The sequence below is a fragment of the Cricetulus griseus genome, chromosome 5 (genome assembly GCF_003668045.3).
Source record: "Cricetulus griseus strain 17A/GY chromosome 5, alternate assembly CriGri-PICRH-1.0, whole genome shotgun sequence".
Lineage (NCBI taxonomy): Eukaryota > Metazoa > Chordata > Mammalia > Rodentia > Cricetidae > Cricetulus > Cricetulus griseus.
In genome coordinates this window covers 21015574-21159752 of record NC_048598.1, presented here as the reverse complement: position 1 = coordinate 21159752, position 144179 = coordinate 21015574, and the positions used below count along the sequence as shown (strand labels likewise).

Here is a 144179-nt window from a genome sequence, read left to right as displayed (position 1 = left end):
TGAGGCCCTACCCATTATACTGCCCTCTCCCTGACACCTGTCTCACACACATCATTAGTGTTTAAGAATTCTAGAGTACACCCTCACCTCCATCTTCTGCATTACAAGAAAGGGGTCCCCTCCCCTCCTCAGATACCCATGTGGCTATCTCTTTTTCAAGATCTACTAGGCCTTCCTTTTATCCCTCTAGAGAGCACCATTCCCTAATTTCTAAGAAGTCTTTATCCCCTGCCCCTTGCCTGATTGTTTTCACCACAGGATCCACCTACTAAAACATAAAAACATCAAAGGACAGACATTGCTTGCTTTGCCTGCTTCCACATTCCTACAGCTGCTGGTACAGGTGGACATATGCTGGTTGGTTGAATTCCGAACGATGAAAGCTGGGAAGGCATGAACGTTCCAGCACTGCCTTTTGCTTGTAGAAGGCATTTAGAAGCATGGGAGGGCAGGCTTTCCAGGTCTCCTGGAGTCCGTCTTTTGTGAGACTGGAAAGGAGAGAATGTGTGGGGAAATTCAGAAATTTCAAGATTCTGGAAAAAATGATTTGAAGAAAGGAGAGAATGCTTGTATGCTTGGGGGGGGCTTACAACACTTCATAACAAGGAACCATGTTGCTTGTTTGAAACCATGGCAGTAACCAGGTTTGTAAAAGAGCCTTTTAGCATCACTTGGTTATCAGAACACATATAGGGTACCGGAGAAGGTGTAATTTATAAAGAATTAAGACTTATTTACTACTATTCTGAAAGCTGGAGAGTCCTAAGTTGAAGTGCCTGCATCTGGGGGAGCGAACAGCTTACTGTTTTGTCCTGTGTTGACAAGTGAAAAAGAGGAGGCAGGGAAAGAGAGAGAGAGAGAGAGAGAGAGAGAGAGAGAGAGAGAGAGAGAGAGAGAGAGAGAGAGAGAAATGTGCCACATAATTATGAAGCAAAAAGCAAACGCATCCTGGACACAGAAAAGTTATAAAGTATATAAATATGTAAGTGCTGTGCTGTATGTATGTATATAAGGTTGCCTGCCGCCTTGCTTCTCTGATTCCTTGTCTCTACATCTGCAGAGTTACAATACAACTGCCTTCTCTCACCTCCACCAAGCGTGTAGGATGGGAGTGGTAACAGGGCAGCTCTGAAGAGCAGTACTGCAGTGACTAGAAAGTAAATACGCAAGGGTCCAGGGTCCCAATCCAGGAAATGTCCTGACCCCAGGTAAGATGGGCTTTCTTATGTCAGTTAATGTAACCTAGATATTTCTTTATAGGTGTGCACGTAGTCTAAGTGATTATAGATCCCATCAGGGTAAAGTATTAACCTTCACAGTCTCTTATTTTTTATTTGGCATTGGGTAAGTTGATTTTAATCTTCCATGCCTCAGTTTCTCATCTTAGAAATAAGTATGGCTGTAGTTCCTATTAAGGTTGGAAATAATAAATGAAATTATGCATATTAAAATCAGCAAAACGGACTACCTCCTGGTAAAGTTTCAGTAACATTAACTATTACTTAAATAGTTTTAGATTTATTTTATATTATGTGTAGGAGTGTTTTGTTTGCATTGATGTATGTACGCACATGCATGCAGTACCCACAGTGGTCAAGAAAGCGTTGGAGCCTGAAACCAGGATTGTGGATGGTTGTGAGCTACCATGTGGATGCTTGGAATTAAACTCAGGCCCTCTTCACACATAGAAGGTTCTCTTAACAGCTGGACTGTTCATATAGTAACGAAATTAGCTGTTGTTTCATTCGTTTTTAACAGATTTGGCTAACTTCAGATCAGATCTCAGTTTAGGTGCCGTGTATCAAATGGATCAAGCAAAGCTAAATCATCAATAAAGAATGCTTGTGAACCACATGCCCGAGTCATTTCTCCACTTATCCTGTTGTCCTCAATGCTGTTCTAAATTCTTCCCATGGAAAAAAAAATCACCTGACCCTCTAATGCCAGCCCCATTAACTTGTGCAGTCTCTCTCTCTCTTCTCTCTCTCTCTCTCTCTCTTTCTCTCCCCTCTCCACCCTCTTCCTCCCTCCCTCTCTCTCCCCCTCCTCTCTCTGTCTCTCTTTCTATGGTGTGTGTGTGTGTGTGTGTGTGTGTGTGTGTGTGTGTGTGTGTGTGTGTGAATCCCATGTACACACCCAGGCCAGGTTAGGATGGGGTGGTTCAAGGGAAACTTGCAGGTAGTGTAGACAGAGGCAGAGATCTCTGTCATAGTTACTCCTGTTCTCACAAGTTTATGTGAGAGAGACCGGGGGAGTGTGAAGCTTAGCTTAGAATCTTAACAGTGTTTTCCCATTGTCTAGTAGCTGTGCAAGCTGATACAAACAGATTTATAGAGCATTTGGGGCAATGTGCTGTGGAAACTTAGGGTGGTATTGCTACAAAAGGCATGTTATCACATCAAACTGGGGATAACATCAAATTGATGCTGAGAATGCCAGGCGTATTAGAAACCCTCCCCTCCCCCCGCCACCTTCCACACATACAGGATTCTGATAGGACACAAAGAGCTCTGGTCTCACGTCAATAGAAAGTCACTTTATGGCTAATGTAGACAAAGATATGCAGAGTTACAGTTAGAGGGAAGTCTCAGGGTGTGAAATCAACAGTTATAGAACACACATATAAATCCTGTCCTACAACACATGCAAATCTAATCAACGGCATCCCCTCTGAGTCATCGCTTTGCCCTACAGGGATTCCTCCACAGATTCGGGGACCGTATGGCTGCTTGCACATTGCTAGGTGTAAGTGGCTCTTAGGAAAGGGCATACCACGTGTAGCAGTTAACCTGATTTTAGACTAGTCCACCACTCCAATTCATCATGTATTTGGACGTTTTCTTCTTTCTTTTCTTTTGCAAGCTTTCGGATGCAACTCCCCATTTTTCCTTTTTCCAAGCATGTTCTCTCACCAGACACACCCAGAACCTCAGTCTTTCTAACCATCTGTAAAGTGCTGGGTTTGCCCTACAACCTTCATCCCCAAACTTGCCATTGCAGACTGGAGGTGAAGCAGGCACGGTGCCTCCAACCCAGGCTCTGTGCCTCCCATGCAGGAAATGTTCTCAATCGGTGTTCTATGTCCCTAGGGTGCCACATACTCCTTAGAGCTGTGCCATCTAACTCCATACACACATTTTTATTTTGTTTGTTTGTGAACTGATATGCTAATGTCTGTGATATGCCAGCTTGTGTTTAGAAAGTCATATAAAGTAGCTTGAGGTTGCTGCTAAGACATAAGGCATTGTGTTAAGGCTAGCACCATATACATACATGTTTACCTCTGAAGAATACAGCAGAACAATCTAACTTGTAAGCTAGACTATTCATACAATGGTAGCGGTGGAGAATGACCGAGGGAATAGTGTAGTAACTGAATGGTAACAATGTGTAGCAATAAGCAGGCTGGAGTTCCTTTGCTCTTCCTGGATGGGATCATGGATTCACAGGAAGAAGATGTGTGAAGACTTGGTCTTCAGCTTTTGCTTCCCGGTGTTTGACAGCAGCTGCCCGTTTCTGCCTGTCTCAGCAGAAACAACATCAAGCAGCGCCCTCTAGTGTTCCAGTTCAGGGCAGTCAGTCCTCTGGTATCAAATCTTTGTCTCTTGACAGCAGCCAGTGTTGAGAGTTCTCAATCTGGAGTCCAGGACCGTTGGCACTGAAGACTGACAGCTTTCGCTGTGCTTCTGGTAAGGAAGGTCTGCAGGACCTAACAGCCTTTAGGAGTGTTTTGCCTTCTCCTCTTGGGTCTCTACTTCTGTCTTGTTTCCTACACCGGCAGCTTTGAAGTGTTCAGCCGTTCACCCCTCCACCCGCATTAAAAATAAATTCTTGCCAGGCAGTGGTGGTGCACGCCTCTAACCCCAGCACTCAGGAGGCAGAGGCAGGTGGATCTCAGTGAGTTCGAGGTCAGTGTGTTCTACAAAGTGAGTTCCAGGACAGCCAGGACTGTTACACAGAGAAACCCTGTCTCGAAAAGCCAAAATAAATAAATAAATAAATAAATAAATAAATAAATAAGTGAATGAATAAATTATTTTCTCAAATAAAATATTATGATTACAGTTTCCCTTCCCTCTACTCCTCCCAATTCCCCATCTCCTCTTCCATCTATATCCACTCCTTTTTCTGTCTCTCTTTAGAAAACAACAAACTCCTAAGAGATTCCAATAAAACATAACAAAATAAAATATAAGACAAAGCAAAACCCACTAACTACATCGAAGTTGCACAAGGCAAACCAACAGAAGGAAGAGAACCACAAAACAAGGCACACAAATCAGAGACCCATTTGTTCATACGCTCAGGAGTCCGATAGAAATAGTAAACTTAATGCTAGAATATACGCGCAGAGGACCTAGTGCAGACCTGTGGAGGCCTTGTGCTTGCTGCTTCAGTCTCTGTGACTTCACATGAGCTTTGCTTCGTTCATTTAGAGAGACTTATTTTCCTGGTGTCCACCAGCCCTTCTGGCTCCCACACTCCTGCCTTCTCTTCTGTGGGTTCCCCGAGCTCTGAGGAGAGGAATTTGATGGAGACATCCCAATTAGAGCTGTGTATTCCAAGGTCTCTCTCTTGGCATAATATATGATTGTGGGTCTCTGTGTTTGTTCTCATCTGCTGCAGGTGGAAGCCTCCCTAATGGTGGCTGAATAAGGCATTATGCTGACCCCGCCCCCTGACAATGGGTGGGGCACGAGTATTGGCATTAGGCTGCCCAAAGAGCCCTGTGTTGTGTGGCCACAGCTAGGGCACGTGTTATGTGGCTGTGTGAGGACTCGGTAAGCATGTGCAGGCTTCCCCTTTTAAGCGTGCACCTCCACATGTTTTCTCTCTCTCTCTCTCTCTCTCTCTCTCTCTCTCTCTCTCTCTCTCTTCTAGCTCTCTCTCCTTTTGCCACCTTCTTTCTCGCCGGCATCTCCCTTGTTCTCTTTTCTCCTCTCTCCCCTCTCTTGAGCCTGGATTCCTCCTCCTATTTATTCGCTCTGCCTGCCATCTCTGCCTATTCCTCTACTGCCTAGCTATTGGCCATTCATTTTTTATTAGACCAATCAGGTATTTTAGGCAAGCAAATTAACACATCTTTACATCTTTAAGCAAATGCTGCATAAAGAAAGGTAGCAATCTTTGTATCATTAAACAAATGCAGCATAAACAAATGTGACACATCTTTGCCTAGTTAGAGTAATATCCCGCCACATAAACAATTGGAGCGCATCTTCACATAGTTAAAGTAATATTTCACAACAATGAATGAGTCTTCCTCTTATTCCACATCGTCCCCAGCAAGAAATCTCAAAGTAGATTGCATTTGATTTGCATTTCCCTGATGGCAAAGGATGTTGAACATTGCTTTTCAGCCATTTGAATTTCCTCTATGGAGAAATCTCTATTTAGATCTGACCTCATTTTAAAATTGGATTATTTAGGGTATTAGTTCTCTACCAGATGTGGAGTCGGTAAAAATCTTTTCCTATTCTATAGTCTGCTGGGTCTTCAGTTTGATTTGGTTGCTCAACATGTCTTTTTATATCATCACCATGCTACTGTCTAAGCGACAAAAAAAAAGGAAAGGGTAAAACTCTGGCCAAGTTCTGGTGACCTTGAAGGAAGCCAATCTTGGGTCATATTGCTTATGTTTTAGTTGTTAGGGTTTCTATTGCTATGATGAAAAACCATGACCAAAGCAACCTGGGGAGGAAAGGGTTTATTTGTCTTATATTTCTGCATCATTAGTCTATTAGTGAAGCAAGTTAGGACAGGATCTCAAACAGGGTAGCAATCTGGAGACAGGAGCTGAAGCAGAGGCCATAGATGAGTGCTGCTTACTGGCTTGCTCTTCATATCTTACTCAGGACCAGCAGGCCTGGCATGGTCCACACCCAGTGAGCTGGCCCTTGCCCATCAATCACCAATTTATAAAATGCCCCACAGCCCAATCTTATGGAGATATTCTCTCAGTTGAGGTTTCCGCCTTTCAGATGACTCTAGTTTGTGTCAAGTAGACATAAATCCAACCAGCACAGCTTGTTAGACACACAGCAGTACAGATCAGGTGAAGTGAAGAGAATGTAAAGGTAGCCTCCAGACTCATCCAGAGAACCAGGGGAATACCATCAGTAAGGGATTACCTTGGACTTTTATTTGTTGCCATCAAAAAGTCAGAATAGGGCTGAGGAGATGACTCAGCCGGTACAATGTCAGCCTCGAAAATGAGAAGACTGAGTTTAGAAATGCACTCTACCAACTATCCCCACCCTTACCCTTATTTCAGTGCTATGCTCTCAACTCTGCTGTCGCTGGCAGCTTTCACCAGTATTTAAAAAGATATCCAATTTTATTAAGTACACATTGTTTAAACAGTCATGGTGTCTTAGACAAGATAGGAGCAGATCATTGATAGATAGACTGAACGACAGAAAAACATTTTTCTCTATGGGACAGCAAAAATAGTTCTCAAAAAAAACCCCACAACAACAGCAAAAAAGCCCCACAAAACCCCCCAGTGATTAAAAAAGTGGTTTCAAGGCCAGGCTGGCCTTGAACTTCTTATCCTCAGCCTCACCATTTCCAACACTAAGGCCTCAGCCGTCACACCTGAAATTCCAGCAATTTCTTTGTTCTAATGAGGAAGTTTATGCAGTGGTTCTCTACTGCATAATCACTGAGAGTGATTTTGCCTCACAAGAGGCTGATGGTTTCTGGAGAGAGTTTGGGTTACTACAACTGGGGCCCAGGGTGTGTTAGTGGCATGTAAGAGGTAGTAGAAGCAAGGGATGACTAACATGTTGGTGAAAAGCCAAAATTCCATCTAGTGCAATTATAGAAGTAGCCAGGAACCCAAAGAGCACACATGTCATGTGACATCTCTAGTTCCTTCAGTCTTCTGTTTCTAGTCACTCTGTTTGGCATCTCTTTTAAAATATTTTTTTTCTTGTCATTTTCCCCTTTCTTCTCTTTTTGTTGGGGAAATATTTTCTCTCTTTTCTTCATAGACGCTCTTGAGACTTGGTTTCTGGCATTGTAGGAGGGAAGCTTTAGCAGATAAACTATGATATATCTTGAGTTTACACCCTTGGGTTGTCCATGAACCTTACATGGAGGCCAGGGGCATGGCGAGATAGAAATGCAGAATGAGGGAATGAGTCCAAAAGTTGTTCTTTCTCTTCTTCATACTGTGGACTATCAAAGCAAACAGACAAGCAAGCAAGTAAACAAAAAACAGACACAAATTCAGACTTATACTCTACCTATTTATTCCTTAATTTAGTGCATAATAATGTTTCCTCTCTTGATTTATTTGAAATTGATGATTTATCAAATCCAATGGACACTTAATTCCCTTTGAACGTGTAGTAACAGATGAGATTAAGAACACATACTTAGGTGCTGGAGAGATGACTCAGTGGTTAAGAGCATTTGCTATTCTTGCAGAGGACCAGGGTTCAGTTCCCAGCACCCACACAGTGGCTCAGAATCATCTGTAACACCAGTTACAGGGGATAGTGTGCCCTTTTCTGACTTCCATTGGCACCAGGTGTACATATTGTATGCATGCATACATATATACATGGAAAATGCCCACATACATAAAATAAATCCTTTGGTTTTTTGTTTGTTTGTTTTAAACATGCTTATTGTGAATAAAATCAAGTAGAAATAAAGGCCAAAAACTTGATTCAGGCTTTATAACACAACATGGAGCTAGGAACTAGTGCCTAGTTTTATGCAAATCCATTACTGCTGTTTCAATGCATATATAACCACATTAAATATAACCTTCCCTACACACATGGATTTTAGTGAGAATAGGTTACCATGGATTTGTCTATAAACATTCCCCCAATAATCTATTGGACATATTCCCCTGGAAGGACTCTGAAAGTCCTTCTTTATGCAATAATTTATCCAACCTCTTTTTGATTAGTATGTGTAGGCCATTTTCAACTTTCTTATACACTATACCAAATGAGGCAGGTGGATCTCTGTGAGTTCAAGGCCAGCCTAGTCAACATAATGAGTTCCTGGATTGCCAGACATACCCTGTCTCAGCACACACACACACACACACACACACACACACACACACACACACTATATGTGAGATTGTACTTGTGCAATTGTGCATATTTTTCTGTGTGTATACGTATATGTGTTGTATGTATTATTACAGACTGTGTAATAATACAGTTTGTATTTGGGGCTGTGATCGGAACCAGCCCAACAACCCTGGGTCTGACCCTGATTGAGGGTGTGTGAATGCAGGAAAGGTAACTATCCAACGTTGTTAAAGATGAGACAGAGACACCTGGTCATATCAGGAGGTCTGTCAGATAATACTGAAGGCCACAGTTTATTGAAGCATCATCTTAAGTAACCATCCAAAGGTGGGGACAATGGCAGAAGACATCTATTATCACATATAAAGGGCTGATAGCAAATATTTCCCTTAATCCTAGAGACATCCCTTTGAAGCACATACTCAAGCCCTCAGGCATTCCACACCAGCATGGCTCACTAGCCTTCAGGGTGGGTGTAGATTGGCTCTGGCCCAAAGCTATGGTTACTTAGAATAGGAGCCATTCCCCTACTGAGGCTAGGCCATTCAACAGCTATCAGCCGACATCTAAAAGACAATAGAAATTCTGAGCTCTCAGAACTCATGGGGGAGTGGAATATATTTCCAAAATATTATCCAGGCCCTGACAATGTATGTACAGTATTGTGCTGTACACATATGCATCTGCATGTGGAGGTTAGATGTTGATGTTGGGTGTCTTCTTTGGTCACTGTCCTTTTAGTTCTTGAGATTGGGGCCTCCCACTGAGCCTTGTAGTTTACCAATTCAGTCAGGCTAGTGGACTAGCTGGCTAGCTCATCCCAATGAGCTCCAGGGACTCACCTGTCTTGTCTGTTCTCAAGAAGACTGGGGTTTTATACCTGCATTGCCATTCCAGCACTTATGTGAGCTCTGAGAGCCCAAACTCAGGTCTTCGTGGTTGCATGGCAGGCACATTACCATCTGAATTATGTCTCCATGTCTATTATTGTATTTTTTCTGTGGCATATTGCAAGTAGAATGCATTACTAAAGGCAATGTATAGTTGAAAATTCAGATAACATGAAATTTCCCCCCAAAATGTCAGCATCATCTTGTAATTCTACCAGTTATGTGTATGGGCATCCTACTACTTTCACCATCACTGAAATCTATCAATTCAATTATTTATTCCAGCTTGAAGAGAACAATATTATTATTTAATTCACATTTCTCGAATTTTCAGTATAGTGCTTTTTCTTTGTTTCCTGGTTATTTTCTTATTCTGACTTGTGTGAATTTCCCTGGGGCACGTGAAATTCACATCTGCTTCTAAAGGGACAGCACCAGTAGCCCAAAGAATGACTCATACAAGCTATCAACCAGTGGAAGGAGTTAACAGGGTGAGTTAGAGGAGGACAGTGGACAACTTGACAGCTGCATTTTCCTTAAGTTACTAACTCCTCTAGCTGCCAGACTCTCATTTTATATGATACTAAGTTGAGGCAGAACTGATGCAAACCTCTGCTCACAGTGATACCAAGTTTTAAAGCAGCAGAGGTGACTCCAAGATCAGATAACATATTGTACAGATGAAACCAGGCTCTGGGTAAGCTGTACATATAGGTGTCCTCCACCATTTTCTTGTCAGGGATCTTGTTGGTTTCAGAAAACATTGTCCAACTCCAAGAAGGATGACTTATTGGTTGAAGTCTGGCCCATAGAGAGTCTAAATGGTGCCTTGCTGCAAAGTGGAGTTACTCTAGCTTGGATGAGGGTCACTAGTGTCACTACACGACTCTATAAGTTGACCATTTAAATATGTTTCAATGCACACAGCTCCCTAATCTAATCACATATAATCCATCTATGTTGAATTTGGCAACACCAACATCTCAGCTCTTCATGTACTATTGGTTTCATCTATCTATCTATCTATCAATCTATCTATCTATCTATCTATCTATCTATCTATCTATCTATTTCCTATTTCTCTATCATCTGTCCATCTATCTATCCAGGATCATAGACAGGGTGGAACTTTCTGTGTAGACCAGGCTGGCCTCCAAATGCTAGGGTCAAAGCCTCACTCGCCTGCTCTCTCTCTTCTCACCAGAGTTTGGGCTTCAGATCCCATTGTGTCTTTGTCCTTGGTTTCCTCAACACAGCACAACTAGTATTTGGTGTCATTGGATCTGAGTCCCAATCACAACAATTTTCCTAGGTCCATACTGATCCTTGAGGTAGTCACTCAATCAGTTCAGAAGGGGAAGTCTTGGGATTTAGAGATTTAAAATGCATGTCCTTCTCTTTTCCCTGGGCAAAGGTTCAACTATAAACCCTTTCCCGTGAGAATGTCCCTCAGGGCACCAGTTATCAAGTTAGAATGTGGGAGGGGGCTTTCTTTAGTGTCTGCTTGCTGTGTGGGCCACAGATCTTCCATCTTAAGTTTTATTTTTGCACAGTGACACATTGTGTGTCCATGGTGGCACCCAAAGGCACTGTTTGTAGTCGCATTTTGAAGGACTCTCTCCCTTCCCTACTGTTTTCACTGGTGCGCTATGATAGGGCCTGCTGTTCCTTTTGTAACTAAAGTTTAGTATGTTTGAATTTCTCTTGGTCTTTGTTTACTATTTACTGTTGTCCTTCCTTGCCACCTGCCTGATGAACATCTCAGTCTTCAAATCCTCTGATTTTCTACCAATTTCCTTTAAAATGCTCTAACTTTCTTCCTACTTTCAAATCGGTCTCTCCCAACTTCATTTGCATGTTTTTTCCATTGCTATCCCTTCAACGTTGGTATTTCTGGGGGATTTCTTCCTTAACCACCCTCAATTCATATATCCTTTCTTAGTGAAATCCTTAATGTACATACATATGACATGGCTTGACCATAATTTGTCCATATACCTGATATGTAATTCAGATCTCTCTCTCTTTTGAGTCCCATATATACATATCTGTTAAACTACTTAATATTAACATATTCAAGAACCATACTTATCATTTTTCAGGTCCCAATTTATCCCTTATGCTGCCTACAGATTTGATCACTCAAGCCAGAAACTGGAATTTTTCCCCCTTCTTTTTTAAATTAATTTATTTTTTACATTCCAATCCCAGTTCCCCCTCCCTCCTCTCCTCCCGCTTCCCCACTCCCCCCTCCTCCCATTTGCTCCTCAGAGAGGGTAAGGCCTCCCCTAAGAAGTCTACTAAGTCTGTCCCATCATCTAGTTGAGGTAGGACCAAGGCACCTTTCCATTCCCCACACCCTTGTGTCTAGGCTGACCAAGGTATCTCTCCATACAGAATGGGCTCCACTAAGTCAGTTTGTACATTAGTGTTAGATCTTAGATCCACTGCCAATGGCCTCATATATTGTCCAAAACACACCACTGTAATCTATATTAAGGGACTAGTTTGGTCTTATGCAGGTTCCCCATTTGTCAGACCTGAGTCAGTGATCTCTCACTAGCTCAGGTCAGCTGATTCTGCGGGTTTCCCCACCATGGTCTTGACTCCTTTGTTCATATTATTGTTCCTCCCTCACTTTGATTGTATTCCAGGAGCTTGGCCCATTGGTTAGGTGTGGATTTCTGCATCTGCTTCCATCTGTTTCTTGAAGAGGGTTCTAGCTTCTCTGGGATTGTGAATTATAGGCTGCATATCTTTTGCTTTATGTCTGGTATCCACTGATGAGTGAGTACATACTATATTTGTCTTTCTGGTTTTGGGTTACCTCTCTCAGAATGGGTTTTTCTAGTTCTGCCCATTTGCCTGTGAATTTTTTTTATTAATTATAAACTGTTTGGCTGATGGCTTAGGCTTCTTACTTGTTAACTCTCTCTTAATTATTAACCCATTTATATTAATCTAAGTATTTCCATGTAGTCTTATCATACCAAAGACTTGCCTGTGAATTTTAGATGTCATTGTTTCTTACCACTGAGTAGTACTCCATTGCATAAATATACCACATTTTCTTTTTCCATTCTTCAGTTGAGGGGCATCTAGGTTGTTTCCAGGTTCTGGCTATTACAAACATGTTGCTATGAACATAGTTGAGCAAATTTCCTTGTGGTGTGAATGTGCCTCCTTTGAGTATATGCCCAACAGTGGTTGCAGGGTCTTGAGGTAGGTTGATCCCTAATTTTCTGAGAAATCACCATATTGATTTCCACAGTGGCTGAACAAGTTTGCACTCCCACCAGCAATGGAGGAGTGTTCCCCTTTCTCCAATCCTCTCCAGCATAAGCTGTCATTGGTATTTTTGATCTCAGCCATTCTGATAGGTGTAAGATGGAATCTCAGAGTGGTTTTTATTTGTATTTCCCTCATGACTAAAGGTGTTGAACATTTCCTTAAGTGTCTTTCTGGTATTTGAGATTGTTCTGTTGAGAATTCTCTGTTTAGATCTGTACCCCATTTTTAATTGGATTATTTGGTAGTTCCAAACTGGCCTAGAACTCTCTATGTATGTAAGGATGACCTTGAACTTCTTATTCTCCTGCCATTACCTCCTTAGTGTAGGGATTCATGGTTTTTTGCTTGTTTGTTTTTGTTTTTGAGATGTGACTTTCTCTAGCATCCTTTATGTCTATCTAATCAATTCTCAATTTTCTATTCTGATATCTAGTTAAAAATTAGACTTAACCCAAAATACTGTTCCTGGCCCCTGTGTTTTTTTTTCTCTCTTTCAATGGGAATGCCCTCTATGCTTGTGCCTCAGAAAATGTTGTGTTATACTGCCCTCTACTGAAGCAGTGAGAGGCCAGCAGAGCTCCTGTCTCAGAGGAGCTGAAAATAATGCTTAGTGAAGCCTCTAATATTTCAACCAGACACTGGGCGTCAGTCTTTTTGAAAAATTCAGAAAGCAATATTGCTTTTTTCCTTTTTGACTGTCTTCAACTTCTGCTTTATTACTCTTATTCTTCTGCAACCTTACTAACTTGTTCTCCTTATCTATTTGCAGGGAGGGAGATAGATTCAATTCCTTTATTTGCTTCCATCACTCTGGGGAGATTTCATTGGAGTGAGTCGGCTTTCTCTCACCCACCATGTTGTGTCAGTCATGGCCTTCATAGCTCTTCTCCAAGTATTATGGCACTTGTCTTCTTGTGTCTTTAAGTCAACACCAAACACTTAGTGATGTAAATGTCCCTTAGCTGAACCTTAGAGGATTTTACATTTATTTATTTTATTTGTGTGTGTGTGTGTGTGTGTGTGTGTGTGTGTGTGTGTGTGTGTGTGTAGGTCAGAGGAGGGTGTCAGATGTCCTTCTATATTAGTCTATGCCTTATTTCTTTGAGGCTGGGTCTCTCCCTGAACCTGGAGCTTGTGTTTGTTTTGTTTTGTTAGACTGGGCTGGAAACCAAGCTATAAAGATCCTCCTCCTGAAAAAGCCAGGTGGTGGTGGCGCACACCTTTAATCCCAGAACTTGGAAGACAGAGGCAGTGGGATCTGTGTGAGTTCGAGGCCAACCTGGTCTACAGAGCGAGTTCCAGGACAGCCTCCAAAAGTCACAGAGAAACCCTGTCTCAAAAGAAAAATTCTCCTGTCTTCCTTCCTCAGTGCTGGGTTAAATACATATGCATGGAACATACTTAGCTTATTATATGAGTCTCAGACCTGAACTCAATAGGCGTGGAACCATGTATGGTACTGGAACCTGAGCTTTCCAGGGCTAATGAGGTCACATACCTTAGAAGAGAATCTACCACCACCACTTTGCTAGAGCAGTATAATTCCCAACTCCATTATAAATCTTTTCCTTATACCCACAGATAAGTGCAGTCGTCATCTCTCATCAAAGGAACTTCCGTTTACAGCAAATGGAGACCAACACAGAAAAAAAAATGTAAGTATATACAATGCAGAGATCAATGGATTGTAGGGAGCCCAGCCCTAGTAGATGCATCCACACCACAGCTCCTGCATTTACAGCTTAGGGAACAACCTAGGACAGGGGCTGGAAATCTTGTAAGACTCAGAGACAACAGTCTTTCCTAGAAATGGTTACATAAACAAGGTTTTAACTGTGGAAATATCAATAGACATGCTAATGCTTAAGTGGGCGAGTCTCATGAGATCGTGTACTTGGAAAATGATCTACAAGTAACTGGTGAGAGAGGGCAAGTTAGTCTCTCCCAGGAATGAGCTCCAAATGATTGCTCAATACTAAATGATCAGTCCTAAAATCACATACACAAGCAACAAAAAACGGGCTTAGCACTTTATATGTCTATATCTGTGCATACATATATACACATATACATACATATATAAGAATAGTAATCAAGGAAGAATATGTGGGAGACTAGGAAGGAAATGGAGGGGACTTAGAAGGGGATAGAGGGAAATGATGTATTTACATTTTAATTAAAAGATATGAAGTTAAACTTAAAAATGAGCTGAATTTATAATGAAAAGCAAAATTGTTTTTTTTAATTAAAGGTTTATTCAATGTGGCAACCTTGAGAACAGAGACAGAGATTTGGTGACACACTCTCCTCTCATTACCTCCCCAGTCCATCTCTGAGACTCTGAGGAGAGGTTTATGTTTAGGCAGAATGCCATATTTAATGCACAGCTAAGCAGCCCCAGTCAAGAGGTTGGTTGTGGTCCCATTATTATCTCATCTCCAATCTCTCCTGCAAGGTGACAATCCCTCAGCTTTCTGGGAGACAACACTCCCCTTCTGGCTGGCACCAGACTTCAGCCTTTCCCTTCTACCAGCATGTGAATCCTGGGATGAAAATCCATTTCATTGGCTTACCTTCTGTCAACAGTATGATCACCAAAGTGAGGGACACAGTATCTCTTTAGAACATTTTCATTCTTCCAGTTACCTGCTTTTACACATGACTTGGTATTTGTTTCTTGTGGCTTTCAAACAATATGTTCTAGTCCTGTATATTTAGTTTTTAACTGTAATATGATGTGGGGAATTTCTTTTTTATCTTACCTATTTGGTCTTCTAAATGTCTCTTTTATGTAGACAGGTATCTTCCCCCTAGATCTGGGACAATTTCTGTAACTATTATATTGAAAATCTTTTCTATGCCTTTGGCATGAAATTCTTCTTTCTTCTAGGCTCAGATCTTGTCTTTTCATAGTGTCCCATGGATATCACATTTTTATTGGTTGATCTTTGTCAGGAGCTAATCTTCAAATTTATCTACTTGACACAAGCTATGACATTGTGTCCTTCTCGTTATTAGTTCTATTAGAGAGGCTTTCCCTGGCATCTTTTTATTTGACTTATTGAAATTTTCATTTCCAGTGTTTTGATATGTGCTGCTGGGAGGACCAGCCTTCAGCAGCTCAGGGAGTCACAGAGTTGGCAAACTAATCACTCAATTTGACTTTTCTGTCTGAGGAAGTAAAACTTAATTCTCTGTGGCCAGTGAGTGGGACAAAATTTAACTCTATGGCAAGCAGAAAAGGAATACACACACACACACACACACACACACACACACACACACACACACACACACACACTTTACAATAAATCTTTCCGCCAAGCCGCTGAGCCCCACCACCACATGTGCACTTTACGACGGCCACCTGCCCGAGTTAGGGCCCAAATTAATACACAGAAACTTGTATTAGGTTCAAATGCTGCTTGGCCAATGACTAGGGTTCTCATCTGTTAGCTCAATCTTAATTATCATAAATCTATATATTTTATAAGACTTATCTTATAGAGGATGCCTTTTGTTGGCGCCCTCTCTTGCTGGTGGCTCACATCCTGCCACTGGAGGAGACGAAGGGGAAAAGGGGGACACTTCCTGTTTCTCCTTGCTTAAATATGAGTCTCCTTGCTATGTCACTTCCTGCCTGGATCACCACTTCTCTACTACATTTCCCAGAATCCCCTTTGACTCCTAGCCCCTTCTAACTTGCTGTCTCATTGGTCAAACAAGTACTTTATTCAAAAATCAATAAGATGAACATACACAGTACATTCCCCATCACACACACACACACACACACACACACACACACACACACACACACCTTTAGGGTCTTTCTATCCTCTCTCTCTCTTTCTCTCTCTCTCTCTCTCTCTCTCTCTCTCTCTCTCTCTCTCTTCTCTCTCTCTCTCTCTCTCTCTCTCTCTCATCTCTTTATTTCTTTTCTTACTTCTATCCACATGTATACTTCTGCACATTCTTAATTTTTCCCCTACAGCTTATATGCCCCAGCAAAAACTTTCAGGCAATATATAAATTCCAATATGGTTACATTCTATTTTTCAAGTGAATGATTGTAATGAACACAGGTAAAAAAACAACATGGCTCTCATTTCCCTTGCATGATAAAACCTTTTACATATTGAATGTGAAAAACAAATTATTTCCAAGAACCCACATACATTCATATACAAGCAACTTGTTATAGATTAACAGGGTCTAAGAAAGCAAGGTTGTTTTTCTCAGCCAGTTCTTTTACTGGTAGCCTACATTTTGCAGTTACAAAGAAAGTATCAATCACTATTATTTATCTCAAAAGGTAGCCTATAAAATCTTAAAAGAATCACAAATCTGAACTTTTATATGTGAAAAACAGTCAGTTCTACTTTAAATTCTCAGGGTGCATTCCCATTCTTCAACAGTTTTTTTTTTTTTTTTTTTAATACCAGGAAGAGGGCAGAAATGGGTACAAAGGAATTAATCATTACCTTTGATCACCAGCCCATCCTAGCATAAAGGTACATCAGCCAGCAATAGTCAAGCTGCCATTGTTCCTGTTCCCTCACCTCAGTGTGTCCCTTGTTCAACTACTAAAAGTATGTCTTTCTAAGCTTTAAATTGTTTCCCAAGATTTTCTACCTCAAAGTCATTAACAAAAACCCTTAACCTAACCTTACTAACAATTCTTTCTAGGGGTGGTGGTTGAATTATTAATTTGCTCCAGCATCAATGCTTGGAAAAGGTCAATCACTATTATTGTAAGTACCAGTAACACTGTCCAATGAGGGGCTAGAAAGCCCTAAAAGTTTTCATACAGCCCATAGATCTAGTGGGTTATAGTGGAATGTAATGACCGAAAAGGCAACCATCAGAGCTATGCTCAATAAAGCATGATGTCCTCAGGACGCATAGTCCTTGGGGATTTGCCCTTCCAAGGCTCACTTAGAGGTGGCTTTGCCGACTGCCCAGCCATGTTGCATGAGTTTCAAAGCTGCCTGTTGGTCCCCTCAAATGGCCCTCAACAAATATGGTTTTTCTTTAGCCTTTCCTTTTACTGAATTTTATTTTTTAAAAAAATTCTTTAATTACTGCTCATATTTACATATCCATCCCCCCCATTCCCTCACCCTCCCATCCTCCCATGTTCCCCACCAACCCCCAACCCATCCCCCAACTCCTCCCCAGGGATACTGAGGCCCTCCACCAGGGACCTTCAAAGTCTGTCATATCGTTTGAGGGAGGGCGTAGGCCCTCCTTGCTGCATCTGGGCTCCAATAGTATCCCTCCAAAGGGAGTGGGCTCTCAAAGTCCATTGTTCTCTAGGGATAAAGAAGGCTCCACTGTTAGAGGCCCCATAAACTGCCTTAGCCTCCTAGCTGGCATCCACATTCAGAGGGCTTGGTTTGATCCAATGCTGTTTCCCCAGCTTCATGACTAGGGTCTCCATGCTCTCACTAGTCAGGTCAACTGTTTCTGCAGCACCGTCTTGGCTTCTTTGCTCATCCCTCCTCCCTCTCCACAACTGGATTCCAGTAGTATGGTTCAGTGCTTAGCTGTGGGTGCCTGTTTCTGCTTCCAACAGCTACTGGATGAAGGCTCTAGGAATGGTAACCAAGGTAGACACCAATCTCTTTATAGGGGAAGGGCATCAATGGCATCCTCTCCACCACTGCTTGGATTCTTAGTTGGGGTCATCCCTGTAGATCCCCTAACATTTCCCCTGTGCCAGACCTCTCTCTATACCTGTACTGTCTCCCTCTATCAAGGCATCTCCTTTCTTGCCCTCCTCTATTCCTCCCTTGTCTCAGTCCTCTTGTTCTCCTCCTCCCTCCTCTTCTTCCCCTCCCACCTCCTTCCTCTCAAACCCCTCCCCATGCTCTCACTTTGTTCAGGGGTTCTTGTCCCTCTTCCCTTCTTTGAGGGACTATGCAATCTTCTCTTGGGGTTTTCTAGCTCCTCTGACAGTGTGGATTGTAGACTGATAATCCTTAGCTTTATGTCTAAAAATCAAAAATGAGTCAGTACATACCATGTTTATCTTTTTGTGATTGGGTTACCTCACTCAGCATGGTTTCTTCTAGTTTCATCCATTTGCCTGTGAATTTCAAGATTCCATTGTTTTTTTTGTTTTTTTTTTTTCTCACTGAGTAGTGCTCCATTGTGTAAATGCACCACATTTTCTCTATTCATTCTTCAGTTGAGGGGCATCTAGGTTGCTTCCAGGTTCTGGTTATTATAAATAATGCCACTATAAACATTGTTGAACATATATCCTTATTGTATGAATGTGCATTCTTTGGATATATGCCCAAGAGAGGAATTGCTGGATCTTGAGGTAGACTGATTTCCATTTTCCTGAGAAACCGCCATGCTGATTTCCAAAGTGGTTGTACAAGTTTGCACTCCCACCAGCAATAGAGGAGTCTTCCTCTTTCTCCATATCCTCTCCAGCATAGAATGCCATTGGTATTATTGACTTTAGCCATTCTGACAGGAGTAAGATGGTATCTCAGAGTGGTTTTGAGCTGCATTTCCCTGATGGCTAAGGATGTTGAACACTTTCTCAAGTGTCTTTCAGCCATTTTAGATTCCTCTGTTGAGAATTCTCTATTTAGTTCTGCATTCCACTTTTTAATTGCATTGTTTGTGTTTTGGTGGCTAGCTTCTTGAGTTCATTGTATATTTTGGAGATCAGCCCTCTGTCAAATGTGGGGTTGGTGAAGATCTTTTCCCATTCTGTGGGCTGGCATTTTGTCTTGCTGACTGTGTCCTTTGCCTTACAGAAGCTTCTCAGTTTCAGGAGGTGCCATTTATTAATTGTCGATCTCAATGTTTGTGCTACTGGTGTTATGTTCAGAAAGCAGTCTCCTGTACCAATTTGTTCGAGGATACTACCTACCTTCTCTTCTCTGAGGTTCAGTGTGGTTGAATTTATGTTGAGGTCTTTGATCCATTTGGACTTGAGTTTTGTGCATGGCAATAAATGTGGATCTATCTGCAATCTTCTACATGTCCGAATCCAGTTATGCCAACACCATTTGTTGAAGATGCTATTTTTTTCATTGTATAAGTTTATCTCCGTTGTCAAAAATAAGTTGTTCATTGGTGTGTATGTTAATGTCAGGGTTTTCAATTCTATTCCATTGGTCAACCTGTCTATTTTTGTGCCAATACCAAGCTGTTTTCAGGACTATGGCTCTATAATAGAGCTTGAAGTCAGGGATGGTGATCCCTCCAGATGTTCCTTTATTGTAAAAGGTTGTTTTGGCAATCCTGGGTTTTTTATTTTTCCATATGAAGTTGAGTACTGTTCTTTCAAGGTCTGCGAAGAATTGTGTTGGCATTTTGATGGGAGTTGCATTGAATCTGTAGATTGCTTTTGGCAAGATTGCCATTTTTACTATGTTAATCCTACCTATCCAAGAGCATGGGAGATCTTTCCATTTTCTGGTATATTCTTTAATTTCTTTCTTTAAAGACTCAAAGTTCTTACTATACAGGTTTTTCTCATTTTTGGTTAGTGTTACCCCAAGGGATTTTATGTTGTTTGTGGTAATTGTAAAGAGTGATGTTTCTCTGATTTCTTTCTCAGCACATTTATCTTCTGTATATAGTAAGGCTACTGATTTTTTTGAGTTAATCTTGTATCCTGCCACTTTGCTGAAAGTGTTTATCAGCTGTAGTAGTTCCTTGGTAGAGTTTTACGGGTCACTTATGTAAACTATCATATCATCTGCAAATAGTGAAAGTTTGACTTCTTCCTTTCCAATTTGTATCCCCTTGATCTCCTTTTGTTGTCTTATTGCTCTAGCTAGAACTTCAAGTACAATATTGAAGAGAGATGGAGAGAGTGGACAGCCTTGTCTTGTTCCTGATTTTAGAGAAATCACTTTGAGTTTCTCTCCATTTAGTTTGATGTTGGCTGTTGGTTTGCTGTATATTGCTTTTATCATGTTTAGGTATGTTCCTGTTATCCCTGATCTCTCCAAGACCTTTATCATGAAGGGATGTTGGATTTTGTCACAGGCTTTTTTAGCATCTAGCGAGATGATCATGTGGTTTTTCTTTTTCAGTTTGTTTATATGTTGGATTACATTGATGGATTTTTGTATGTTGAACCATCCTGCATTCCTGGGATAAAGCCAACTTGACATGGAGGATGATTTCTCTGATGTGTTTTTGGATTCGATTTGCCAGTATTTTGTTGAATATTTTTGTGTTGATGTTCATGAGGGATACTGGTCTGTAATTCTCTTTTTTCGTTTTGTCTTTGTGTGGCTTTGGTACCAAGGTAATTGTAGCCTCATAGAAAGAGCTTGGCGATGTCCCTTCTGCTGCTATTGTGTGGAACAATTTGAGTAGTACTGGTATTAGCTCTCCTTTGAATTTCTGGTAGAATTTGGCACTGAAACCATCTGGCCCTCGGCTTTTTTGGTTGGTAGACTTTTGATGACTGCTTCTATTCCATTATGGGTTATAGGTCTGTTTAAATTGCTTATCTGTTCTTGATTTAATTTTGGTAAGTGATATCTATCCAGAAAATTGTCCATTTCCTTTAGATTTTCAAATTTTGTGGAGTACAGGTTTTCAAAGTGTGACCTAATGATTCTCTGGATTTCCTCAGTGTCTTTTGTTATGCCCCCCCTTTCATTTCTGATTTTGTTAATTAGCATGCTCTCTCTCTCTCTGCCTTTTGGTTAGTTTGGATAAAGGTTTGTCTAGCTTGTTGACTTTCTCAAAGAACCAACTCTTTGTTTCATTGAGTCTTTGTAGTGTTTTCCTAGTTTCTACTTTATTGATTTCAGCCCTCAGTTTGATTATTTCCTGGTGTCTACTCCTCCAGGGAGAGTTTGCTTTCTTTTGTTCTAGAGCTTTCAGGTGTGCTGTCAATTCTCTAGTGTGACTATTGTCCAGTTTCTCCATGTGGGCACTCAGTGCTATGAACTTTCCTCTTAGCACTGCTTTCAAAGTGTCCCATAAGTTGGGTATGTTGTGTCTTCATTCTCATTAAATTCTAGGAAGTCTTTAATTTCTTTTTTTTATTTCTTCCTTAATCCAGGAATGGTGCAATTGCTCGTTATTTAATTTCCATGGGTTTGTAGGGTTTCTGCAATTTGTGTTGTTATTGAATTCTAACTTTAAAGCATGGTGGTCTGATAAGATACAGGAGATTATTCCAATTTTTTTTTTTTTGTATCTGTGTAGGTTTTCTACGTTGCTGAGTATGTGGTCAATTTTAGAGAAGGTTCCATGTGGTGCTGAGAAGGTATATCCTTTTGTGTTTGGATGGAATGTTCTATAGGTATCTGTTAAACCCTATTGGGTCATAACTTCTGTTAGTTCTTTTGTTTCTTTGTTAAGTTTCTGTCTGGTGGTCCTGTCTAGTGGTGAGAGTGGGGTGTTGAAGTCTCCTACTATAAGTGTGTGAGGTTTTATGTGTGGTTTGAGCTTTAGTAATGTTTCTTTTACACATGTAGGTGCCTTTGTATTTGGAGCATAGAAGTTAAGGATTGAGACTTCATCTTGATGGACTTTTCCTGTGATAAGGATGAAATGCCCTTCTTCATCTCTTTTGATTGACTTTAGTTTGAAGTTTAATTTGTTAGATATTAGGATTGCTACACCATCTTACTTTTTATTATTATTAATTCAAGTTAGGGAACAAGCTTGTTTCACATGTAAGTCCCTTCTCCCTCTCCCTCCCCCACTCCCAACCTACCCCCTACCCCATCCACCCACCACTCCCCAGGCAGGGTAAGGCCCTCAACAGGGGCTCTGCAAAGTCCACCAAATCTTCCTGTGCTGGGCCTCCTTATTGGCATCCATGTTCAGGGGGCTGGATCAGTCTTGTACTGGCCTCCCAGATAGCATCTGGGGTCAATGTGCTCTCCCTTGTTCAGGCCAACTGTTTCTGTGGGTTTCTCCAACCTAGTACAGACCCCTTCGATCTTCATTCCTCCCTCTCTTGAACTAAATTCCAGATTTCAGCACAGTGTATATCTGTGGATGTCTGTCTCTGCTTCCATCAGTCACTGGATGAGGGCTCTAGGATGGCATAAAGAGTAGTCATCAATCTCATTTTTGGTTATCCTCTCCTCCATTGCCTGGATTGTCAGATCGTGTCATCCTTGTAGGTCTCTGGAGATCTCCCTAGTCCAGATCTCTTCTTGGACCGATAGTGGCTCCCTCTAATATGGTGTCTCTCATCCTGCTCTCTCTCCTCTATTCTTCCCCATACTCAATATCTTAACACCATTTTGTTTCTTGGGTCTATTTGATTGGAAAGTCTTTTCCCAACCCTTTACTCTGAGGTAACACCTGTCTTTGACATTGAGATGTGTTTCTTGTATACAGCAGAAGGATGGATTCTGTCTTCATATCCATTCTGTTAACTTGTATCTTTTTATAGGCAAGTTAAGACCATTGGCATTGAGGGATATTAATGACCATTGATTGTTCATTCTTGTTTGTTTTTGATTTGTTGTTGTTGGTATTATTATGTGTGGATTTCCCCACTTTTTGTTTTTTGGTGTTTGGTAAAGTGGGATTATCTATTGCCTATGGTTTTTTGAGTGTAGTTATCTTCGTTGCATTGGAATTTTCCTCCCAGTAATTTTTGTAGGGCTGGATTTGTGGTTATGTATTGTGTAAATCTGGTTTTGTCATGGAATATCTTGTTTTCTCCATCTATAGTGATTGAAAGTTTTGCTGGATACAGTTGTCTGGGCTGGCATCCAAGTTTCCTTAGCGTTTGTAGAACATGTATCCAGGATCTTCTGGCTTTCAAAGTTTCCATTGAGAAGTCGGGTGTAATTCGGATAGGTCTGCCTTTATATGTTACTTGGCCTTTTTCTTTTGCTGCTCTTAATATTTTTCTTTATTTTGTAAGTTTGGTGTTTTCATTATTATGTGGTGAGGGGACTTCTTTTTGCGGTCCAATTTATTTGGTGTTCTGTAAGCTTCTTGTACTTCCTTTTTTTTTTTTTTTTTTTTTTTTTGGTTTTTTGAGGCAGGGTTTCTCTGTGGCTTTGGAGACTGTCCTGAAACTAGCTCTTGTAGACCAGGCTGGTCTCGAACTCACAGAGATCCACCTGCCTCTGCCTCCCGAGTACTGGGATTAAAGGTGTGCGCCACCAATGCCCAGCACTTCTTGTACTTTCATAGGCATATCCTTCCTTAGGTTGGGGAAGTTTTCTTCTATGATTTTGTTGAATATGTTTTCTGTATTTTTGAGCTAAATGTCTTCACCTTCTTCTATACCTATTATTCTTAGGTTTGGTCTTTTCACCGTGTCCCATATTTCCTGGATATTTTGTGTTAGGGATTTGTTGGACTTGAGATTTTCTTTGGTCGATGACTGTATATCCTCTAACGAGTCTTCAACACCTGAGATTCTCTCTTCCATCTCTTGTATTCTATTGGTTATGCTTACATCAGAGGTTCCTGATCGTTTACCCAGCTTTTCTATTTCCAGCATTTCCTTGTCCTATGTTTTCCTTATTGTTTCTAATTCTGCTTTCAAACCGTAAACTGTTTGAATTGTTTCCTTCATTTGTTTGGTTGTTTTTTCTTGGCTTTCTTTAGATTCTTTAAGAGATTTCTTGTGGGGCGTTGGTGGCATGCCTTTAATCCCAGCATTTGGAAGGCAGAAGCAGGCGGATCTCTGTGAGTTCGAGACCACCCTGGTCTACAAGAGCTAGTTCCAGGACAGCCTTCAAAGCCACAGAGAAACCCTGTCTGGAGGAACCGAGAGAGAGAGAGAGAGAGAGAGAGAGAGAGAGAGAGAGAGAGAGAGAGAGAGAGAGAGAGAGATTTCTTTATTTCTTGAACTTTTTGGTTTTTCTTTTCCTCCATTTCTTGTAATTTTTTGCTTGTTTCTTTTTCTTCTATTTCTTTAAGGGATTTTCTTGTTTTATCTTTAATGGTCTCTATCATCTTCCTAAGATAATTTTTAAGGTCCATCTCTTCTTCATCCTCTGCATTGGGCTTTTCAGTTCTTGCTGGTGTGGAGTCCTTAGATTCTGGTGGTGTCATATTGGTCTTTCTGTTGTTGAGTGTGTTCTTACTCTGTCTTCTTCCCATCCCTCAGGCAGCAGTCGGAGGGCAGAGGGTGGTGGGGGGACAAGGGTGAGGTGTGTCTGGACTCAGGGTGGGCCTTCCCGTCTGGGCAGGTCCACTCTTTTCCTGAGGGAGACTCAGGTAGAAGCGAGCAGTGAGTGATGGGGGAAGTTGGGGGCAGAGCAGTGCCCAGATTCACCTCAGGCCTGAATTTCAATTTTTTATCATGTATCAATTCCCCCTTTTCATTTAGCTGTTTGTTATATTTTCTTGACATTTATTCAGGAGTTTGTGTCCTTTTGATATTTTAAATTTATTTATGATCATTATTTTTAATGTTTCATCTGGAATTTCATCTAACTCATTCTCATTGCAGGTGTTGCTGTGAGGCTGGTGAAGAAAACTTGCTACCTTCTTTTATGTTTATTGTATTTTTGCACTGGGATTTGTATATTTACGGTTAGTTATTGATTGAATTTTTTTACACTTTTTTATTAATTTATTTTTTACCTTCCAATTCCAGTTCCCCCTCCCTCCTCTCCTCCTACTCTCCCTACACCCCCCCTACTCCCATCTGCTCCACAGAAAGCATATAGCCTTCCCTAGGAAGTCTAAGTCTATGCCAATTTTTAGTCATCTTTCTTCTTTTGGTGGATGTGATTGTAATGTTCTGGAGAGCCTGGGTTATAACAGGGCTGATGTGTCATTTTCCTCTGCTAGACCAGTATTCATGACACCAGGCTCAATCCCCATTGCTATCCTGATGGTAGATTACTATCTACAACAACAATCACTATCAATACAGTAATAGTAGACAAAAAATAAATCACTCCCTTAAACATCAATAACTTTAGGGAATAAAGGCAGGTATCTGACAGTACTATGTGCACAAATACATTTATTAGTCATTGTGGATGTGAATGAAAAGGAAAAATGCAGAGTAAGACTAGTGATTAGATTGGGTGGATAGAGAAAATACAGAGAAGAAAGCAAACAGAATGTAAACTCATGCACAATACACTGTGGCCAGATGAGTCAGATTGGCCAAAGGTAGACGTGAAAGAGAGAGGGAAATGAAAACGAGCAGATCATCTAGAATAGTTCTAACCCCCAAGAGATGAGTCACAGAGAAGCCACAAATCAGACACAGCATGTACTTTGTGAGAGGAAAATGAAAGAGGAAGAAGTAGAAGCAGAAGGAGAAGGAGAGGAGAAGGAAGAGGAAGAAGGAGGAAGATGGGAACAAGAACAGAGTTGGCCTGTTTGCTCGATTCAGTTTTTGAGCCTCTGTATCCCTTCCTAGCCTCTCAGAAGCCCAACTCATCCTTGGGAATTCTTTGTAAACTCAGGTTTCAGGTTTTGACATACTCATGGATGGTGCTTTTTCTTGTCTTTGGGTCTATCTTTGGGAAACTGCATTGCAGATCCTGATTGGGTCTTGTGGTAGTTTGAATGCAACTGGCCCCCATAATCTCATAGGGAATAGAATTATTAGGAGGTGTGACTTTGTTGGAGTAGGCATGGCTTTGTTGGAGGAAGGGTGTACTGTGGAGGTGGGTTTTGGGGTTTTCTATGCTCAGGATACCACCCAGTGTCTCAGTTGACTTCCTGTTGCCTACAAGATGTGGGATTCTCAGCTACTACCCCAGCCCCACATCTACCTGCAACCACCATGCTCTATGCCATGATGATAATGGACTGAACCTCTGAAACTGTAAATAATCCACCCCAATTAACTGTTTTCTTTATAAGAGTTGCCTTGGAGGTGGGCAGTGGTGGCACATGCCTTTAATCCCAGCATTCGGGAGGCAGAGGCAGGCAGATCTCTGAAAGTTCAAGACCAGCTTGGTCTACAAAGTTACACAGAAAACCCCTGTCTTGAAACACACACACACACACACACACACACACACACACACACACACACACACACACACACACACACGAGTTGCCTTGGTCATGGTGTCTCTTCACAGCAATAGAAACATAAACTAAGACAAATCTCTGTGTGTTATTTACAGGTAGAGTCTAAGATACTATACCTCTGAACAGTTCTGCAAGAGTCTATTTGTGAATGCTGCCCCTTCCCTGATGTTTAGGGTACTGTTTGGAGCCTGTATGAAGGTTCCTTATAGCCTCTGGCTCCCCAGATTTCAGCTTGCTGAATGCTGCATTGTAGGGAGCCGTTCCTGCATTCTCCATTACAATGATGGTGCCTGCAGGCACCGAATGTAAATTATTTCGCAGGCGCTGGGTAATTTCCATTCCTTTGATCTCTGCCTATCCCGTGGCTCATTTGGCCTGAGGAGCTGAAGCCATTCATAGGGTAACACGTCCCAGGCGACTGCTGCCAGCCTTTATTAAGGAACGGGATTCTTGGCTCAGGGTCTCCGCTCTGGTAAGCTTATGCTCTCCCACTCTCAAGATGCATTAAAGCTTTCCTGCAGAAGGATCCGAGTGTCCTGTGTGATTCTTGCCGGCGAGAACATAGCGCGCGGGACACTGCATGGTTCTGAGTCAAAGTTTTATTCCCACAGCCTAGCTGTATTATGCAAATCGTCCCTTAAAACTTGCCCTGAGTTTCCCAAGAGTGTGGTCTACAGAGCATCCTGGGTTGTTAAGTCACCAATACATTAGGGACCTTTCTAACCTGGCGTCTGCTCCATTAAGTGCCAAGTGCTGAATGCTGAGTACTCCACACCAAGTAGTAGAAAGGGAGGGGGTTTTCAGTATCTTCTGTAGGTACCATGGCTGCACCAGTCCAGCCCCCTCTTCTTATCTTTAAAATGTTTGCTACTGAGAGCCCTGTGCAGATCTTCTGGGCCTCCCTGACTCCAGCGGTCTGCTCTCACTGTAGGTGTGAAGATTCCTAAACACATCCCATCCCACCGAGATAGGATCTGAGCCTCTCTAATAGGTGTCTTTTTGCTTTCTATGAACTTTGGAGGTTTCTTGTTTGTTTGCAAGGCATGGTCTCATGTAGCCCAGCCTGGCTTTAAACTCACTGTGTAGCAGGTGGTCAGGGATGACCTTGAACTTCTGAATCCTCCCCTTTCCACCACATAATCATCTACCACTACCCTCTATTTACGCAGTTCTGGAGACCACACTCACAGCTTTGCGTGCCATGCCAGTGCCCTGCCATTTGAGTTACATCTACAACCCTGGACCTAACTTTTCTCTTCCATAAAATGGAAGCAGGGTTTATGGGTGTCCTCATTGGGATCACCCAGTTTGAACAAGATCATATACGTGAAAGTTCTGGCAAAGTATCTGCTTTAGTAGGAACTTGCTATGGCTATTCTTGATTGTCACTTCTGCAATTAAAATCCAAAAGTAGGGAGATTTTGCTTAACTTGAAGAAGGAAGATCGACTTCTAATCTGGTTCTTTGATGTGTGAAGACACTGCCTTCGCTCTGGATCTTCAGGCAGGAAGACACACTATTAATATGGGTTAAACCTTCTGCTGTAAGCCTGTATAAAGACATGGAAGAAGAAATCTGTCACAGCTAGGGATTCTATTACTGTGGAGAGACCACATGACAGTGGCAACTCTTATAAAGGAAAGTATTTAATTGGGGTGTCTTGCTTACAGTTTCAGAGGTTCAGTACATTATCATCACAGGGGCATGGCAGCATGCAGGCGGAAGTGGTGCTGGAGCTGAGAGTCCTGTGTCTTGCAGGCAACAGGAAATGGTCTGACTGTCACACTGAGTGAAGCTTGAGCATATATGAGACCTCAAAGCCTAGCCCCACAGTGACACACTTCCTCCAACATAGTCACACCTACTTCAACAAAGCCACACCTCCTAACAGTGCCAGCCCTTTGGGGGCCCTTTTCTCTCAAACCACCACAGAAGCTTTTGCTTTTTGCCTGGTTGCTATCACCCTCACTAGAAAATCCATTCCTTCAATGACATTAGAACCTACTTCTTCAGGATTCTAGCATCTACTGGAGACCAGCTGAGACATCCACCCTTGTGGACTGAGCAACTTCTGGAATCTTGGATTTTCTGTGAACAGCCAGCCATTGTGGGAGATTAGCTTGACCACATGGCCTGTAAATAATTCTCTCTCTCTCTCTCTCTCTCTCTCTCTCTCTCTCTCTCTCTCTCTCTCTCTCTCTGTGTGTGTGTGTGTGTGTGTGTGTGTGTGTGTGTGTATGTGTGTGTGTATGAGAGAGTATTAATTCTATAAGTTGTTACTCTGTAGAACCCTGAATAATATAAATATTCAAAAACACTATCATTGTAATTACCTTGTTGAAGGCAGGCAGTAATTGAGAGGGTCTGCCAAGAGCAAACACTCCAGTTTCTCTTTAAATTCACATGATTAGATCAATCTGCTTGCACATTACACACCAAGTGTCTACAGCCCTCCCTGTAGGCATATCTTGACCCCAGGGAGTTTGACAGCTGCAGTTCTAAGGCACAGTTAGCTGATTCATCCCTGGGCAGGCTGCTGATCCTTTTTGTGTAGTTTCTCCTAGCCTTGGTTTTATAGTTTTTAGATTTGAAGAAGCACATCCCTCCTCAGAATAGACACTCCAAATGTATGTGTGCCCAGGGACGCCTTGTGGAAGGAGGAAGGTGTAAAGACCATTACCTAAATTCTTTGGTCAAATTATCCAGGCTTCATTTTCTGTCAGACATGGCTATCTCCTCAAAGCATGGTTTGAGAAAATAGCATCAAACATCTCAGAATGTGGGGTTTATATAGTCCTTAAAACTGCTAGGCTAGAATGACTGAACATTTCAAAATTATTTGGCAGAAACCCTTATCTTATAAGGGTACTTCAAGGTGTGAGTCAAACTCCATGGGGTGGGAACCTTGTCAAATTACAGAAACAGGTTAAAGCACAGTCAACTTGAAATTTTCAGTGAACAGAAATGAACTTATTCTGATCCTTTAACAAAATGACTTCCATCTTTAAGATGGAGTCAAGCTGGTCCATCAAAGATTTCTTGGGCTAAGACTGTTTTCTGTTCCTTTGTTTTCATACCAAGCCCTATCAACCAAAAGTCAGTTCTGGGTGAATCTCTGTGAGTTTGAGGCCTACAGAGAGAATTCCAGAATAGCCAGGGCTACACAGAAACTCTTTCTCAAACAAACAAACAAACATCCCCCAAAACAAAAGTCAACAACCCCAAAACAAAAGTCAGATTACCACCCCTGAATAGTGTGGTGATATTTTGTTTTGTGCTTTAACAATTAAAGCTTGTCTGGAGATCAGAGGGCAGAGCTAGGTACTAGTTAACCATAGAGGTCTGGAGGTCTGTACAGGCAGACAGGAAGTGATAAAGCAGAGCAGAGACAGGAGGTTGGCCCTTTTGGGCTGAGAAGTTGTGGGGTGTTAAGGGCCATGGGCCCTACACTATGGGTTTTAAAGCCCATCTCTGTAAACCCTTTTATGAGCCTCCTGTAACCTGTAATTAGATGGTTTGGCCACATGGAACTGGTAATTGCTTCTGTTCCGAGAAAGGGCCTGGGGCTTTCCTGTTTGCTGTTCTGGGGAAGATCACAAGATATTCCGGCTGATAAGAATAATGCTCCGGCTCCTTCCTGTTATCCCCCGCCTGCCTAATTTCCTTGTTGCAGGGCTATATAAGCCCAGTCTGAACTCCAATAAATGGAGGCCTTGACAATGCACAGATGGACTCTAGTCCCCTCTTTTGCGCTGCTTGGCTTCCTTCCTTCTCCCACCCATGACTTTTTTTCAGGCAGCCCCCCTCCGGAACCCTGAATGACTGACCCGAGGGACGGGACAGTGGGGTAAGAGGTGGCTGTGCCTTGCTCCTTTGTCTCTCTGATCTTTCAGCATTTACCCTGTATCTGACTCTGAGTTTGTATTATTAATACCTATTAGAAGTTTGCTCTAAGTAGACAGACCTTTGGCAGCTATACAGGATTATGTACTCAAGGAGGCCTGATCTCCCCCACCTCCCTATTGGGTAAAGGCAGACTCAGAGAGTAACCACCGGACAGAACAAGGATTTTGTAGTAAGAAACATTTGCACCCTTTACTTTTTGCTATCAGACTATTGAAACAATGGTCCTCTCTCAATCAAATTTCTTCAGGAATCCTATGAGTAGGAAGCTAAAAACTTGGTGTCAGCCAGAGGAGGACCCTCCCTCACAGGAAGAGGTTTTATAACCTACTAACAACTAACTGCTCTGTAAGATGGTGAAGCTAATACAATGATTGGTCAGTGATGGGCAGGAACACACTTTGTCCTGGACTGTGTAGTGGTGCATATCTCTTTCCATTTATTTAAACCTAAAATTCATTTCATTGTTCATAAAGACAGGCTTTGGGGAATTAGACACCTTTAATTCTTATTTTCATTGTGGCCACTGTGGTGGTTTGAGAGTTCTACATCTTTAGCTGTAGGCGGCTGAAGGAGACTGTGTACCCCACTGGAGGTAGCTTGAGCATATGAGACTGCAAAGCCTGCCCCCACATTGACACACTTCCTTTAACCAAGCCACACTTCCTAATAATGCCACTGCCTATGGACCAAGAACTCACATACGTGTTTCTATAGGGACCATTCCTATTCAAACCACCACATTCATATATCTATTTTAATTAGAAACCTTTTCACAATGCCTTCAGTCTATCCTGAACCTTGCACTGTTCTCCTGAGAGTTGAAATTTTTCTTTTTGTAATTTATTTTTTATTTAAATTAGTAACTAGCTTGCTCCCTCTCCCTCCCCTCCTCCCCCATCCTCCACCTGTCCCCCCAAACCTCCACCCCATCCCCCTCTGCTCCCCAGGGAGGGCCTCACCCTCCCTGGGGGATCTCCAAAGTCTGTTATATCATCCCAGGCAGGGCCTAGGCCCTCCCTATATGTCCAGATTGAGAGAGCATCCCTCCATGTGGAATGGGCTCCCAAAGTCCATTTGTGTGCCAGGTATGAATATTGATATATTACCCAAGGCCCCATAGATTGCCCAGGCCTCCTCACTGACACCCACATTCAGGGGGTCTGGATCAGTCCCATGCTGGCCTCTCAGCCATCAGTCTGGGGTCCCTGAGCTCCCCCTGGTTCAGGTCAGCTGTTTCTGCGGGTTTCACCAGACCAATCTTGACCTCTTTGCTTATCACTCCTCCCTCTCTGCAATGGAGTTCCAGGAGTTTAGTTCAGTGTTTAGCTGTGGGTGTCTGCCTCTGCTTCCATCAGCCACTGGATGAAGGCTCTAGGATGGCATATAAGGTAGTCATCAATCTCGTTATTGAAGAAGGGCATTTAAGGTAGCCTCTCCACTGTTGCTTAAATTGCCAGTTGGTGTCATTCTTATAGATTTCTGGAAATCTCTCTAGTGCCAGATTTCTCTTTAAACCTATAATGGCTCCCTCTATTATATCTCTTATTTTGCCCTCCTCTATTCTTGCCCCAACTCAACCTTCCTACTCTCCCCATCCTCCTCTCCCCTCTTCTTCTCCCCCTCTCTTTATCCCAGCCCCTTCTCCCCTCCCCCCATGCTCCCAATTTGGTCAGGAGATCCTGTTCCCTTTCCCTTCTCCAGGGTACCATGCATGTCTCTCTTAGGGTCCTCCCGGTTTCCCAGACTCTCTGGCTGTGGGATTGTAGGCTGGTAATCCACTGCTCCATGTCTAAAATCCATATATGAGTGAGTACATACCATTTTTGTCTTTATGTAATTCCTCACTCAGAATGGTTTCTTCTAGTGCCATCCATTTACTTGCAAATTTCAAGATTCCATTATTTTTTTTTCCGCCGAGTAGTACTGTTAGACCCCCGAAAACTCAAGTATCCGGGGGTCCCAGGCCACGTTCGCAGTACACCCCAATCACCAGGCAGATTCGAGAGCTTGCTGCAAACTGCACGAGGCTTTATTGTAATTTAACGAGCTAACCCCATGTTAGCTCGGGTCTTTCACCCACCCGCCATGGCGGATGGCCAGAAAAGACGGCTCCTAGGGGCTCCCGAAAGATCTTATAGGGCAGCGTAAGGGGAGTGTCTAGGGGTACGCACAGGCTCACGATTGGTGTGACTCCAGGCTTGGAGGGCTTGCCCTGTGTTGATTGATCAACTGGTTGTTATGGCCCACAGGCCCTCCCAGGGTGGTTGCTATGCTCTCTATGTCATTGCTGTGCGCTTGTCCGTAAAGCACACCCAGGGTCATAAAGCATAGCACTACCAGCTAACTTCTGATTGGTTCCTTGTCACAAGTCAGGCATCTGACTTTCTAGTGTCTCGGACAAGGTCATAGAAGCACATGTTCGACCGTTATGGCTTCCGAAAGGGAAGCTGGTTCCTTCAGTACTCCATTGTGTAAATGTACTACATTTTCTCTATCCACTCTTCAGTTGAAGGGGATCTAGGTTGTTTCGAGGTTCTGGCTATTACAAATAATGCTGCTATGAACATAGATGAACATATGTCCTTGTTGTGGGAATATGCATCTTTTGGGAATATGCCTAGGAGTGGAAATGCTGGATCTAAACCTATCATCCTTAGGTTTGGTCTTTTCACGGTGTCCCATATTTCCTGGATATTTTGTGTTAAGGATTTGTTGGACTTAAGATTTTCTTTGATGAATCTATTCCCTCTAGTTTATCTTCAGCATCTGAGATTCTGTCTTCCATCTCTTGTATTCTGTTGGTTATGCTTGCATCTGTGGTTCCTGATTGTTTGCTCAGCTTTTCTATTTCCAGCAGTCCCTCAGTTTATGTTTTCTTTATTGTCTCTATTTCAGTTTTGACATCTTGAACTGTCTGAATTGTTTCCTTCAGCTATTTGATTGCTTTTTTTTTTTTTTTTGGCTTTCCTTAAGAGATTTGTTGATTTCTTGCATTTTTTGGTTTGTTTTTTCTTCCATTTCTTTAAGGTATTTTCTCATATCCTCTTTGAGGGCCTCTATCATTTTCATGAGGTTGTTTTTAAGGTCATTCTCTTCTGCTTCATCTGTGTTGGGATGTTCAGGTCTTGCTGTGTAGAGTCCCTAGACTATGGTGGTGTTATATAAGTCTTTCTGTTGCTGGATGTGTTCTTATGCTGTTGTCTTCCCATCTCTTCTTCCAGTGAGTATAGGTGGGGTCTCTCCTTAACCTCTCAGCTGGAGGGTGGAGGGGCAAGACCAGAATAGCTGCCCATGAAACTGGCTGCTTTGGTCTGCCTTCAGGTCCCTCTGCGGGGTCCGGTGGTGGGAAGGGTCCACGGTTGAAATTTCTATTAAGTGATAAAAACGAGAGTTCAGAAAGCCAGAGGAAGGAGGATAACAGGGATGTTATTCTGAATTTCTAGAGGGCACAAAGCTCAAGGATATCTGTTTAGTTGAAGCTTGCCCCAGCATGGTCTAAAAGGTCCTCTCTCTCTCTCTCTCTCTCTCTCTCTCTCTCTCTCTCTCTCTCTTTCCAAACCCCACCTGCTCAGACAATCTCTGAACAAAGGAAAGGTGCCAGAAGAGACCAGTTCTGCATTTTTGGAGGCTACTCCATCTTCCGCTCCTGAAGTTGCCAACCGCTCAAGTCCTAGCCCAAGCTTTTGCCCATATCTGGGCACAAACCCAGCTTGTGGCAGGCACCTTCACCTATAACCTATAGAATCTCCCTGTTTTAGTTTGCAGGTGTGGCTTGTGGCCTCAATTTCTCGGGCCAGAGAACCTGCCCAGGAGTTTGTGGGGGACCGGATATCCCTGATATGGAATATTCTGGGTTCCAGGCTCTGGCTGACATAAACAGCAGTGGTGCCAGGGAGCTCCGAGTTGCCATTGTATTGTTAATTTACACCAGGCTGTAACTGTTTACCGTGGCCGAAGGTAAATATGCCTCCTAATTTGCATCTCTGTAGCTTAAGCCTTGGGTAGGCCCATACCTGGGCTCAAGACTCTGCCTGCTTGACCAAGAGTTGTTTAGGCAACAGAATCACTTGATGTTAGCAATATGCATTGTGATAAATGCTTCCTGATGTTGTCCCTGCCCTTAGAGGACTATTTAAATGGATCTCTCAATAAACTGTTGTTAGACCCCCGAAAACTCAAGTATCCGGGGTCTCAGGCCAGGTTCGCGGTCACCCCAATCACCAGGCGGATTCGAGAGCTTGCTGCAAACTGCACGAGGCTTTATTGTAATTTAACGAGCTAACCCCATGTTAGCTCAGGGCTTTCACCCACCCGCCATGGCGGACGGCTAGAAAAGACGGCTCCTTGGGTCTCCCAAAAGATCTTATAGGGCAGCGTAGGGGAGTGTCTAGGGGTACGCACAGGCTTATGCACAGGCTCACGATTGGTGTGCTTCCAGGCTTGGAGGGCTTGTCCTGTGTTGATTGGTCAACTGGTTGTTATGGCCCATAGGCCCTCCCAGGGTGGTTGCTATGCTCTTACGTCATTGTCGTGCGCTTGTCCGTAAAGCACACCCAGGGTCGTAAAGCATAGCACCACCAGCTAACTTCTGATTGGTTCCTTGTCACAAGACAGGCATCTGACCTCTAAGTGACTAAGGTTCCTTGTCACGAGACAGGCATCTGACCTCTAAGTGACCAAGGCAGGATTATGGCAAGCACGTGTTCGGCTGTTATGGCTGCCAAAAGGGAAGCCGGTTCCTTTATGACAAAAGTGGGTAAATATACAAAAATGCATTGATTTATTCTGCTGTATTATGTGTAAACAAGATTTAGCAAATTTGCTAAAATCTGGGAGCCCATCCCACATGGAGGGATACTCCCTGAGCCTAGACACAAGGGGGTTGGCCTAGGCCCTATCTCAAAGGATATGACAGACTTTGAAGACCCCCTACGAAAGGCCTTACCCTCCCTGGGGAGCAGATAGGATATGGGATAGGTAGGGCATTAGTTGGGGAGGGCAGGGGAGAAGGGGATGGAGAGGGACCTGGAATTAACATGTAAAATAATCTTCTTTCTAATTAAAATTAAAAAAGAAAAGAAAAGAAAAAAGTATTAAAATGCTATTTTTAGCAAATCCCAAATTAGTTCCAAAAATGCATATTATAATCCAGAACATAAATATCATAAATATAATAGTAAAACCAAAGCATGAGTAATACATTGTGTTCTAAAGTATGATAGGTAAAAGAAGATGACACAACATGAAGAATACAAAAGTTATTTTATGAGTATGCTTTTAATGTAGAGACGTACTAAAACTACGTGTGTGTGTGTGTGTGTGTGTGTGTGTGTGTGTGTGTGTGTGTGTGTGTTTTGTGTGAGGAGAAAGTTCATAGCTTTAGGACAGATTAAAGGTACCTTTGAAGAGATCCGGATCCAAACTCAGCAGCGGGATCCAACACACCTGGACACTGCTGAAGCCCCGGTAACAGTGCCACTGAAGGGACCAGCTTCCCTTTTGGCAGCCATAATGGCCGAACACATGCTTCTATGACCTTGTCCTAGACACTAGAAAGTCAGATGCCTGACTTGTGACAAGGAACCAATCAGAAGTTAGCTGGTGGCGCTATGCTTTATGACTCTGGGTGTGCTTTACGGACAAGCGCACAGCAATGACACACAAAGCATAACAACCACCCTGGGAGGGCCTATGGACCATAACAACCAGTTGACCAATCAACACAGGGCAAGCCCTCCAAGCCTGGAGACACACCAATAGTGAACCTGTGCGTACCGCTAGACACTCCCCATACGCTGTCCTATAAGATCTCTTGGGAGGCCCTAGGAGCCGTCTTTTCTGGCCATCCGCCATGGCGGGTGGGTGAAAGACCCAAGCTAACATGGGGTTAGCTCGTTAAATTACAATAAAGCCTCGTGCAGTTTGCAGCAAGCTCTCGAATCTGCCTGGTGATTGGGGTGGGCCTGGGACCTCGGATACCTGAGTTTTCCGGGGGTCTAACACCACCTCCATCCACCAGAAGAGGAAAGGCATCAGAGTATTTGTTCTGTTTGCATCTACCAGAAGGGAACCTTGGTCCCATGCCCACCAGGAGAGGAAGAGACTCCTGCTACACCCATCAGAAGAAAGGATGAGAAGAAGACAATGTAAAAGCACATTCAACAACAGAAAACCCAATATGACACAACCGGAGACTAGGAACCATACACCAGCAAGACCTGAACATCACAATGCAGATGAACCAGAAGAGAATGACCTTAAAAACATCTTCATGAAAATGATAGAGGACCTCAAAGAGGACTTGAGAAAATCCCTTAAAGAAAAGGAAAAAACAAACAAACCAAAAAAATAAGATATCAACAAATCTCTCTCAAGAAAACAGTTCAAGACCTAAAAACTGAAATAGAGACAATAAAGAAAGCACAATCTGAGGGAATGCTGGAAATAGAAAAGCTTGGTAAATGATCAGGAACTACAGACGCAAGCATAACCAACAGAATACAAGAGATGGAAGAGACAATCTCAGGAGTTGAAGACACACTAGTGGAAATAGAATCATCAACCAAAGAAAATCTTAAGTCCAACAAATCCCTAACACAAAATATCCAGGAAATATAGGATACCGTGAAAAGACCAAACCTAAGAATAATAGGTATAGAAGAAGGTGAAGAAATCCAACTCAACAGCGCAGAAAACATATTCAACAAAATCATAGAAGAAAACTTTCCCAACCTAAAGAAAGACATGCCAATGAAAATACAGAACACCAAATAGACTGAACAAAAAAGAAGGGCTCCTTGCCACATAATAATCAAAACACCAAACATACAAAATAAAGAGAAAATACTAAGAGCAGCAAAGGAAAAAGGTCAAGTAAACCTATCAGAATTACACCTGACTTTTCCATTGAGACTCTGAAAGCCGGAAGGCCGGAAGAATGGATAGAGAAAATGTGGTACATTTATACAATGGATTAATACTCATCGGGGAAAAGAAAATGGAATCTTGAAATGTGCAGGAAAATGGATGGAACTAGAAGAAACCAATCTGAGCGAGGTAACTTGCCCCAGCCCGCGGGGCTCCGGTAATTCGTGGGTCCGAGGTGGATCATGCCTGCAAATAATGGGCGAGAAAGAAGGAGCAGGACCAAGCAGGTTCCATTGTCAAGGCCAACTTTATTGAAACCAAGGAGCTTTTTAAAGAGAAGGGAGGAGCAGAGAAAAAGGAGGTGGGGGAGGGATGAGTTAATTGTTCTCAGGCAGGTATTCTGAATCTCCTGTGTTTATCTCAGGCACTAACTAAGGAAATGGGGGAGGGGATAGGTGTTAGTTGCTTCTCAGGCAGATATCCGGAATCTCCTGTGATATGCCAGACTTTCTGGCGTCTAACTAGGTATGGGGTCGCCAAGGCTGGCTTCTGACATCTCCCCCTATTAAGTATAATAAAATGGAGCATCTGGCTTGGGCTACGTGATGGGCACCCGCATCCAGGACCCTATGTTTTATGATATTGTCATTTATATGACAGTGAGGGGTAGTGCCTCTGTCTTAGGATACATGAGATGCACCTGTCCCCAGCATTCCGATGACCCTTCATAAGGCTAGCAGCTCGGGAGTGCTTTGGAGTGGGCATCTGGGGGTCAGTCTCACGCTAAACCCGTCATGGAGGACTCTACAGCCGTTGGGAAGGGTCGGCATCTGGCTTGCGGCACCATGATATTTCCCGTCATGGACGGCTCCAAGGCCAAGGAAATCAGGAGGTTCAATGTTCAAGGCCTGAAAAATCCAGTCCTTTAGGACTGGGGGGGGGGGGTTATTGTAGTCAGGCAGCTCAGAATCTAATGCCTCCAGGCAATGGTAGTGGACCTGAGACTTAATGAATCTGCTTAGTTTTTGAAAAGGTAGAGGTGACAGTTTAAGTAGTCAATCCAGTAGAACAGGCAAGGTAGAAATTAAATGCCTGCAATTCCCTCAGAAAAGGGAGGGGTGGAAGAATAGCAGACCAAGAGTCCTCTATAAGGGAGTGGCTGGCTTGATGAAGGGCCTGAACAGTAGGGTTAATTAAGAAGAGAATAAGGTCAGTGGAAGAGGGAGCTCCTGGGGGGAAAAATGGTCAGGGGTTCCCTAGTCTGGAGAGGCCCCTAAGGCTAAAGCACATAAGTCAACTCTCAGGGGGGAATAGGAGGGGGTGGTCGCAATAGTTGTGAAGCATTGGCAGCATCACTGGCTCGGTTGAGGATTGACCCGTCCAGCAGGCCAGGTTATTCGCGGGTCTCGAGGGGGTTGTCACCTAAAAGGGGTCATGAGGGCGAGAGAGGAGGGAGACCTTGCGGCGCAAGAAAGGACAAGAGTCCGTCTGTGCAATGTCAAGGTCTCGTTTATTGAAAGGTAAAGCCTGCTTATATGCAGGGGATTTTTACTCAGGGCGGGGTAAGGGAGCAGGAGGAATGGAAAATTTTCAAGAGGAAATAGAGGCAAGGTAAATCTTAGCCCATGGTCCCATTGTTAGCGAACCGCAGCTATTTCTGAGAAAAGGGAGAACATTTTGCAACATGTATAGTGCAGCTTATCCGGAAAAAACATCTTGTAGTCGCAGCGATTCTGGTCATCTAACAATGATTAACTCTTGACTCAGTATGAGGCCCCTTTTGGCCCTCGACAATTCCCCCTTCTGTATACAAAAAGGGATGATGAATCTTATTATCAAGAGAGCCCCTGTCTTAGGCCACATAGGCTGCGCCCCTGGACAGGCAACGTGCCTTGTTGAGCCGGTCTTGACGACCTCTGTACGTTGTTGACCCCTGTTCCAGGACCTATGCATACTCCCGTCATTGAGTGCTCCCTTGCTGCATCAATCTTAGCATGTTGAGTTATTAAACCTGAGTCCTTGATTACTGAACCTGAGCTCTTGCTGCGACCCTCGCTCCTCCCCCGGGTCAGCTGCTACTAATTTGTGGTAATGGACCGAAATACTTTTAGGTAAGGCCGAATCAATTTGTCTTTTAATAAGCTGGGTTAGCCGTTGAAGGGCCCATGGGCCAAAAGAAAGAAGCAATAGGAAAACAATTAAGGGGGCTATAATAGTTGGGAGTAAAGTAGACAACCAGGGGGATCCCTGTAGCAAATTTGAGAACCATCCTTTTTGGTTCTCAAACTCTCTCTTTCTTTTAGCCAACCGTTCTCTCAGGATTTCCATAGACTCTTTGACAATGCCAGTATGGTCAGCATAGAAACAACATTCTTCCCTTAAAGCAGCGCAAAGGCCACCTTCCTTAAGGAACAGGAGATCCAGCCCTCTTCTATTTTGCAAAACCACCTCGGATAGAGAGGTCAGTGATTTTTCCAGAGCACTGATGGATCTTTCTATGGCCTCAAGATCCGTGTTCATAGCTATTTGTAATTGCAACAGTTGATTGTTTTGTACAAGGGCAGCTGTTCCGGTTCCTATACCGGCAACAAGGCCACCAATCCCAAGCATAAGGGCAATGGTCATAGAGACAGGCTCTCTCATCACTCTGCGCTGTGCCTGTGAGACCAGTATCTCCCCTGAATAGTATTTGATTTGAGGCCAAAGCTGTACCAAAATGCAATATTCATGTGAAACATCAAGGCTTAAAGCAAATATATAGGGTGTTAATCCTGTGTTGCAAGCCCAATAGGTACCATTGGGTGCCTCAAGATAGTAGCTTCCTATATAGGGAATTATAGTTTTATTGCAAAACTGGGTGTAACTGGAGGGCACCTTTCCTAAACAAAGCCCTTGTCCTGAAACTCCGGGCAGGGTAAGTTGGTGAGGGACAGCCCTGCACCTTGCTGATGGGGAGGTGATATTGGATGTACTGGCCATAAAGGCAATCCCTTCATAATAGGGGGGCTCAGCAGACAAGCAGAGCCAGCAATCTCGAGTAGAATTAGGACTGGATGCATTGAGTGCTAGATAGGCTCCCTGTACCAAATAGAATAATCTATCTACAGTGCCTGGATCCGGGCTAATAGAAGGGGTAATTGGGGTAAGCTTAGGGGTAGATGACTGGGCAGGAGTTTGAGCGGGCTTAGGCAGAGTCTTTATCCCTCGATCGGGGAGGACCGGATTTGGGCCTACAGGTTTTGAAGGGGGGTCAGTCTCACGCTAAACCCGTCATGGAGGACGCTACAGCTGTTGGGAAGGGTCGGCATCTGGCTTGCGGCACCACGATATTTCCCGTCATGGACGGCTCCAAGGCCAAGGAAATCGGGAGGTTCGATGTTCAAGGCCTGAAAAATCCAGTCCTTTAGGACTGGGGGGAGGGTTATTATCGTCAGGCAGCTCAGAATCTAATGCCGCTAGGCGATGGTAGTGAACCAAAACCGTTTTTTCGAGGATGGCGTCAATCTGGTACTTAATGAATCTGGTTAGTTTCTGAAAAGGTAAGGGTGACAGTTTAAGTAGTCAATCTAGTAGAACTGGCAAGGTAGAAATTAAATGCCTGCAATTCCCTCAGAAAAGGGAGGGGTGGAAGAATAGCAGACCCAAGAGTCCTCTATAAGGGAGTGGCTGGCTTGATGGAGGGCCTGAACAGTAGGGTTAATTAAGGATAGAATAAGGTCAGCGGAAAAGGGAGCTCCTGGGGGGAAAAATGGTCAGGGGTTCCCTAGTCTGGAGAGGCCCCTAAGGCTAAAGTATATAAGTCAACTATGGGGGGGGAAGGAGGGGGTGGTCGCAATAGTTCTGAAGGCGTTGACAGCATCAGTTGGCAGCATCATTGGCAGGGTTGATGATCATCCAGGTGTAGTTGTAGATCTGATAAGGGCTTCCAGTGGCAATGGCAATCGAAGGTGGGAACATATAAGTAGCCAAAAAGACAGCATCTTTTATCTAGAATTAAGCAGAATTAGAAGGCTCCTCAGGGGCTTTCCCTGGGTGGATTAAGAAGGCATTTAGGCAACCATCTAGCATATTTGGCCTGAGTATCAAAAATATATGTATGTCCTTTTCCCCAGATGAGGACAGGATCTGGTCCGTACCATTTGTAAGTTAGGGGGTCTTTCCATAAGGCTTAAGCATAATTTTGAGCCGTTCATGGATGCCAGAAGCTATCCAAGGCTTATTTTTCTGTAGCATCATACATGAGGAAATTTAGCATAGACAATGTATGGTATAGAATTCCTCCTCCTTAGGCAACCTGGTGGCCGCCCATTCTCTGGAGGTCATCATATTGATGCGGAATTTAGTGCAGACATAGCACATTACAGCCTAGAACTCCTGTCTCAGCCTCCCGAGTGCTGGGATTAAAGGCGTGCCATCGGGCCCGGCCCCTGCGTCCCTGCCAGCTCAGGAGCCATCGCTGCCTGGGCTGTGGGCTCGTCTCATGTCTACAGAAGTGTGGATCTACAGAAGCGCAGAGGCAGGCGCTTCATTCCCCCGAGTCAGCGGCATGCCATGTCCCAAGGGCCCAGCTGTCCGCCATTGCTAGCCCGGGCTCGGCAGGCAGGTCCACGTGCATTGGGCGGGACTAGGCCATATGGGCTGTTCTGGTAGCACCAGTCTCGGGAATTAAGCACAAAATTGCTGGAAAGCTTTGCTAGTATATCCAGACCCATTATCTGTTTTAATAACTTTTGGCATTCCCATGCAGCCAAAACATCTTAAACAGTGACTTATAACATGCCTGGTGGCTTCTCCTGTTTGTGGAATGGCACATTTTTAACTTGCCAAACTCTGTAATGTGAGTCACATCCATTCGCCATAAATGGTTGGGGAGCAGGCCTTGAGGATTCATCCTTAAATTAGCCATAGCCATATTATGGACATTTTTTATATTGTTTGATGATTTGACCAGCAGTCTCTCTGGTTAAGCCAAATTTCTTACTTAGACTTTTGTTATTATGATGAAGAAAGTTAGAAGCCTGTCGAGCTTTTTCTATTTAAGGCAAATTAACCAATTTTGTTAATTAGATAATTCATTCTATTTGGCTAGTAATCAGGGAAAGGCCTATTTAATAGGTTCCCATTGTGACCCATAAACATGATTCTTAGGTGAATATCATTTTGAATTTGTTTAAATAATATTTTGACTTGACTATTACTAGACCCTGTGTATGGGACTGTTTTTGTTACCTTATAAGCCTTAAATATATAGTGACTGTCAGTATACAAAGTAAATGAATTATCTACCAGGATTTAAAAGACCATTGTAACAGCTTGCAGTTTGATTAATTGAGCTGAAGCCAGAGCTGTCAGTTTTATCTATTTCTTTCTATTAAAAACCTATGTAAGTAACTCTCCCAATAATCTATTGGTAAAAATTAACATATTTTTATAGGACTGCTTTTTACAATTTTGGAAATACAAAAGGATGTATAGTGCAAATTGTAACAGTCCATGAGCTAGAAACTGATTATCAATTCTTCCTGAAAATTGAGCAAAGGCAATCGCCTATGACTCATTGTTCTGAAACCACCAATTAAACTGTTGCTTAGAGTAGGAGACAGGTATCATACATGGTTTTTTTTCTAAAATACTTTTTAAAATCTATATGGCATTTTTGTACCATGTAGGCTAATGCTTTAAAATAAGGGTTTAAAATATTTAGGCTGGTGAACCATAGTAATGGTTTTGTATAGTCAATATTGATGCTGAATCGCCTCCTCCAATAATAGAACTTGTCTACCTTTCTAGTTAGCTGTCTGGGTATATCTGGATCATTATCTCCTTATAGAATTTTACTTAAAGGATTTAAATCATCATTAGATGTCCCCAAAAAGGCATTTAACCAATGAATATTTTATAACAATTTTTAAAAAATTTATTTAAAGATTTTTAAACTATCTTTTCTAATTGTTATCTATTAAGCCTTAATTTTTTTTTTTGAATATAACATATCTTTAACAATTTTCTAGATTTATTTAGAGTTTTTGAGTAGCCTTTTCTAATCTAACCTTTGAGGCTGACAAGCTGATAAAATCTCATTTGCATCTTGGCTGACCTGGCTTAAATTTGCATATGAAAAAACATTTAAGCTGTGAATCTAACAGGTTGGCTCTTTTTTGAGGCTTTTTATAAAGCTTTTTTAAAATCATGTTTTAACTTTAATTTTCTAGATTTCCTTTTTTAACCATAAAAATTTAGTAAGACCTGTATCCTCTCATCTGCCAAATTTTATAGAATCATCCATAGAATCCTCATGCCTCTAAGCTAACGCTATAGGCTTTTGTTAACTTTTTAATTGACTGTTACCTAGGGCTAAAATCAAAAATTTTTTTTTTTGCTAAGACATTGACTGACTGACTGGATGCTCCTTTTGGCAATGTCAAAGTGATTTTGATATTATTTAAACAATATCTGAGGCAATGTAAATACCTCTAATCATATCCAAGGCAATTTAGGCATTTTTATTCATCCGCATTCATAAATTCACAATCACATCACACATCCAGGTGTGGCCACACCGTTCATTCATAACTTGCATACGTCTCACATTTCTCCTTTTGCCTAGGTTATGATCAATTTGTTGAAAAGAAAAATCCCTAATTGAAATTTCTAATATAGTAGCTATAGCCAATTATTGAAATATGAGCATCCAAAATTTGAACAATTCTAAGCTTAAATATGTTGTCCTTTTTTCTCTATAAGTCTCAAAAAGTTTCTGTCTGGCTGTATCAATAGTATTTATATATGTATTTGTTAGACCCCCGAAAACTCAAGTATCCGGGGTCTCAGGCCAGGTTCGCGGTCACCCCAATCACCAGGCGGATTCGAGAGCTTGCTGCAAACTGCACGAGGCTTTATTGTAATTTAACGAACTAACCCCATGTTAGCTCGGGTCTTTCACCCACCCGCCATGGCAGACGGCTAGAAAAAGACGGCTCCTAAGGTCTCCCCAAAGATCTTATAGGGCAGCGTAAGGGGAGTGTCTAGGGGTACGCACAGGCTTACGCACAGGCTCATGATTGGTGTGCCTCCAGGCTTGGAGGGCTTGCCCTGTGTTGATTGGTCAACTGGTTGTTATGGCTCATAGGCCCTCCCAGGGTGGTTGCTATGCTCTCTACGTCATTGCTGTGCGCTTGTCCGTAAAGCACACCCAGAGCCATAAAGCATAGCGCCACCAGCTAACTTCTGATTGGTTCCTTGTCACGAGACAGGCATCTGACTTTCTGGTTTTTAGGACAAGGTCATAAAGGCACATGTTTAACCATTATGGCTGCCAAAAGGGAAGCCGGTTCCTTCAGTATTAATTAGCCATCAACTATGGCGGCATCTCCCAAGGCTGGAAGTTACCATGTGGAGGCAGGCTGTCCGCCAGCCCGGCAGCCATTTTGTCTAGCCTGCTGCAGATGCCAGCATGAGGTGGTACCAAGCTGCTGGCTGAGGGCCGGCAGACCCTGGCCGCTGCCATGGCTGGCTGACCTTGGCCTTAGCTCGACCATGCCCTCTGGGCCGCTGAAAAATCTGTGGCTGTATTTTGGACATAAGCATGATCCCTTATTCTTTCTTTTGTTGGGACTCTGTCTGACCTGGAGCTCTTTCTGAAAATGCCCAAAGCAACCTCTCGAAGGCTCTCTGCATTTTTTCCTCCCTGTGCCTTGCTTTCTGTGTAGGAATAACTTATTTTTAACTGAATTTCCTGTAAGGCAGCCATCATCAATAATCCCTGAGTGTAAGCTAGGTCCATATCTGAAAAATTCTTAATGAATTCACCATATCAGTCCTCCTCCTGTGAGGCCTTAGTGTGGTCTGGCATGCATTACCAACATTATCATAGGCTAGCTATTTTATAATCAAAGTTCCCAACATCTGTGTCTCTAACATTTTTGTAAAATTCCATATAGGCCTAGAAATCAATTCTTAATCAACTCCCTAGGTCCCTGCCTGGTCTCTATAACAAATATCCTCCTCTTGACCGGCAGGCCTTGGTTATCTGCTTTTAATTTCCTAGGGGTGAGGCTTCTATAGTAATATTCCCTATCAGCCTCTGTTGGTCTATACTGGACACAACCATTAATAGTTCCTAGAGCTGTTTGAATGGTATTGGCACATGTATCCTGCTATGTTCCCCTGAGCCATTTTCTCTGACCCAAGAAACCTGTAAATTTCTTATCTCATGTAAGCAATTTTGTTAAAATTTTTAAGTCTCTTAGCTCTTGCTGAATTTTACCATTGAGTATTTGCCTTTCTGAATTTCCAGCTTAAAACGAAAGAAGGAGGTGAAGGCTCTCCAATTTGGTACTTATTAACTCTCTCTCCCTGCTCATCCCAATTATTTGTCCTGTATATTCTTTACTATCTAGCCATCTCTAAGTAGGCGCGGATTTTTTTTGTTCTCCATTACATTCCTAGATATCTCCTGAGGGCCTGCGTGTATGCGAGGCCGCACCTAGTCTTCCTAAGCCCCTGCACAACTCAAAATGCTGCATCATGGCAGTGGCTTTTGTAAGCGGGAAGGATCCTTTTAAAACGTTTAAACTCTGAAATCTCCTGTACTTGAGCAGTCTAAGCTTCTACTATCTGTTTTTAGTTTGGGGTTTGGACTAAAGACAGGGTAATTTTTAAGGTTTTTAGGAGAATGAGGCTCAAGGCCCGTAACTAAAAGTCTGTGAGGGAACTGCCTCAGCTCCCTTTTCTATGAGCAATCTGTTAAGGTCCTTCTCTGACCTTTTTCCAAGTTAGGGATGAATGTCTGGGCTTTTTAAAATGACCCATGGACATTTTTTTTTTTTTTTTGACAAAAGGCAAAAAACTGAATCAAGTCCTTACATTTTACTCAAACTCCTCTTTCCCGAAAGGAAGTGTTTGACTTCCTTAGACAATTTGGCCCATATTATCAAACGGAATGAGGGGGGACTTACCAGGGAATCAGTCACTCATGAGCGGTGAGAACTTTTCCCTCTGTCTCAGATTCCTTAAGAATATCTCTGATAACTCCATAAAAACTAAAGAAGGAATCTGGGATCTCCTCTCCCTTTTTGAGGAGACCATTAATATCCTTTCCCACTTTATTCCAACTTAGTGGATGAATGCCAGGCCCATGAATCACCAGCCAAGGACATTTCTCCTCCACAAAACAACAACAACAACAACAAAAAAAAATTAAAGAGATCCTTTTTCTTAACTCTACTTCCTCTCTCCCTAAGACTACTCTTTATTTCTCTGATAAAGAGGGCCTCCTTAGAGGCTGAATTGCCCATGACGATAATGGGACAGCAGTACTTACCTCGAGACAGACCGGTGCACGAGCGATGCAGGGCGTCTCCATTTTGGGTCGGCTAGCCTCTTCTTCTCTTGGCGCTGTCCGGAGACCACCGTACCTCGAGCCTCACGTTTGGGCGCCACTTGACCCGTCCAGCAGGCCAGGTTATTCGCAGGTCTCGAGGGGGTTGTCACCTAAAGGGGTCATGAGGGCGAGAGAGGAGGGAGACCTTGACATTGCACAGACGGACTCTTGTCCTTTCTTGCGCCGCAAGGTCTCCCTCCTCTCTCGCCCTCATGACCCCTTTAGGTGACAACCCCCTCGAGACCCGCGAATAACCTGGCCTGCTGGACGGGTCAGAGGATCATCCAGGTGTATTTGTAGATCTGATAAGGGCTTCCAGCAGCAACGGCAATCGAAGGTGGGAACACCTAAGTAGCCAAAAAAACAGCATCTTTTATCTAGAATTAAGCAGAATTAGAAGGCTCCTCAGGGACTTCCCCTGGGTGGATTAAAAAAGGCATTTAGGCAACCATCTAGCATATTTGGCCTGAGTATCAAAAATATATGCATGTCCTTTTCCCAAAATGAGGACCGGATCTGGCCCGTGCCATTTGTAAGTTAGGGAATCTTTCCATAAGGCTTGAGCATAATTTTGAGCCGTTCATGGATGCCAGAAGCAATCCAAGGCTGATTTTTCTGTAGCATCATACATGAGGAAATTTAGCACAGACAATGCATGGTATAGAACTCCTCCTCCTTAGGCAACCTGGTGGTCGCCCCATCTCTGGAGGTCACCATATTGATGCTGAACTTAGTGCGGACATAGCGCATTACAGCCTAGAACTCCTGTCTCAGCCTCCCGAATGCTGGGATTAAAGGCATGTGCCACCATTGCCTGGCCTGTGCGTCCGGCCAGCTCAGGAGCCGCCGCTGCCTGAGCTGCGGGCTCGCCTCAAGTCTCACCGCCGCTATAAAAACGCGAAGGCAGGGGTTCATTCCCAAGTCAGCGGCATGCTGCGTCCCCAAGGGCCCAAAGGCCCCGCCGTCCCTGCCGCTATGGGCTTGGGCTCGGGCTCGGCAGGCAGGTCCACGGCGCTGGGCGGAACTAGGCCATAAGGGCTGTTCCGGTAGCACCGATCTGGGCAATTAAGCACAAAATTGTTGGAAATCTTTGCTGGTATATCTAGACCCATTGTCTGTTTTTATAACTTTTGGCACTCCCATGTAAGCAAAACATCTTAAACAGTGACTTATAACATGCCTGGTGGCTTCTCCTGTTTGTGGAGTGGCACATTTTTAACTTGCCAAACTCTGTAATGTGAGTCACATCCATTCGCCATAAATGGTTGGGGATCAGGCCTTGAGGATTTATCCTTAAATTAACTATAGCCATATTGTGGACATTTTCTATATTGTTTGATGATTTGACCAGCAGTCTCTCTGGTTAAGCCAAATTTCTTACTTAGACTTGCTATTATGATGAAGAAAGTTAGAAGCCTGTTGAGCTTTTTCTACTTAAGGCAAATCAACCAATTTTGTTAATCAGATAATTTATTCTATTTGGCTAGTAATCAGGGAAAGGCCTATTTAGTAAGTTCCCATTGTGACCCATAAACATGATAATTCTTAGGTGAATAACATTTTGAATTTGTTTAAATAATATTTTGACGTGACTATTACTAGACTCTGTGTATGGGACTGCTTTTCATAATTTTGGAAATGCAAAAGGATTTATAGTGTAAATTGTAACAGTCCATGAGCTAGAAATTATCAATTCTTCCTGAAAATTGAGCAAAGGCAATCGCCTATGATTTATTGTTCTGAAACCATCAATTAAACTGTTGCTTAGAGTAGGAGACATGTATCATACTTGGTTTTCTCCTAAATTACTTTTTAAAATCTATATGGCATTTCTGTATCATATAGGCTAATGTTTTAAAATAAGGGTTTAAAATATTTAGGCTGGTGAACCATAGTAATGGTTTTGTATAGTCAATATATCTGTTGATGTTGAATTGCCTCCTCCAATAATAGAACTTGTCTACCTTCTTAGTTAGCTGTTTGGGTATATCTGGATCATTATCTCCTTATAGAATCTTACTTAAAGGATTTAAATCATCATTAGACGTCCCAAAAAAGGTACTTAACCAATGAATATTTTATAACAATTTCTAAAAAATTTATTTAAAGATTTTAAACTATCTTTTCCAATTGCTATCTATTAAGCCTTAATTTTTTAAGAATATAACATATGTTTTTAACAATTCTCTAGATTTATTTAGAGTTTTTGAGTAGCATTTTGCAATCTAACCTTCAAGGCTGACAAGCTGATAAGATCTCATTTGCATCTTGGTTGACCTGGCTTAAATTTGCATATGAAAAGACACATTCAAGCTGTGAATCTAACAGGTTGGCTCTTTCCTGAGGCTTTTTATAAACCCCTTTTTTAAAATCATGTATCAACTTTAATTTTCTAGATTTCTTTTTTTAACCATAAAAATTTAGTAAGACCTGTATCCTCTCATCTGCCAAATTTTACAGAATCATCCGTAGAATCCTCATGCCTCTAAGCTAATGTTATAGGCTTTTGCTAACTTTTTAATTGACTGTCACCTAGGGCTAAAATCAAAAAAATTTTTCTGCTAAGACATTGACTGACTGGATGATCCTTTTGGCAATGTTAAAGTGATTTTGATATTATTTAAAAAATATCTGAGGCAATGTAAATATCTCTCTAATCATATCCAAGGCAATTTAGGCATTTTCATTTATCCACATTCATAAATTCACAATCACATCACACATCCAGGTGTGGCCACACCGTTCATTCATAACTTGCATACGTCTCACAGTCTCACATTTCTCCTTTTGCCTAGGTTATGATCAATTTGTTGAAAAGAAAAATCTTTAATTGAAATTTCTAACACAGTAGCTTATAGTCAATCATTGAAATATGAGCATCCAAAATTTGAACAATTCTAAGCTTAAATATGTTGTCCTTTTTTCTCTATAAGTCTCAAAAATAGTTTTTGTCTGACTGTATCAATAGTATTTATATATATTAATTAGCTGTCAGAAGCCAGCCTTGGCGACCCCATACCTAGTTAGACGCCAGAAAGTCTAGCTTATCACAGGAGATTCCAGATATCTGCCTGAGAAGCAACTAACACCTATCCCCTCTCCCATTTCCTTAGTTAGTGCCTGAGATAAACACAGGAGATTCAGAATACCTGCCTGAGAACAATTAACTCATCCCTCCCCCCACTTCCTTTTTCTCTGCTTCCTCCTTTCTCTATAAAAACCCCTTGGATAAATCAATAAACGGGCCTTGACAATGGAATCTGCTTGGTCTGGCTCTTTCTTTCTCGCCCATTATTTGCAGGCATGATCCACCTCGGACCCACGAATTACCGGAGCCCCGCGGGCCGGGTCAAGTAGCCATCAACCATGGCGGCACCTCCCAAGATTGTAAGTTATCCCGAGGAGGCAGACTGTCCACCGCCCCAGCAGCCATTTTGTCTAGCCTGCCGCAGACGCCAGCATAAGGTGGTACCAAGCCGCTGGCTGAGGGCCGGCAGACCGCGGCTGCTGCCATGGCTGACCTTGGCCTTAGCTATCTGCTGAAAAATCTGTAGCTGTATTTTGGGCATAAGCCTGATCCCTAATTCTTTCTTTTGTTGGGACTCTGTCTGACCTGGAGCTCTTTTTGAAAATGCCCAAAGCAACCTCTAGAAGGCTCTGTGCATTTCTTCCTCCCTGTGCCTTGCTTTCTGTGTAGGAATAACTTATTTTTAACTGAATTTTCTGTAAGGCAGCCATCATCAATAATCCCTGAGTGTCAGCTAGGTCCATATCTGAACAATTCTTAACGAACTCACTATATCAATCCTCCTCCTGTGAGGCCTTAGTGTGGTCTGGCATGCATTACTAACATTATCATAGGCTAGCTATTTTATAATCAAAGTTTCCAACATCTGTGTGTCTAACATTTTTGTAAAATTCCATATAGGCCTAGAAATCAATTTTTAATTAACTCCCTAGGTCCCTGCCTGGTCTCTATAACAAATATCCTCCTGCTGACCGGCAGGCCTTGGTTATCTGCTTTTAATTTCCTAGGGGTGAGGCTTCTATAGTAATATTCCCTATCAGCCTCTATTGGTCCATACTGGACATAAGCCATTAATAGTTCCTAGAGCTGTTCCAATGGTATTGGCACACGTATCCTGCTATGTTCCCCTGAGCCATTCTCTCTGATCCAGGAAACCCGTAAATTTCTTATCTCCTGTAAGCGATTTTGTTAAAATTTTTAATTCTCTTAGCTCTTGTTGAATTTTACCATTGAGTATTTGCCTTTCTGTATTTCCAGCTTAAAATGAAGGAAGGAGATGAAGGCTCCCTTCATCTAGGTACTTATTAATTGTCTCTCCCTGTTGATCCCAATCATTTGTCCTGTATATTCTTTGCTATCCAGCCACCTCTAAGTAGGCGAGGATTTTTCTGTTCTCCATTACATTCCTAGATATCTCCTGAGGGCCTGCGTGTGTGCAAGGCCGCACCTAGTCTTCCTAAGCCCCTGCACAACTCAAAATGCTGCATCATGGCAGTGGCTTTTGTAATCGGGAAGGATCCTTTTAAAACGTTTAAACTCTGAAATCTCTTGTACTTAAGTAGTCTAAGCTTCAACTATCTGTTTTTGGTTTGGGGTTTGAACTAAAGACAGGGTAATTTTTAAAGTTTTTGGGAGAATGAGGCTCAAGGCCTGTAACTAAAAGTCTGTGAGGGAACTGCCTCAGGTCCCTTTTCTATGAGCAATCTGTTAAGGTCCTTCTCCGACCTTTTTCCAAGTTAGGGATGAATGTCTGGGCTTTCTAAAATGACCCATGGACATTTTTTTTTTTTTTGACAAAAGGCAAAAAACTGAATCAAGTCCTTACATTTTACTCAAACTCCTCTTTCCCGAAAGGAAGTGTTTGACTTCCTTAGACAATTTGGCCCATATTATCGAACGGAATGAGGGGCGACTTACCAGGGAATCAGTCACTCATGAGCGGTGAGAACTTTTCCCAGACCAGCGTCCGTCGCAATCCGGCGAGCAGAACTTCCTTGTCGGTGTGCACTACCGAGGTTTCCTTGGGGGGGGGGGTCTCCGTTCGGCGAAGAATCCGTACCTCGAGCCGCACGTTTGGGCGCCACCTGCCCCGGCCCTCGAGGCTCCGGTAATTCGTGGGTCCGAGGTGGATCATGCCTGCAAATAATGGGCGAGAAAGAAGGAGTGGGACCAAGCAGGTTCCATTGTCAAGGCCAACTTTATTGAAACCAAGGAGCTTTTTAAAGAGAAGGGAGGAGCAGAGAAAAAGGAGGTGGGGGGAGGGATGAGTTCATTGTTCTCAGGCAGGTATCCTGAATCTCCTGTGTTTATCTCAGGCACCAACTAAGGAAATGGGGGAGGGGATAGGTGTTAGTTGCTTCTCAGGCAGATATCCGGAATCTCCTGTGATATGCCAGACTTTCTGGCGTCTAACTAGGTATGGGGTCGCCAAGGCTGGTTTCTGACAGTAACCCAATCACAAATAGACAAACATGGTATGTACTCACTCATGTGTGGATTTTAGACCTAGAGCAAAGGATTACCAGCCTACAATCCACACTGCCAAAGAAGCTAGGAAACAAGGAGGACCCTGGAGTAGGGGAAAGGGTCAAGATCCCCTGAGAAAATTGAGAGCACGGGAAGAAGGGGGAGGGAGCTATGAGAATGAGAAGCAAAGAAGAGGAGGGGTGCAGAGGACATGAGGGAGCAGAAAGGTTGAGTCAGGGGAAGAATAGAAGATAACAAGAATGGAGATACCATAATAGAGGGAAACATTTTAGGTTTACAGAGAAATCAGGCACTAGGGAAATGTCTGGAGATCTACAAGGATGACACCAGCTAACAATCTAAGCAACAGAAGAGAGGCTACCTTAAATGCCCTCCCCTGATAATGAGATTGATGACTGACTTATATGCCATTCTATAGCCCTCATCCAGCAGCTGGTGGAAGTAGAAGCAGACACCCACAACTAATCACTGAACTGAACTGGAATCCAGATGCAGAGAAGGATGAGTGAAGAGCAAAGGGGTCCAGACCAGGCTGGTGAAATCCACAGAAACAGCTGACCTGAACATCAGGGAGCTCTTGCTCCCCAGACTGATAGCTGGGATACCAGCATGGGTCTGATCCAAACTCCAAGAACATGGGTTTCAGCGAGGAAACCTCAGAAATCTACAGGACCTCTTGTAGTAGTTCAGTACTTATCCCTAGCATAGGTGTGGATTTTGGGAGCCCATTCCAGATAGAGGAATACTCCCTGAGCCAAGGCACACGGGGGTGGGCCTAGGCCTCATCCCAAAGGTAATGATAGATTTTGATGATCCCCCCCATGGAAGGCCTCACCATCCAGGGGGAGCAGAAAGGATATGTGATAGGGAGGGTTTTAGTTGGGGCGGGGGAATGGTAGGGGGGCAGGAGGGAGAAGGGAACTGGGGTTGTCATGTAAAACAATCTTGTTTCTAATTCAAATAAAAACATCTGAAAAAAAAAAGGCCAAATATTAAAAAAAGGGGAGGGTACCTTTGATTCTCCATCAGGGTGTAGTGGCACACACCTTTAATCCCAGCACTCAGGAGGCAGAGGCAAGTGGTCTTTGTGAATTCTAGACCACCTAGGTTTACAGACAAAAACCATCTGCCCACCCCCACATATTATTTATTACCCGCCTCAAAGAAGAAGAAGAAAAAAAACAACTTCCTGTTTCTGGTTTTCGACCCTAAGGTCCCCTGCCTTCTCTCACAGTTGTCGCCAGTGTTCCTAGCAAGCTTTGCAAAGTAGCATGTGCCACTTCAGAAGACAAGAATGGTGTCGGGTCTTGGAAATGCTACTTCTCCTGCCTCTGATATCGGGATTTTCAGGTAGTTTCCACCCAGTGTCTGATTGTGGTTGTGCACTGGCGGCATGGCTCGCCGGGAAAGGGGAGAAGTAGTTCCACCCTAGAAATGGGTGAGCTCTTGGGCAGGGTTCTTCGCTGCTAGTAGTGGGGCTGTGGGAAGGCTGGGGGGCATTCTTTAACTCTGGAAAGCCAGGCCCCGTTTCTTTTCACGAGGGGACATGAGAAACAGGACCCGGGGGGATGTGGAAGTAGGTCCCCGGTACTGCAACTCATGGCTGTTGGTCTGTGAAATTACAGGAACATACTTTTAGGTAAGAGAAGCTCTCTGCTGAGGGGTGCCCCATTGTTTGGTTGCCATGTTTTCTGATCAGAAGCAATGTGTCTCAGGAACTTTATTTATGTAAGGGGTCCGTCCTGCCCTGAGCTAAAAAAAAAAAAAAAGTAAATTACTTAAAAAAAAAAGAAAGAAAGAAAAGGGAAATTACTGTGTGTCAGAGACAGACACAAATGTCAGCCCTGTGGGTGAAAAGGAGTAAAGTGAACAAGAAGTTATGGAGGGAGCGTAGTCAGCCGGAGAAGAGCCAGCCCTGTGTGGAGGAGAGTTGACCGATATTCACACCATGCTTCTCTGCCTGGCGTTCTTACACAGACTGGCTTCAAGTCTATGGATGCATTGTCTGCAGGGCCCTTTGTAACTATACTCACCACCTTGGGTTGCTTTAGCTCATAGCACAGAATTATGGCTGCTAACATTGGAACTGATAGGATGAGTTAGTCAACTCTTGAGACCAAGCTGGCTGAACTTGGTTGTTTGTCTACAAAGGAGCATCCTTCTTAACTCTGGGCCTTTCTGTCTGAATTCCATGTAACCTCAACTCATTCTGCTTCACCACAGGTTTCCATTTGCATGCATCTTCTTCATTGAAATTCTGGGGTTCGGATTGTAGCTTATGACTTGTTTGTTTCTGTCTTCTTTAGTCAGCATTCTGCTTCTTAGACACAGAGGCCGGAGCACAGCATATACTCAGTAAATAACCGTTAAACAAATGAATGAGTAACTTCAAAAACTTCCTTATGGTCTACACATCCATAACTTTGTGAGCATTTGAGTCCCTTCTCTTTCACAATGTTTGCCTTCAGAGTAAAGTTTGAGGTGCACTCTTTACCCCTCTCCCCTCAGCTGTCCATTTCAAGGAGATGATTCACAAGAATCCTCTGCTCCTGAGAGGCATTTTGTTCTCTCCCTACAGGTAGAAGGGTGCACTGGAAATGGCATTATCCTGGGAACCTGAAGAGATGTTTTCTGTCTGGGCTCCATCTTTAGAGCTTTTAAAATATCTCCTCCACTCTAAAATGGGCATGATATTATACTTTTTATGTCTCTGAGGAACTTATAGTCAGACTCAATGAAGTTTTAAAATGTGAAGACACCCTGAGGACACACATGCATCAAATGGGAGTGGGGGATCCCCATAAATGAACTCTCAGACCCCAAACTCTTGCCTGTACCTCAGATCCGAATTTCTGTTCTTCTTTTCTTCAAGCGTCTACTCTAGACTTTCCAAACATGTGTTCAAAATTTGACTCACCATTTTTTGTTCTGACTTTTTGTTTTTTTTCTTTTAACGAGCCTTTCACAGAGTCAGTGCCCAAAATAATTGCTACAACTAATTTCACTCATGAGCTGGAGGTGGGTTTTGCTAGGTTACTTTTCATTTAAGGAATCCCTCCTCCTTGCAGCAGGACCATGGTGGAACCTACAGTCATTTGAGAGTCACTTTCATCCACACGGTCAGTGTCTAACTAACTGTAGTGCCTCCTACGGTCAGTTAAGACAACCCAGCCAATAGTGTCTATTATTTCTCACCTAGCTTTGCAAGCCACATCTCAGAGTTCTGTTCACTAAGGCAGGCATGAAGGCCTATCCAGCTTCAAGAGGAAGGGATATCGTCATTATTCTTTTGAGACAGGTTCTCTTATAACCCAGGCTGGCCTCGTGCTTGCTGTGTAGCTGAGAACAAGCTTGAACTCCCCATCTTACTACCTCTACTTCCTAACTGCTGGAATTACAGATTTAGACCACCATAACTGGCTTCAAGGGGAAGGGACCAAAAGTGTATCTACTGATGGGAGGGGTATTAAAAATGAAAATTTGGGGAATAGGGCTCTGATGTGTCAAATACCCTGTCACTGGGCTACATCCTCGGCTCCAACTTAAAATAAAATTCCCATAGCCATGCATGGTGGTGCATGCTGTTAATCTCAGCACTCTGGTGGATCTCTATGAGTTCCAGGCCTGCTTGGTCCATATAACAAGTTCCAGGATGTCCAGGGTTACATAAGAAAGGTCTTGTCTTAAACAAATAAATTTTTTAAAAAGTAAAAACAAAAGCTCTTCCGTAGTTTCTCTCTGCCCCAACTTTTCTGCTCTTTCATTGTTATCTGCCTCAATTAATAGCATGTCCATTTGCTCAGTTTCTTAAGCTAGAACTCTAGTCGTTATCCTCAGGTCTTATCTTTCCCTTGCCTCTCCCAACCAGACATTTGTTAGTCCACCTACTTCCATTCTCTTTCATCTTGGACCAAAAGCCCACTTTCTGGTGTTGCACTCGCCAATCCTAACTGCTTTTTTTGGTCTGTTCTCTATACCTAGTTGATTTTGAATACTGCTATTGGTGTAAATTTTCTAAAATAGTTATACTTATTTCACCCTTTTATTCAAACCTCCTCAATAACTGCTATGGCAAATGAGAGAGCCCAAATTCTGAGCACCAAGTTCATAGCCATCTTGCAGTTGCCTGCCTCCTGCCCTCACCTCATCCGTGCTCATCTCCTTTGCCTCTGTCATCTTGGAATGTTGGGTGCTATTGTCAGTTAATTGCATCATTAGAGTTGGCCCTACCTTCACATGGCACAAGGATGGAGAAAGCTTTTGCTCTTTGCCTGCCTTCTCACTCTTGCTGGTACTGTCTTGGAGCCTACTTTTTCAGGATTCTCTTGTTAATGAAGACCAGCTGAGACATTCATCCTCATGAACTGAGTAACTACTCAATTCTTGGACTCTGTAAGGAGACAGCCATTGTTGGACTAGCTGGGCCACAACCTGTGAACCACTCTATTAAGTCCCTTATCTACTAAGTCACTCTATCAGTTTTGTGGTCTAAACCTTGACTTAGACCACATTTTAAGCCATTTCAGTCCCTAAGTCAAGCAAACAAAACAGAAACCTCTCTTCACCCTTTATGTCCTTTCCCATGCTCTATCTTCCTTCCCATTCATACTTGAATGTCTTGAAAGGATGGCTGATTTCTGTTCCTCATTTTTTACATTCAGAATTCCATGTAAAATCAACCTACTAAACTCATATTCCCTGTCTCAAAAAAGATCACCCTGGGTATTGTCACCAAGACCTAGATCTAGGGTCTTAATATTTATTGCCAAATTAGTTCCTAAACGGGTATACATAGGCTTCTTAAATGTTTGGTCTCATCAGGGTGCTCCAGGTGACACCAAACCAATGCCTTCAAGACTCATCTCCATCTCTTCTTTAAGAATTCTACTAAAAATACAAGATTTGTGGTTTTAGTAATCAGAACTTCTTCTTCTTTAGAACATTTTCTCTTTTCTGAGTAATGCCTTTGTATGAGATTATGGACACACCCCCATGTCTTTCTCTCTCTCTGTGTGTGTGTGTGTGTGTGTGAGAGAGAGAGACAGAGACAGAGAGAGACAGACAGAGAGACAGAGAGAGACAGAGAGAGACAGACAGACAGACAGGCAGGCAGGCAGGCAGGCAGAGAGAGAGAGATTTAAGGGGCTCAGCATGTAGCATGGGATGGCCTTGAACTCATGAACTCATGATTCTATTGATCCAAACTTTCGAGTGCTGGGATACAGTCACGTGCTATCACAACAGCTATAATTATGCTTTTTTAACAGACGGGTAACATGGATAAACAGAGGCAGGATTAGTTCTATCCCTATTTTAAACTACAGGAGCATACTGTTACTTTGTCTTCAGTATCTAGACACGCTACCAACAGTTTTGTTATATTGCGTTAAAACCAACAGCCATCAGTCTCTTTACTTTTGTCTCATCTATTTTCTAAAAAATAACCATAACCATTAAGAAGGTACGACAAGGCTTTAACCACCAACGGACCACTTCCTTATTTTTGCAAGCAGCCATACCCAGTGATTAGGTCAGCCTTTTTAGAAATGTTACATGCAGATGGTTGAAGAGGAAGATGCGACATCCTGCTCGCCACTGCTGCTCACTGCTCTCCCACAGGGGAAGGGTCAGGGGCTTCTTTTCCTCTGCCATCATATCATGAGCTTTCCATCTCCTGAGTGTACATCTGAGACTTGCCAGCGAGGCTGTCCTGGAATATTAAGTTAGTTCTTCATGGATGAGGGTGGGGAACTTTTGTCCCAAGACCTGAAATGCTTTTGGTTATCCAATAAGGAAGTGCCTCAGGTGTCTGGTGGGCTGAGGCCAGAGTTACTTAGAACCTTAGATTCTTAGAATCACAGAAAATACTTCTCCTTTACCAAAAAAAGCTTATTGTTTGGCCCTAAATACCAACGTATCAATAGTAAATCACTGACCGAGGCCCCATATTAAAATCACATGGAAATAAGAATGAGAGTAAATTTGGAATATGTATCTAAAGACTTAAAATTCTGGATATGGTGACACATGGCTGTTATCCCAGCATTTGGGACACTAAGGGAGGAGAATCTGTTATTTAAGGTCATCTTCAACTACATAGTGAGTTTGATGTCAGCCTAGGTTACATGATACTTTATCTAAAAACAGCTAAAACAAAAAGCCCAGTGGGAATATTCTCTTATGCTATGTGCTCTAACAGCCAGGCACCTGAACTCATTCCTGCTATCAAAGCCCAGAGATGCCAGGGCATGTTGTTTAAACTGAAATGATTCTGAGAGACATGGTAAAATATGGACTGGACCAATCAGAAGCAACTTGGAAACAAGTGTCTGGGTGTGTCTGGATAGATAAAAGGACAGGGCAGTGATGGGGGAAGTCCTTCTATCTATGTGTTTGTCTTATTGGTTGACAAATAAAGCACTGTTGGCCAATAGGGAAGCAGGATAGGTGGGACTAGGAGAGAAGGAGGATTCTGGGAAATGTAGTAGAGAGGAGTCTCCATGTGATCCTGGGGAAGAGAGGACGCATGCTGCTGGCCTCCTCAATAAGTCTTTATAAAATATATGGATTAATAGTTATGGTTGATACTTAAGACAGAGCTAGAAAATAAGAAATCCTAGTCATTGGCCAGCAACATCGTAACTAATATAAGACTCTGTGTGTTATTTGGTGGCCCTAAGGTGGCGGCAGAACTCAGGCGGCTGGCGGAAAGATTTATACAGGGCGATCAGTGTAAACAAGTACAGTGAAATCACCAAACTAGACCACTCCATGGATAGAACAAGTTTAAAGTGAGACAATTGTCTCAGAGAGTAGAGAGCAGTGGTTGGGTGGGAAAACAAATAGATTTTATAGGACAGGCAGCAGGGTGGGAGTCTCCAGGGGACACGGGTTGTTTGACTTAACTAGGTGCACTTTGCTTACAGTGGTTTGCCATTAGGGACAGAGAAAGAAAATAGTGGCTTTCCTGACAAACAGAGACTGAAATCACAAGGCGTCTAAGGCATGCTGAGTTTAGGGTTCAGTTTATATGGTAAGGGTTCTTCTGTTCACCTGGGTTGGGCCCTGGACATCCTCTTAGGGTCTCATCAGTAGCACTGCCATTTTGGGGCCTGCTTGGTGATCTAACAGTTAAGCTCTCAATAAACATTTGTTGAATGAATAGGTAGACTGAACAGATCAATGAATCCTGAAACGAAGGGTTGAGTGAGTTTTGGAAGCTCTGGGGCTGTAGCTGTAATTTTGGAAATTGGTAGTTGAAGAGGAGGCTGTTGATGATGGTAGATCCTTGCCTCTTGCTATGTGGCAGGGACACAGCAGGTGAGATGTCACACCAGGCAGAGGGGACATCATTTGTTTGCCTATGTGGGTAGCAATACCTTACATGGAAGAGTTTCTGAACTATATAATTACATGGATGTAATGATATCCTTTTGAGCTCAAGATAGACATCCCCCAATTCTAGTTCCTCTTAGGAAGATTGCAAAATACCCACACATTTGAAATCATCCAACATGGAAGCAAGGACGAGGCTATGCTGTTGGATTGAAAACAAGAAGTAGCCCCATTGCATGTGATTAAATCCCTATTTAATGAAATATGTTGGTACATAAAGACACTGTTAGGGCACCTAACAAGGATATAAGGGATTGTCCTGGCCAGGTTTTTGTCAGGTGACATAAGAGCTAGAGTTAATCAGGAAGAGGAACCTCAACTGAGAAAATGCCTCCATCCGTAGGCCATTTCTTAATTAATGATTGTTGTGGGCGAGCCAAGCTAATGGGGACAGTGCCACCCGTGGGTAGGTGGGCCAGTACTGTATAACAAAGCAGGCTGAGCAAGTCAAATGAGTAGCAGTCCTCCAGAGTTTCGGCTTCAGTTCCAGCCTCCAGTTTCCTGCCTTCAGTTCCTGTCATGACTTCCCTCAGTGATGGAGTGTGACCTCAGAGTTGTAAGCTAAACTCTCCCTCCCCAATTGCTTTTGGTTATGCTGCTTTATCACAGCAACAGAAAAATAACTAACATGGGGACTCCAGAGCTTCAGTGACATCATTTTTATAGTAATTTTGCCTCAAAACCAAACTGTCTCAGATAATATTTTATGAAAATTATCTGTTCTTTCTTACTTTCTAGCAATTTGCTTTTTTTTTTTTAAAAAAAAATGTGTCTATGTAAATATAAGCCATTTTACAGGGAACTTTAAAAAATAATTTAAATTTTTAATTTAATTATTATTAATGTAATTAATTTTCTGTTTTCTTTTTGAGCAGCTCTTGCTATGTAGCCCAGGATAGCCTGAAATTCACTATATAGCCAGGCTGGCCCAGGACTCATGATCTTCCTGCCTCAGGCTCCCTACAGATCACTGTACCTGGTTGGATTTTTTTTAATAGCAAAAGTAAAACATCACTAAAAAAATTACTTTAACTTGTTGCTGTCATTTTCTTGTTCTGCCAGGTCCCACAGCTGCTTCAGCCCCAAATAAACACACGCAAACTTCTATTAATTATAAAAGTGCTGACCAATCACTACGGCTTCTTATTGGCTAACGCTGTTTTAATTATTAACCCATTTCTATAAATCTATGTATTTCCACGTGGTCTTGGCTTACCGAAGAATGTCTGGACCTGTTACTCCTTTGCCAGCTACACCACATCTCTTCCTGAGTCCCTCTTTGCCTGCCTTTCCCAGAATTCTCCTCATATCCTAGCCCCACCCATCTTCCTGCCTCTGTTGGCTATTGGCCAAACAGTGTTTTCTTCATCAACCAGTAAGAGAAGCATATAAACAGAAGGACAGCCCCCATCATTAACTGATTATCTTCAACCCTTTTGCTGCCCCCTTTCTTCACCCCTCCACACCACCCACTGAGATCTTTTCAGTGTTGGCAGGCACACTCCCCACCACAGAGCCTTTTTCTGTAGACCTTTCTCTACCTGGATCACTGTCATGGGAGATATCTGATAGGCTTCCTCTCTCCTTGAAGTCTGTGCTCAGATGCAACAAACACATCACCTTATGATGCCATCTCCTTGTCCTAACTCTCCACGGGTATTCATAACCCTGCTTTCTTTGTTTTTTCATAGCAATCACCACTGTGTAATATGCTTTATACTATATTCAGGTATTGTATTTCGTTTTTTTCCTTTTATTGAAAATAGATTTTTTTTTCCTCATATACCCTGATGATGGTTCCCCTCCCTCTTCCTAGTTCCTCTCCACGACCCCTCACAACTGGATGCACTCACTTTCTGTCTTTTGTAAGGAAACAAACAGGCTTCTAAGGGATATTAACAAAATATAATATAAGATTTAAAAACCTATCACATTGAATTGGACAAGACAAAAATAGAAGGAAAAGAGCTCAAGAGAACACACAAGAATCGTAGACACACTTGTTCACACACTCAGAAACACTAAACTGGAATGAATATATATATATGATTCAGACCTGTGAAGGCCGTGTGCATGCTGCCTTATCCTCTCTGAGTTCATGTGAGCTTTGATCATGATGCTTTAAAGAGCCTTGTTTTCTTGGTGTCCTCCATCCCCTCTGGCTCTTATTCTGACTCCTCTTCCATGGAGTTCCCTGAGCACTGAGCAGAAGGATTTGATAAAGACATCCCATTTAGGGCTGAGTATTCCACGGTTCTCACTCTGTCGGGCTGTGGGTCTCTGCACTTGTTCCCATCTGCTGCAGGAAGAAGCATCTCCGATGATGGCTGGATAAGGCACTGATCTATGGGTATAGCAAAGCATCGTTAGGAGTCATTTTATTGAGAAAGGGTTGTGTTTTTTTGTTTTTTAGAACAGTAGTATTTGGTTTTACCAAAAGTCCCTGGGCTATCTAGACTCTGGTTCTTGATCACCCAAGGAGTGCCAGGCATGGGTTCCACTCAGGGAGTGAGCCTTAAGTTAGATCAGATGTTGGTTGGTTAATCCCTTAAGATGCGTGCCACCAGTGCCCTAGCACATCGTGCAGGAAGGACACCATTGTAGATCAAGGGTTTGTGGCCGGATTGGTGTTTACCTTTCTCTTTTGGTAGGGTACAGAGTACATTCCTGTACCAGAGATGCTAGTCCACAGGGGTGAAGGCTCTATGTAGGCACCAGCTTGACTTCTCTATGTTCAATGAGTTATGTAGGTGTTGTTTTCAGCAATGGGGCCTTGCTGTCAGTTTGTGGAAAGCAACTTATTGTCTTGGCAACAGTCTGAGTTATTTGGGAATTCCCATGAGATGGACTACTTTGACCAAAACTCAATTCAATGTAACCCAACCCTGGTACTTGAAGCTTCATTTGGTGACAAGGTATGACCAGTTGGGACTCTGTCTCTCCCATCATTTGGTGATTTCATTTAGATCAGTTTCATACATACATACATACATACATACATACATACATACATACATGTATACATACATGGAAGATTCTACTTTATTAGGTTTCCATAATACTCCCCCAAATTGCCCTTAATTTTAGGTGTTTCTCCCCATATTTCCACCCTCATGGCCTTTTCCCCTCTGCCTCCTTACTTAGTCCTCCTGTACTGGCCACACCATCTATCCATAACTACCTATCCTATTTTCCTTTCCTAAGAAGATCTATCTGTAACCCCTAATTCTTGCTCTATATCTGACCTCTGTAACTCTGTGAATTGCAGCTTGGTTGTCATTGTTTTAACAGCTAATATAAGTGAGTTACATACCATATTTGTGTTTCTGGGTCTGAGTTAACTCCCTCGGAATGATTATTTTTTTTCTAGCTCCATCCATTTATCTGCAAAGTTCCTGATGTAATTTTTTAAACATATGAATGATACTCCATTGTGTAAAAGTGCTACATATTTTTTTCAAGTCCATTATTCTGTTGAAGGATATATAGGGGGTTTTCAATTTCTGGTTATTATGAGTAGAGCAGCAATGAACATGGATGAGCAAGTGTCTCTGTAGAAGGATGAAGCATACTTTAGATATATGCTCAATAGTGGTGTCCTAGGGTTTTATTGCTGTGAAGAGACGCCATGACCATGGTAACTCTTATAAATGAAAACATTTAATTGAGGTAGCTTGCTTATAGTTTCAAAGGTTCAGTCCATTATCATCAAGGTGGGGAGCATGGTGACATGCATGCAGACATAGTACTGGAAGAATAGCTGGGAGTCCTACATTTTGCAAGCAACAGAAAGTTGACTGAGACACTGGGCAGTATCCTGGGCATAGGAAACCTCAAAGCCCACACCCACAGTGGCACGCTTCCTCTAACAAGGCCATACCCACTCCAACAATACCATACATCCTAGTGCCACTCCCTATGAGATTATGGGGGCCATTTACATTCAAACTACCACAAGTGGTACAGTAGATCTTAAGGTAGATTCATTCCCACCTTCCTGAGGAACCACCATATTGATTTCCATAGTGGATGTATAAGTTTGCACTCCCACTAGCAATGATGGAGTGTTCCCTTTATTCCACATCCTTGACAGCATGAGCTGTCTTTGGGCCATTTGACATTCTTCTGTTGAGAATTCTCTGTTTAGGTCTATAACCCATTTTTTATTGGATTATTTGGTATTTTAATGTTTAGTTTCTTGAGTTCTTTATATATTTTGGAGATCAGCCTCTGTAAGATGTGGGGTTGGTGAGGATCTCTTCCTACTCTGTAGGAAAACCTGGTGCCAGGGAAACCACAAGGAAGCCTCAAGGATGACGCCAACTGAGACTCCCAGCAGTTATGGAGAGGGTGCTTGAACTGGTCATCTACTGTAAGTAGAATGGTGATTTCCCTAATTGCCATCAGAGATACTCTGTCAACTGATGGAAGCAGAGACAGAGATCCACAAACAAGCACTGCACTGAGCTCCAAGAGGCTTTTGGAAGAAAGGGAGGAGAGATCATACAAGCCATGAGGGTGAGAACCCACAGAGACCACTGACCTAGGCTCACAGGAGCTCATGGATGCTGGACTAATAGTCAGGGAGCCTGAATGGGTCCAACCTAGGTCCTCTGCATGTGTGTAGCTTGGTCTCTTAGTAAGGCTTCTAACAGTGAGAGCAGGACCTCTTGCTGGTGCTTAGCTGGCTTTTGGTAACCTGTTCCCCATGCTGGATTACCTGGCCCTGCCTTCGTGTAAACAGAGGAGCTTGGTCCTGCCTCAACTTGACATGCCTTGCTTTGTGCAAGTCCATGGGAGGCCTGTCTCTTTCTGAATGGAGATGGAGGAGGAGTGGATGGGGAGGGGGAGAGTTGGGAAAGGAGAGGGGACAGGAGGAGAAGAAGGAGGGGAAACTGGTGGGTATTATGTAAAATAAATGAAAAATGTTATTTAAAGAAAAAACTTTTATTATCTATTTAGAGAAAATATATATAAAACAGAGTACCAGTCTAAACAGACAGTTCTCAACAAAGGGATCTCAAATGGCTGAGAAACACTTAAAGAAATGTTCAACATCCTTAGTCATCAGGAAAATGCAAATCAAAACAACTCTGAGATACCATCTTACACCTGTCAGAATGGCTAAGATCAAAAACACTGATGACCGCTTATGTCAGGGAACACTCCTCCATTGCTGGTGGGAATGCAAACTGGTACAGCCACTTTGGAAATTGGTATGGTGATTTCTTAGAAAATTGGGAATCAATCTACCTCAAGACCCAGCTATACTAATTTTAGGCATATACCCAAAGGATGCACAATCATACCACAAGGACACTTGCCCAACTATGTTCATAGCAGCATTATTCATAATAGCCAGAACCTGGAAACAACCTACCTGCCCCTCAACCAAAGAATGGATAAGGAAAATGTGGTACATTTACACAGCAGAGTAATACTCAACTGTAAAAAAAAAAAAAATGATGACCTCATGAAATTTGCAGGCAAAGTAACCCAGACCCAGAAAGACAAACACAGTATATATTAACTCATAGGTAGTTATTAGGAGGAAAGTATCAGATAACCAACCTACAATCCACAGCCCCAGAGAGGCTAGATAACAAGGAGGACCCAAAGAGGGGTGCATGGATTTCCCTGGGATGGGGAAGTAGAAAAGATCTGGGTAAACTGGGGGTAGGGGTTGGGGGGATGGACAGATGGGAACTAGAGTGAACTGGTTGGGAAGGCTGGGTACAGGAAGTGGGTTGGAGGCAGGATGGAGCCGGAGAGTAACAGAGACTTCTTAATGGGAGGCTGTTTGGAGGTTAGGGTACCCTGCCTTTTACCTGTAGTATTTGGTTTGCTTATATCTAGTTCCTTGAGTTCTTTACATATTTTGAATATTAGTCCTCTATCGAATGTGGAGTTGGTAAAAACCATTTCCATTCTGTAGGCTGCCACTTTGTCCCAATGATGGTGTCCTTTGCAGTGCAGGAGCTTCTGTTTGGTGATGTCCCATATGTCAATTGTTGATCTTAGTCCCTGTGCTAACAGTGGTCTGTTTAGAACATAGTTTACTGTGCCAGTGTGTTGAAGACTATTCCCCACTTTCTCTTCAATCAGGTTCAGAGTATCTGGTTTTATGTTGAGATCTTTGATTCATTTGGACTTGAGTTTTGTACAGAATAATTAGTATGGGTCTCACTGCATTTTTCTACATGTGTACATTCAGTTTAACCAGCACCATTTGTATAAATTGCCTCTTTCCCCAAAAAATGTGTTTTTCTGGCTTCTTTATTAAAAGAAATCAGGTGTCCTTTGGTGTGTGGATTTATATCTGAGTCTTTAGTTCAATTCCATTGATCTATATGTCTGTTTTTGTGCCAATAGCATGCTGTTTTTAGCCTTGTAGTACAACTTAAAATCAGGATTAGTGATACCTCCCACAGTGCTTTTATTGATTCAGAATTTTTTTTTTTTTTTAGCTATCCTGTTTGGGGTGTGTGTGTGGGGGGGATTTCCATATGAAGCTGAGACTTGTCTTTTCAAGATCTGTAAAGAACTGTGTTGGAATTTTGATGAGGATTGCATTGAATCTATAGATGGCTTCTGGCATGATGGTCATTTTTACTCTGATAATCCTACAGATCCATTAGAATGGGAGATCTTTCCGTCTTCTGATACCTTCTTCATTTTCTTTCCTCAATGATTTGAGGTGTTATAATGCAAGTCTTTCACTTGTTTGATTAGAGTTAACACACTTTATATTATTTGATGCTATTGTGAAAGGTGTTGCTTCCCTCATCTGTTTCTCAGTCTGTCGTTTGTAAAGAGGCAGGTGTCTTAGTTAAGGTTTCTATTGCTGTGAAGTGACACCATGGCCATGGAAACTATTACAAAGGAAAATATCTAAAGGAGTGGCTCACTTACAGTTCAGAAGTTTAGTCCATCGTCATCATGGTGGCAAACAAAGCAGCATGAAGCTGGAACTGAGAGTCCTTACATCTTGATCCAAAGTCAACAGGAAGTGGCTTGTCTCTTGCCCACTGGGTGTGGCTTGAGCATATATGAGACCTCAAAGCTTGCTTCCTCTAACAAGACCATACCCCTTGATCCAAAGGCAACTGGAAGTGGCCTGTCTCCTGGGTGTGGCTTGAGCATATATGAGACCCTAAAGCTTGCTTCCATAGTGACACACTTCCTCTAACAAGACCACACCCACTCCAACATAGCCAGACCTCCTAATAGTGCCTCTCCCTTTGGGGAACATTTTCTTTCAAGCTACCACATTGCACTACCTGGCCTTCAAAAGCTTGTAGCCACATCATAATGCAAAAATGCATTCAGTCCACCTTCAAAAGTCCCATAGTCTGTAGCAGTCTCAAACTTATTTAAAAGTCTAAAGTTCAAAGTCCCTTCTAAGATTCATGCAATTCCTTAACTGCGATCCCTGTAAAATAAAAATCAAAAATCAAATGACATACTTCCAACATATAAGGTCACAGTATATACATTACCATTCCAAAATATAGGAAGGGAGCATAGTGAGGAAATACTGGACCAAAGTAAGACCCAAAACAAGCCAGGCATTCCAAACTCTGCATCTCCAGGTCTGATGTCAAAATATTTCAGATCTCCAACTCCTTTCAGCTTTGTTGACTGCAACACACTTCTTTCTCTTGGGCTGCTTCCACTCCCTGTAGCAGCTCTCCTTAGCAGGTATCCCATAGCTCTGGCATCTCTAACATCCTGGGTTCTCCAAGGCAATCCAGGCTTCACCTTCACAGCTTCATGCAGTGGCTTCTGTAGACCTCCATTCTGGAATACCCCTGACACATGCCTGACCTCAGTTGCTATCTTTAGTTGTGGAGGAATATTCCATAGCCCCTTTCTTCTATCCTTAAAACCAGAACCACATGGCCAAAGCTGCCAAGTCCTGCTGCCTACTGGGACTGGAATATGTCCCCCTTATTCAATTACATCTTCACCAACTTTCTATTTTCAATGGTTTCCTTCACTGCCTAAACTTGGCTGTCCTGAAACTGGATCTGTAGAGTAGGCTGGCCTCAAAAGCCTTTCTGCATCTAATGATCATTTGGTTTTATTTCAGTTTGTTCATGTAGTGGATTATATATTTTTAGATATGTATATTAACAATCCCTGTATTTCTGGGCTGAAGCTTAATGGATGATGGTTGATGACATTTTTGATGTTTCTTGGCTTCAGTTTGCAAGTATTTTTGCATCTATATTCATAAGGGGCACTGATTTGTAACTAGTTCTGAATCTTTATGTGGTTACCAGGGTAATTATGACCTCACAAAAATGAATATTCCTTCTGTTTTTATTTTGTGGAATAATTTGAAGAGCATTGGCATTAACTCTTATTTAAAACTCTGAAAGAATTCTGAGCTAAAACCATCTGGCCATGACCTCTTTTGATTGGTAGACTTAATAACAACTGCTTCTATGTCACTAGGTCTGTTTAAATTGCTTATCTTATCTTGAGTAACTTTATTAGTCAGAGTGTATTAGAAAAAATTATCCATTTATTTTAGATTTTCCTATTTGGTGGAGTACAGGTTTTTAAAAGTATATTCTTAATGATTCTCTGGATTTCCTTAATATCTGTTATTATGTCCCCTGTTTTTGTTTCTGATTTAGTTAATTTGGACATTCACTCTTTGCCTTATAGTTAATTTAGATATGGGTTTGTTGATTTTCTCAAAGTACCAACGTTTCACTTCATTGATTCTTTGTATTGTTCTTTGTTTCTATTTTATTGATTTCAGCCCTGGGTCGATTATTTCTTGCCTTCGGCTCCTCTTTGGTGTGGCTACTTCTTTTTGCTCTAGAGCTTTCAGGTTTTCTGTTAAGTTACTTGTGTGGGATTGCTGAAAAGTTTTCATGTGGAACCTTAGTGCCAGGAACTTTCCTCTTAGAACTGCCTTGTGTCCCATTAGTTTGGGTATGCTGTGTATTCATTTTCACTCAATTCTAGAAAGTCATTTCTTTCTTAATTTCTGTCTTGATCTATTTTTCATTCAGATGTGAGTTGTTCTCTTGCTTATCAGTTCCATGAGCTTGTGAGTTTCCTGTTGTCTTTGTTTTTGTTGATATTCAGTTTTAATCCACGGTGGTCAGAGAGGATTCAAGGAGTTATTTCAATTTTCTTTTATCTTTTGAGACTTGCTTTGTGTCTGAGCATGTAGCAAATTTTGAAGAAAGCTCCATGAGGTGCAGAGGAGAAAGTATATCCTTTTCAGCTTGGTTGAAATGTGTAAACATCTGTTAGGTGCATTTGGTTTCTGTCAGTCAGCTCCAGCATTTCTCTGTTTAGTTTTTGTCTGGATGACCTGTCTATTGGTGAGAGTGGGATACTGGAGTCCTGCAGTATTAGTGTGTAAGAATTAAAGTGTAATGTAAGCTGTAGTCATACTTCCTTTTCAAATGTGGATACCCTTGTGTAAGAATTAAAGTGTAATGTAAGCTGTAGCCATACTTCCTTTACAAATGTGGATACCCTTGTGTAAGAATTAAAGTGTAATGTAAGCTGTAGCCATACTTCCTTTGCAAATGTGGATACCCTTGTGTAAGAATTAAAGTGTAATGTAAGCTGTAGCCATACTTCCTTTACAAATGTGGATACCCTTGTGTTTGGGCTTAGATGTTAAGAACTGAGATGTCCTCTTGTTTCATTTGTCCTTTGATGAGTATGAAGTGTCCTTCCTTATCTCTTCTGATTAGTTTTGCTTCGAAGTCTATTTTGTTAGACAGCAAAATGGCAATACCAGCCTGATCCTTTGGTCCATTTGCTTGGAATCTTTCTCTCTAACTCTTCACCCCAATTCAGTGCCTATCATTGATGTTAAGGTGTGTTTCTTGGATGCAGCAGAAGGATGTATCCTGTTTTTGCACCCATTCTCTTAGTCTGCGTTTTTTATTCGGGGAATTGAGACCATTGATATTGACAGATGTCAATGAGCAGTGTTTGTTGATTCCTATTATTTGTTGGTGTGTTTGTGTTGGGGTTGGGGGGTGGGTTGGGGTTCCCTTCTTTTGACTTTGCTTCTCTAGGATTATTTGTTCTCTATTTTCTTAGACATATTTAACCTCTTTAGTTTGGAGTTTTCTTTCTAGCACCTTCTGTGGGGCTGGATTTTTAGACAGATATTGATTAAATTTGTTTTTTATCATGGAATATATTATTTTTTCCATGTATAATAATTGAAAGTTTTCCTAGGTATATTAGTCAGGAATGACATTTGTGGCCTCTTAGAGTCTGCAGCACCTTTCTTCAGACACTTCTAACTTTTAGAGTCTCCACTGAGTAGTCAAGTGTAATTCTAATATGTCTGCCTTTGTAAGTTACTTGGACTTTTACCCCTTGAAGAATTTAATAATCTTTTGTAGCATGAAAAATGCTTCAAGCTGAATATCAGAAAAGCAAACCATCTGGGCACTTGCTTTCACTCTGCCTCAGACTGAAAGATGATCCTGGCTCCACCAAACCTCAGACTGTAACCTCTCCTCAGCATGGCTGGAGAATCTTGAGACTTCAATGTATTTCTATCTTTATTGTGGTTGGAGAGTGAATGCCTGATATTGACTACTGAAGACCCTGCTTCTATCTTTTATGCCCCTCGATTGCTGGGATTAAAGGCATGAGATTCAGGTGCTGAGGTTGTCTTTGTGTGAGCTGTTTCTCTTTAGGACTGGATCAATCTTGTGTAGATCTGGGTGGCCTTGGACTCACAGAGATCAGTCTATCTCTTAATCCTTAGCCCTAGGGTTAAAGGTGTGTACCACCACCTCCTAGCTTCTGGCAGCTAGGATTAAAGGTGTGTATCACCACTGCCTGATCTCTATAGCTTGAGGCTGATTTTGCTTTTCTGAATTCTCAGGCATGTTTAATAAATCATAAATAATATATTACCACAATATTTTTTGTTCTGTATGTTTAGTGTTTTGATTATCATGTGTAATAGAGTGTGGCAATATCTTTCTTACACAAATAAAGCCTGTCTTGGGGTTAGAGAATGGAGCTTGCCACTAGCTAACTATAGAGGTCTGGAGATCTGTACCTCCAGACCCCTAGGGAGTGAAGCAGCTGTGCAGACATAGGATACAAGCAGGGAGAAACAGGAAATCACTCTCTTCCCTGCTGAGATGCTTAGGAGATAAGGCATTGCTCCTTTTCTCTGATCCTTCAGCATTTCCTTCTATATCTGACTCCAGCTTTTTATTAGTTAGACCCATTAAGAACTCCATTCGGGTCCAGTCTATTTGGTATTCTGTGTGCTTCTTATACTTTGATAGGCATCTCCTTCTTTATTTGGGAAACTTTCCTCTGTGATCTCATTGAAAATGTTTTCTGTGCCTTTGACCTATGTTTCTTCTCCTACCTCTATTCCTATTATTTGTAGAAATGGTCTTTTCATAGTGTTGCAGGTTTCCTGGATGTTTTGTGCAAGGAGATTTTAGATTTAACATTTTCTTTGAATGATGCACTATCCACTTATGTCTTTGAGATTCTCTCTTCCATCCCTTATATTCTGCTGGTAAAGCCCGCTTCTGTCATTCCTGTTTAAGCTCCTAAATTTTTCATTTCCTGATTTTCTACAGTCTGGCTTGGTTCTATTTCTACTTTCAGGTATTGAACAGTTTGATTTATTTCCCTCCACTGTTTATTTGTGCTTACATATATTTCTTTAAGGATCTCATTCATTTCCTCTTTAAGGAACTCTATCATATTCATAAAGGCTGTTAAGGTCTCTTCTTTGTGCTTCATCTAGGTTGGAATAGTCAGGGTCTTCTGTCAGAAGGTTGCTGGGCTCTGTGGAGCCATTTGTGGCTATTATTGTGTTTTTACAATGGCATCTAGGCATCTGAGATTTGGAAGACTGTAGCTGTAGGTGTTGATATCTGGTCTTGTCTTGTTGGGTGTTTCATTCCTTGGTTTCTTTTCCTCTCTGGATTTTAGGGAAGTGTGGTGGCTGTTGCCTGGTAAAGTATTTTTCTGGTGTCCTGGCAGGTGTGGCCACTGGGGGTTCCAGTTGAAAAGTTTTATGGGTACTAAAAGCTGACACTTAGATTAGGGTAAATGCTGGCAGGACTGAGGTTGTCAACAGAATGGAAGGAAGCAAGGTATTCCACCAGGATCTGCTCAGTTCCCTTAAAACTGGTGCAGAGTATAAGGAGAGGACACAGCAGAAGGTCTGCTTCAGAGCTGGGGATAGGACTCTGGGGTTGGACTTGGAGGAATGGAGAAAGGGCGAAGACCTGCAGTTAGTTCCTGTGCTTCTCTAGACAGGGTGGTCTGTGGGTTCCTAAGGAATTCATGCTGGAGGTGGAGACTGGGACAAAGCAATTTGGGGGAAAAGGAAGTTTGGATGGGAATATCTGTGTGATCCACTGGGGATGGGCAGGGGTGCTCTTCAATAGGTGTTCTGCTGCAGATCTGGAGATGAGGTCGGGAATTAATTCTGGAGGAGCAGAGGGAGAGGTGAAGAACTGGAGTCAGCCTACCTGCTTCCCTGGCAGAAATGTTAATTTCTTACTCTTAGCTCAAGGGCCTCTTATGTTTAACTCACTGACATCCTCCCACCTCCTCATACAGCAGCTGACACAAGATTCTCACCAGATCTTTTAAACATCTCCTAATTCACATTAGTGGCCATTGCTCCAAAGAGCTTTGCCCAGCTTCCCCCCATCCCTTATGCTCCAGTCCATATACTCACCACCTTGTCCTTGTCTTTACTATCCTAACAAGCTATCATACTGTTAATTTGGATGGACGTGAGTCTCATGTAGGCCAAGCTGGCCTCAAGCTTATTATGTAGACAAGGAGGACCCTCGCCGTGTGATTCTTCTTCTGCCTGTGTCTCCTGAAGGCTAGGAAGACAAGAACGCACTCTACCAACTAAGCTACACCCCTAACCCAGGTTGATTTGTTTATGGTCAGCTGACACTTGTGTATTAAATCTGTTCTAGTATAATTATGTAATAACAATGTCTGTCTATGTCTATGTCTATGTCTATGACTAACGTGCTTATTGAATAAAACTGAACAAACAGGAAACAGACTCATAGAGGGAGAGGACTTGGAATCCATTTATTTGAAACTATGAGGGTGGAGGCTATGAATGAGAAAGCATCAGGATAATCCTGGTACCCCTTTTCTTTTTGTATGACAGAGAACATTCAGAATTGTAATCAATATGTTCTGCTCCACCCTGCTCGGCCCTTGTTTCTCAGACTCTAAGTTCTTCCTCCACTACCACCTTAAGCTAAAGCTGGGCCATTGGACGGCACTGCTTTCTCCAGGATGAGTCTCACTCTGACTTTTATTGACAGATCGTTCAGAATTAAAAGAATTAAAAGAAATTGCTACAACGGGCAGCAACATAACCCTGCAAGTCTTCAAGCAACAGCTTGGACCCTACAAATATCTCACCTGGCTTTACACTAAAAAACAGAAGATTTTAGAACACGAGTATAACGGTGCAGAGACTATCTTTGATTCCGTATTTAAAGGCAGGGTCGAACTTAACCATACAAATGGTGCACTTCGTATCTATAATGTCCGGAAAGAAGACAAAGGTCACTACTACATGAGAGTGTTGAATGAAACTGAGAAACAGGAGGAGATAACTCTGGATGTATTTGGTGAGTTTTGGAGGCAAAGGACAAATACTTATTCAGGGACCTTGCTGATCTACTGGGGGGTGCTGTCTGGAGAGGGAGAACAAAACATCAGCACACACTTAATTTATGTCTCCCAGAGACACATCTATTTGTGAGAATCACCCAGCAGATATCAGAGCTGGCAACTGTCACCCATTTGAAATCTCTTCTGAAGTAAGTAAGTCTAAGATTTAAAGAGAAATTGTGTTGATTTTTCATTACTAAGACAAAACCCTCTGATAGAGACTTCAGACAAGGCAAGGTTTATTTGGACTCTCGGCTCCAGAGGTTGTATGGTCCTTGGTCAATGGAATCTATCACTGTGGAACTGTGCTCCCACAGCACCATGGCAGAGGTGGGCAATGGAGCAGAGCTAATCACCCCAGGCTTGGAGGGAGGTACTAGGACGAAGGCCAAGGACAAGATATGCCTTTCAAACATATGTTCCTAGTGACTTGCTTTCTCAACTGGGTCCCTCCTTCCAGTTTCTACCATTTCCTAATAGTCCATTCAATTATTAATCCATCAATAAATCAACCAATTGATGAGATAAGAGCTTTTTGGACCAATTACTTTCCACAAATACTGCTTACTAGTGACCAAACCTTCAATGTGAGGCCCTTTTGAAGAGTCTCAAACAGGAAGGAACAAACTATATTGTTTCCAGACAGGAAACAATAAGGACTATTTCTTCTCTAGTTCCTTCATTCTATCCTGTAAGCAGCTTAAATTAGTTTTGAATGTACCTTAATTCTGCCTGAACTCAGACTTCATCACTTATAGAAAAAAATATACTATAAATATAAATTGAGATAGTTCTCCGGGTAAGTTCTTTCAGATTGAATATGACAAGATTTTCTACTTAAAGCTTCAGCCTAACCAGTTCATATGGAAATAAGACGAGGGCATTATCCTTGGAGTCAGGCAGACCTGAAAGACTTAAAAATTAGCAAAGAAACATAGCCCAGATAAGGAAACTCTCCAAACAGAATATAGGGCGGTCTAACCCAGAAACTGATTAAGGCCACTACTGTGGCTTAGTGCCTGGAATTTACCAGCCACCAGCAATTACTCCCTTACAAGGCCATAAGATAACTGGGTACCAAGAATTCCCAGATGGCCACCCTCCCCGAGGGGCTCATGGAGGAAACAGATTGCCCCACTGGCCAATGTGTCAATAATTAACAGTTAAGGGTCTCTATGAAACCTATGAAACAAAGAGATAGCTACCATTTGCTCAGGCAAGATAAGCACATCCTGAGGTCTGCAGGTTTTACAACTGGTGTGTCAGGAGGCTATCTTATTCCCAGGCCTCCCCTCAAGACAAAGGGCCTCCTAGGAACCCACGACTCTGGTCACCTACTCAACGAATAGAGAGTCGAGGCCCCTCCCTAAGCTTGTGGGTTTTGCCTTTAAAAACGCCTGTGCCTGGGGGACGGGGCTGCTCTCTAGCCTGCATGCTGAGAGCGCCCGTTTGTACCAACGTCCACCTTTCATTAAAGCCTCTTGTTGTTTGCATCAGGTTTCCGCCTCCGCATGGTGATTGGGGTGGCCACGGTCCTGGGAAAAGATCCTGGAGGCCTGAGCTTCTGGGGGTCTTACAAACCCAGGTTCAAAGCTCCAATTCGATGAAATAACTATGCACAGAAAAACAAATGCTCCCATGTTCTCATTCATTTGTGGAAGCCAAGAAGATTGATTTCATAGTCACTGGAGTGACGTTGGATAATGAAGACTTACATAAAATGAAATAGAAGGGGTCATCTCAGGGTTCCATAGCACAGTATCACAAAATAGCTGGAAAAAAATCTCAAAGATTCCCAACACATAGAAATGGTAAATATTTGAGGAGACAAATCTCAATTTTCTTGAAGTAATTATTACACATGTATATTTAATTATCATATAGTATCCCACAAATATGTACAGTTATTATGTAGCCATTAACACTTTTTAAAAATCCCTCTGATCAGTTACTCAGTAGCTGTGGTACCATGGTATAAGATATTAATATGTTTTGTCCATATTAGGTAAGATTCTTTGGAGGGAAATGACGGAAGCCAATTCTCTTTACATTTACCAAAAAAAGAGAGGTGTTCTAAGGAACTCTACAGAGTATTTCAAGAGAGTATAGAGGAGCTTAACTTTCAATGCTTGGCTTTGTGCCCAATCAGAAACTCTTAAGGAAAAATGCGCTTATTTTCAGTTTGCCTAGATTATTTAATGCATTTTGCTATGTGACCTTCTGTCTAGATACTTGATAAACACACAACTTTGCTTTATTCTGGTTCATTATGGAATTCTTTTCTGCGGGTCACCAAAGACCCATCTCTATCCAAATGGAGGTTCCCAAAGGGACAGGAAACTGCTTAGGCCACTGGTGGCTGTGTTGTGATATGTCTCCCTGCTACATTGGCAGAGCTAAGAACAAAGAAATCTATGAGGCCAGAATGAATAGAACCCCTACATCTTTTCTCTTTCAGAATGGGTGGGCTTAAAACATTTCCTTGGCCAGAATTAAATAAAAATGGTTTCAGAAACAACCTAAGGTCCAGGTTCCATTTTCCTCAGGAAAGGACCAATTAATCTGTTCTGCAGTTAAATTTATGGTCTAGCTGTTGTCTCACAGCTTTTTACAGTTTGTAAGATGGCCACAGGGACAGTGTGTGTTAGGGGTGGGAGATAGCTAACAGCCGCCGGTGGCTAAAAAGTACAACTTCCCTTTGGGGTTTTCCCGCTCAGGTAAAGCCGGATTCTTCATTACCCCACACAAAAGAGTCCATGCTGAACCAGAATGAAGCAAACTTAATGAGTTTATTAAGTACTTAGACAGAAAGTCATATAGAAAAAGGCATTACATCATCTGGGCAAACTAAACAAATCCGTTTTCTTTATGAGCTTCTGGTTCACAATGGAGACAGAGATGGCAGGTTTATAGAGCTAAGCATCCTGTAATGATAGCGTGTGAAGGGCTTTGCTGTGTGCAGGTTGAGGCCCTTCAGGGTTCTCCCTCCATCTGAAGTCCAGGATTCTTGAGGGAAAGAGTGGCTGCCCCTGGTGCTTCCTGTGGGCTTTTGTCAGAGGACAGACCCTAAGTATCTCAGGTAGTTAAGAAACACAGTCAGAAGCCAGCGGGTCTCCCCACTAGTACTTGGCTCGCAGATGATCATCACCCCCCTTTGTTCCTAATGGCATGTAAGGAGCTCTGGCTCCCCCTCCTGGATCCACCGTAGCATCACCACCAAAAAGTAGCCTCTTGAAGACAAAGTTGCTCCCTGGCTCCATCTGTAGGCGTCTCTTGTCCATAACCACCTTGAATGGCAATCATGGCCCCTCCCCGGTCCCTTTTGTAGTTTATTGGCCAAATCCTTGCATCATGAATGCCACAAAAATTGTCTCAGAACGTGTTTTTTTTTTTTAATCTTTTTTTTCCAGATCCTGTGTCCAAGCCTTTCATAAAATTTGAGACTAAAAATTTGCCTGGCTCTTGTCATCTGAAGCTATCATGTAAGATAGAGCAACAGAACGTTCAATACACTTGGTATGATGACTCGGGGTCTCTCCTCCAAAATGGTACAGGAGATGTGCTCGACATAATTGTCACTCCACAGAACAAGTCTACGTTTTACACCTGCGAAGTCCATAATCCTGCAAGCAGCAAAAATGACACAGTATACTTCACTCTACCTTGTACGATGGGTAAGAATTAACTTCCAGGGAGCTGTAGGGGGCACATGATAACTGGTTTCTTTCGAATGAAGAAAGATATGGGGTTCCTACTCCGCCTTCTGACACAGAATGTGGCGGGAAGTCTCAAAGGTGTCACTGGAGTTTGAGAGACCTGGCTTCCACCTGGCTCTACAGCCACCTACCAGCCAGCTCACCTTATTTTTCCTAAAAGCTGAGTCCTGAGTAATCGTAGGACAGTCTGAGATATCAGAACAATTAGGGACAGTAGGAGAGTAGTCCAGGCAAGGAAATAAGCAAACATGGATGAGCGTGAGAGAAGCTGGTGACGGAAGCGAGGCTCTCATCCTCAGGGAGAGACCGCACCTGTATTGTGCTCCTCGGTGAGGGTGGGAAGGCAAGCTCTCCGCCTCGTGTTTCAGATTTCTCTGTGTTGCCTAGGAGCATTCACATCTTGTCACTCCCCTTTAATTCAGACCTGCCACTGACGTCCTAGATTTTAGAGTTAGCCACACCTCAGGTCACTCCTGATACAGTCTCTTTATTGGTTATTTTTATTGTTGATGTGATAAAACACCATACCAAAGCAACCTAACGGAAGAAGGGTAGAATTCCAGCCCATTATGACAGGGAAGGCAACGGAAATGTGAGACAGCAATTCCTGTCCTGTCCACAGTCAGGAAGCAGAGACATGAATGTCGGTACTCGCCTTTCCCGCCTTTCATTCCCCAGCTTATGGGATGGTGCTGCCCACTTTAGGGTAGACTTTCCCTCCTCAAGTATCTCTAGACACATCCTTGACAGACACGCTCAGATGAGCATCTCCTAGATGAGTCCATAGCCCCCAAGTTGACAACTAAGTTTAACTATCATAGTCAGTGACTAACGAGGTGGCTTACTTTCTTCAAGCTATGTTTCTGTTAGATGTAAGACAAAATAATAGTTCTTACAATGCTACAAAGAATAAATAAATGATACATGTTACCCATCTAACACTGATCCTGGCAAAATAATCACAAACGGTGAATAGTAATTAATTAATGATAAATTAAGAACATCTAAGTTAGGTTTGGTTCTTCTAACGCTGGAGACAACTGGACTTTGGCTGAACCCCTTAATGAATTTGTTTACAATCTCCAGAACTCTAACCATCCAATCTTCCATATTTAAAAGTGCCATCCTTCAGGGCTGGAGAGATGGCTTGGCAGTTAGGAGCATTGGCTGTTCCTCCAGAGGACCTGGTTCAATTCCCAGCACCTACATGGCAGCTCACAACTGCCTCTAACTCCAGGTCCAGGGACCTGGCATCCTCTCACACACATATATGCAGGCAAAACACCAGTGCACATAAAATAAAAATAAATAAAAATTTAAAATATTTTTAAAGTACCTACATTTATTCTTCAGCCCTAATATACAAGTTTTTTTTTTTTTCAGACTAGTTCATACCTGTGGTTACAATGCTTTTCTGTGACCCATGTCATGTCCATTTAACTTTCCTGGCAGGAATAAAGATATTCTAATGAGAAACAGGTCTTCTCCATTTGGGGACAGGTAATTTCAGTATTAGCTCTTGTAAGTGGAGCATGTTGGCTCCTCTAATCCTGGCACTTGGGAGATTGAAGCAAGAGGATAAACTAGTTTGGTGCCGGTGTAGGTTTCATGGTGAGAGCCTGTCTCACAGCCAACAATAAAAATGGAGTCACTTGAACCAATCCTTCCCAAAGCAACTAAAGTTAAGAGTTTATGGAGAAATTATTATTGTGCACAACGACCTGACATTCACTGTTTCCTGGCTGCGGCTCCTACTTGTATTCTATTTGTGATATTTATTTCAGAAGCAAGCAAGTTTTACGTAAAGATTGAGGTGTACCGGGTCTCAGAGAGCCATGCAGAAGAGGAGGCAGAAAGATTATAAGAGCCAGTGGGGATGGAAGACACCAAAGAAACAGTGCTTTCCAGGCATAACAAGACCAATTCACACATAAACTCATAGAGACTTTGATAGTATGTATAAGGCCTGCACAAGTCCAAGCCAAATGGGGTCCCAGCACTGAGAGGGGGAAGTGGACATGAGCTCCCATCCCTAACCCAGAATCTATCTCCAAATGTCAACTGCTTGTAAAGAAAAAATTGATTTTCTCTGATGGAGCCTCACTGAGTATACAAACCACAGTAGAGGGCAGGCCCGTGCCCAGCAGAAGATAGCCAATAGGAAATTAATTCAATGGTATTTTGGGAGATTTTTTTTGTTTTTACCTTTAGTGTTCTTTTACTTATATATTGTGGTTTCTGACGTTATGTGTCTGCCTATGTATGCTTCTCATGCTTTTTCTTTATTCTTTTTTTGTTTGTTTTATTCTGGTTTGTTTTCTAAAGAGACAGACCACAGGCTCATATATTTGGATGCTTGCTCACTAGAGAGTAGCACTAATTGACAGGGATTAGGAGGTGTGGCCTTGTTACAGGAACTACAGCCTTATTGGAGGAAGCATGCCACTGGGCATGGGCTTTGGGTTTCAAATACTCAATCCAGGTCTAAGGGCTCTCTCTAGGCCAGATATAGCCTTCTTACCTCCTTCTCCAGCACCATGGCTGCTTTAATTTGACCATGCTTCCTGCTATGCTGGTAATGAACTAAACCTCTGAAACTGTAAGCAAGCCCCAGTTAAAATGCTTTCTCTTATAAGAATTGCCATGGATAGGGTGTGTCTTCACTGCAATAGATCACTGACTAAAACAGACCCTAAGAAATTAGAATTTCTCCAGGAGTTCAATATTGGCAGGAGGCAAAAAGGATATAAAGCCAGGCACCAGCCAGAGGAAGGACTTGTCTCCAGGGAAGAGATTTCACACACTTATGACAACTTGTCAGAACATCCTGCAGGAGAGATTACAACCAGGATAATAACATGTGGGACCGTACTTTGAGACAGCTTACTTATACACACCTCTTGCCTTCTATTTAAACCTGAACTTCATGTTAAAACCTGAGTATAGACATTGTAGTGGGATGTTATTGGATCTCTTTGTCCTGCTTCCCAATGTAGTTTTATGTAATAGCCCCCCACTATGCTTTCACTATTACATTGTCTCTTTAATTGGATTATTAAAGATGGAAGACTGAACTACATGGACCCAGTCTCTGGCTATAGCAACTTCCACAAATCCTATCACCAGAGATCCTGGGTCCTGGAGACATTGCTATTTTGTGTTTTTCAGGGCTTGGTCTTCTGGGCTGGTTTCTTTGCCTCTGTTTCTGCACATGGGCTGTGAGTCTCCATGTTCTCATGTCAGCTGACTGATCTTGTCTTTTCATTCTCTCCTAAAGTGATCTCTCACTACAGATCCTGTGTGATAGACACGGGGTAATGACAGCATAAGTAGGCTGACCATTTTCCTAGCAATACAACACTCTGAGACCTGGAAAAAGGGAAAGGGGTAATTCTGTTTCTTTAAAAGTGGGAGTGACCACAGAGAAAAATAAAACCAACTCCTCCAGTCAAGATTTCCTAGAAAACGCTCCAATTTCTCTTCTCATTTTTATCACTCACTCCCTTTCCTATGATAGCACCTCTCCTTCTCTTTCCTTCATTGTGATCAGTTTTCCTTTCTTTCCTGTCACCCCCCCCTTTCCTCCTAGTTAGTGCAAATGATCATTGAGGTAGACAAACAAGGAGAAGCAGTCCCTCTGTCCCTAATGTCAGTGGTGCACATTTCAAGGTCCCTATCTACAGCTGGCTTAGCCTATCTTGTTGCTCTCAGGTGTATGGGGTTGGTTCTTTCCTGGTCCTACTAATATATCAAAGTAAGTGTCCATCATAGGATTCAGCCAAGCCAATGAAATTTAAGGAATTTCCAAAGTCTTTACATCCAAAGAGGTTGAGTTTTTTCCGAGGAGGAGGAGGATTTCCCTAGGCATCTGGGATTAGGTTCAGGGAGGAAGTGACTCTCCTGTTTTAAGAGAGTCATCCCTATGCCCAGTCCTCCCTTCCTTCTCAACACAGTGAACAAGGTCTAAGTGTTTTCGGTTTTCTTCTTTTAGCCAGATCCTCTGGAGTCTTTTGGATTGCAACTTGGCTAGTAGCCATGGTATCCATCATTCATACCGTCCTGCTGACCTGAGATGGACTCTTCTCACTCAAGAATGAAACTTCAAGGCCACAGGACCCTGCCTTTATCACTAGCAGTGCTCCTACCCAGGAAAGCAGCTCTGGCTCAATGGCACAGAAGAAATTGTGTTGTTCATTTGTGAGGGTTTGCATTTTCTCATCATCCTAGGGTTAAGTCCAGGGCCTTGAGCATGCTACAAAACTGCTGTGCCACTGACCTGTGTGCCCATCCCTTTACAAAAATTTTATAGTAATCTTTTAAAAGTTGTTGTTAATATCTAATTTTACATACACTATTTTTTCAAACATACATTAAAGATAAATTCATTATTTTCACTAAAATATGTGACTATATTATGTTAATGTTGTTTTTTCTTTCTTCCTTTTTTTAATTGATTCTTTTCTTAATTAGTTTCCCCTCACTCTAATTTTTCCAGTTTGTCACCACTTCTAAGAGGTAAGAATAAAACACAACAAAATAAAATATAATAAGCCAAAGTAAAAACCATGACATCAGGGGCTGGAGAAATGGCTCATAGGTTAAGAGCACCAACTGCTCTTCCAAAGGTCCTGAGTTTAATTCCCAGCAACCACATAGTGGCTCACAACCATCCATTATGAGATCTGGTGCCCTCTTCTGACATGCAGATATATACATGGAAGCAGAATGTTGTATACATAATAAATAAATAAAATCTTAAAATAAAAACCATCACATCGAATTTGGACAAGTCAACCCAACAGAAGGAAAAGAGCCCCAAGAGCAGGCCCAAGAATCACAGACACACTCATTCACACACTCAGGAGTCCCATAAAAATGCAAAGTAAAGCTATCATGTATTCATTAGAAGACCTAAAAACAAATTGATTTATAAATTTTATGCAACACTGTATTTGTTTTCTGTGTGGATTCCTCAGCAAATGTGCTTGGCATTTCAGATCTAACTGGATGCTTGAAAACACAGGTGAACTAGACTGAGTATTCCATGTAGTAAGGTTTATGGTATTCTTGCAGAAATAGTGATGGCAGAATGATGCTGGAAACCAACATAAATGAGACGGCCATAAAACTGATGCACAAAATAAACTGGAACAACCTGAGGCGGCCTTAGCAGGGACTCTAGCCTGTGCTGCATTGTTGTAAAGAATAAGGCTCTTCCCGAGACGCTAAGAAACATTACCATTGATGATACAATATCAAAGTACAGAACCTTTAAATAAAATATCAAAAGGCCAGTCCCAGGTAAAACCCAAGAGTTTACCATGCGGTGGCTATTTACCAAAAATAGAGGAGGGACATCCTAACTTTGCTCTTGGTTTTAGTCAAGGCAGCTCAGAGAGGTAGTATAAAATCAACATGGAAGTTCAATGCTGCTTTTCTTGCTCAGTGATTTTAAAGAAATTGAGTCATTCCAGTGTAACTCTTTGTCTTTTCTAAATTGCATTCCTGGGGCCAGCCACATAAAGGCATGCCCCTATGTATTAACTATAACAGTATTTTGAAAAATGAGGTGCTTCTTTAGTTGTTACAACCCAAAATATTGATGTTTTTCTGGGTTATTAAAAAAGTGCTTCGTTAAAGTGTGACATTTAAACAATTAAAACTTTTTATATGCATGCCTGTTTTGCTTGCATGTATACATGTGTGTGCAACACATGAATGCCTGGTGCCCTCAGAGATCAGAAAAGCTTGTCACATCCCCTAGGACTGGGGTTATAAGTTAGAGATAGCTATGAACCACCATGTGAATTCTGCAAAACGAAGCAGAGTCCTCTGCAAGAGCAGCAAGTGGTCTTACTACCGAGGCATCTCTCCAGACCCCAAGTACAGTGTTCTTTATTTCTTTCTGTTGTTTGTCTCAACTATTATTTAAAGAACCAAGTATATGTGGCATGAAAACATTATAACCCTTTTCTTAGTTTAAATAAACTCCAAGGTAATTGGAAAAAGAAAACAAAACACTTAGTAGATTAGGCTGGAAGAGTAGGCTGGTGGTGGTGGAGCATTTCCCCCAGCAGATGTGACGCCCTGGCTGCCATTCTCAGTACTCCAAAGCAACACCCAAGCCACACAGCAGGTTTACCTTCAGTGAATTCAAGCAGCTACAGATCAGTATTAGCCCCAAATCTTTACCAAGACGCCTCACCAGGCTCCAATAAGCTCTGAAATACTGCCCTCTGATGGCTCCCTTGCGGCAAGCTTTTGTAAATGATGTAAAGACCTGGGGAGGGACCCATGCTTCTCAAAGGATCACTCACTGATCTTGCTGATGATGCCGAGTCTGGATTTGTAGGGGTCCCTGCAGACACCAGGGCTGGCAGAGTAACAGTCTGCATGAGACAAGAAAGAAATCCAGTTCAACATGACTCAGTAGCCTATGTTTGTTTAAACTACTAGAGTCTGACACTGGACAATTTATTGTAGGCATGTTTAAGTACAGTACAATTTGGAAAAAAATTTCCCGGTGTAAACCAATCCCATGTGCACGTTAAGGTATAATTACATCAAAAGTATTACAAAGTAGATATCACTGCTTTCATGGGGGATGGGTTCTATAGATAGACAACGTGTTATTTTAGGGGTTTGGGGGAGGATTTGGTGTGTTCTCAGTCATGCAGATAGAGCAGAGGACACTCCTGGTCCTGTTAGCAGAAACCTGGTGGAGCCCCTAGTCATACAGATATCACAAAAGTCACCTTGACTATTAGCTACCTCTGTCATGCTTATGGGAGCTGGAGGAGGGGAGTGCAGAGAGCCACAAGTGGCTTGGCCCTACAGATAGCACAGAGGTCACCCATGCTATTCATCACCTCCATTCCCAGCCTTCTGGGCAGGACACTGGCTATACATCTCTTCCTTTGAAGAGACAACTCTGTGTGTTTAATATTCCTGGTTTCCCTGGTGCTTATCTGTGAGCACAAGGACCTCTGTTCTCCCAACATGGGCCAGTAGTTCTGAGGTAGGCTCTGGGATTTAGCATTTATGACACAATCTCAAGAGATGCTCAGAGGGTCTTCACAGCCCCTGCTAGTGCTGCCTTGGTCGGTTTCTTTCCTCCCTGATGAAACAGGAGATTCGGTCTTTTTAACAAGTGCCTTCCAGACTGACGATCCTTGAGACCTAGAGCCCAGCTTGGGCTAAGGCTCCCCAAGGTACAGACAACGCATAAAACACACTGGTTGTTTCTCTTAGCTGGTGTTTGTTCTTAATGCTGCTTCTCTGGGACCAGGACCAACAGACTTCACATTCTAAGGAGAGTTGCTAAGTAAAGGGGACAGGGTCAAGTCTAGGACCTACAAAGGGGTGGCTGACCTGGTTCTCCTATGACATTACTCTTCACCCCTACTCAGTATAAACAGGACTAGAGAGAGAGGAAGGGAATTCTTGGGGTTGAAATTATTGTATTTTGGAATCAGAGAGCTGTGTGACTTCCCCTTCCCCCGGGTGAAATCCTCCTCATGCAATGCCAAATGAAAGGCACTTCCAAGAGCCGCCAGGCACACCAATGAAAGGGAGAGTAACGTCTTGCTTCCTGATAGCCAGGCTTTGGTTGTTTTACTACCTTTGCCATGAGGTAGGCAGATACAAGCCTAAGGGGATATCGAGTATAACATCAGTGGGGGCTGAATAAGGGAGGCCCAAAGAGGCTAAGACATCTCACCTGTGCTCAGTGAGGCTGGATAAATGTCCAGGGAGAACTGTGACATGAGAGGAGAGAGGAACACCTCTGTCAGGAATTAGGGTGAAGCCTCTTGCTGGCAGAGAAGCAAGAATCCCAGCACAATTAACAACCACTGGACAACACTCTCCCACTGCAGATTTCCAAAACCCTACATTCCAGGAATCTCAACAGAAGCCCCATTTATAAGGAAAAGGCGTGTCCTGTATCCCATGTGCAACTCCAGTGCCTCCAGATTTTACTTTATCCAGTTACAATCCCATCTAGGGCCCATCCAGGCCACCCTACAATCTCACTTCTTAAAAAAAAAAAAAAAAAAAGAGAACATTGGGTGTGGTGGCACAAGCCTTTGATACATCACTTGAGGCAGTGGCAGGAGGATCTCTGTGAGTTCAAGGCCAGCTTGGTCTACAAAGTGAGTTCCAGGACAGCCAGGGCTGCTACACAGAACAACTCTTGTCTCAAAAAACAACAATAAAAACAAAATAAAAATGAGAGGGAGTAGAGCACAAATGGACTTTGGGAGCCCATTCCATATGGAGGGATACTATTGTAGCCCAGATACAGCAAGGAGGGTCTAGACCTTCCCCCAAACAATATGACAGACTTTGTAGGTCCTTGGTAGAGGGCTTCACTATCCCTGGAGAGGAGTGGGGGGTGAGGGAAGGGTTGAGGGGGGAACATGGGAGGATGGGAGGGCGAGGGAATGGGGGGGTGGATATGTAAATATGAGTAATTAAAAATAATTAAAAATGGGAAAAATGAGAGGGAGAAAGAAGGAGGAAAAGATTTCTTAACAACCTTTAGTGATCTAACTTGAGAGTCACCAAGATGATAAATATGGCCCAGACTAAGACAATAAACTATGTTTCTCCCCCTTGGGGAACGCATTGCCACATTTGAGACTCTCTTACTTTCAGCAATTCTTCTTTGAGAAGTCTACATCCCTGCCCTTGGGTGAGCTTTTATTATCTTCTTGGGAGCTTTTCTATTAAAAAACCTTTAAGAAAAATATCCAATTCTGCTTCATCCTGGCTAGTTCTGAAATTCCTTTCTTCATTGAAGCCATGGGTCCTAGCATGGCCCGAATCAAGGTCCAAAAAAGATTAAGGGAACTTCTTAGGTGTTGAGGACCACAGAAGGGAGCTGTGTTTCTGCTCCTTCATCACAGACACTCTGCGAACGAGCTAATGATAGATGTCTGCCACGGGGAGCAGCCACAGAGGGACTGTACTGTGTAGAGAGATTGAGACTAGCATCCACGGCAGATAACTAAAAATGGTCTGGCCCTCACCTCTTGCCCCATGTCATGTGAGAAGCTTCAAGACGATGAGGTAAAGGAGATGGGTGGGGGGAGACCAAATCACACCCTCTTCCCTGTTACAGATATTAGAACATGAGGTAAGCTTAAACAGAAGTGACGGGAAGAGGCACAGGGGAGTTTTACATTGAACTGTTAAATTACTGGAAATAACAAAAGTGAAACTGAGGGATTTGCCCCAAACATCCTTAAACAATGGGTGCAGATGTGGCAGGGTCCACCTGTGCCTGGAAAACAAAAGGCCCTCTCATCTTAACTTCCAACCAGCCAAATTCAATAATTCAGTTGTTCAAAAATGCCGGTAGATATATTTACTGAGCATCTGCTATGAGTTGCACTTCCTTCTACATTTAACACACACACACACACACACACACACACACACACACACACACACACAGAGAGAGAGAGAGAGAGAGAGAGAGAGAGAGAGAGAGAGAGAGAGAGAGAGAGAGATAGCCACGAGGAACATCACTAACTTAAGTTCTATTATGACAACAGCTGCACATGACGAATTTGACGACTTCTATACAGACAAGCGCTGAGGATTGACAACAGGGAATCAAGGCTTGAATCTGACTTTAAAGTCAGAGAGAGCCTTCCTTTGAAACTAGAGACTGAAAAATGAAAGGTGATGGGTGATGGGCAGGTCAGGGACTGTGTGAGGAGGAGACTTCAAGGAAAAGGAAAGAAGATGACGCAAGGGGTGCCCTGCCTCCTAGATGCTCTCCCACTGCTGTACAAAAATACCTGATGGAATTAATGGAGGAAAGGTGCACTTTGATTAGAGTTTCATGGTGAGAGAGTAATGGTGGCAAGAGCATCCGTAGCTGTAATTAATGGTAAAAGGGTGAGGCAGCCAGTCCACACAGTGTTCCTCTCATGACAGAGAAAGCCTGGGAGTGTAGCTCTGTTGGAAGAGTACTGTTGAGTGACAAAACTTTCCCTAAGGAGATGCAATACTCATGTCTATTCACCCAGATAGGGATCCCATAACAGACCAAAGTACAGACACCACCAAAGTCCAACTTGGTATGACTTACAGGAATGGGTTACTTGTAGGAACAGAAAGGACTCAAAGAGAGTTGCGTCACTGAAGTCCACCCCAGCATGGGGGACAGCTCATCAAAGCTGGGAACATGAAACACACTGCACACCCTGCAGGCAGCTCAACTGATTGGAGACTGTCCTTTTCAGGTGCCTCAGGTGGTCTTTAGAACTCTTCCAGGAAACTCATTTAGGTTGTTTCTTGCAGGTGGATGATCTGACGTCAAGAGTCTTCTTTGCAGCTTGTCTTGTGTACTGGCTGCTTTTTTTTTTTTTTTTTTTTTTTTTTATCAGTCTGACCCAGGCTAGAGTCACTAGGGAGGAAGAAGCCATGGAGAAAATGCCTCCATGAGAGCCAGCTGCAAGGTATTTTCTCATCTAGTGATCAATGGGGCAGGGCCCAGCCCATTGTGAGTGGAGCCATCTCTGGGCTGGTGGTCCTGGCTTCTATAAAAAAGCAGACTAAGCAAACCATGGAAAGCAAGCCAGAAAGCAGCACCCCTCCATGGCTTCTGCATCAACTCCTGCTCCAGGTTTCAGCCCCGCTTGAGTTCCTGTTCTGACTTCCTCCAATGACAGACCATGATCTGGAAGTATAAGCCAAATAAACACTTTCCTCCCCAACTTGCATTTTGGTCATGGTGTTTTGTTGTGGGAAATAGAAACCCTAACGAAGTGAGCTTGTCTGAGTCTTGTTCTGCTTCTTGGCTCCATTCCTCTGAGCGATACTCCCAGCTTTTACAGCTTATTCTGGCAGGGAGGGTCCAGGTGAATTTGGTCAGTTTCAGTGACTTCCTAGAGCTATTCTGAGTTGTTTATCTTCCTGTAGGATGGAATGTTTGAATCCCAGAAGAAACTTAACAAGTACTTGCCAGCATGCACAAAGCCCTTTATTCTCTCTACAGCACTACCTTAAAACTGGGCAGGCATGGTAATAGGCACTGGCAATTCTAGCATTTGCTACTTTCTGGCTAATTCTGTGGCTCATGCTCAGCTAGTTTTCTTATACAATCTGGAAGTGCTTATTTAGCTAATACAAACAGATACAGACTTAAATTATTTCAATTAAACACAGGTTTTAATTAGATACAGGCTTTAATTCTTTATTATATTTTATTTTTTAACATTATGTGCATGAATGTTTCACCTGCATGTTGTCTGTGTGAGGATGTCAGCTCTTATAGTTACAGACAGTTGTGAGCTGCTATGTGGGTGCTGGAAATTGAACCCAGGTCCTTTCAGATCCGGTTTTAAATCACAAGACTGACAAGATGATGGGATTCTTTCTTTTTTTTTCTTTAATTGTATCAATTACAATGACAGAAATGTGAAAGGACTTTCAAGAATGGTTTTATGTATTTAAGGTATAGATAGATACAATGTATATTGTATAAAAAACAACACTGCTTTGCTTTGCTTGCATTAACCCTGTACACTGTACACTGTGGTGGGATATTTGTTCACACTGTGTGAAGATGTATCACTGTGATTGGTTTAATAAGAAGCTGACCAGCCTTGGCTAGACAGGAGAGGTTAGGCAGGACTTCCTGACAGAGAGGGGAAGAGGGGATGTCTCTAGCTGCTGAGTCAGATGCACAGAATGGGAGAGAGGTAGAAGCCATGTGACAGCATGTAGATTAATAGAAACAGGTTAACTTAAGTTATAAGAGCTAGTTGGGAACAAGCTAAAGGGCAAGCTTCCATAATTTTTTAATTTTTTTTATTTGAATTAGAAACAAGATTGTTTTACATGACAATCCCAGTTCCCTTGTCCCTCCCGTCCTCCCTTACCACCACCCCCCAACTAAAACCCTACCTATCACATATCCTTTCTGCTCCCCCTGGCTGGTGAGGCCTTCCATAGGGTGTCATCAGAGTCTATTGTATCCTTTGGGATAGGGCCTAGGCCCTCCTCCATGTGTGTTGGCTCAGGGAGTATTCCTCTATGTAGAATGGGCTCCCAAAGTCCACACCTATGCTAGGGATAAATACTGAACTACTACAGCAGGTACCATAGATTTCTGAGGTTTACCTCACTGAAACCCATGTTCCTGGGGTCTGGATGAGCTCCATGCTGGTATCCCAGCTATCAGTCTGGGTAGCAAGAGTTCCCCGACGTTCAGGTCAGCAAGCTTCCATAATTAATAAGAAGTCTCTGTATCATTATTTTGGGGCTAGTGAGTCAAAGAAAATTGACAAAGACCTATTATAGTACACTTCTAATTCTACAGGTTTCTACATAACATTTAGACAAAGCTCAGATCCACAGGCTATTAAGCCCTCAGGTGCATGAATCTCTAATTGCAGATGTCTATGTATATATAATAAGATAAATAACCTCAAATAGTAGATATTTATTTAACCAAAATTACTAAGTGATGATGTAAAGAAAATGTTAAAACAGATAAAATATTTTTGTTTTAAAGTTGATTCTTGATACAGGGTTTTCCTATTTATCCCAGTCTGACTTTGAACTTGCTGTGTAGCCACTATGAGCTCAGCAGGTTGTATTTATATATACATATTGTGTATACAAATATACATGTTATACACACATAATGTAACAACAATGACTAAAGAATAAGTCATGAATTTGAGAGGGAGGGGAAGAGACTAGGGAGGAGATGGGAGGGGTGAAGAGACGTGGAAATGATACAATACTCAAATACAAAATTAAATAATTAAATAATTATTTAAATAATTAAAACCCCTTATTTTAGCATATGCACTACTTTCTCACCACCAAAGTATTTCCCTTCTATTTAGAATTCTTTCTCAAAAATTTGTTTTCAAATGTGTAACTTTTGTTTGTTTGTTTTTGTTTTTTGTTTTTTTTTGGTTTTGTTTTGGTTTGGTTTTTTGGTTTTTGCCAAGACACAGCTGTTTGTTCATTGAGTCCGGGCCCAGCCCAACTGATACCTCTACAGCTCAGAATGAAGAGCTCAGGGAAGGCACAGGTTAGAAAACTGCTTTAATGGGAACTCCCCCCCAAAACACCATCCGGGACTGGGTGGCCCCGGGACAATACTGAGCCTGTAGTTGTTTCCAAAATATACATCTGTCACCATAAAAAACGGCTGTACCTCCTCAGCTCCACACAAGTATAAAAATAATAAATGTTTACACTCTTGCCAGTCTTTCACAGAGGCAAGGTCCAGGGAACCCCTCCCACAGATAGGCTAGGCATGATATGAGCATTTGGGAGGGGCATTAAGGCCTAGAGGTCAGCCCCTCACCTGGACCTAGTCAGAGGAGGGCAGAAAACAAAACTTTGGTCTAAAATTTGAAGGTAGGAACCCACTGATCTCAGAGCTGTTTTTCTCCAGGCAGAGGCAGCACTGGCCTGGGTGCCACCTGCAAGTTGGTCACCGGGAAGGGAGGGGACAAGCACAGGGACATACAAGCTGAGAGTACACACATACCATTGTATCATTGCTATAAAAAGTTACTTAAAACTGTATCTCTTGCATATGAATGGGGAAAGATTCAGGTATTTGGTCAAGTGGAAATATTGCTAGGCATGGGTGTCTGCGACTGCATAGAATAGAACACATGAGGCTCGGCAACTGAGGATGGCCTGAGCCCCCCAGGCTGGCTAGGGACATGAGAGAATCATGTCACTTGATTATAAGGGTGAGGGCAGTGACCCCAGTTACTGCATAGCATAGGGAGCCTGTGGTGCAGGCCACTGGCTCATTTGCAGCTCTAGAGACAAGACTGGTGGCCTAAGAAGCTAGGTGCACAGCCACAAGGTGGGCTGGTTTTGTAGGGTGTGAGAAAGCGGCTGTGTTCGGGGCATCGCTGTGGCCTTATTATGCCTGAGCCGCTCAAGGCATAGTGCCTGGCCTGAGTGGACCACTGTGGCCCAAGTCATTTCCTGCCATGGCAAGGTGGACGGGATTTAATTTTTTAAAGAACAGGTAAACTGATCTCTTTAAAAAACTAAAATCTCTGGTCTGTTAGGTCACTTCAGCTGCTTTTCTGGAATGGTGGAAGCTGTCGCAGGTCCGTAGGCACCTAGATGGTGGACATGGAGGACACACGCAGGTGGTGGTTCTGCCCAGGTCATGGTCGTGCAGTTCAATCAGCGCCCGCACCGCCTCTTCCACAGAGCCCATCTGGATCAGGGCCATCTTTCCGTCCTTCTGGAAGAACTTGAAGCCTTTGACCACACCACCGTTGCTGGAGAAGTGGTTCTTGAGGTTGTCTTCTGACACAGAGGGCAGATATCGGAGAGGTGGAGAGTAGCTGAGGGCAGGAAGATGTTCTGGAAGTTCTTGGAGCCCGGCTTCTGAAGAGATGCAGTGGTGAGCTATCATAGTCCTTGGTCAGGCCCTGGTCCTCCTGTCCCTCACGAGGCAACTGCACACTCTGATGCTTTCACAGTGTGATGCTCACTGACTTCCCATATAGCTTGTGCCCATTCAGGTGGCTAATGGCCAGCTGGGCCTGGCTGATATCCGCCATCTGGACAAGTGCATTTTCTTTCTTGTTGAACAGAATCTTTTTTTTTTAATTCTTTAATTACTACTCCTATTTATATATCCATCCCCCCCATTCCCTTGCCCTTCCAACCTCCCATGTTCCCCACCAATCCCTCCCCGCAAGCTACCCCCCAACTTCCCCAGGGATAGTGAGGCCCTCCACCAGGGACCTTCAAAGTCCTTCATATTATTTGGGGGAGGGCCCAGGCCCTCCTTCCTGTATCTGGGCTGCAATAGTATCCCTCCATAGGGAATGGGCTCCCAAAGCCCATTTGTGCTCTAGGGATAAACACTGGCTCCACTGTTAGAGGTCCCATAGACTGTCTTGGCCTCCTAGCTGGCACCCACATTCAAGAGGGCTTGGTTTGGTCCAATGCTGTTTCCTAAGATTTATGACTAGGGTCTCCGTGCTCTCACTAGGTCAGGTCCACTGTTTCTGCCTGTTGCTCCAGCCCGGTCTTGGCTCCTTTGCTCATCCCTCCTCCTTCTCCACAACTGGATTCCAGTAGTATGGTTCAGTGCTTAGCTGTGGGTGCCTGTTTCTGCTTCGAACAGCTACTGGATGAAGGCTCTAGGAATGGTAACCAAGGTAGACACCAGTCTCATTATAGGGGAAGGGCACCAATGGCTTTTTCTCCACCACTGCCTGGCTTCTTAGTTGGGGTCATCCCTGTGAACATTTCCCCTGTGCCAGACCTCTCTCCATACCTGTACTGTCTCCCTCTATCAAGACATCTCCTTTCTTTTCCTCCTCTATTCCTCCCCTGTCCCAGTCCTCCTGTTCTCCTCCCCCTCCCCTTCTCCCCTTCCCACCTCCTTCCTCTCCCCCCCCTGTGTCAGGGGTTCATGTCCTGCAATCATGTATGCAATCTTCTCTTGGGGTCCTCCTTGCTTCCTAGCTCCTCTGGCAGTGTGGATTGTAGACTGGCAATCCTTTGCTCTATGTCTAAAAATCAAAAATGAGTGAGTACAGACCATGTTTATCTTTTTGTGACTGGGTTACCTCACTCAGGATGGTTTCATCTAGTTCCATCCATTTGCCTGCGAATTTCAAGATTCCATTGTTTTTTTTTTCCACTGAGTAGTACTCCATTGTGTAAATGTACCACATTTTCTCTATCCATTCTTCAGTTGAGGACCTTCTAGGTTGCTTACAGGTTCTGGTTATTACAAATAATGCTGCTATGAACATAGTTGAACAGATGTCCTTGTTGTATGAATGTGCATTCTTTGGGTATATGCCCAAGAGAGGAATTGCTGGATTTTGCAGTAGATTCCCATTTTCCTGAGAAACCACCATACTGATTTCCAAAGTGGTTGTACAAGTTTGCACTCCCACCAGCAATGGAGGAGAGTTCCTCTTTCTCCACATCCCCTCCAGCATAGATTGGCATTGGTATTATTAATCTCTGACAGGAGTAAAATGGTATCTCAGAGTGGTTTTGAGCTGCATTTCCCTGATGGCTAAGGATGTTGAGCACTTTCTTAAGTGTCTTTTAGCATTTTGGATTCCTCTGTTGAGAATTCTCTATTTAGTTCTGCACTCCAACTTTTAATTGCCTTGTTTGGTGTTTTGGAGAATAGCTTCTTGAGTTCTTTGTATATTTTGGTGATCAGCCCTCTGTCAGATGTGGGGTTGGTGAATATCTTTTTCCACTCTGTGGGCTGGCGTTTTGTCTTGCTGACTGTGTCCTTTGCCTTACAGAAGCTTCTCAGTTTCAGGAGGTCCCATTTATTAATTGTTGATCTCAATGTTTGTGCTACTGGTGTTATGTTCAGAAAGTGGTCTCCTGTACCAATTCATTTGAGGGTAACCCACTGAACATCACCACAGACTCTGAAGAGAATAAAGAGGCTTTGGCTTGTGACTCTCTCAGGGTTCAGGTTACTGACCAGAAGGACAGAATTTCTGGTGCCTGCCAGGCCTGGAATGGCAATGCAGCAGCAGAAGGTATGGCAGGGGGTGGGGGGGGCAATGCTCCATGGACTTTTGGAGCAGAGAGGCCAAAGGCTGCAACCATGGTCTGGTCCAGCGAAGGCTGGCTATCCCCAGAGGGCAAGTCAGGGCAACTGTAATCTCTGCTCTTGTCTTTGTTGTATTTGACATTAAGACTAGTGAGCTTAAGACTTGGAGAAGTCAATGCGCAACCTGGAGCAGGCGTTGTAGATGTTCTGGCCATCCAGCGACAGCCAGGCATGTTGGGTGCTCACAGCGTCAGCATACTGCAGCAGTGCCTAGAACCGGTTATTCTTGGTGAATGTGATGATCTTTAGGACTGTGCCAAACTTAGAGAAGATCTGGTGCAGAACATCCAGGGCCACTGGGTAGAAGAGGTTTTCTATAATGACTCTGAGCACCGGGCTCTGGCCTGACATTGCCATCCCTGCATCCATGGCAGTGGCATAGGCTGCCGAGGCCAGGTTTCCAGACTGCACAGAGTTCACAGCTTGGGCACATGCCTGGTTGGGTGAGCTATCAGTTTTGAGCTCCTTGTGGTTGAAGAACTGGATGTAGATGGGCTGTCCACGCAGCATGGGTGCCACTGACGTATAGTAGTTGACCATAGTGTTGGCAGCCTCCTCTGTGTTCATTTGAATGAAGGCCTGCTTTCTCCCCTCCAGCATAAGGAGATTGGTGACTTTCTCAAAGGGCAGCACCAGAGAGATGACTTCACCCTCAGTGACATCGCTTCATCTCCACTCCTAAAATTAGAAAGGGGTCAAGAGGAAAAGCCCTGGCATAGAGAACCTTCTGTCAAGAGTATAAAGAAGGAAATTATACAGTTTTTCTGGAACAAATGATAGCATAGATAGGATGTCTTGGTTAGGGTTTCTGTTGCTGTGAAAATAAACATGACCATGGCAACTCTTATAAAGGAAAAAATTTAATTGGGTGTCTTATATTTTCAGAGGTTTAGTCCATTATCATGCTGAGACATGGTGGCATGCAGGCAAACATGGTGCTGGAGCAGGAGCTGAGAGCTAATACACCTTGACTTGCAGGCAACAGGAAGTGGTCTGTCTCACTGGGAGTAGCTTGAGCATAGGAGACCTCAAAGCCTACCCCACAGTGACACACTTCTTCCAACAAGGCCACACCTCCTCAAACAAAGCCACACTGCCTAGTAGTGCCACTCCTTATGAGTTTATGGGGTCAATTACTTTCAAACTACTACACAAGATTTGCCAATAAACAAGCTAATAGGGCATATACATTATCAATTTCAGACTGTGGTGCCAGAAAAATCCCACGAAGGTCCTTCCTAAAGGCCACTGCCTCCAGGACACTATTAGGAGCCCTAGGTTTACAGCAATGATTTCTCTCCATCTTCCATAAGCAATCACCTATTTGTAACAATAACTCCTTCCGCCATCCTCCTGAGCCCTGCCGCCACTCTAGGGCCCCCAAACTACATACAGAGTCTTATGTTAGTTACAATGCTGCTAGCCAATGACTAGGATTTCTCATTTGCTAGCTCTGTCCTAAGTATCAACCATAACCGTTAATCTATGTATTTTTATAAAGACTTATCTTACCAAGGACACCAGCGACATGCATCCTCTCTTGCTGGGATCTTACTACATTTCCCAGAATCCTCCTCGACTTCTAGCCCCACCTATCTTGTTTCCCTATTGGCCAACATTACTTTATTTATCGCCCAATACGACAAACATATACACAGAAGGACCTCCCCCATCACCTATTGGTTGTGGAGAAGGTCTCTTACAATGGAAGCCTCTCTCAACGTCCAGATGCAAGTTCCTTTGGGGTCTCCTCATACACGGTTAATGCCAGAAGCCAAAAAGTTAGTCTTCTGAACACTCTTAAGTGATGACTGAGCCATTCTTATTTCCAAGAGGTGGTTCGCCAATGATCAATCATATCTCACCCTGGGTACCAAACCTGTGATCAGTCTTGCCTCAAAACTGCTATATTTTCCTTATTAGAGTTGTGAGGTCAATAACAGGACTGAGCACTAAATGGACAGTGAAGAACATGAAAGGAGAAGTATCAGCTCAGGACCCCCAAGGCCAAGTTCTCAGAACAAAGGAGATTTGCTTGCCCTAGAGGGACAGAGGGCAGGGGTTAAGAGACAAAGGATGACAGGAGATAAAGGATGAGGAAGAAGGGAAAGGCAGCAAGGGAGAGGGGGCATTTGTCCTGGAGGATGAAAAACTGCCTTTGGATAGAGGGGAGACAGACGCGGCACATAGGAAAATGGTGGTTTACAAAGGAACAAGGGGGAAACCCCTTATAGAGGAAACCCCGTGTTAGGATGAGGTGTTTAATTTTTTTTTTTTTTTTGAGATAAGGTTTCTCTGTGGCTTTCGAGGCTGTCCTGGAACTCGCTCTGTAGACCAGGCTGGTCTTGAACTCACAGAGATCTGCCTGCCTCTGCCTCCTGAGTGCTGGGATTAAAGGCATGCGCCACCAACGCCCAGATAAGGTGTTTAATTTTAATTGGGCATGTTAATTAGGTGAGCCAAGGGGGACTTTTGATTCCTGGACTTCCATACTTTGATAGCTGGACCTTGGTAGCCGACTCAGGAGGAGGAAGTGGCCTATTAAGGGAATAGACCTTGGTGGCTAGCTTTGGGGATGTAATCTAATGATTTTTAGTAAGGCAGAGGGAATGGGAGAGAAGGGCAAGGCCTGCCAGAGCCACATGCTCCAGTGGGCAAGTATTTCTTCAGACTATTCCCAGCCAAGAGCAAGAGATGATGTCAAAGGTAAACCCATAAATCAGCTTCTCTATCATTATCACTCTTTATTGAAATATTATATATTGTGATGGCTACGGAAAAGTCCATTTTGTGCTAGGCACCCATTCTAAATTCCTAAAAGACCATCTCCTAGCAACTCTGACTCCTTGCCCCCTCCCCAGGATGGTAAAAACCATTATGAAATGATTAACCACCTGCCCTGGTTTCTGAAAACTCCTCTTATCGCTGTGTGCAGGGGCGAGTGAGGCAGCTCCACAAGCAGCTTCAGATTCCACAGGCATGAAGTAATTGTGATTGAACTGACTCTAAAAGCCCTCATCCCCTGGTAGCTGGGCCTTGGTGCCAAATCCAACCATGGGAACCCAGGACAGCTGTAGCTTAAAAATCAAAGTTCAGTGAATTACATTTAAATTGTGACTGTGGCCTCTTGGTGTTTTCGAAGTCTGTAACATTTTGTGCCGAAAAGTAAGATGATTACACTTTTGTAATTAACTCCCAGATTAAGAAAGTTAACATTGGTTGATAACTTTTCATCAATAGAAGGGAATTCTATTGTGACACTTTTCTGAGAAAGAGGGGAGAGAGAATAAACTGGCAAATGTTCTACTCTTCTTGGCTGTTGAGCACACTTGCTTGTGCATGCTTGAATTCTTTCAGGCATGTAAGTGTAACAGTTTGAAACAGGAGAATAGGGCAAAGAATGAGTCTAGGAGACCTTACACAAACAAAGCCCCTAAAGATTAGCTTCGGGGGTGGGTGGGGGGAGACAGCTGGCAAAGAGAAAAACAACATGGACTAAATGTGCCAGTGTGACTGGTGCAAGCATGGAAGCATCTAGAGTGTCCGGAGGAGAGCTGCAGCCTATTCCACTACTAAAATGCACGCCCTTACCAGCTTGAAACTGCCTGGTTTTCCTCTTTCAACTTAGGGGCTATCCTGAGTCTTCACACCAAAGTTATAGACAAAGGGCCGAGATACACACAAAGTCCAATATTTTAGGGGAAAATATACACAAGCCTTGCAATGTTCAATCTTGATTATCAACACCATGGTGTTTAGAATTGCTTAGGAGACAAACCACTGTGTCTGTGAGGGATTTACCAGAAAAGCCTAACTGAAGAAGGAAGACCTAGCCTGAAAGGGGACAGCATCATCCCGTGGTCTGGATCCTGGACTAAACCAGATAGAGACGGTGAATGCAGCATCAGTATGCCTCTCTCTCTGCCTCCTGACTGTGGATACAATATAACCAACTCCTTCATGCTGCGGCTTCCATAGCCGAGTCACTCCTGCCACCTGGCCTGTCCCAATATGATGGACTGTACCCTTAAACTGTAAGCCCAAATAAGTCCTTCTTAAGTAGCTTTTGTCAAGTGTTTTGCCATAGCAAAGGAAAAAGTAATTATATGTATATGTTTGTATATGTATAAATACATACATATCCACATACATGCATATTATATAACACATACATACAGAGAAAATTAAAATGGAGTAAAGCATTAAAGAACGGGTATTCAGTTACAGCCAACTCAGATTTGCAGATAGGTTATAAAGGTGAATTTTTGTTGTCGATTGGTTTTTGTTGTTATTTAAAATGGTGTGTTGAAATCACATCTTATGTAGCTCCAATTAGCTTTGGATTTACTGTAGCAGAAACTGGCCTTGAACTTCTGATCCTCCTATCTTTACCTCCTAAGTGCTGGGATTACATGCGTGTGTCACCATGTCTTGGTGTAAGTGTGTTCTCTATATATCTCTCTTAATATTCTCCAAGTTTGACATTATGTTTAAGTCAAAAGGTAGAAAGATCATTTCTGCCTTGATCATCTCTCACCGATGGACCTTTAAAATGAGGCTGTGTTGACATCTACAGTGTCCTCTTCTTTACTCTTATAGGACTCTCTTCTTATAGACTCTTTCAGGACAAATAATCATTTTCAATTGAACACCCATTAAACCATCAACGAGGAGATGACAGATTAGTCTTCCGTTGATTCAGTCAAGCAAAGTCTGGGCGTGGTGGCATGAGTCTGTGCTCTTAGCTGTTCAGGGGGTGCAGGCAAAAGAATTACAGGCACAGGCCACCTGGATAACATAGGGAGGTTCTTCCTCTGTGGGGAGAGGAAGTTGGGGGCTGGAACAGGAGAGAAAGGGGAGAAGAGGGAAATGGAACAAAGCATCCAAGAGTAGTATGCTAGCAGCATTGTCTGGAATGTGTACATATCATGGGGTGGCTTAAAAATGGGGACTGGGATGTTCAACAATGGCTATCTGCATGCTGCAGAGGCTGAGAACCCAGTAGCTACCTGCTCAGCCCATGAATGGACTCTTCAGCAGTCCCGATCTGTTACTGAAGTCCTAGAAGATTTCTGGATTGTCCCCGTCTTCTGCCTACACTGGAAGGCTGAAGAAGCTGGAGTCAGGTATTCGTGGAGGATGGTGTGGCAATTAGGAGAGTAGATGCTCAAGAAGTGATGCCAGAAAAGCCAGCATGCACCAGGATTTTTTTGTCAGACTTTGAACCACCACTGGAAGGTCCCATCCATTCGAGAGAAGGGGTTTTTTCTTTCATATTTTTTCTTCCTGGAAATGCCTCAGATATTGGCTCAGAGGATCAGTTGACTCCAAATTGGCAGTCAAGATTAACCACCACACGTAGCAAATGGACAAAGCCAGGAAACTGGTGTGGCGGTTCTGCCCCATCTCTTTCCCTTCTAAAGAGTGGGAGCTGCTCTCTTGCCATCTCCGGCAAAGAGCCAGAACACAGCAGAAGGACCTTAAGCACAAGTTTCCTGACCACACTGTCATGCTTGAAACCTTGAGACATAAGCTATTTAGAGAGCCCAATCTGACGGCTCCTTGCATGACTTGGTTTCTGTGGATTTCTCCTCTCTCATTTCTAGTTTAGACCCTCCCTTTCACCAAATGCTGCAACTTTGTTGTATTTGTGATTCCTTAGAACTTACGGGTGCCTTTGTTCAAGCTTTTGTGCCTCCTAAAATCCCCTCCTCCTCATCACTGATCTGATAAACTCTTACTCATTTGTTAAGATTCAAAGCAATCATTCTTCAAAGCCAAGAAACATTTCTTAGGAGACAGAGACTCACTCCCCAATAAATCGGCTTTTTCTACCAACTTTGTGACAAAGATAACTACTGAAGACAAGGCTTGGAAATCAGTAGGGAAGCCCACAAAATTTACATTTATCTGTATTTTCTTCAGTCTTGGAAAACTGTAACAGTGAAGTGGCGGCTTATCCAAGGCCATTAGACTAGTTACTGACAGAGCTCGGGCTAGAGGTGAAGGTCAAATCCCCTTCCACTGACACCCACTGGGCATCCCCTGAGTCACAAGAATATCCTGGACTCTCTTATATCCCAGAACTTTACAGGGCTTGGAAGGATGTCAAGATTGGCAAGTTCACTGGCTTCCAGAGAAAGTGTCAGAATAGGCATTTTGGTTTCCAGGCTTATACCTGATGCTTGGATTAGTACTAGAAACCTCTAGTAAGTTGTATACCATAGACTCTATGACACAGAAGATAAGGCATGAGCTCTGGAGTCAGACAATTCGGGGTTTATGTTCCAAAACTGCCATTGACCAATTGTAAAACTCTAGGGAAATAAGCTTTCCTCATGTGGAAAACATGTGGATGATCTTTTTGTGGATATTAAGTGGGAAAACACCACTAAATCATGCAATACAAGGTCCAGCCTTCAGTAAGTGCTTAACTAGTACAGCTCCTTCTTCTGTCCCAGACTGCTACTTTCTTCCTGGGTCAGGACTCTAATGTGACTCAATCAAGACAAGAGCTCTTAGCTCAAGTTCCTCCAAGTGAAAAATAAGACAGAATTGATTGCATGGTTCTGCACCCCAAATCACTCCTTTTAGTATTTTTGCTTTGATCAATCTTCCCAATCCCATCAAAGGGTTTAGCACAAAGCCTTCCCATGGCTGTGACCTGAACAACAGAGACATTGCTCTTAGAGGAAGTGGAGAGAGGTAAAATGCAAATTCCGTGGCTAAATTGGATTTCCCTGGGTCTGATGACTTCCAAAATGCCTCTAAAATATAATTCCAGTGATGCTGTTTATATAAGGGACCAATCTTATGCCCTAAATAATAGGTATAATTATTGTATTAAGTTAACAAACACATTCAGCAATATTCTATGTCAGACATTGTTACATTGGGGGAGCATGAAGATAAGTAGAAAAAAGGAGAGAGAGAAAAAGGAACTTAACCAGGAGCTAAGTACACTGGCTTAAACCCAAGAGATACGGTTTCTGGTCAGGTCTTTGCAAAAAATGGACCTCATGGTAAGTCCCTTAAAGGTGTTAGCTTCTAAATCTTAGTTTTTTGAGAGTGAAGTGGGAGGGCTAAAAAAAAAAAGTGAATTCTAAGATAGTTGTATCGGGGGTTTGCTTCTAGATTATTATTCTCCTCTTAAAGTCAGTCTATATATTCAAATGTTTGCTAGAAATTTCCATCTAGATAAACTGTAAATACTTCAACTAAACGTACCTCAAACTAACAACTAACCTTGTACTCCTTGCTCCCAATTTTGCCCCAAACTTTTCTCTATTTCTGTGCTTCCTTTCTCAGAGAAAGGCATCATCATTTGCCAGGAGACTAAACCTCACATCTAAAGGTCACAGTATTCAGGTTATTGTCCTTCATGTCCAACATCCAAAGAGACAACAACTCCTCTTTTCGGATCCAAAGGAATCTCCAGTTCCCCAAACTCTAGGAGGCAGTTCAAATATCCAAAAATGAGCTAGCTCAACCTGGAGGGTAGGAGGGTTTCTGGTGGTTAGATGAAAGCCAGCATTCCTCAGGAACCTGTGAAGCTGGTTCCCCTCTGCCTAAAGGAATCACTCCCTTACCTCTGGCAAAAGGGGCAGAAGGCTTTTCAATTAACATATACCTGTAGCATCTATTAGAATATCAAGATCCATGTTGGCTTCCAGGCTCCCCCAGTCACTACTCACAAGTATTTGTTATATTTTTCAAAGCTCCAACACCAGTCTCCTGGCCTTTCACTCCCCAAAGCTACTCAGTCTTCTTATAACCCTGCTATTCTCACTTTTCTCTATGTTTTTCTCCTGACTCTCTCACTATTCTCAATACCCAACTCTTCTTCCCTCTCTCATAGATAGCCTTGGCCATGTCCAATCTGATGGTCATATTCATTCTACTTCATTCTGTCTCTGCTCTGGCCTCTTCTAGATGCCTCTGGATATTTTCTCCCTCTTATACACAATAAAAGCTTTTGCCTTAACCATGTCATGGAGTGGTCATGCTTCCAGTTTCTTTTCTGTGCTCTCTTGTATACAACTGCCAAGTCTACATACTAAACAACTCTCTTGTGAACAGCTTCTCCCATCCAATGGCCACTTTTTAAGTTAGGTCATTAATTCTTCCAGTGTAGATAACTGTAAACCATTATTTCTCCCAGATTTTAGTTCTATGTAAATCTCTAACACTGTGACCAAAGTAATTTCTCTAAAGCAAAGTCAGATCCAAAGGAAACTCTAATCTCTGAGATTCCGGTAGCTAGACAAAAGCTAGCATTCCTCAGGAAGCTTGTTCCCCTCTAACAAAGGAGCCATTTCCTTCTCACTGGCAGAAGGGACTAGTGGCTAGCCAGTGGTGCCTATTAGCACATCAAAGAACATGCTGGCCTCCAGGCTCCTACTGTAGCTCAAGTACTTAACTCTTCTTGACTCCTTCCCTGCTTCTCTGGCTCAGGAACTTCCCTCCGCTTTATCTACTCACTTTTCCTTATAGCCCTGCTATTTTCTCTCTCTCTCTCTCTCTCTCTCTCTCTCTCTCTCTCTCTCTCTCTCTCTCTCTCTCTCTGTCTCTGTCTGTCTCTCTGTCTCTGTCTCTGTCTCTCTCTCTCTCTCTCTCTCTCTCTCTCTCTCTCTCTTCTCTCTTGGTCCTTTTCTCTCTTTGTCTTCCTCTCTCACTCTCTTCTTCTCTCTCTCTCTCCTCCTGGCCATACCCAATCTGCTGGCCATGTACAATCTATTACCTTCTCTCTCTCTCCTCTGGACTCTTCCAGATGCCTCTGTTCTCTCCCTCATATCTACACTAAAAACCTTCCACTTAACCATACCTTGTGGGCAGTCATGCTGTCAGTTTATACATCTGGTGCTGAAACTTTCACCTTATGCAACAATATGAACAAGGCACTAATCTGCTAAACATTTTTGGTGGCTCCCACCAAGGAATGAATGGATTTTTATTAAGAATATGTTGAACTATTTGTAAACAGAAGAAAGTTTTGATCTGGAGTGAGAAAAAAGATACTGCTTGCCATGGGAAGGCCTCCATCAAAAAGGGAGACAAGGAAACTAGCAGTGAAATAATGTATATTTTACACTATTGGTTTAATACCTCTATCCTCCAAACTATTGAGCTATCTTAGGGCTGTATATGAATGAGAAACTGAGGGAAGGGAAACACCTGGGCTGGAGAGGTTTGGGGTAGTGGGTGTGGATGAGAAAAGGTTGAGAAGAGACAAGATATTAGCATCTTGAACTCTGTATCAGGTACTGAGACAGCCTGAGGCCCATGTGAGCTTTGGTATGTTAATACCATTTGTCCCCATGTGACAGTTTACAGGAAGTTTATTGAATGATTTCTGGAAAAACCAATCACTGCCTGTAAGGCAAGAAGGAAGGCCTGAGCAGAAGTGGGATTTTGGATTCAGTCACGGTAAAGGCTTCAGTTCACTTCTACATGTCTGCTCCAAATTGAGAGGACTAGACTTTTTTTTTTATCCACCAACTGACTAGTTTCTAGATACAGGTTGATCTCAGTAAAGAACTGTGAAGGCATCCCTGGAGAAGAACTCAGCTGATAACTGTCAGTCACTAAGATTCACAGCATTGGGGCACAATTGCTTTGGTCTAGAGTGGGGTTCTAAGTAGCAATCCACTACATGAGCTAACATGGGCACCATTTTATAGGTAAGAAAGCAGTCTCACCAGCATTGTGACTTACCCTAGCTCATCGAAGTCCCTGTGCTCCTAATTCGTAGTTGTCTGCATGCTTTGTATCTAATATGTCTCTGTATTATTTTGTCCATCCATGAGGCGGGCAGAACTCGGGCAGCTGGCAGAGACCACCCACGTGGCTGTGGGGCTCGGGCAGCTTTTGGCCGAAAGATTTAACGTAACAAGAGAGAGAGAAAGAGAAAGCAGCTAGAGGTATCTGGAAGAGTCCAGAAAAGAGAGAGAAAGTAGTAGACTTGACATGGCCAGGGCTATCTGTGAGAGAGGAGAGAATATCAGGACATACAGAATAGAGAGGAAACATATTAAGAGAAGCAGGAGCAGAACAGAAAGAACACAGTGGGAATAGCAGGGTTATAAGGAAGGTGCGTAGCTGGGAGGAGGGAAGCTGGAGGAAGTTTAGGGAGGGGAGCTTGGAAGTTTCCTTTGGCCCTGACACAAATGTGTTTCTGGAAGGAGTAGTACAGTGAGGTACCCCTCCCCTCAAATACTGTTCAGTAAAGGGTAATTCTTGCAAAGCCTTTTGCCCTAGCACTGGAATCTTGACTATAAATATTATTTAATGATAGAATAACCTACCAGACATCTAATTGTAATGATACATGTCACATCCAAAAGGTATCCCCTCCCACTCAAAAAGGGAGCCCCACTGATTCCGCCCAAAATTGAGTCTAGTCTCAGCTCAACCTGGATTATAGGAAGTTTTCTGGTGGTTAGAAAAAAGCCAGCATTCCTCAGGAACTTGTGAAACTAGTTCTCATCTGCCAAGAAGAGTCATCTCCCTCACCTCTGGCAGAAGGAACTTATTCTCCATTAAGATATACCTGTGGCTACATATCAAAGTCCATGCTGGTCTCCAGGCTCCCTCAGTTCCTACCCACAAGTATTTGTTACATGTTTCAAAGTTCATGCTGGCAGCCTCAGGCTTCCCTTCTCCCAGATATCGCATTTGTTCTCTTTACAACGTCAAGATTTTTCCCCTTGTCACTGCTATTCTCACTTCTCTCTCTGTCTCTCTCTGTCTCTCTCTCTCTCTCTCTCTTCCTCTCTCTCTCTTTCTTTCTCTGCGTCTCTGTCTCTCTCTCTGTCTTGCTATCTCATGTTCTCTGCTTTAAAAAAAAAGTCTTTGCTCTGGGTATTTTCTCTTTAACTACAATAAAAACCTTGCCTTTAACCATATTATGGAACAGCATTTCAGTTTTCTTACTTCACTTCTCATATACAATACTCAGAGTCATTTATTGACTTGAAAATTTACAGTACTGCAAGAGGATAAGTTGAAGTGAACAAACACATTCCACAGAAAAGAATCTTATATGTGTTTCACAATTAAACTATCCTTGCAGTTTTTACTCTTGTGATTTTGGCGTTAACTTCAAATCCCTCCCTATGTGAATTTTGTGAAGTTGAACCAAGTAGGGCCAAAAAATTAAATCCATACTTTCATTCTGCTTTCATTTTCAGCTAGGATTTTATATGCTTTTCTGTTCCTGTTCTGTTCTGTTATTTTTCTTAAAGAAATATGATGATCTTTTAGAAAACTTTGAATTCTTTATAATTGGAATTTTAAACACACAATCCATAAAATCTATCTCCCTATGTTCAACAGAAGTTAGAAATATGTGTAGAGGGAAGAACAAAGGCATCAGTAGTTATCCAGGTTTCTAGAGTACTTTGAAACTATCACCAGTTGACACTATGACCACCACTTGGACTAAAAGGGTGTGTGGAGGCAGTTTTGGGAGTTCAGAAATGATCTGAGGCTGGTGACTCAGCATCCACTGTCTCTGGTTCCTGAATGCTGTTTTTTCCTAGAAGGACTAACATGACATAGGCATTTCCCTTTCTCTAAGGACTGTTGCCAGTAACAAGCAGACCAGAAAACTGTGTGGTAATGAGTTGTAGGAAGCACTGTAACTCTAACAAGAACGATTCCAAAAGTGCCGTGGGGGGGAGTCTGTCACACAGTGGCACTCAGTGAAGGACTCTTTGATGAACAGGGAAAGGCCAGCAAGTCCAGGTTAGTCCCCAGAGGGGAGACTGTCCACACCACATTGGCTTTGGGGTCTGATGGCAGGAGCATCAGTGAAAAAGTAAAATGTTTGGAGAGGAAGTCCACAGTATCTCTCAGTCCCCAGGTGTCATTGCTCTGAACTGATTCTGAAGCTCTGGGGGAGGTTCCCTCGTGAAAGACTACGTGACAAGGAGGTTGGAGAGGGAAATCTCAGTCCCCAGGATGAGATAAGGGCTAGGTAGCGCCTAGGCCTGGATCTGAGCAGAGCTCCTCTCATCCAGTTTTTTACCAGCTCTCTTTTTATCACAACCCCCTGGGTCCCACTCCCCTCCCCCGACACACACAGAGAAAGAGAGAGAGACAGAGAGACATAGACAAATGCACACACACACACACACACACACACACACACACACACACACACACACACACACACACACACAGCCCAACAAGAAGCTTTCTGTCGGCTGATCCCCTCAGCCATTGTATCAGATACCTGCGTCTTTACCTCCATCCCTCAAGAGCTTCCTCATCTTACCCATCAGAGTAGGCACAGGGGTATTTTTTCCCAGTGTTTTCCCCAGGCTCTGCAATTAGGTCTCCTAGGAGATGCTCAGAATTTGGGGGAATTTTGCACTTTCATTTTGTTTTTGTGGGGTTTTTTTCTCTTACCCAGATAAATGTACTCATCATAAACTTCATCAGGCTAGGTGACCTGGCCACCCCTCAGTGACTTTGCTGCCAGGATATCTTGTGCAATAGAGGACTTTTAGTTAGAAGTTATGTTGAAGATGGTCATTGGCTGGGAAACCAAGATGGTCAGAGGCATCAGCCCCAGGTACTGGCAGGCAGGCAACTCTGCCACTGGTAGCCATGAACTCCCAAGGTAGAGAGAGATGGGTAACAAATCTTAGAAGACAAATATCTTTGCATTCCAGAGTTAGATGTTGGGATTGGGACGATGGCTCAGACAATAAAGAGTTTGTCATGCAAGCTTGAGAGCCTGAGTTTGGATCTCTGACAGCTGCATAAAAGCCAGGTGCAGTGGGCCAGTCACCTCAGGGCAGGAGCAGGGGACAGAGACAAACAGATCTCAGAGCCTTTGACATGGATTTCTGGACTCCCTTGTATATGAATGTGTGAGCACACCTTCACACACATGCATGCACAACACACACACACACACACACACACACACACACACACACACACACACTAATTAAAAATAAAGAATTGGAGATGACCTCATTGAAGTACAGGAGAAGCTGTTCTCTGTACAGTCCTCCTTGCTCTCAGGGTGAGGCATTCTGTAGCCAAAAGGAAGTGATGCCTTGCCACAGAAGATGGAGGCTAGGAACAGGAAACCAGGATTCTCCCTCTGATCACACTGGAAGACATATTTTATAGATAATAAGTTATTGACCACCATGAGCCCAAAGATTGACAAACGTTCTTGCCTAGCATACTCTACTAGACATAGTATAGTGAATAGAGAAAGCATAGATGTAGAGTTAGGCAATCAAGGATTTCTCTCTATATATATTTCTCTCTGTGTGCATGTGTGTGCAGCAACTCTTAGACCTCCATCTGTAAAACAGGGAAATTAAACCTTCTTTTCACTGTTTCAGAGATTTATGGAATATCACATGGAAACCCCGGGCCTACAGGGGTTAGTGGCATTTTCTTCCTTTCCACCTTCTGGAGTCTTCAGGGAATAATAAGTGTACTCCAGAAAAAGAGAAAACACCTTTTACCCAGAGTCTGAATGCTCAAATTTGGTCTAGATCCAGCTCTAGACTCCCACTAGCTCTGTCTGCTCCCAGGACTGCTGTGAGGATAACATAGTAAATGTGTTGGCCCCACAGCAATGGCTGTGTGAATGCAAGGTGCCCCGTGTGTCTTTCCACATTGGTCTGATTCACCACATTGCCTGTCTTGGTCAGTGTTCTATTGCTGTGAAGACATTGCCTATCTTAATTAGGGTTTCTATTGCTATGAAGAGACACCATGACCATGGCAACTATTATAAAGGAAAACATTTAATTAGGACGGGATTACGGGTTCAGAGGTTTAGTCCATTATCATCATGGTAGAACTCACAGTTGCAGACATGTTTCTGGAGAAGTCAAGAGTTCTTCCAGATCCGCAGGCAGCAAGAAGACAGAGTGAGCCACCGGGCCTGGCTTGAGCTTCTCAAACCTCAAAGTCCACCCCCAATGACACACCTATTCCTACAAGACCACAGGTCCTAATCCTTTCAAACAATGCCACTCCCTATGGAGGCCAGTTTTATTCGAGCTACCACATAACCTAAATCCACATTAGCTCCTTGTGTCTCTTGTAGCACAAGATGGGAAGCTGAAACAACAAGAATCCATTCTGTCACAGTTTCAGAGAACAAAAATGTCTGAAACTAAGGCATCAAGAGGTCCAGGCCTCCTTAAAGGTTCTCTGAGAGACCCTGCCTCATCTCTCCCAGCGTCTGAGGTTCTCTTATGTTCCTTGGATATAGTTGCATAAATCCAATCCCTGCTATCTTGGTTTGACATTTCTGGTGTATTTTTTTCTCTCTTCTGAAGAAACTCTCATTAAATTTATGGACCACTCTAACTGAGCTGGGATTTTATGTTACATTAAAAATCCCTATTCCACATAAGGTCATATTCTGATATTCCAAGGAAGCAAGAATTTGACTTGAGACACTATTCCATTCACCTACATGTCTGAGTCAGTGTACATTGATGGACTTTAAATATTGTCCTAAATAATCAACCATTTCAGACTAAAACCCTGAATTACCTTGATGTCTCTCTGACGAGAGAATCATGAGGCTGTAACAGGACTCCAGGCCTTAGTACAGCTGACTCCATGAGGAAAGTACCATTCAGGCCATACAGCTCAGCAAGGAGACAATACCACCTTCCAAAATTGAAAACAAAGACCTAATCCACTGTAGTCCACAATTCTGGAAAAGTCTCTAAACGTAGAAACCTTGCTTGCTGCTTCTGGAGTTCCAGTTCTAGCTAACTATTCTAAGTATGTCAACCCAGAACATGCTTTTTGTTTTGTTTTGTTTTGTTTTGTTTTGTTTTGTTTTTTGAGACAGGGTTTCTCTGTGTAGCTTTGGAGCCTATCCTGGCACTCGCTCTGGAGACCAGGCTGGCCTCGAACTCACAGAGATCTGCCTGCCTCTGCCTCCTGAGTACGGGGATTAAAGTCATGCACCACCAACGCCTGGCTTGTTTTGTTTTGTGGGGTTTTTTGTTGGTTTTTGTTTTTATTATTTGTTTTTGTTTTTGCTTAAAAGCTCACCCTGAGAAAGGCTCAGTGCTAACCTGGGATCTTAAACACGAAGTATAGCCAGCAGTTAACTAATACTTTCTATTGGCTTAATATGTCTGAGCAGTCTTCTTTGGTGAATACCACACAACATGGCATGAAGTAGAAATGCCTCAAGGTGAGACTAGAAGAGGGTTAATTCTAAACTTATCATTATACCTATAGATTAATGCACTTCTCAACCCTTGTCTTAGTCTATGTCCTATTACTGTGAAAAGACACTATGACGATGACAACTCTCACGGGAAAGCACTTAATTGGAGCTTGCTTTTAGGTTTAGATGTTTAGTTCATTATCAGCATGGCAGGAAGAGTAGCGGCATGCTGGTAGATGTGATGCTGGAAAAGGAGTTGAGAATTCTACATTTGGATCCACAGGCACAAGGAAGAAAAAGCTATTTGGCCTGGCTTGGAGTTTTGAAACCTCAAAGCCCACCCCCAGTGACACACTTCCTCCAATAAGACCACACCTCATAATCCCTCTCAAGTAGTGCCACTCCTAGATGATTAAGCATTCAAACATTTGAGCCTATGGGAGTCATTCTTATTTAATCTCAACTGTTATCAGAGGAAACTTTATTTGTAGTGGGTGGCTAACACAGAGATCCTACAACTGGTCAAGGTCCAGAGAATAAGAGATTGTAAAATACTCATCTGTAAATGGAACATCTCTACTGCACCCCCTTCCTCCCAAGAGTGGGGGCAGAGAGTGTTGCAGGATATTTGAGAACACTGTGAACCCCAAGATTGTGTTGTTTAATGGCAAAACCTGTCTCTAGTTGTGGTATGGCTCAGCCTCAACATTTCGCCTTTAATACAAGGGTTTGAATATTGTAAACAGGATTAAATAAAGTCAACGATAGGTCAAGAGGTGGAGTAAGCAACCAGTTGACAGAGGGTGAACATAAGATTATTAAGAAAAAACCACCACAGAGAGTAAGAGGGGGTTGGGATGGAAAGAGAGACGCTCAAGAAGCACAAGGGAGGGACATTCAGTTTTGAGATGGTGGTAGATGTTAGGAAGCTTCCGGGCCAGCACTTGAAGAGTCAGGTTAGCTCCATGCTTTCCCTGTTTCTCTGGGGAAGCAAGCTTTGATCCCAGCACCTGTCTCCCAAGTTTTTATTAGTAGAATCAAACAATTGAGATTTTTGTTAAAAACATCAGGAAAGCATGTAAGAGCCAGAGGTGGTAGACAACTACAAGGAAACTGTCTTCAAGACCCAGAGGGCAGCTGCACATAGGAACTCCTAGGAATTGTAACATCATACACAGAACCTGTGCAAACTCAGTCTCAGCTTAGAGATGAGAGTGGGGCACAAAACCCCACTGCTAGCATGGACGTATTAATGGTCATCAGCTTCTGAAAGAGGGAGGGACAATTTTCTCTGAGAGTATAGTATGTGCTCCAGTGGAAGACCGCACATCCAAGATTATTTGGGTAGCACAAAGCGGTTTTTATGAAAAGAAAGGACACAAAGTTAGGTGAATGTCCTTGGAAGAATGGGGGCATAAATATGATAAGAATTTAAATTTTCAAAGAACTAATGAAAAAAAATTTTTTAAGGAGATGGTTCATTTTGGAAGGATGAAGTAAGCGTTTGGAAGAGAGGGCGGAGCTTGGCAGAAGCACACTGAGTGGAGCTTTTTGTCTGGTAGCTGTATGACTCTAGGACCTACATTATTTTTGAAAACTGATTTAATGACTGGGAAACAGAACTAGGTGAGTTTGAGACCAGACCAGTCTATGCAGTGAGTTCTAGGTCAGCCAGAACTACGTAGTGAGACCCTGTCTCAAAAACCAAAACAAAATGAAAAACAAAGGGAAAAGAAAGGAAACAAAGAAGGAAGGAAGGGAAGGAAGGAAACTCTGATTTATATCGTTTGCCAATTTCCATGGTATTAATTCCACACGCTGCAGATATCTAGTTCCCAGGGTGATGATGCTGAGTGTAGAGCTGGGAAAGTACCATACCCAACTCACCACTATGAAGTTGTATACTGAAAGATGGAAAGGGAAAGCAAAAAGGAAAAAGACTAGTTTTCCTCTGTCCCCAGCTCTTTCTACCCTCTGGCCTTTGGGGAGGCCAAGAGTAGAGCGTCTCTGATTATGACAACGAATTCTAAAAGCATTAGTCTGGGGACCAACAAGATGGCTCAGGGGAAAAGGGCACTTGCTATACAGGCCTAGCAAATTCAGTTTAGTAACTGGAGCCCACATGATGGGAGGAGAAAACTGACACCCAAGGGTTGTTCTTTGACATCCACATGCACAACCGTGGCAGGCACGCACACACACACACACACACACACACACACACACACACACACACACAGACACCTAGCCTCATCTTTCAAAATCTCCTTGTGAGCCCTGATCATAGCATTTTCTAGTGTTCTTTTCCCACAGTAAGTCCTTTCTATAGAGAAAACTTACACACAGGCTCTAAATTGAAGGCAGCACAGAACTAGCTTGATCCTGCCACACTGTGTCTGTCAGGGAAATGGGCTGTTGGTCAGTGGTCCACTCTTGCCCACCCCATCAGTCTGTGACTGAAGCTCTGGATCTGTCTTACAGAGGTGTTCAGTGAGATCGTGGAACAAGTAAGAAATAAGACTATTATCTCTGTAACTAACTGAAGTTTAGTTACAGAACCTGAGCTCTGAATGACCTCATTTGGAGGTGGTCTGTCCAGAGTCTGTCTTTCCTTAGGACACAAGAATAGTTACCAGACAGACCTGCTCAGAGAACTGTGACACCATTTCCTGGAAGCAGCTTAGAAAAAGGAGGGTGGGGAGGGAGCATGTTTCTGCCTCAAACCAGAGTTTGACTGAAGTGACTACACAGGTCCTTTCCTGGATCCCATGGGTCTAGACACCTGACTTAAGCTTCTCAAGAACAACGAAGTGATTTAAGCCTGATCAGATATGAGCAATCCTTGAGACTCAAGCAGAGAGAAAAAAAAAAAAAAAACAAAAAAAAACCCAGTTGAGACAGGAAGCTGGTTCAGGAACTCGGTGGTTCCTGATGTGTAAACTTGAACGCAGAGGCAGCACTATCTGATGAGAGCCTCTGCCAGGGCAACTGTGAGCAGCTGGCCGGCTCCCAGCCAGGAACCGCGGCCCTCTCTTCACTGGCTAATGGATCCCAACAGGTCCCTTTCCTTGGGCATGCTTCTGTTTCTTTCTCTGGCTTTTGAATTGAGCTACGGAACCGGTGAGTGTCCATTTGTTTAAGGGTTTGAGTCCTGTGTTCAGCAGTTTGGAATCAGAGCTTTGGGGATATAGGGGGCACAGGATGGGGTGTGTGGTTCAGTTGCTTCTTCCTGAAGGAGTGCCTCTGGGTTTCTACTGTGTCTTTCAAAGAGGAAGAAAATAATATGTTCCTTGAACCTCGGGTTCCAGGGATTAGCTCCATGGACACTGGTTTCTAAGGAAACCAGAAGCCAAAGGCACCCGCTACATCCGTAATCAGCCTCTTGGTGTAATGGACTCTGGCTGAAATTCTGAGTGGTTGGTTTGGGGTGGGTACCCTTCTAGCAATGACCCATGCTGTGGAACAGAGCTCTGGAAGACTTGTCCTGAATCCTTGCTGTGGAAAGTGACTCTCACACATGCACCAGCAGACAACGAGCATGGTCCGGTGTAGAGCAAAGGTGGTAGAGGAAAAACAGGTAGAAGTGAGAAACCTCAGCCCTTTGGCTGACAACAGACGGTGGCTTCACTGTGGTCACACGTTCTTATAAGAGATGATTCCGAAGCAGCAAGAAGGGGAGAGGTTGGGAGTTTTGGAGCCCGGCTGGTTATAGAATGTGGGAAATGCAAATGGAGAAATTTAAGGTCAAAGAAGCTCCTGTAGTGGGCCCGACTGGTAGCAAAGTTAAAGCCAGACTTCTCTCCCATCCCGCTGATGCTTCTTTCCAAGGCAGGCTATTGTTTTCTGCGCAGTGGGTCAGTGCTATAAGGAAAGGTATTTGAGAGCAACCATGCTAAGTGGGGATACCGTGCTGACCATGTGAGTGGAACGGGCAACTCCATTTTAGGATTTGATGAGATTGTGGGAGAGACAGCTGGCATAGAGATGGCTTTAGGAAGGGGATGGGGAAATCCTGAGGGCTAGAGAGCTTTGGTCTTGGGGTTTTCATAACTGCAAATCCATTTTGGACTTTTCTAAGAAAAGCCCAGGAATGTGCCAGGGATGGAGGGGTGCTATAAATGGAATCTCTTGTTCAAGTCTCAGATGGGGCGGCCTTTGTTTAGCCCCACTTTGAGAGCTTAGATTGCCTAACCAAACATCTTCTTAGGTAGAGCATGGCCTTCCTCACTGTATCTTGTCTGAATCCCACCATTGCTGGAACACTTGGTGACTAATAGCTATAGGATGATTTTTTGTTTTTCTCTGTGGAAGCTCAGGTGTAGCTAACAAATGTTCTGCTGAAGGGTGAGAGGTCACTTGTTGGTGAGTGACAGCCCAGCCCCAGAACACAGCACTTAGCAACCGTCCTTTCCTTGCATTACACCTTCTAAAATTGGTTCAATTTTTGTCAGGCTTCTATTTTTAAATGTGTACTCTTTTGTAAAACCCCAATAAAACTCAAATAGAAGTGCCTTGCAAATGAGGCAGATCAGTCGTGTCTGGGCAACCCAGTCAAGAAGCTCAATTCTTGTAAAAATCAGCACCTTTCCATCCCAGCTCAATTTTCAGTTCCCAGTCAGATCTGCAAAAAGCAAAGAGTCCCTGCCAGAGTAAAAGAAATTCTCCTAAATGACAATTGATTTATTTATATTGAATGCCACAAGGTTATTTGACACGACTTCTATATAGTGTCTTGACTTAAATCCGAGAGCCATAGTAAAGAGTTACTACCCTTTGGGTTAATAACTGCAGGTAAACTTTTATGCCTTTTTCTTCTATATTTTACTGGGAGTCATCTTTAATTTCTTGCCCTTAGAGAAGACAGATATATTGTGCTTATGTCACAATGTTCATATTTATTAGGCCCTCAGGAAGCCTTATAGTCTTTACAATGGATACAGCTCAGGCTGGGGTTCCTACAAAGTCAGCCTCAAGTTTCTTCAATTCATTGGATACAATAATTGTGTATCCAATTATTGATCCAATTGTGTAATAATATCATTTTTGTTGGCCTCCGATATGGCTGTCCCCCTCATCATTTATGCCAGAACATTACGGTCTTCATCTACATAGACCATTAACTCCAATTCACTGATACTTTCACATAACTTGTGCCTAATGTTTCCATGAGCACTTGAATTAGATATAAAATGATAAGTTTACATTCTGAAAAATCCACACCAAAGACCAAACATGTTGTAACATCATGTCTAGAAATCAATTGGCTCAGATCCTTCAATGTATCAGTAATCTTTTAAACTAGACTTTATTTGTAGAGCAATTTTGGGTCCATATCCATGTTGAGTGGAGACAGCTCGCATCCCCTTACCCGGTATTTGCATGACCTCATCATCAGTATTGGCCACTACAGGGATATATGAGTTAGGATTGATGACTCTCCAAAAATGAGGTGCTTTATTCTTCCATGTGGGTCCTTCCCACATCTTTCATGCATGTTGAGTAACAGATAAGGGTTCTAGACTTGACCCAACCTAATGCAGCTACTGGCCCATTCTATGCCAATGTATTGATCTAGATTCTTCTTCTTCAAAAAAAAATTAATCCCATGATATAAAACCTCACCTTTCTCTATCTGCAGCATTGGAATAGAGTTCAAAGCATCAGGGATTTGGTCATTTATAGACTGACCTTCAAAGATTGCATTCAGCACTGATCTACTGAGTGCGTCTGATGTGGCCGGGCAAGGTGTAAGGGTAGGGAGCAAAAGGGGCAATCATTGTCTCTGATGATCACCTGACATAGTGTCTGGCATGTGAGAGTCATTGAAAAATCATTGTTGAATAAACAATCATAGAAAATCCTATATATTTGCTTTAAACAAGACATTATTCGAAGTGTTTATCATTTATCACACCAACCCTACGAGGTTATCATCACCGTCAGTACTATAACAACTTTGTAAATGAGGAAAATAAGCAGAGTAGATCAACAGTCTTTGTACACTCTAGACTTGCCAGTGAATGAAACTGGATAAGCTTCTGATTGAGAAATTGGGAAGAATGATACAGTGTATCAAGGTCCCATGAGGACCTTGAATTGAATCAATACTAATTGAAATATAGAAAACTTCAAAGGTGAAAGGAATTGATAAATTATAGGAGAATGTAGAAAGTGTGTACAAAGGGAAGTTTAGAAAATATATAGGAACTTTTTTAGCATACAGATTTTTGTTTTAATCTTTTTGTTTATTGGAAGAGAGATGCAGTTGCATGTGTGTCTCTGAAACTTCCACAGAACAAATGAGAGCAGAATGAAGATCCTTCTCCCTATGATCCTTGCTGCTGACAACACTGCTGCCAGTTTTCGTGTGTCTTTCAAGATAGAGGTTGGATTCTATGAGGGTTGGGAAAGAGTATTTTAGATGGACATACAAATACAGAGCTAAAGTGATGTAAGTGCTTGGGGGGAATGGCAAAGGGTCCATTGTAGCCAAAAACCAAGGGTTTATGACGGAGGAACTTCTAAATCCTCACCTGGAAAGTGGGGACACATACTGTCTCTCATCCCACATAGGGATGATACAGAGATAAAATGTAATTCATTTTGGTTGTGAAAAGAGAACTTAGACACATCTTGTCATTTATTCACTAATTAATTCATTCATTCAATTCCTTTTATTCATCCACTTTGACAACAAGGGTTTCCTGGGTTCCCATGTGTCCCAGGTACCTCTTAGAATACCACAATGAATCCCTCTTCTTGAAAGCTTCTGTGTGAGGATGACAAGTGCTAAACTAGAGAAAGCTAGTTATAAAGGAGTGATGCAAAGTAAGATGGAAGTGTGTGACAGGAAAGCCCTGAGTCTAGGAATTCTTCCCTCATAAAGAGAAGTCAAGGTGAAGACCTGGAGGGTGGAAGGAATTGACTAGGCAAAAGGTGACCCAGGATTTTACTCTGAGAAATGATGGGTACAGATAAATAGCCTGAGCAGCAAAGGCCCAACACTCTCAGCACCATGGGACAGGGATATTTAACTGACATCTAGGTTTAAAAACAAACCTTAGATAAGATATTTTTTCCTTCCTGAGTCTGCATTTACAACTAGAACTGTGAAGCCTGTGAAACCTGTCACGTTTCTACTCCCCTCCCCCCCACCCCCCCACCCCCTGCAAAAAAATATAGTAAAATGCTAAAACCATTTATAACATATCAGCATAAAGCCAAAAATAAAGTTCTAGGGTAGAATCCCGCCTTGTGAATGGGTTAGCTAAGTCCTGCAGATTTCAGGCCCCTGTTCACCTGCCTATGTGAATCACTCCACCATCAAAGTAGAATTACCCCTGGAGGAAAGTGAGTTGGTGTGCAGAGCTCAAATGTTTCCTCCTGACGTCTTCTAGTAAACAGGGCTGATTGAATCACAGGCTCACTGGAAAACCCTCATCAGGCAGTAGGATGTTTCAGGAACAGAGACTCTATGTGAAGGGTTTTACAGCTCCACTTGTGTTTCCACTTGTGCTGGGGTGGCGATGACCTCAAGCTCCCCTCTAGACTCGACAGTCATGGGAGAAATTACATCATCATTCTGTGTGTATTTGGGCCTGAGGGTCTCCTCCTGGTGAAGTTTTGGTTCTACTCCTTGTGCTCGCAAACCACGAAGTCTTGTCTGTGTCTGCCCATTTCTTTCCTTTCGTCTTTTCTCCTCTCACCTTCTATGGTTTATTAATTTGTTTACTTGGCTACTTCCCACTGCGGCCTTACCCTGCTTTTCTCTTCCTTGTACCAATCCTGTACTCTGAAAATACAAAAAACAAAACAAAACAAAAAAAAACCTACCAGGCCATGTGGCAGGAAAGGTTATATCGGAGGCATTTGGAGAGTGAGGAGTTAACAACAGTCTTAGGCTGGGTAAATTTCCCCATTTTCCCCTTCTCCATATCAAAATTAGTTTAAAATGTCAATAGTATGGTACTGATTCTGTTTTTAAAATCTCATACCTCTTTCAGAAATGGCATTTAGAGAAGTATTCCCCCAAACTGTGCATACATTTAGAGGTCCTTGTGTGGCTCTCAGTCTTCCCTCTTTCCTTTACCTATATTTAGGACTCAAGAGGTACCATTTGTACAGTTCAGGTGTGAAGCCATCAGAAGAGCTGTGCCATCTGGAATTGTCAGGCATCCCTGAGTATGGCTGGGAGAAAGTCCAATGTGCTTCCCAGTGCACCCATGTCAAAATAGTGCCAAACAGCCACAGTAAAATAAGAGTCTTCATCTAACTGAGAAACGGGGAGAGAGCACCCTGTTTCAAGAGGAAACACTAGCAATGCCCCAAAGACCAACTTCCTTGTCATCTACCTCACTTTCCTGTAACACCCATGCATCAAGCACACTCATCCTGACTTTTACTCATGTAGACTGCATCTTCTTTTTTCTCTGCATCACTAGCCTTTAATTAATTTGGGCTGGGCCATTTAGTAGACAGTGTAGGGATTTCAGGGCACACTGATGTCAAGAATATTTTAACCAGTTTACTCAGTTTTCCAGGAGCTCAACTTTAGCACAGTTGAGAAGGGGTCTCTTCTAGGTAGGCCCGTCACAGAAGCAGGTGTTTTCATTTTACTCTTTTGAATCTCTTATCGTCTAGAACCATCTATGCTCATTGAGTCATGTGTTCCTATAATGAGCATTAACTTATGGTTAAATTCAGTTATATACATATTAGGCTAAGCTAACTAAGAGGTCTGTCAAGGTAAAATATGGCTTTCGGCACTTGTCAATTGAACAGGTATTTATTTCAGAGTGTCTCTGTACCAAACACTGTATCAGGTTGTCAGGCATAAACAGTGGTGTGAATACAGTCTTCTCTGGAGAAGACTGTATTAAGTGGGGCAGGCAGCAATAAAATGAATGAATGTGCACTATAACACCAGGCAGTGACAGCAAGAGCAATGGGCAGGGGCTATCCCGGATGCTCCGTCAGAGGAGGCCTCTCAGAAGAAAGAGTTCTCTGAGAGGGGACCTAAAATAAAGTGAGGAACTGAGCCGCTCGGGTACAAAAGGGAAGAGATTTCCAGAGAGAAACAGAGCATGCCAAGACCCAGAGACTGGAATGTTCTTGATGAGATTAAGGAGCAGAAAGCTACCTGGCCATAGTGCTGTGAAAACCAGAAAGTGAGCAGGGATGGATTTGGAGCAATGCCCGGGTTGTGGTGAGCAGAGTCAAGGACTGTGAACTTTGTGAGTGCTTGAAAAGCCCTGGAGGACCAAAAGCAATGGAAAAAAAATAAATCAGACATGGGTTTAAAGAATTTCTCTTTCCGTGGTACAAATACTGGGGGGTTAGCTGGAAGACAGTGGTAGCAGCTAGGCCTGTGGTGTTGGGGTAGCAGGCATGGCATGGGAAGTGCGTCTGTGTCAGACCTAGGTGGAAATTAGAGCCAGCAGGGCTTTCTATCAGGATCAAATGCGGAGTGTAACGACAGACTGAGGGATGCTCCAATGTTCTGGCCTGAGAAACTGGACGAATATTCACGTTTGAACAGAAAGCTCTTTGCTAAAGTCAGCTGCCGTTTAAACCTCCACATGCATATCTTTGCAGGCAGTAGAGGACGAGGCAGGGAAAGGAATAGCCATAAGATACAACTGTAAATACTGCAGAGATATGTCAAACTGTGCAGCTAAATGAGAAACTGAATAGGTGAAAATAAGGAAGAGAAGGAAGCCTGAGCCGAGGCATAGTCTGATATTCAGATTATCTGAAGAAAACAAAAGTTTCCCCCAAGGAAACTAAGAATGATAAAAAGAACAAAATAGCAAGTCAGGGAAGTGTAGTATCTCAGGGACCAAATGCAGAGTGTTTAAAGGAGGGATGATGAGCTACGTCTATCGGGTGTTCCTTGAGAAACACTCAAGATAATGATGGAGAATTAACTGACTTGGCTCTGTGTAACAGAGAGATATGGACAAGTGTGATGCAATGAGAATTTGGGGCAGAATACTTCTTTGGAATGGGCACAGGGGAAACTGGGTCAGGAAGTAAAAGCAGAAAACATAAACAGACATGCAAGAACCTTCCAGAAAGAAGATGAAAATGGCCAAGTGGCTGAGGACGGACCTGGGATCAGAGGAGAGATTTGTTTTGTTTTTTGTTTTTGCTTTGTTTTTAAGACAGGGGCAATTAAGTGTTTGTATGTATGGGCTGGTGAAAGAAATCCAGAAGACAATGAGAACACAGGGGATGGCTTAAAGAGGAAACCTGAAAGCCTGTGAGTGTTCCTTGAGGGGAGAGGCTAGCCTTGGGAGAGAGCACAGCCCATTCCTCCAGGTAGACAGATCGACTGGGATTTCCATAGATTGAATCTTACTTTTTTATTTCTTCTGTATTTTTTCAGTGAAACAAAAAGGGCAGTCACCCCCTGCAAGAGGAGGCAGAAAGGCGGCTTATGGGTTTGAGCCAAGAGGAGGTATTAAATAGTCAGCGCTAGAACCCCTTAGAGTGGTTTGAAAGGTTTTTGGGGTTTTGTGGGTTTTTTAACACCCTCCCCCCCACCTTGTTCTTGTTGGTTCAGCTTTTTTTTTGAAAAGGAAAATAAAATAATATCTTAACCTTACCATTATTAATTATCTTGGATATTTTTGAAGAACTGGGATTCCAGTTTGGACATGAAGGGCACCACCTCCCTAATTTCCACAGTCCTCCTACCCTTCTTTGCTTCCTGTCACCTGGCTTAGTGCTTTGGGAACTACGATGCCCTGGGCTCCTTTTTACTGTTATCCACTCTTTACCAAGCATGCTGAGTGTTGGCAAGAACCTTGGCAGAGAAATTATAGACTGAGACTCTAGTCCTGGCTCTGCCCCTTACTAACGTGACTTTAAGGAAGTCATTTACTTCTGCCTTCTGTTCAGCCTGAGTTGACAGAACCCTGGCGAAGTAATTGTAGGATTTCCATTGGATGCTTTGAAACACTGAAGTTATGCTTAGGATCCTGGTGGTAGTCCTTGTAGACTACAAGGTGGTAATTTGAGATTGTTCAAAAGAAGAGGTGAGCCTCAAGCCTGTCATTCTCTGTCTGTTCTCCAGTTCTTGCATCATAAGGAATTATCTTCCCTTTCTTCCCACAGGTAGAGGTGTGATGGACTGCTCGGTGATTATCCAGCCACTGGGAAGTGACACGTGGCTGTCCCTGACAAATCAGATAAATAAGAGTGCTAACAAAAGTGTTCGAATCCTTGTCACAATGGCAACGTCTCGAGGAAGCAAAACCAACAAGAAAATAGTGTCATTTGACCTCACTAAAGGGGGCTATCCTGATCACCTGGAGGACGGCTACCAGTTCCAACCAGAAAACCTGAGCCTGGGGATCCTGGCAAACAGGAGGGAGAATGAAGGATGGTACTTTGTGAGCTTGGAGGAGAATGTGTCCGTTCAGCAATTCTGCATGCAACTGAAACTTTATGGTAAAAATGGGAGTTTTCACACTTCTTTCACACAGGAGGCCTAGAAGACTTAGGCCTTTCTCAGAAGCAGAGTATCTGCAATTGGAAGCAACTCAAAAGATCTGGTCCAGAGAGTATTTAAGCTTAAGGGAAAAACTTTGACAGGCTGACATTAGTTGGTTAGTTATATTCCAAACTGCCCATCGGTGGAGGCTGAATTGATTCCTGCTTTGAAAGGAAGGAAGCCCACTGTGTGGGCCTGAAGGGCTGGCTTTCATCTCTAACGGGCTTAGTCTGCATATCAATTTTTTAATAAAAGCTTTTTGTTCCCTATCAAGCCCAAAAGTACGAAGTTTGAATCCAACTGAACAAGCCTATCCTCTCTGTCATTGCCAGGGTCCCCGACTCCAGGGGCAAGTAGTTTTGCACGTGCTTACCCACATTTGTGTAGGCTGTTTGCTGAAGCAGAGGTTCTGAGTAAAGAAAGCTGACATTCCACCCACAGGCAGCTCACCAAGCTCAGAGCCCTGGGGGAGGCTTCCACCTACATGGTGAAAGAAACACCTTTTTTTCCCCCTCATTTGAACCAGGATCTGGTTATGTAGTTGTTTAGTTGAGGGACTGTAGAACCTACATCTTCCTGACTCCAGTGCTCTCTGAGTCCCTCTAACCTCTGCTCCTGTCCTTGAAGACACCTTGCATTCCTATCTCCTAGGCCCAGAGCCTCATCTGCTTTCCAAGGCTTGCTGGCATCTCTGTGGGGCTTCCCTGATCTTTCAAAGGGATCTCTTACACCACCAAGGATGGGATGGGAAGTCCACAGCTAGCATTTCGTTGAAACATTCAGTTATCTAGGAGAGAAACAGAAACATCTTGACTCCCTCCTGCCCCAGTGTTTCCCTCCTGCAAATAGAGAATGCAGAATACCCATAGTTCTCTGCTGAGTGTGCATGGAGGCCACACAGCATGTGTAAGGCATGTCATATGATCTGTCCCTTTGTTCTTATAAGTTTTCTGACTTTGTCAAACCTTATATAATAAGTTGGGTACTTTGGGAGCTGTGTTCTCTGCAGCCATGACTTTCATTAGCGAGAGGGGGAAGGGGAGGGCTGATTTCAGAATCTGATGAAGGTACTTATTTCAGCCTGGCCACTTAGAAGCTGTATAATGTCAAACAAGACATGCCATTTCTCTGAGACTCAGTTTTCTCATCCACAAAATGGGAATAATTATTTTTAGTTATACCTATTGAGAGAATTAAAGAAGATGAATATGAAATGCCAGCAATGTGCTGGTCCTATAGTAGCTGTAATAAGCACAACCTCCCTTTTTACCTTGCCTATCTCATGGCTTTAGAACTGTATGGATTGATAGGGCCTGTGGCTGTGATTGAAAACCTACCACTGCCTTAGACCCACAAAGCCCTTGCTACACACACATACATACATACACACACCACACACACACATACCCCTATACCATACACACACCACATACACTCACATATACACACCATATACACAAACACACCACACAACACCTCACACACACCACATACACACATTGAATACACACACACACACACACACACACACACACACACACACACACACCACTTAGGCTCAATGAAATCCAACCACTAAAAACTCATGCTTTTAGCTCTAAGAGGCTGTACTTTAAGCCAATGAAAACCTGTCTTATTCATGATAGAATATGGCAGAACAATCTACATAGTGTACATCAGGAGATGCATACAGTACCCTAACAGTATTAGCAGAAAGGAACTAGAAACCAAATGCTTCTCTTTTCTATCTCAAGAGAGTCCTTGAATAACCAAGAGGGGTGAGGAATGATGTGAGTGACAGTTTTTCACAAGAGACAACTCACACTTAAGACTTTTCAGTGAGGGGAAAATGCCACTTGTCTGATGGAGGGTGTCATTCTGGATATATGCTTCTCTTATTGGTTGATGAATAAAACACTGTTTGGCCAACAGAGGCAGGAAGATAGGTAGGTCTAGGAAATAAGGAGAATTCTGGGAAAGGTAGGCAGAGAGAGACCACAAAGGGACACCATGTAGAGACCAAGAAGATAGGATACACCAGGCATTTTCTGGTAAGATAAGGCCATGTAGAAATACATAGATTAGTAGTTATGGGTTAATTATTAAGACAGAGCTAGCCAATAAGAAACCCTAGCCATTGGCCAACAGTTTTATGACTAATATAGCGTCCGTGTGTTTATTTGTGGCTGAAGCAACAGCAGGACCTGGCAGGAAAGAAAACTCCAGCAACACTCGTCTAGACTTTGTTTTGACAAATAAACCAGTCAATAGTTCCAGGAGTTGTGTTTCAGTGATGGCTCCTTCTCTTTCTCCTGACAGAGCAGGTCTCCACTCCAGAGATTAAAGTGCTAAACAAAACCCAGGAGACTGAGAATGGGACCTGCAGCTTGATGTTAGCCTGCACAGTGAAGAAAGGGGATCATGTGGCTTACAGCTGGAGTGATGAGGCGGGCACCCGTCTGCTGAGCCCAGCCAACCGCTCCCACCTCCTGTACATCACCCTTAGCAACCAGCATCATGACAGCATCTACAACTGCACTGCAAGCAACCCTGTCAGCAGTCACTCCCGGACCTTCGACCTATGGCAGGAGTGCAGGCGAGAGGCCTCCAGTGAGTACTCTGGTGGTGGCTAGGGCACCTCATCAATGGCAAGCCCAATACTAACTGGCCCAATAGCTCTGTTTCCATAGCCAAGCCTTGCCAATGACACTTGTTTTCTTTATAATATTAAAGCCTCTAGGCATATTCAACAAAGGTGCTTTCATGTTGGCTCCAGGTGACATTATATAACATTTGGTTCACAGTTAAGGAACAAATAGGGAAGGAAAGAACAAACAGAATTAGAGCCAGAGCTCTGGTATCCAAGAGAAAACCTTTCTCTGTGCCTTCTGCCCTGGATCCAGCATTCAATGATGTCTGGAAAAGGGATGCAGGTGGCAGGTCCTAAGTCCTAAATCCATGTTCCATTATGGTGAGACAGTTCTATGCCATCAGAAAGTACTTCCCTGTCACTTATGCTGCAAGAGAAAGGAGTACATACGATGTGTGATCTCTGCACCTCGGCCACACAGTGTAAATGTTTGCTTGATAATGAAGCACAGGCTGTAAGGGAAGGGCGTGCATTGGAATGGATTGTCAGTCTCAGAGCCAGTTAGAGGAGCCGAGTGAGAGGTAAGCTAAGTCCTGGAGTGTGAAACCAGTGAATGGTGATGAGATGCCAGCACTCCTTTATCGGCAAGGCACTTTTAATGGATTGTCTCTTTGGTTCACAGTAAATTTGCCAGGTGGGTGCTATTACCAGCTTCATTTTACATAGGAGGAACTTGAAGTTCATGGAATTTAAGTATCTTTCTCAAGTTTCTTGAATTTCAAATAGTGGAGCTAATGCCCAACCTAAATATTTTGAGTAGATCTTCTCTTTTCCTGGATAGAGAGCATAACTGTTCTGTTGGGAGAGAATGCTGATCAAGTAGGCCCATCTAACCAAGAGACAGAAGAGACCACTGCCCTCTTGTGCCACACTGTGTCTATGTCACAGGAATGTTCAGGGAGAGCCCTGAAAGGCATTACTTACATCCTGACATCTCCTAGCTGGGGAAGGGAGCAAGAGCCATTCCAAGGAGACTCCCACCCACACAGACTTGGTGTCTGTGTAACACACCAGATGTGCAGGGACAGAGGAAAGGGGACTGTAGATACGTTATGCCCTCAGCATAGCACTTCCTGTAACCGAGACTCCCCACCCCCAGAGGATTCTCAGATAGGAAATACCTCTACTGTACCCCAGCATATTCCTTTGAGCTCTTTTATGAACCTAATGCAACTATGTCATGGAAAGAGTCAACCATCTCTACTTTCTGAATGTGGCCCACAAGCCATGTGTAAGCTATAATCCAGGTCCCTCCCTGCCTACAGTCATTCAGGGCATCCTGGAGAAAGAAAGAAAACAGTGCTGTCTAGTGGGAAGCTTCTAGAACATGGGGGGGGGGCGCGGGGCGGCTCTTTCTGATTACAGGAGTAAAAAAAAAAAAAACTCAGCTTTCCCTGAGACTTTATTCTTCATCTGTAACTGATGGCTGAGAGGCTTTGGTTGTTCACTGTGTACTGGCTACATGGCACATCATTAACCCTCACAGAAATCAAATGATGTAGACAGTGTCAACATCTTCACACTATGGATGAAATGAAGAAAAGAAGAACTATGAATGGTTTGAGTAAGATCAAACACAGAGCCAGTGAGATAATTGGGCTGTCTGGTGCTGGGATCATAGGTATTCATAGAAGAGTGAATTTACTTAAACGTCCTTAGAAATCACAATGAAAAACTAGTTGTTTTCCTTGGAGATGAGCAAGACCCATTGTGGCAACCTAGCTCTCTTTGCTTGATGAAGCCTGTTTAGAGACAAGGAAGCACATTTTTACCATGACCTATCTCAAAATGAGAAGTGGGGATGGGAACTCCTTTCAAGACAGCTTGGCAAGCATCTAACTAGTGCATAATAAAATCTTGGTAATCCATAAAGTTTACTGGGCATTCAGATCAGGACATTCTAAGCGAACACTGAAGGTGATTTTACCCGCTTAAGCCATCCTGAGGATGACGTATACACTAGTGTGATTGAGTATGAAGCAGGCTTCTGGGGGGTGTGGAGGGACACTAAGTGGCCCCTGAGTAGAAGGCGCTCTGAGTAGAACTCTGTCAAGACCTCATCCACTCAGAAACGCTACTAGACATGAAGCAGCCACCTTTTCTCTTGAGCCTCTGCCTATCTGCAAGACAAAGGGTAAATTACTAATGTTCCTTCCAGAGGTACATGTATGACTTAGTTCACGAGTATGTCAACAAGAACTGTTAATAAATGCTGCTAGGAGGCTTAGTTTTCTGGGGTATTGATGTCATAAACTGGATGCTTTAAGCTGTTGGGAATTATTGTCTCAATGTTCTGGAGTCTAGAGTTCAAGAGCAAGGTGTTGTCTGGTTTGATTTTTCCTGAGACCTCTCCCTGACTTACAGATGGCCTTTTTCCTCTGTCTCTGCATCCCTGGTGCCTCTCCCGCTCCCCGCTTTTGATATGAACAGCAGTCAAGTTAGATAAGGGCCCAGCTAGTGACCTTGTTGGAATTTAATTACCTTCATAACAACTTGTTCCCAAGCAGCACTCTTGTGAGGCTTAGAGCTTCAACATGTGAGTTGGCGGTGTAGTAATTAAGCCATAGCACCCTACTTTTAACTTGGTTCTCTTTGTAAGGTTCCCATATCCAATGGAAGTCGCATCCTAAGGACCTCCAAATAAAGATTTTAAGAGAACACAATTTAACTCATAGTTCAAGTAAAGGTTCCTCCCCCTCCAAAGATGGAGGCATTCTTTGCCAAATCCAAGGCAGACACCCTGGCATTGTGCAGCATGACCTTTCGTCTACACAGGGCTGTTGAAGAAATTACCTAAATTACTGAGAAGCCACTTTCATTGGTCTATCATGGTGGTTCTCAACTTTCCTAACGCTGTGACCCTTTAATACAGTTCCTCATGCTGTGGTGACCCCCGACCATAAAATTATTTTTGTTGCTTCTTCATATCTGTAATTTTGCTACTGTTCTGAATCGTAATGTAAATGTCTGTGTTTTCCGACGGTCTTAGGTGACCCCTGTGAAGAGGTCACAGGTTAAGAACCACTGGTCTGTCACTTTGTGTTTGCAAATGGAAGCTGCTAATTTTAAAAGTGCTGGGTTTGCTTTGACAAAACATTTATTGAGGTTTTACCACGTTCCAGCATCATGCAAGGTACTGAGCACACAAAGATGAAAAAAACAGAGATACAATCTTTGTCCTGAAGATAATTCTGTAAATGGACAATTATCCTAGATCACAGAGTATGTAGGAGAGGTTTTAAAACCAAAATAAGTGCAAGGTAATAAAGAGAGGGAATGAACAGCACTGGTTCATCAAAGATGGTGACTTGAGGAACGTGCAAAAGCCGCCCAGACTCCCCTGGCAAAAGGCATATTAAGGAGAGGAAAACAGAGAAGGCTTGCACCACATTCTACACCATCTCGAAGGTAATGGTGTGATAGGCGCTGACAGTTTTAGATGGAGAAGGGCACCATTGTCTTTGCATCTCAAAGAGAAAGTACAGTGGTGTAGAGAATAGGCGGGGGTCAGCAAGAGGCAGAAGAGAAAGAAACTAGTTACAGAAGGACATTACGACAGTAATCCATCAAAAATGTGCGTCAATGCAGCGGCTGGTAGTGCAACAAAGACTTCTTACATAGTGTGCACCAAGGGAAACCTCAGTCCCAGAATGAAACTGTATGGTAGGCTGAGGGTTCATCAGAGTTGCCATCAGTAAGTCAGAAGAGTCATTTTGAAGACATTTTTCCACTTTAATTAGTGAAAATGTGTACATGAACATATTTGTTCCTTGAAAAGAAGCATTAATGACATTTGTCTAGGCTGTCAATCACATAATCCTCTGGGTTCCAATGCCATTTAAGAATCTCATACATCTTCAATGTCCGTCATACTGAAGTCTCTTACGACAAGGCCTAGATTCTTGGGCTCTACAACATCTTTTATCTAGGTCATGTGAAGCACATTAATGTGGTTTGACAGTAGATCCTGTGTGGGACTTGCTGCTGTCCTTAATCACTATGTTTTGAAAGTATTGTGTCTGTGCGAGGATGATTGATTCAAAATCTTAAAAATTCAGTGAGAAGGGAATACCCCTGGAAGCCCACACTAAAAGGAAAAACTTTCTCATGAAGTTAGTAGAATGCTGGCTCAGTGGAAGAAAGGGCTAACACCTGAGCTCCAGAGTGTCCCTCCCACCCCCGTCATTTTCAGTCACCTAGATGTTCCATGCCCATGGGCCTCTCCAGTGTCACCCCATCTAGCAAACTTGGCAACCATGGCAAAAGAATGGAGCTCAGATACCTCTCATCAGCTACAGCCTCATTATGTGTTAACAAGAAAAGCTAGGAAATACAGTTATTAGCTGGGCAGTTGTGTGTCCACAGTCGTGAAAGAATGGAAGAAATGACCCCAGGCACATGGCTAGTTCACACTGTTGGGTGGGAAACAAGCTGCTGTTCCCTCTACAACACTGTCAGGTGGGAAACAGGCTGCTGTAAGGTGGCATTTTCAGAAGATGTGAATTCCATGAAAACCTTTTCTTGGGTGCTCCCAGACTTAAGTTGGTATCCTCCCCCCACCCCCAATTCTCACTGGAAACTACCACTGAGAAGGCATCTCTTGAAGACTTCTGACTTCTCAAGGAGCCCTGCTCCATGCCAGTAACCTTGCTGACAAAACCACATGAAAGGCAGGAAAGAGATCCGGTACTCTCAGACCGTTATGTGAGCATCTCAGAGGCTCCTGGATGAACTACATTTATTTCTTGGGTTCTGTTTTGTTTTCTTTTTATCATCTTCAAATAACATGATCTGAGGACTTGAAGGGAGAGAGGCTTTTGTGTCGCTGTGACGACAGAGTTTTCAGAGACAAAAAGGGAAAGAAGACGGCCAGCATTTTCCTTGGAGGAGTGGCTCTAAGCAGGGTTTCTTACAGTTAATAGTTTTTCTTACAGTTAACTCACAGCTAATAGTGAAGGACTGCAGGGTGGAGACTCATGCGAAGTACTGTCTCCTCTAAATAGCACAGGTGTTTTCAGTCAGCCCCCTTAGCTGGGAGAAAAGCATCATAACTCTGGTTCAGAAAAGAAAAAAAAAAAGAAAAAGGAAAAGGAAAAGGAAAGAAAGAGAAGTGGTTGAGGTAATGTTTCTTTGTGACTGAAGGACTTGTGGAGCCAAGGATAAGTTTTATCTGATTTCTGAGAACCAGCATCCTGAGAGGCCTCACTACATGAATGAGCAAAAGCAGAGGGATCTTCCGGTTTGGAAATAGGTGCATGGGTGATGTGCTGCGGGCAAGCACACTCTTTCCAGCTTCTCACTGTTATTGCAAAGCTATGACAAGTAGGCCATTGGTACTTCCTTGGACTCCTGTCTCAGGGCATTCAGAAAGTGACCCAGCATGCCTTCTGAGACCTTCATATATTTAGCACTCTGATAACGTTTAACAAAAGAAGACATGCCAGTTCTCTAAGATCCATTCATATTCAATAATTCATATTCAAATGTATTTGGAGTGACTTCATGTCCTGTATCTGATGGGATGGGGGGCTGTTCAGAAAAAGAATGGGCACAGAGACCAACTTTAGAGGTGTCAACCTAAGTGGGACTTGTGTACTTTACTAGATGGAAAACAAAAACCCATCATTTTAAAGATGCTACTACCAAAATTCCTCTTTGGTGGATGCACAGTACTCAAGACATGCTTTAATAGCTGCTAGAAGACAGACGATGAGCCCCTCCCCCAAGGAGAATAGATGCAGCCTGTATGCTGAGGAAGGGGAAGATGGTGTTTATTCAGAAACAGAGCAGCTGAGGGAACAGGCACAAGCCTCTAATCCTAGCACCGGGGAAGCTGAGGCAGGAGGATCACAAGGCTACACAGCAGGTTCTAGGCCAGCCTATCCCCTCAACAAAGCAAAACAAACCAGAGAGAGAGAGAGAGAGAGAGAGAGAGAGAGAGAGAGAGAGAGAGAGAGGTCTGCACCTATCAGAAGATGGATGGAAGCTCCCATGTCACAGTAGAGTCTGCTCCTTGATTCCCTTCAGATCCTCGCACAAGACAGCACACAGAAGAGCAAGCAGAGCAGGAGAAATAAGAGCTTGGAGGGCCACAAGGAAAACATTCCCAGAAACTTTGGAAACTGTGTGTAACCTGAGCCCCACAAGCTAGATAAGCAGCATTGTGTCCATATTTGTCTGAATTCCTCAGGCCTTCAAGTTTGGTAGTTTCTATATATAAATACCATAATTGACAAATAGAGCCAAGTGGGTGAACATTAAGTATAGGCACCTTGGGGCCTGCTAGTCAGATGGGAAAACTAAGCCATAAGTAAATGACAGGATGGGACTCTGCACCTCAGGACTTCAGTGAGGAGCAAATTCATTTTCTTGTTCCAATCAACCATTAGGAACTTACTGAGGATGTATGTGGCAAATACTGAAAGGACTGAAAAGGTATCTCTGTCAAGAGATGATCTCTGGCCTCCTACAGGTGCACTGGGAGCTGAGGCCAGGGGAAGCAGGCGGCGTCCGTTGATCATGTGACGGAGTCTAGATGATGCTCTGAACACTTTATGTGCAGTATTGTGCTGGTTCATCAGAACAACTCTGTGGACTAGATATTTTTATGTTCACTTTATTGATGATGAAACAGGCCTCAGAGGGTGCAAAAGACTCTTTAAGACACGTAGTTATTAGTTAGTACATGAGAATCCATCCATCCGTTTTCTAATACCATCCGTTAAAATGGTTTGCATTGCAAAGATAATGGTGGAAAAACACAGGTTCTAACCTTTATGACATACACTACATGTGATGCCAAAGTCTTGAGGAGAGGGCAGAGTGAGGCTGGAATGTTCAGGAAAGGCGGCACTGAGGAAGGAAGAGTGGGCTGAGCATAGAGCCTGAGGGGGTGTGGGGGACTGCTGAAGCAGCATCAAGAGGCAGGGTAGGGTGTGGAAGGAAGATGGTGAAGAGACGGGTTGGCCTTAGCTCTCCCAGGCATCAGAGTCTGTGGCTACCTACTTTCCCCATGGGACTCCCATCTCCAGAGGCTGTCACAAACCTGGCACTCTACAGTTCTCACCCTCCCAGCTGTGCCACTGACATACTTGTTTCCTCAAGGTAAAATGAGTGGGCAAACTAAACACTATATATAGTTCCTTTAAGGTCTTTTTTTTTTTAAGCCAATGGTTTTATTTTTTTTAATTTGCCAATATATTCATACATATTTTAAAAGGCAGGGAGAAAATTAGAGTTGATAGAAATACCTTTCAAGATGAGGGCCGGATTGCCTCTCATAAGGCAGAAGCTGGTCTTTTATGTCACAGGATATAGGCAGCAGGTTGATTGCATCCTGCTGGGATCCTGGGAAGACACGGGCCTGGTGTCATCACACAGGGAGCCCCAATCACGTACCTGTAGTTGTTGACTTCTGTGAGTAGGTGGGCAGCAGGGCTGCAGCAGAAGGCCCGGGAAGAGGAGAAAGGCAGCTTTGGCATGAAAGTCTGTCATCGGTTTTCCAGTTTCAGAGGCATCATCGCCTTGGTTTTTGGTCTCTTTGTAAATCTCTTATGAAATTTAGAAGAAATATTATCTTTGGAAATGATATAAATGGTTGAGGTGTTGTGACTCAAATTAGCTTTTGTTATAGACTTTAGAAGAAGAAAGAGGAACTCTCTCAAAATAGTAAGTGCTACTATTATGGTTTGCTGGGCCAGTACCACAGTTTGTGAAGAAGCTCAGGCTGCTGCCCCTGCTTCTCTCCTTGTACCAGGGAGTCTCTCTGTGTGTCCCTGGTACTGACAGCAAAGATCTGAACCAGTCAGACATACATGCACACACATGCATACATACATACATACATACATTCATACATACATACATACATACATACATATATGCATGCTCATACATGCACAGAGGGTTCTCAGCCATCGTATACCACTCAGGGTGTCATGCAGAGTGAGTAGCTCACAGCTGCCTTCACATTTTATGAGTTATACAAAAACAATTCTCTGCTTACCTGTGTTTGTTCATTCACTCATTTATTCATTTTCAAGGCAGGGTCTCACCCCCATAGCCCAGGCTGCCCTTGAACGGTAAGCCCTCCTATCTCAGCCTTCTGAGTGGTGGGACTGGAGGCATGAACCACCACACCTAGGTCCTCTCCTTTTTGGCTCAAAACTGTTGAAGTTGGTATTTGGCCGGGTTAAAACATAGTGTACTTGAGAAAGAGAATCTGTCATTGCAGTGAGATTCCTTGTGGCTGGCTATATGGAGAGCCTAGGAAGAAGATAATTCTTTCAGAAGGAAACTGCTGGGCTAGGGCCTTTTATCAGTTCCGTGGGACTTCTGTCTATATTTTCATCAATTCTGTAAGCATCTGAATGGTGTCTACAATTACTCTGTTCTATTGTAACTTAGATCTTCCTTTCAACTTCTGACATACCCCTCAAAGGTTAAAAAAACAGGAAGTTTGCTTATTTGTATATATTTATACTGCTGGGTAAGATGTTTATAAACCCACTTTTCTCTCAGAATCATTTTTATAAAGTGTTCTACACATTACTGCTAATACCCGGTATTGTATTTGTTTCATTAGTAACACTAGAACCTAGCGTTAATACTTAGAAACCTGGTGCTTCAAATGGGACCTTACTGCTCACTCCAAGTCCAGGAGTCTCTCTGACTCCCAAGGAGCTTGACTTTAGTACTCAGCCATGTTTCCTCTCCTATTCCTAGCCCTAGTTCTTGATATTCTTCATGGCATTTCCTTGCTTATAAAATGGAAAAAATAAAAGTGCCCACCCCTTAGGATTATTTGGATTAAATACATTTCTGTACAAGATTCACTATTAAAAGCATTGGACTGTAAGTACTTAGCAACTGGCCACTATCAGGTTAGTGAGCCATATGTCTTGTTGATTGAAACAAAGGCCTTATTCACTCTTTTCCAAAGTCGTGTTCTCGGTTCAAAGGGATTCAGCATAATGGCTAAAGGAGAGAAAGCTACAAAATTTGGCTCTATGATTTCAAGCCTCAGTTAGCTTCGATAATTTAAAATAATGACAATTGACAGGAACAATGACATGCTTTTCTTTTAGTTCGGGTCTCGTGGGTTCAACACAATCATTTGCATTCAAAGGCAATAATAGCACTATTGTGTTTATTTTTTTAAGAAGACAAGCAGATTTCTTCCTCCCAGTTGTCTCGTGGGAGTAGTTTGGGGGCATGGGGACAAGCACATGGGACTGTCACATCCCTTTTACCAAAAATGGACACATAATACTTTAGAAATTTAAAAATGGAGAAGCAGGGCAAGCGATTGCCTTAGGGGAGAGAAGACAAGTTAATTTTAGACAAGCGGTATTTAAAGAGAAAATAAATCATTGTATTTAGAAACATCTTTATGAAATTAGAAACGTGAAAGTCGGGGATAGTAAGTGAAATGAGGGTAAGAAGCTGGGCATGGAAATCTTAGTGGTCTAAGGCTGGTCTCTAAAACCATGTAAACAAATGTCTCCCTGGGGAGTCAGGTACGGAAATGGGGCATGAGGCTCAGCCTTCTCACTTCTGGGTTGGGTATTTTTAAACCCACAGTGCATTTGAGATTTGTTCTTTGACTTTTCTTTCAGAGTCAAGCTCATGGCTACCACACACTGTTGCACCATTAGGGGTCATTATAGTCATCATCCTGATTCCCACGGCAGTGATGATGCTGAAAAAACAAGGTAGGTCTTGCAAGAAAGGCTTCTTACCAAGTCCAGGTGCTAAACAGCATAGATCTTATACAAGCCCAGGTAGCTTTCACTATAAACACGGACTCACTCTGTCAGGGAATCCATAGAGGAAAGAGCTGCCGAAGGCTAAAGGAATTGAAACAGGAGGCATACTCTACTGAGATTTTCTAGGGAAGAGAATTCAGAGAACTCTTGCATCTGTGAATCATGTCCCAGGGTAGACTAAAAGCAGTAAGGCTGTGATTCCAAATTTAAATGTTTGATCTTTCTTCGCTATCTCAAGGCCATGTGTCCCCTCAGCCATACTGACTCCCACTCACCCATCTGGATCAGAGCACCCTGTCTCTGATGCCCTGTTGGCTTTCCCTTGGGGAGCATGGAAACCTATGTTCATCTATCACCAATCTGTCAGCTCCTGTCATTCTCAAGCAGGTCAGTGTGATCTACAAGCGGTCTTCTTAGAGAAGCCCTTACCTCAGCACATTGATGTCGGTTTTGCTTATATAAGAAGACGTTGAGCACAGCACAGGAGCCTACCTCTGTCTCATTTCCTCCGTCGAAGAGTTCACCCAGACAGTGGGGGAGGGGCTCGTTATTCAGACAAAACTTCTGTTGAGAGCTAAGGGGTCTGGGAGTGAACCCGCTTAGTTTTTCTTGTAAGAAAACATTGAGATTCTGTGGCTAAGAAGGCAGATGAAGTCTCCCACGTTAGCCTAGCTAGTAGAGGTATGCTGTCCTTCCACACCACACTCCTCACTGCGTTCTGCTCAGCATATGGCTGAGCTCCGAGGGAGCATTACTTCCCTTCCCAGCAAAGCCCACTTCCCCCGCCTTCAAAACACATCCCCAGCTTTTCCAGGAACCGTTTACACCTTGTAACCCATCGTCATACAAACCTATGCCAAAATCTACATTTAGTTGCTATACCCTCCACAAAACATTGCTCAAGAGATTCTGTTGGCAATGCGTAGCGTGTCTTCTCCAGAATGCTGCCCGACTCTTGAGGAGATTTAAGGTGCTTCTGCCAAGTTCGTCTCCAGGAGAACACTCTAGTTATGACCGTGGGCATTGGGCAGTGTGCCGTGAGACAAGCTTGTAGTAACAGCTGCTTGCAAGTCTGAGGCAGGAGGATCACTCTAACCCATGGGTTCTAGATCAGCCCTGAGCCACCTAATGAGACCCCATCCCAAAATTAACAAATGAACACGTGGAGCTTTGGCCTTAGACAACATCCAAACGCAGACTATGGCACTAATGAGCTGTGTAACCAAGCAAATGGTTCACCATCTGCAAAGTGAGGATATTATGCTTTTGTGGTATTGCTGTGGAGATTGGCAAGCCAATACGCAGATAGCACACAGTGGTTTTCCTGGATGATGCATGCATATACACACATACATCTGTAAACAGATAGATCTCTCAATGTGCGTGGGCCAATATTTAAGTCTTAAGGCCCACAGAGGACTATCCTGGGACATTCTAGAAGTGGTACTTACAGAGGTTAAAGTACTTGCAGTTAGGGTCACATCAGACAATATATTGCTTCATGTGAGAACTAAAAAACAAAAGGTTTATGCTCTGGTTTTACAACTACAGCATTTAAGTTACCTCAGTGAAATGACATAATCTGTTCAGTGCCACACAGCAATGCTAATGCTGGCTCCAAGGCTAAGATCTAGGGCTCAGATCTTTTTCGTTACATCTAAAGACTCGGCTGACTTGGAGCGAAGCTTAGTTGGCTCCTGAAAATCTGTTTCTGTACTGAAAAAGAGGAGGGAGGGAGATTCTGTACTGAAAAAGAGGGAGGGAGGGAGAGAGGAATCTAAATTATCTTGATTCAGTGGTCTTTTGATTATTTGGGACTGTCCTGCCATTCTAAACTTCATCCTGATCTGGCCTCCAGGGTTAAAAGTTCTTAGACTGGAGTATAGTCTCAGTTTGGTTACCAGGCTGCACCCAGGAGAGAGCTGGGCAAGCAGGTCTCACTCTGCAACACTAGTGGATTTGAAATGAAAGAGTAGTATCTCAGAGAAATCCCTGGCCCCCTTCTCCTACCTCCTTATGCTGCTATGAACATATGAGCCCTAACCTCCAATTTTTTCTCTTCATCTTTCTTTGTGTCTCTGTCTCTCTGTCTCTCTGTCTCTGTGTCTCTCTGTCTCTGTGTCTGTCTCTGTCTCTCTCTGTCTCTCTCTCTGTCTCTCTCTCTCTTTCTCTCTCTCTCTCTCTCTCTCTCTCTCTCCTCTCTCTCTCTCTCTCTCACACACACACACGCACACACACACACACACCAGTGAGATTAGAACCATCAGGCATGCCATACCCGCAGAGGAAATTTCACTGTAATTCCTTGAACTTCCCAGTAACTTCCCATCATTTCCTGCCGAGAGCCACACCCTCAGTGGGACGCTCCCCCCACACTCACATCACAGGACCAGGCATTTCTCTTCCAAACCCAAGTGTACTTCCCGGAGCTATCCTCTCAGTGGTGTGCTTCCAGCTTCTGAGGAGGATAAACGGATTGACATTAGGCAAGTTTGCCCTGATGACTATGGTTTCTTCTGGGCTGAGTTGAGCTTCCATGGTCTCGGCTTAGATCTTGCAACAGTCCTCTGAAAGTCCTGCAAAGGTCAGTCCTTTCTTTCCACAACCTCACCCGCGCATGATGCATGCCAGGGAAGTGGTTCCGTGTCAGGAAAAGTGAAGAGGTCCACTGTGGCATCATGAAGAGTCTCTGAACGCATTTTAAGGGACAAGGTCAAGTTACAGAGATGTGTGAGTAGAATGGAACCATTTGTGTAAAAAAGAAAAAAACCTATCAAATATAGCCGATATTTAAGATGGCCACCCAGTATTTAATTGAACTACTATTGAGTAACAGTTTCTTGATTTCACTAGTCACACAGTTCAAGTGCTTGCCACCTGTGGCTATTAGTCTATGCAAAGGAACATTTATGCCTTCACAGAAGTACTATATTGCCCAGAGATGGACATACTGGAAACTCCTTTCATTGGTTACGTCTGGAAATGAAATGGGGTTTGTTAATGAGGGAGAAGGCGTTATAAGTTATACTCTTCTGTATTTCTATCCAATTTCAACTTTTGTGATGAGGACTTTCTTTATAATTTAAAAAGGAAAATTGAAATGTCAGCTAAAAACTAAAATGTTTCACAACTCATTAGTTTACAGAGACCTCAGGCTCTGAGCTAGATTTCTAGATTGTGAAGGAAAGAATGGTGCTGCTGCATTCTTTTCCAGAGACTTCCAAGTGCATCGTCCCACCTATCCCACCATCCCACACACACTAGCGAGCCCTCCAGAAATAGGGAGATGAGAGAGCTGTGAGTGGAGCAACATGTTACCAGCTGGAGAATAAGAGGCGTGCTATAAATAGGCAGCTATGGTCTCAGAAAACCTGGAACCCTATTAGGAGAGCAGACATGCACAAAAATAGAGATTCAAGTAACTGAACTGCATAGCGATTAAATAGCACCCAGAGCTGGGAGTCACAGCACATATCGAACATTTGCTATCTGCTAGTGTAACTGGTGTCAATGCTTTGCAAGTATTATCTCGTTTGATTTCTACAATAGTTCTATGAGACAGGCATTTCAAATTCCATTTGGCATTGGGGACACAGGTCTAGACATATCAAGTAACGAATCCAATGCTATAAACAAATGCGTAGAGTTTGGGAACTAGTGCCTCGTTCCAGTGGTGGTGATGAAAGAAGTGAGTAGAAAGTGGAGAGTAAAGGTCAGACAGGACTGAGCTGGGGGCTCATGCTGAGGACTAGAGGAAGATAACCACTGTGTCTCTTTACAGGTAAAAAAACCTGCCAGCCACCAGTGGAAGAAAACAGCCTTACAATTTATGCCCAAGTACAGAAATCTGGGGTAAGTCCTATGCTCTTCTTGGGGCGTGTCTGTCATATTTCCCACAGGATTCTGGACTGGGCCACCTTGCACACATCATGGTTCTGCAGGGGTTCTACAGTAGATGAAATTAGGGAAGCAGAAATCAAGAATAAGAGCTTCCCTAAAAATTGTTGAACCCGTGTCACTGGTCCTCTATATTGTTTGAAATAATGGAAACCACTGAGCATTCTCCTCAACTGCTTCTTCATCATAATGAGATGAAGTCATGAACACACAACAGTGGACTCTTCCCAGCTCTGGCATTCTAGGAGTCTGTGCGGCATGTCTCCAGACTCCCGTCTTGAAGGGTACAGGCTTGGGGAAAGAGGGAGATTGGGAAGAGCTATTGTGTGGCATGCCAGCCTGATCCAAGTGAAGACACCCACAGAACAATCAGGGGGAGAAAGGGAAGACATTGAGAATTCCAGTGTGGTTCAAACAAAAGGTGACATGCTGAATGGAGGGAGAGGAGAGAAAAACAAAACAGCCAACATGACCACTGAACTAAGAAGGGAGTGATGGGAAAACATGAGACATGCTGGAGTCAGGAAACAGGTATGTTAGCAGTAAGAGACAGGAGTCTACAGGATCCTCAATAGACAGATGCATAGTCATTCTAAGGGATTTTTTTAGCCCATGATTTGGCTATTTAGGATGGTGGGGGAGACATAGTCTTGAGTAAAGGTTATGAAGGTAATGATAATTAGATAATTGCCTAAGAATACAATAAATTCATTTCTGAGGACCAGGAAACAGTCCTGGGCAGATCCCTTTCTGCTGCCTTCGGTAGTCTAGTGGGTTTATTACATCATTGTCTTAGGGTTTTATTGCTGTGAAGAGACACCAAAAACACAGCAAACTTTTATAAAGGAAAACTTTTAATTGGAGATAGCTTATCGTTCAGAGGTTTAGTCCATTATTATAGCGGATGGCATGCAGGCAGACATGGTGCAGGAGAAGGAGTTGAGAGTTTCAATCTTGATCCACAGGCAATAGGAAGTGAACTGTCTTACTGGGCATGGCTTGAGCATATATGAGACCTCGAAGTCTGACTCTACAGGGACACATTTCCTCCAACAAGGCCACACCTAATCCAACAAAGCCATACCTCTTAATAGTACCACTCCCTATGGGTGCCATTTTCTTTCAAACCACCACAATCATCATAGACTCCTATTAAAAACAAACTTTCATTTAAAGACATGAGAGCCCCTATGATAACCCTCTCACCTAAATGTTCACTTAGCTGAGGCTGAGTGTGTCTTTTAGAATCAGCTTCTCAAGTATTACAAAATCAAAAAAAAAGTTAGGATTGCATCAGACCTATTGGCCTACTTTGAGAAGAAATTACACCTTTCAGTTTGAGTCTTCCACGTAAAACACCCCCCACATGAAGCAACAGAACATGGCCAGTTCCTCCAAGAACACCTCTGTACCACAACTCTCCAACTCCTCCCCAGAGATAGCCACTATCCTGGCTTCTAGAAATATGAATTATGTATTTCTTTTCTTAAACCTCATAAAAGTAGAATCTGTCAGTATCTTTTCTTATATCTCATCATAAATTCATACATGTCTTTGAACTCAGGATACATACAATTGTCATTGTTTATCCATGTGTGCTGTTTTGGAATATATTTATCCAGTTGGCTACTAATCAGCATCTGGTTATTTCCATTTTGAGGTTATTATGAAAATTACAGTAATGAAATTCATATGAATGTCTTCTGATGAATATGTCTATACATATTTCTGTAAGGCACATACCTAGAAGTAGATTGGCTGAATGATACAGTATATGGATTCTCCAATTGACTGGATAAGACCAAATTGTTCTTTGAAGTTGGTATCAATTTACTTTTCCAATAAATGAGTTTTAATAGTTGTACGTGCTAGTCAAAATTTGTTCCCATCAGCCCTTTTGTTTTATCCATACCAGTAAGGGGTCTTATTATGGCTTTGTTTTTCTGATAAGTAACAACTTTTCCTGTGTTCATTGCCATATTAAAATCATATTCAAATCTCATGCCCATTTACGTTTGAGTTTTAGACCTTTTTTTTTTTTAACAAATTATTATAAACTAAAAAGTTTTAGAAGTGAGCCCTTTAGAGGTTAGATCCATATCATGTGTGGCTTAGCTTTGTAATTTCTCAGCAAGACCTGCTGATAAAGAACACTTCTTAATGTCAGGCTAGAACAATGTGGTAACCTCTTCCTTTACAGTTATCACTTTTTATAACCTGTTTGAGAAATGTTTCTCAGTCCTGGGTAATAAAAATACTCTTCTAGTATCCTCTTTCACATTTATTTATTACACACTTGGGAAATATTTTTTACTTTTGTGTAAAAGAGGCCAAGTTTCACTTTTTTCCCACATGGATATATTCTACTGGTCATTTGTTGCACGAGCTGTTCCCTGCTATGCCCTATTCATTATAATTTGAGGGCATGTGTATGGCTGGTTCCATTTGATGTCTTGTATTCTCCTCCATTGTCCACTGGCTGAACTGTCTTGGTTAGAGGTATAAACTGTGATATCTTATTAAAATACATCTTCCTGTTTGTTCTTTTTCTTTCTTTTTTTAATTTTTTTATTAGAAAGAAAATTATTTTACATCCGTTTGTTCTTTTTCATCCAAAGTTCTTAACTAACTCTAGCGTACTGATATATAGTCTAAAATCTTGCTAGAATGTTAATTAGCACTGACTAGCCCAATGAAGACAGTAAATATCTTTATTGTTTTAAAATTTTGCCTATCCTTTAAGTCTTATTTAGTTTTTCTAAATGATCTTCTATAGTTTTCCAAATATGGCTGTATCATTCTAATTTGTTGATTTATCTTTTATATCTTAGAACATTATCAACATTACCCTTTTCTAAAATTTTAGTTTCTAGTTACTTACTATTGACATATTAATTTTTATATTGACTTTGTATTTGCAGCACTGCTGAATTAATTCACAAGTTCTCGCATTTGTCTGCAGATGACTTCGGTTTTAACCTACACCACTGGATCATCTCCAAAGAATTAGTTTTTCTTTTTTGTTTATAAACCACATAGCTCTACCCGCTTTACTTTGCCCTATTTTGCTGGCTGAGGTTTTGCAGTTTTGTGCACGCTGCTGAACAGAAGTAGTGACAATGACATTACCCTAAACTCCAGATTTGAAAGGAAAGCCTTTACTATATACTATCACTAAACATGAATTTTGCTGAAGTTTTTCTAGTGAGCTTTTTACAGCATTAAACGTATTGTCGGGGCCTCGAGATTACTCCAGGGTTAGGAGTGTATACTGTTTTTGTGGAGGACTTGGGTTCAGTTCCTACTCTGGGAGCTTACATCGACCTGCAACACCAGCTCCAGGGGGTGACACACCCTCTGCTGGCCTTGGTGGACCCTTGCTCTCATGTACATGGTCCTCCACACAGTCAGTCAGCATCCCAACACATATATATTTAAAATAAGATACATTTAAAACATTGTCAGGCTAGGCGTGGAAGTCCATGCCTGTAATCCTAGCACTTGGAAGACAGTGGCAAGAGGATAGCAAATCCAAGGCTAGCCTGGACTATGTAAAAAGTTTCAAACCAACAGGGCTACCTACCTGTCTCAAAAAAGTAAAGAGAGACAGAGAGAGAGAGAGAGAGAGAGAGAGAGAGAGAGAGAGAGAGAGAGAGAATATTGTCTGGGGCTAGAGATATAACTCAGTGATAAAGTGCTTGCCAACATGTATGAAATGCATGAAGCCCTGGCTTCAGTTCCAGCACTGGAAGAAAACACACACATACACACAAGCATACACACACACATACACACATACACACATGCACACACACACTCACACACATACACACATACATACACACAGACACAGACACACACACACACACACACATACACACAAACATACACACACACACATGCACACACACTCACACACCCGCACATACACACACACACACAATACACACATACACACATGCACACACACACACTCACACACATACACACATACATACACACAGACACAGACACAGACACACACACACACACACACACACACACACACACATTTAGTTTCTGGGTGAAACTGGCCTGTCCTTCCTCATAACAACTCTGTGAGGTTTTGATATCATGATTATGCTAACCTTACAAATGATAAGGCTTGTATTCTTTCAGTCAGACTGTCATAGCAAATTATTACAAACTTGGTGGTTTAAGCAACCAGAATTTAGTTTACTTCAGTTCTGGAAACCAATAATCCAAAACGAAAGTGACATAATGGCAGGAGCCCAAACCCTCTGAATTTCTTGGGAGAAGCTTTTACCTCAGTGTGATATGATGGCTCCAAACTTCAACATCTGTTGGTTTGTGGTTGCACCACAACTTCTGCCTCCATCTCCATGAAACATTGCTGCCTGTGTCTCTGCCTGCTCCTTCCACCCCTTAGAGCATCCCACACTGGATGTGGGCCCACTCTGACCCAGTGACCTCTCCTCAATGTTCCGACTATCTGTCTTATCTCCGCCTCTGCCTAAGCCTTAATGCCACAAAATGGCACACCCTGACTCTGGTGGCACGTATCTTTTGGCAGCCACAATTCAGCTCACCAACAGACACATTTTCTTTCTGTGACTCTCTGAAAATGTTTGGGTGGGATTGATCATATTTCTTACCTTACATGTTTGGCAGAACTTTTAGATGACAGTGTCTCTGAGATTGGAGTTCCTTTGATGGGGGATTTTTTTTTAAATTTATACTTTTATCATTCCACTTTATTCTGTATTTCATTAGTTTCTAAATAACTATTTTCTCTGTGTTTAGTGGATATCCTAGAAATTATAAGATACATCCCTGAGTTCTTAATCTGTTTTGTGTTGTTTTTGTGGTTTTTATTGTTGTTGTTTTATTTTGGTTTTTGAGACAGGGTTTCTAGCCTTGGCTGTCCTAGAACTAGCTGTGTACACCAGGTTGGCCTCAGAATCACAGAAATTTGTCTTCTTTGTCTCCCAAATGCTGGAATTAAAAGCATATGCCACCATCATCCAGCATATCCCTGACTTATTAACACACATTTATCCCTTTTTTTCTTTATAGTCTAGTACAATACTTTAAATATACTATAATTTTGAATCTTGATTTATGTTCTATTTTTACTGTTTTTTAAATTCATGTGTATTTTAAATATATATGACATTATTATTGTTTTATATATCAATATGTACAGACTTACCTATATCCTTACAAAATTCCTTTCATTTTTGTTTATCATGCTACTGTATCATTACAAAGATGATAACAGATAATTATTCAAAAATTAGCATTTTTTGTTTTTATCAAAATGGCTGTACAATACCTTTACATAAAGTATAATAACAGCCAGGTGTCATGTTGCACACCTTAAATCCCAGCACTCAGAAGGTAGAGGCAGGTGGGTCTCTCTGAGTTTGAGGCAAGCTTGGTCTATTTAAGGAGTTCCAGTCCAGCCAAGGCTACACAGTGAGACCATGTCTCAGAAAAGTGAAAACAGAACATAGTAACATAAAAATTAAACAACTGTTGATTATCTTGTAGGAACTACTCCAGGACTTATGCCTCCTGCCTTATACTGTTATCTCAAGGGCTTCCATTCACAAAGAGTAGCAAAAAATCAGTTATACACCTGATGTTGCTCCAATGTGGTATCCCTAGAGATGTGAGAATCAGTGCTCCTAACTGAAGACATGAGAAACAAAAATGTGCTACCTTGTTAAATTATGTTTAGAGTAATTCCTTATACCTAAGATAAGAAATCTTAAAAGGAAATTCAACAACATTGTTCCAAGAACTCTCTTCTTTGTAAAATTCCCCAATTGAATGCAGAACATATAAGTTATTTATCCCACCCTTCATCCCTGCATTTAGGTCTGGTCACACTAAATTTCTCCCAACTAGGAGAAGAAGCAAAGGGCACACCAATGAATGGAAGTTGATTAATAAACTGTTTCCATCTCCTCCTCACCGGTCTCATCCCTAATCAGACATTTTTCATTCAATTAAATTTTTCTATAAACTATGGTATCTAAGAAATGTATGGCAATTGAGATAAACATTTCTTTTCTGGAGTGCAAATAAGGAATGATGTTGCCTTGGGAGGTTGCAAGCCCCAAGATGTCACTCTGGGAATGGCTAGCAAAGTTTGGGAGAATTCTCTCCAGGGAGGAAGTTAGAGCAAATAACTAAGGAGCTTTTGAACTTGAGCTGCTTTTCTGTGGGGCAAGTTGAATGCGACCCAGCTTTCTGCTCAACTAATCTGTTTCCTCTGCTTCTCTTGTAGCCTGTAGAGAAGAAACTTGATGATGACCTGACAGATCAGGACCCCTGCACAACCATTTATGTGGCTGCCACAGAGCCTGCCCCGGAACCAGTCCAGGTAAGGCATCACTCCCCCTCTTCACTCACTGAATGTCTGGTGTGAGGCAGAGAAGGGGAGGAAGGTTTTTGTTGTTGTTTATTTATTTTAGGGTAGAGATGTGGACTAGGAGAGTGGTCTAGACCACAAGCAGCAAGGATAGCTTCAGCCATGGTTAATTAGGACTTACACAAATCCCTTCATTCAGGCTCACAGACCGTGAGTCACTATCTACTGACTAGTATTTCTCTGAGAGTTGTCCCAAGGACCACATCTGAAACACCTGGCATACTGGTTATAAAACAACGAACAGGTACCACTTCTCTCATCCACACTTGGATCTCCGTAGCCCCTATAAAAACTCAATAATTTAGACTTCTTTTGGCTTCCCCAAACTGTACCCTGAAACTGGCAGTAAGAGGGAGGGAAGGAAAATGGAGAGGGAGAAAAGAATTGTTGAAGAACTCAGTGAGGGTTATTTTTGGTTATCAGCTTGATTGGATTAAGAGGTGCCTAAGAAATTGGTGAAGCACAGCTTTGGGTGTGTCTTCGAGGGCATTTCCAGGGGCAATAGACGGTGAGGGTTCTTACATGATTGACAGGTTCCTGATCCGTGATGTACTCATAACACAATCACACTGTTCCGAAGTGGTGAGGCCTAGCTGGAGGAAGCCCACCCACTGTGTCCTTGAATGTGTTGCTCTAGTCTCTTTCGGTATTGCTCTTTACTGTTTCCTATCCAACAGGATGTGAGCTCCCTTGTCATTTTTTTCCCTATGACTCTCTTTGCCCTATGGGAGGGCTGTTAACTGTTTTTATATTACTGTGACCAAAATACCTAAGAGGACAACATGAAGGGGGATTTATTTGGGTTTACAGTTTTGGACGATTTCAGCCATGTGGTGAAGACATGGCTGAGCATGGCATGGCAGATGTCCTGATTTAAGGGAGTTTCTTCCAGAGGAAGAGAGGGAGTGGAGAAGAGGGAAGAGGAGGGAGGGAAGGGCAAGGCCAGTCTTCAGATAACTGGGGACAACTTCCTTGGTGGCACACATATGCTTGGAAGAGAAATATATGCCCATTTGCAGGTAGGCACTTGGAGACCTGAGTGCTGGCTCCAGCAATGCCCCGACTGTGACAGACTAGAAGCATAATGCTATGCTACACGAACTACGCCTTTCCTTTTCTCAGGGGATGCTACTGTGTTCACCGCCTGGAAACTCCTCCCCTCCACCCCTTCACTCATGAACTTCTTTGCCCCGTAGGAACCAAACCCCACCACAATTTATGCCAGTGTGACACTACCGGAGAGCTGACACCCGGACACCCAGTGAAAGGACTTTTTGAAGGAAGACGGAAGAATCAAAACACACACTGAACTTGGCCGTAGGTCCCAAGTTCTCTGTGACAGACACTGCACATCCGAACCCATCTTCAATCAGTTCCCTGGTGATCCATCTGCACAGGCGCACCTGAGAAGTAGATAAGGCAGTGAGGGTTCCCAAGCAGGCGACCTG

General features: G+C 42.8%; 2 protein-coding genes and 1 pseudogene across 4 annotated transcripts; 2 read left to right on the top strand and 1 right to left on the bottom strand.

Moving 5' to 3' along the window:
- Window positions 1-49742: 49742 nt before the first annotated feature.
- Cd48 (CD48 molecule) lies at window positions 49743-80765 on the top strand. The gene is made up of 5 exons (XM_035445340.1): window positions 49743-49763; window positions 50662-50701; window positions 72624-72935; window positions 76389-76652; window positions 80686-80765. Exons 1-5 carry the CDS (start codon window positions 49743-49745, stop codon window positions 80763-80765), a joined length of 717 nt encoding a protein of 238 aa, XP_035301231.1.
- Window positions 80766-90817: 10052 nt separating this feature from the next.
- Window positions 90818-93924, bottom strand: LOC100754213 (annotated as a pseudogene).
- Window positions 93925-111525: 17601 nt separating this feature from the next.
- Window positions 111526-143978, top strand: Slamf1 (signaling lymphocytic activation molecule family member 1). Of its 3 annotated transcripts, none has more exons than XM_027418966.2 (7): window positions 111526-111601; window positions 119600-119935; window positions 122298-122588; window positions 132246-132341; window positions 136177-136247; window positions 142588-142683; window positions 143928-143978. In XM_027418966.2, exons 1-7 carry the CDS (start codon window positions 111526-111528, stop codon window positions 143976-143978), a joined length of 1017 nt encoding a protein of 338 aa, XP_027274767.2. The 3 variants fall into 3 exon arrangements, with proteins under 3 accessions (XP_027274767.2, XP_035300828.1, XP_035300827.1); XM_035444937.1 differs by having other exon boundaries at window positions 122298-122600; XM_035444936.1 differs by having other exon boundaries at window positions 122298-122600; window positions 132246-132377.
- Window positions 143979-144179: the final 201 nt, after the last annotated feature.

What these genes read in the sequence shown, in the direction of transcription:
- Slamf1 (XM_035444936.1), top strand. Translation starts at nt 111,526, where the DNA reads ATGGATCCCAACAGGTCCCTTTCCTTGGGCATGCTTCTGTTTCTTTCT. An exon ending in AGGCTTCTTACCAAGTCCAG is followed by an intron (nt 132,378 to 136,176) that starts GTGCTAAACAGC and finishes GTCTCTTTACAG; the next exon opens with GTAAAAAAACCTGCCAGCCA. An exon ending in CCCAAGTACAGAAATCTGGG is followed by an intron (nt 136,248 to 142,587) that starts GTAAGTCCTATG and finishes CTTCTCTTGTAG; the next exon opens with CCTGTAGAGAAGAAACTTGA.
- Cd48 (XM_035445340.1), top strand. Translation starts at nt 49,743, where the DNA reads ATGGCGGCACCTCCCAAGATT. An exon ending in TGGCGGCACCTCCCAAGATT is followed by an intron (nt 49,764 to 50,661) that starts GTAAGTTATCCC and finishes CTGTATTTCCAG; the next exon opens with CTTAAAATGAAGGAAGGAGA. An exon ending in TGAAGGCTCCCTTCATCTAG is followed by an intron (nt 50,702 to 72,623) that starts GTACTTATTAAT and finishes TTTTATTGACAG; the next exon opens with ATCGTTCAGAATTAAAAGAA.